General features: G+C 39.2%; 1 protein-coding gene across 1 annotated transcript; it reads left to right on the top strand.

The window, feature by feature from the left end:
- The first annotated feature begins 3,794 nt into the window (after window positions 1-3,794).
- LOC137284705 (neuropeptide SIFamide receptor-like) lies at window positions 3,795-88,158 on the top strand. The gene is made up of 3 exons (XM_067816622.1): window positions 3,795-4,092; window positions 81,495-81,594; window positions 87,465-88,158. The coding sequence occupies exons 1-3, from the start codon at window positions 3,795-3,797 to the stop codon at window positions 88,156-88,158; spliced, it is 1,092 nt and encodes a 363-aa protein (XP_067672723.1).
- The last annotated feature ends 56,021 nt before the right edge of the window (window positions 88,159-144,179 follow it).

The following is a 144,179-nucleotide window of genomic DNA, read 5'->3' on the forward strand; positions in this document are numbered from 1 at the left end:
ACTTTGAAACACGGGAAATTACATCGGCTCAAATATAAATAGCTAATACATTGCTACCTAAGACCTAATCTATTACTGTATGATATTGATACGAGAAATGGATATTCTGTAAGGAATAGCAATCAGACATGCGTTACTCAGAGTCCATTTGTTCCACTACCGCCACATTTCCGGGCGATCAATAAATCGCACTTGGCTGTTAGCTTGGCCAGATATAAATAATCTCAGTGAAACTATCCCTGAAGTCCATCTTTATCTGACCATGACAAGCTATACACTTAATAAATTACTTGCGGGTAGTCACATATAAGCTACAATATTTTACAGATTAAACGGTTTTCGGCTTCCATCAGGAGTGTTATTCATTATTGCAACATATATGAGTGAGTGAGTAAGTGAGTGAGTGAGTGAAGTCACATCAGCGATATTGCAGCCATATCGAAATACTAAAAACATGAATATATACAGACTATATATAATATCTTGTCAATGAAGGAGAGTAGAAGTACTTGATGACCACATACTGATTTAAAACTAGCCAGCATATATCTTTAAAAGTAAAAAAATATTTTTGGACAATACAAAACAAAAATGGGCTATTTACTGCCAACAACTGAAGGTAGATCACCATACTATGGCCCCTGGGGACCTCCATTACTTTTGCCACCTGCATGGACCCAAGCTGGATTTACACCATCACTTCAGCCACCGAGATACATGTATTGTTAGATGTCATTCTTTTAACATTATAGCCAGAGGGTTTCTTTCAGAATTATAGGCAGTGGGTTGTCTGTGAACTTTAACTCTTTTTGCCTGGCTCAGAATTGACTGTTCAGAGCATGCTGTTTTGTTCAAGAGTACTTCCATGTGGGGTTCGGCAGCAAACACTTAGATTGTAATAAACTACGTGAACATACATACTCTTTAGACCAGCGCCACCATTTACTTTCATTTGTCCTTGCATATAGTTTTCAACTATTTTACCTTTAACATCCAATCTGTTTAGGATGACAGAGACTGATAGTTCACTGAACTTTGTGTTGACTGACAAGTAAACATTTTCATTCGTCGAATAACATGTTTATTGGGAGACATAAGATTCCATAATATTCTGTCGATATTCACTTTTATGTTAATTAATTAAATGAACGTAAGTTGTTGGGAATATGCTATATGAAATCCACTACGTCTTGACATAAAATTTTCATACACAGGAATTCGTCCGAGGTAGCCTTTTTTCGGTTCATGGGATTGGATGTGCATAGTAATGTTCTGAAATCATTTAAATCCCAATAGAATACGCCCGGACATCGTGGTTACCGGAGATTTAACTATGCATTTATTTAGAAATCCCCATATATCTCAATTACAATAAAGTCCTGATGCCCACAGAGTGCACACATGCATTTATGCAAACACGCCCTGTTCTTTGTCAGAGGTTTCTCGTCAAAAGACTGTGGACGCCAATTTTGTACAGTGTGATACCATTTGAATGAGATTCATACTATCTCTATCATTCTCACAATTCCCTGTCAATTATACTACAACAAAGCCTATTTGAGACAGTTTTGTAATTCTGATGATTTCTTGACCTTTCAAATAGGGGAGTGTTTAATCGGTTTCATTCACCTGTTTCTCACGAACAATCACTGCTTGCCCCACAGATAGAACCACGCCAATGGTGAATCGCGCGGCACATTTATCGAACGCCACTGCTTGCTGATATTCATTATCTTCTTTTGTGTTGCGATGGACTTAAGTATGCCCAGAAGATGTCCACAAGTTTAGTTAAGTTATACGTTGCCCATCAACAGACCTATGTCACGTCCAGGAAAATTAGTAACACAACAGCTCTACCTTCCAGTACAAGCCTTGCGCAGTCTAACAGGCTGGATCGTGTTTAACAGAACCTTTCGGCATAGAGTGGAGCGTCAAAATGTCAGAAAGCAAGTGGGACGAGAATTCTTCGTGGGAATATCCCTTTTATAACCACAGTTTGGAATACGCTTACCTCAATCTTGAAAGATCCCAGGAGTTTAAAAAATCGCACTTGGCTGTTAGCTTGGCCAGATATAAATAATCTCAGTGAAACTATCCCTGAAGTCCATCTTTATCTGACCATGACAAGCTATACACTTAATAAATTACTTGCGGGTAGTCACATATAAGCTACAATATTTTACAGATTAAACGGTTTTCGGCTTCCATCAGGAGTGTTATTCATTATTGCAACATATATGAGTGAGTGAGTAAGTGAGTGAGTGAGTGAAGTCACATCAGCGATATTGCAGCCATATCGAAATACTAAAAACATGAATATATACAGACTATATATAATATCTTGTCAATGAAGGAGAGTAGAAGTACTTGATGACCACATACTGATTTAAAACTAGCCAGCATATATCTTTAAAAGTAAAAAAATATTTTTGGACAATACAAAACAAAAATGGGCTATTTACTGCCAACAACTGAAGGTAGATCACCATACTATGGCCCCTGGGGACCTCCATTACTTTTGCCACCTGCATGGACCCAAGCTGGATTTACACCATCACTTCAGCCACCGAGATACATGTATTGTTAGATGTCATTCTTTTAACATTATAGCCAGAGGGTTTCTTTCAGAATTATAGGCAGTGGGTTGTCTGTGAACTTTAACTCTTTTTGCCTGGCTCAGAATTGACTGTTCAGAGCATGCTGTTTTGTTCAAGAGTACTTCCATGTGGGGTTCGGCAGCAAACACTTAGATTGTAATAAACTACGTGAACATACATACTCTTTAGACCAGCGCCACCATTTACTTTCATTTGTCCTTGCATATAGTTTTCAACTATTTTACCTTTAACATCCAATCTGTTTAGGATGACAGAGACTGATAGTTCACTGAACTTTGTGTTGACTGACAAGTAAACATTTTCATTCGTCGAATAACATGTTTATTGGGAGACATAAGATTCCATAATATTCTGTCGATATTCACTTTTATGTTAATTAATTAAATGAACGTAAGTTGTTGGGAATATGCTATATGAAATCCACTACGTCTTGACATAAAATTTTCATACACAGGAATTCGTCCGAGGTAGCCTTTTTTCGGTTCATGGGATTGGATGTGCATAGTAATGTTCTGAAATCATTTAAATCCCAATAGAATACGCCCGGACATCGTGGTTACCGGAGATTTAACTATGCATTTATTTAGAAATCCCCATATATCTCAATTACAATAAAGTCCTGATGCCCACAGAGTGCACACATGCATTTATGCAAACACGCCCTGTTCTTTGTCAGAGGTTTCTCGTCAAAAGACTGTGGACGCCAATTTTGTACAGTGTGATACCATTTGAATGAGATTCATACTATCTCTATCATTCTCACAATTCCCTGTCAATTATACTACAACAAAGCCTATTTGAGACAGTTTTGTAATTCTGATGATTTCTTGACCTTTCAAATAGGGGAGTGTTTAATCGGTTTCATTCACCTGTTTCTCACGAACAATCACTGCTTGCCCCACAGATAGAACCACGCCAATGGTGAATCGCGCGGCACATTTATCGAACGCCACTGCTTGCTGATATTCATTATCTTCTTTTGTGTTGCGATGGACTTAAGTATGCCCAGAAGATGTCCACAAGTTTAGTTAAGTTATACGTTGCCCATCAACAGACCTATGTCACGTCCAGGAAAATTAGTAACACAACAGCTCTACCTTCCAGTACAAGCCTTGCGCAGTCTAACAGGCTGGATCGTGTTTAACAGAACCTTTCGGCATAGAGTGGAGCGTCAAAATGTCAGAAAGCAAGTGGGACGAGAATTCTTCGTGGGAATATCCCTTTTATAACCACAGTTTGGAATACGCTTACCTCAATCTTGAAAGATCCCAGGAGTTTAAAAATATTCTATTCTGTCTCTACAGTGCTGTGTTTTGTATTGCAATATTTGGCAATGCTTTAGTAGTAAGTATCGTCTGCCGGCGACGAAGCATGAGATCTGTAACGAACTATTTCCTCGTCAACAAGGCTCTTGCTGACGTACTCGTTGTCGTGTTTTGTGTGCCTGTCAACGTCCTACAGATAGCATTTACAGGTAGGTACACCACAAATACTGTCATGTCACTTTCTGTAATGGTTATGTGGTCAATCAGACTGCAGATCATTACAACACCTGTGACCTGTCGAAATATTGGTACTTCGAATTATTTGTGCCTGTATGCATCTTTTCATCTCTGAAACACTCTTACATACTTATCAGTCTGGTATTTTCATTGATATTGTATATGTTACTTGTATTATAATGGTTCCACCTTTTTATTTATTTATTTTATTGTTTCATGTCTTTATTATTCTTTTTTTTTATTTTTGAGTAAACATGGCTTTGAAGGGAAGGTAATCCTCTTTAGCAGAATTGCGTATACTATACAACAAACGTAAAGGAATTTTATTAAGCCATATCCAATCTTTTCACATGGTACGTTGTTATGAGCCTTAAAGTGTATAGTGTATTTCTGAAATACGAAGAGCAAGTGCAATCTCACCTTGTCCTTACATCAAGTTTTTCCAACCATTATTCAATGTACAAGGTGGTATAAAGTGTACACATTTGTTTTAAGTATAACATCCGGTACCATATATAACATACTATGAGGAAAGAGGGCATACATTGCATACATGCGCAAGTCATCGCCATTAAAACGGTTTCTTTCAAATGTCAGGAATCATGTTGATATTATAAATACAATATCAATCGCCATACAGACTTTGAACGAATAATTGCTACACCCCCATTGCTTCATGTCATTCATTACCGCCATTCGTGCCTAGCGTAACTATTGGTATTCAGATTATGTCTGCAAGTCTTCCTCAGGGTTATGGCAAAAATAACCTCATTTGTTCTCCCCGTGGAAATCATTTCATCATTTGCTAATAATATGTACACCTAGAAATGTCAGAATAGAATGCGTTGAGGTATTAAGATCGTTTCATGGGAACACCCAACACAAGCTAGATAGTCAAGAATGTTAATATTTTATAAGAGCTGTGTCGAAACTTAATTCATGGCAAAAGAAACAAATGAATAAAGAAAGCCAGGAGCGTATGATAGCATGATGAATATATCTCGACCAACATGACAGAATATAACTGTCATATCAAAATGGTGATGAAGAGATAATAAGAAATGCTTGGAAAAGAACTTCACACCAAATATAAAAGTGCAGCCAAAGACATCTACATCAAAGTCACAGATTGCACAGGCGTCTGAGTCTTTAGAAAACGTCATGCAGGTTAGGTCCCATAGTTATCATAATGCATTATTCGAGTCTAACGTCGCACCGACATTGTTTCAGACATCAGAAATAGTATGTTTGAATAACGTAAGGGAGTCCTGAACACCACATTTGTTGCTCATATCTTCCCATAACAATATTATATTTAACTGTATATAAAACAAGGGCCAACAGGAACAAAAGCAACATGATGAGGGGGACCCAATACTTGAGCACCATGTACGTCATCACCGTACTACTGGTTATTGTAAACAATGATGAAAAATAGTGATTAGTGAGGACAGTTACATCAGTTATAATAGGAATCAAATCCTACATTATCATTTTCCAGTAAATCAGTCTCCTAGGTTGTGACTTAAATAATCTCCGTTGCTAAATCCATCAAACCAAACCTTAAAGCAAACCATACGCTATCCACACACATATTCAATATCCACTATACAGACCATCTTACAGGTAGCAAAGCATCAGATGCCGGATCACAAAACGTCATTCTCTTTTAGCTGAAAAGTCCACCCGGTCAAGCTTACCAATAAACCTTCCATCACAAGCGATGCACTCTAAAAGGGATGTCACCATCTGGTTATAGTTGAAATTTGTGATAAAACATGGCTAAACATGACATCATCGCCAATTTACCTCATCATGTCAACTCAAGCAGGTATAACGAAGTGTAGGCTTACTTTCATGTTAACTGATTCTAATCACACTCTCTGAGTCCAAGACATCTCATAGGCTAGCGGAGAGATGATTGTAAAATTCTACAGTTTCGAGGATTATTGGATAATTCGAGGAGACTCTTTTAGTTGTCTGGAGGCATGACAATTAATAGATTTGCTGTTTAATATAGGTCAAAGCTGTAAAGAGCGCTTCGGGCTCAGCAGTGAAGATTTAGCGATTTTCTGGGATGTTTGAGAAAACCGTCTTGGATTGGCGGTGGCGCTGGCAAATGTGCAGTCATACTTAGATTTGCAGATCAATGAATTATAATAGTTATAACATAATTGTCGGAATTTTTTAAACAGTTTGTTGACTTAAAATCGACCTGCACATGCACATTGCAGATGATGTTCGAAATGAAGTTTCACATTCTTCAGATGGTAATCTTGACAAAGAAGAAGCACTTTCGGGCACATCAGATCCGATTAGATTATCTTGCTGTTCATATTCCAGATGAACTAGTTAAAGGGCAAGAGACTTCATGACAGGAAAACGAAGCTATGTCTTTAACATGCACAATAGTTAATCTAGGAAATTGTGTTCATCTCTGTTCAACTATGAAACTAAGCTATACTACCAGTAAGACCACGAACCAATGAGACTCCAGTGTAATTTAATGAACATCTGCCACAAGAGTTTTAGGGAACCTAGCTATATCACCTGTAAGGCTACGGGCCAATGAGACTCCAGTGAAAATGCGAACCGCTTCCGTCCTCCCTTTATGGCAAAGGTGAGACTCTGAGATGTTTCCCATCTTATAAAAATCTAAAGCGAAATTGCCCTGAGGGATGGTATCTGGCTCTTATTATACGGTTCGGAAGAAAAGGCAAAATCAAAGGAAGAGTTCTCCGCGTTCCTAGTGATCAACAATGACAGATTATCTCAAAACTATGTGAAAGAAAGACATGTTTTATGTTAGCGACACACTAGTTGTTTAGTTCTTCATCTCCATGTCCATGAATCCCAAACTGTCCATGAATCCCAAACTGTCCATGAATCCCAAAATATCAAACCGAACACACAACTTCATTTACCAGGTTGAAATTGACCTGTTTCAACATTGTATCTGTCAGGTAATTTATGCCCATACAAGATAGCATGGACGTCAGATCAGATGGTTTGTAATTATGCTTTACAGGGTGGTTTGTGTTGCCCAAGACTGGCTTTGTATATCTGTTTTTGGTGTTCATACAAGTTACTAAAAAACCCACCACCCTTTTGCACATTCAAAAGACAGTAAGCTTCAATTAGCGAAAAACGTTAAATGCATTGTGTGATTGATAGCATCTCGGTCTAATGGTGGGTTGGTGATTTCTGTGTGTGTGTGCTAGGGTAGGGGAGTGGATTCTACGCAAACCAAGCGGTACACCGTTAACACCAGGGTAACTAATGTACATTTTGTGCGGCAGATACTATACACATATTTTGAATATCACACACACAAGGCCACGCTCACGCACATACGCACACACGTACGCCTGTGTTGAATCATTTATCATACGTTGTTTGAAAGGACATTTCAAAGGGAAAAGCGTTGATCTAATTATTGATATCGCCCACGATATTGTGTGAAAAATTCAGACAGCGTTGAGTTTAATCCTTAAGATGCGTAAACAACGTTTGCCCACCAGCCAATGTTACGACGTATATATGTTTCCAGTTTCCTTAATACAGTTTCGACATCAAATGAATGTCTATTAGACAGTGATCATAAGACGGTATGTGATCTGAGTATGAGTTTGCCCACTGCAAGCAAATGAAGAGAGGTGTCATGTTCGTCGATTTTCACATTTGCATTTAATGTCATTTGATATAATGCCTCTTGCTGTTAGTAAGCAGCTACTTTGCAGTAGCTCCAGATACGGTAGCAGTGCGTTCATGACATGTGCTTAGAGGCCATCTCACCTATCGTGACAAGATACCTGCAGTGTAAATGTTTACCTGCTGTGGCGTATTACCTCAGTGCTATACTCAAACATTAAAACAAACGGTTTCTGTCAGTTTACCATTACGAAACACCTTGAGTTAGACCTCTACTGCTGAGCGCATGGCGCAAGCATGTATTACGGTCAAAATTCTAACATCAGTCTATTTGCAAAATGGCAAGTTCATTCAGTAATGTTAGAAAAGGGTGGAAAATATCAAAGATATATTGGGGAGACAGCTTTTATATTAGTATCTTTACTGACAGTGTGCATTTCCCTTTGGTGTGCTTTCATTCTTTCACAATAAATACACCAAACCGGTTTATTTAAACCCAGTTTCTGATCGTCTGCATCTTACCAACAGTAAAAAGCGATAGCGAGGAATATTTCAAGCAATCTGACACATGACAGCGAATCAATCATCTTTTTATATATTGACTGGAAACAGAGGTATTTAGCAAAACGTTAGACTGCGACTCAGACATACGTACACGGTATTACTGTTATACTTCGCAATATATTGTATTGAAGTGACGTGTAAGGACATCAATAAGATGTGGGTGAAAAGAGGTTAAATGCCACGTTCAATATCACCGCTCTTAATATAGCAACAAGCACGCACTTCTGCTTAAACATGACTTGCCTGGAATAGATGGTGGTATTATATGCACTAGTCCTCTGAGATACCGTGCCACAGAAATACTGAAACGAAGAGACAGTACAATAATGCCCTGATTTCCTACAGCCAGATTGGGTAACAAGCTGAAGGTGGGCCACTTTTAATCATTTGCTATAATCCTGATGCGTACGGATCAAACCAACGGGCGCGGTTGGGTAGCCTAGCGGTTAATGCGCTTACTCGTCACGTCGAGGCCCGGATTCGATTTCCCACGTGGGTACAATATGTGAAGCCAGTTTGGTATCTCCCGCCGTGATATTGCTGAATGCGGCGTAAACATTCACATCACTACATCAAACCAACGGCCTTCCAGCCTCCAGGCAGACGTCGTATCCACTGGCTCGCGGAGATGGATAAGATGGAAAAGCTAACCGTTAGACTTCAGCACAAATTCGTTTGCAAAAACATGGAACGCATCATAAATAACTGATTAGTTTGGTACTTGGAAACCAACAATCTACTTGCTAATATGCATAGTGGTTTTCATTAAAAAGTTCCACCGATCATTATTTTGCATAGATTAACGTGTAAACAAATACCATAATAGACTATCAACATGCAGTGTCTATGTTATTATATCATGGAAACGCTTATGACACAACTTGGCAGCAATTGACCTTTCGAAGCCACTTGAATATTTGACGAACAAATGCCTGAAGGTCCTTGATTTTCTAAAAATTATCTCTAATAGGAAAAGGGGAGGGGATCAGAAAACCCTCCTCCAACTGCACAGAGCACTTATACGCTCTAAACTGGATTATGGCTCCATTACCTATAGTGGAGCCTGCACAAGTCATTTGAAATTATTAGATAGCATTCACCATCAACGTCTCAGGTTTTACCTTGGAGCTTTCAGAACATCTCCCATCAATAGCGTGTACGTAGAAGCTGATGAACCATCACCACAACAACGTAGAATGCAAATCTGTTCAATATCTCTAAAACGTTTATTCCAATGTAGCTAACCCTGCATGTGACAATACCTGTATAATAAAAGGTCATGTCTTATTACACCAGTTAGGATACGAATAAAACCTGCTTTATCTCATGCCAATATCAATCTCCAAATTACAGTTTAAACTCGGTTTTTGTCCTCTCCACCGTGGAAGCTGGTTCTCCCAGGGGTTGCCATGACATAACCTAAACTAAGAAGTCCCTAGTATAGTGATCTGCCTTCAGTTGTTGGTGATCTATATCCACGTGTTATATTGTATTGTCCTCTTTAATATTGCACTGATTTAGTTTCACATGCTAGTTTTATGTTCATATCTGGGATAATCTGGTCCTTACGTTCTCGATTTACTGATTTTAATATCGATGTATATTAAATTGTTCTCGTCACGATATGGCTGCAATATTGCCGATGTGATGCTAAATATTAACTCAATCAATCACTCACTGACTCACTAAACTTAAAAAGACAAAAGCTAACCTCGTAATCTACCAACAAGAGTACTAACCAATTACGAGACACATATACCACTTACATATTTACAGATGGGTCCATGGTTAATGGCGCGTTTGTTTGTGCCATTGTCGATGAATCCAGAAGCATATTATCAAGATTACCTAACGACAAATTTTACAGCTGAATCAAAAGTTACGTGACAACTTCAAGGCATAGTAATATTCAGCATAAACAGTTCATGATATTTTCTGGTTCTCTTTCCTACCTTCAAGCTATTAAAAATTAATCTCCCTGGATCCACTTTTGCGCTGAAAAAACTCAATACTGACCCCAATACGACATCGTCTTCTGTTGGTTGCCGAGTCGTTGGTTGCCGAGTCATTGGTAACACTGGTAACTAAATGGCTGATGCCGATGCTAAAACTTCTTAAAATCGAGGACACCACTTCTTATACCTCACATGGATTGCACGTCATAGAACAACAGATGACGTCACTATTGAGAGTGACGACATTCGACCTTGACCTTTGCCCATACTGCCAGCCGCCATTGTTTTCAGTGATGAACAACGTTAGACTTCAAGTCGATACTTTCATTGTTGTATGTTGTCATTTATGGTGCAGTTGTTATGGTTGGCACAGGCAGGAAAGTGCATAATGGCACAGGTATATGTGACGAATGTGAGCCAGATATATGGTAAAAAATGAACCCTTGTTCAAACGAGCCGTAGGTGATTGAACTTCAACAACTGAGCCACTTATGACGTCACCTAACAGCGGGATTGATAATGGCCCGTCGTCAAGTATTTTGGCATTATCAAGTTACAGTGGCCTCACAACGTGCGGGCGTTTTAATGATAATTCTTTCCATTTTAGCTATACGCGATGATATCGTTTTGGCTACAGTACCTGGACGGATTGATATTTAGCACACAAAAATACACACTTTAGTGTTAAAAGCGTTAAGGATCTTTTTCTTAATAATGTTGGTTATCGTATTATTATCGGATTTTAATAAGGAATAGAACTGACAGACGTTTGATTCATATGTTTTGTAGATAACTGCCTTTTAGGATTGTGGTTTAAAAGAGAAACTGAGATTGTGACTGGCTGTATCTTACAACGGGGGTTAAAGTATTGTAAAGTTATTGTCTTCCTTAGAGAATACCAGGGGTCCCAACACATTCGATCTACCATATTTTTTTTAATCCAAGTATGTTTGTCATTTTAATGTCTGGCTAAATCTAAGCACAATCGCAAGTGGGTGAAGTGGGGATGTCAAGAGTCCATGCAGGTCGCAAGAGTATTATAAGTCGCCATTGTCGCTGGTATGGTGATTTACCTTCAGTTATTGGCGATTATCTGCAGTCTGTTTTCATGTTACATTTTGTCGAAACTGTGCTACTAGTATTAACTTTATCTGCTAATTTTACTGTACTTAGATGGCAGGTTTTACAATATACTTTCTTCATCAACGTCAAATGTGTTCCCGTAATATGACTGAAACATTTTACGCCATATTCAGCAATATTCCATCTATATGGCGGCGGTCTATAACTAATCCAGGCTGGACCAGACAATCCAATGATCAACAGCATGCGAGTCAGCGAGCCTGACCATACGATTCCTAATGTCATAGCCACTACTATAATGAATACATAACAAAATATGCCCTCGATTGATCATGAGTAAGTGAGTTACTATTTAACGTCACGTCGGCAATATTGCAGCCATATCGTGACGAGAACGATTAATTATAAAAATACAAATGAATTAATAGCACATACATTGTAAACACCTGTCAACGAAGGACAGTAAAACTAACTAGAATATCACAGAGTAGAATGTAAAACTAGTGATTAGACCTACAAGATGCATCTATAGAGGACAATGCAAAATAAAAATGAGGTATAGGTTTGCCAACAACTGAAGGTATATCAGTACATTTGCTCCCTGCATGGACCCTAGCTGGATTTACATCATCCCTTCAGCCGTTAGCAATTTGGACAAAACTAGCCATACAGTAAAAGAACACTTATTTTACGATTGAAAACCTGGAAAACTTAAATTTACTTCAAATGTTTTGGGACTTACGTACCCTCTCTGGAGGACAATTTTGATTGATCATGCTGACAAGATGGTTAGCAATAGTGTTGATACAAGGTGCTCACGTAACAATTAGCTCATACTGCCCCTCCTGTGGCTTGGTATGTCCTAACAAGACCCTTAAACAATTTTACACATAATTTTACATAACACATTGTATATTTAAAAGCTTCTTTATTTCTTGAATGCGACGTTTCGATGTGAAGTTGTTCGACAACAGTACAAGAATCTGTATCAAACCGTCGGATTCAGGAAATACAGAAGTGCTAATCCATAAAGGTTGTTCTACATTGTACGTCTAACTCGTGAAACGTCACTCAAACAAATTATGTTCCGTTTGTCATTTTCAGTTGACGCCATAGGCAATATCTATTTCAGCAATATTCTACAAATGGAAACCCTTTGTGATGAGCGAAGTCTTGAACCACTGTTTTGGCATTAATCGACATTCAAACGATCAGTTTTATCTAGAAGTCGATGTTATCAGATTAGTATGGCCTGATCATTAATCCACGATTTAGTATGAACTAGGCATACATTTTCTGAGAAGCTGATACAGGCAGGCACAAAATGTGAGACAGACACAAGAATTCTAAGATATTATAAGTTATAAGTTATATTCAAACGCATTAACCGTTGTGTTCAGTAACGTGATGTAAGTTATTCTCATCTTCACGATAGTCCGGGTTTATAAGCACCAAACTCGTAGCCTTGGATACCAGATCTGAAGTCTTCATCACATCTGGATTTCCTCCACAATGACCCAAAACGCCGTGATGATGCTTGAGACTTTTCAAAGCTTTGTTAAAGTCACTTACTGAGGGTTGCTTAATGCCTCGACGTGCTCTGATTTTGTCCATATTTTTTTATATATTCAGGCCTCACCAGTGCGACAATCCTACATTCTTCCACAGATCTTGATCCTTCAACATGTCATGCATAAGCCTCCTTTGGTAGTGTTACAGCAACATATCACGACAGACGAACATACTTTTCAGAAACGGACCTTGGCACACCGTATGACAAACTGGCGTTTTCAAGCACTCTTCGACCAGGAGACTCCTCTCTGGCCATGGGAGAGACAACAGCTGTCGACAGAGATGTAATCGAAGAGCTTTTCGATTGGTTAAATTGCAATGCTCCTTACAAGGGAATGACATATGACTGAAACAACTGTGCAAACACCAGTAAGAATGTTGACAGTGTATGGCATCTGCACCATGTAAGGACAGACAGTGCTTGTTTTTCTCATACTGAGATTATTTGTTTGAGAGCTTGTAAACATTTTATGACGCTTCAGACAGGATAGATACGAACTTTGTACATATTGCTAGATATTGGAAGTCCAGAATAGCAGCTTGCCAATAACTTCGTTTCATTTTTGAATACCATTAATCTTGACACCAATGGTTGTGTATCAACATATTTTCATTCGTATATAATTTTAAGCCCTCTTGTCTTCTACCCCCTATATTATCTTAAAGATGGTAAGACCGGCCTATCATCAATCAAGTTACATGTCCCTTATGGGGAGGTGGGGTAGTCCAGTGGTTAAAGAGTTCGCTCCTCACGCCGAAAACCCGGGTTCGACTCCCCATTGGGTACAAAGTATGAAGCCCATTTCTGGTGTCCCCTGCTTTGATATTGCTGGAATATGTCTAAAAGCGGCCTAAAACTACACTCACCCATTCACGTGTCTCTCGTTTCCCCAAATTATACATTCATTGACATTCATTCATTTACACAAGCAGGAAAACAGCCGTTCCCCTTCCGTCTCAGTATGCCACCTTAATGTTTGGTACATATGTTTACCATCCTCTGATAAAGACAAACTGGAATGTGGCACTGAAAAGATCTATGATTTAAGCCCACAAAAGCAGTATAACAAACGAAGACTACATACAACCCAGTGTTAGCAGTTGTCTACAATAAGGTGGAGCGAACGGAAGAGGACAAGTCACGAGTAGATGTCAAATATCAAACGAATATTAATTTCTGAACATCGTGATCAACCTTTCATCATGACAAACGCTGTTACATCACCCTGTTAACGCCCAGTGTTTTCAGTACTGTTGTCTGTAGAACCTCATGAATTATTTAAACAATAAGATAACTGCGTTTGTGCATGAAAATTCTGAATTTCTTGTGTCACGTTTCATGAACGGTAGACGAGACGCACTCGAGAGTTATGTCTTTTTGCGATGTGTTACAGATATTTCTCCTATCCTATCCACAGAATGGTTAAGGTTATAGGAATCGGGACACAGACAGTTGTAATGTTACACTACGTCATTGTAAGGCGTAAGTCAGCAGCGAAAACGACGACGTCGTGCCGTTGTATGTTTCCTCTGACAAGAGAACCGACTAAGCAATACCATCGCGGACCTCCTCAGCACAGATCCACAACACCTCTTACTGATCTCTTCTACATGGATGACATCGAGCTCCTTGCCAAAAGAGATACCAATTTGAAAGAACAGGTTCTCCTTGTCCAGTCCTTTTCTGATGATATTGCCATGACATTTGGACTCGACAAATGTAATACTCTTCATTTGAAACGTGGCAAGGTAACTTATGAGTATTGCGCATCTTGTGGGAGATCAGGCCTACGCCTATCTTTGAATGCAAGTTCGAGACAAGCTCCAGAATGTCCAGATTCAAGATAAACTTCATTGAATTTTCTGTCTCTTGTGACAACAATGTGACTGGCAAGATTCAGGAAAAGCACGATACATATGCGGATCTCGCATTTGAAATGTCTCGCTTGCATCCCAAGTACAATGTAGTCAGGCTCCCCATTGTTCTCGGTATCCTTGGTTTGGTACCTCCTGATCTCTTGGCGCAGATCAGGAGAGTGCCCGGGTTCTCCACAGGGAGCTCAGCTCGTCTGACAATCTGGGTAATGCAGAAGGCCGCAGTGATGGGGAGCCTTCATATTCTCCGGAACGTTCTTGGTGGGTTCGACTAGGCAGTGTTTCCAGGGAGAAGTCCCATTCGCTGTGTGGGCTGCGTGTAGAGCGGGCGAGGGCCCTGACCCCAAGGTCCATCCATGGTACGACCCTGAACATGTACATGGTGTCCTGGAAAATGATGCTTTTAAACTTCTCTGGAATAGGCCAAAATACAGCCGGAGACGAATTCCAGCCAACAAACCTGACCTTGTCCTTTTTGATAAAACCAATGAAATTATTTACATCATTGAATTTTCTGTCCCTTTCGACAGCAATGTGATTTGCCAGATTCAGGAAAAGCATGATAAATATGCGGACCTCGCCTTTGAAATGTTTCGCTTGCATCCCAAGTACACTGTCTTCAGGCTCCCCTTTGATCCCGATGCCCTTGGTTTGGTGCCGGGGCCTGATCTGCGCTAAGTGATCAGGAGGTATATACATTATGCAGGAAAAAGGATAGGCAATTCTCTGGCATGTGTCGGCTTACGCTGCAATTCTTTCATGTTTAACTGAACTCTACGTCCACCAACGGATTAGATTCCAGATTGGCTGAAAAGACATCTGGTCGGGCGACTTTTGCATTCACTCACTCAGCAATGACGGTAATTTCATATTGGAGAGTACATTTGATTCGCTGCCAATCAGAAAAGAAATTATTCATCTTTTTCGACGAAATTAAAACTGAAACAAAACTAAACCGGCCTTTCCGTTGTACATGCTTTTCTTAAGGACCAATATCTACTGCTACTCATTCCATCTCCTATTTCAGAGTTATATAAGTAGATAATACGAACGTGTAATAGTGCTAATGGCTTGTGACACTGTAAATGACTAATTCACAACTGCCAGTACGCAGTTGCCACAAGCTGCATTGGCAGTCTCTTCCATATGCAATAGGCTGTTCTGTTTGGGCGTTGGAATCAAACGTGGTGCTCGTGAGTTTCAGCACTCATGTTTTTCACTGTTTTGACAATGTTTCATTTCACTCAGACTCACCGAATACTGAAGCAGTTGCTTCACTGCATACATAAAAAAGGAATCCAAGTGAAAAGGATGAATCATCTCTGAACTTGACGAAATCTAGACTTGCTTCAATTAAGGCTTTGGTCCCTTGATAAGATACGCTATGGAAAATAATGCGGTTCAAGGGCATATCATGCCCTCGGCGTGTGTAATAGAGGTAAGGTCTGGGTTCATTGCTGCCCTTGTCATTCTCTTGTGTTGCTAGATGTGAACGTGGACGATTCGTCCGCGTTGGCGTCCTGAATGAAAGTCTGTGCCCTGCCCGAGACCATTCCGTTCTCAATATGGAATGTGGTTTGCTCAGGCATAGTGATTCCACCCCACAACCACCAATCTACAGACAAATCTGTCTTCAGGGATTAAGTTGTCTGTGACTTGACATTCATCTCGACATTGCCAAACACGGTCGGTATGTCCGTAAGAGGCAAATTAAATCGAGATACGTGAACAAGGACGATTGCCCTGCTTCTCTACACCACTGGCGCCTGTTGTTATTGTGATGTTCAAAATGAGCGGCACCACACGTTTGCGCTGCATGTTGATTCGTACGGCAGTAGCTCGATTTCCTAAAGTCTCAATCGATTCTACTCTTTTTGTTGACCGGGGTGGCTTACACGGTGTCGATCGTCAACATGTTGGATGTGCTGATACCTGTTCATCTGCAAGGCTACAAAACGTACAACGTATTGTCCACTACCGCCTAAGTAATAGTCAGTAGAGGCACCTTGCTTTACAGAAGCCGTGCGCATTGTTCGAATGCAAACTAATCTTGAAGAATATGGGTAACTGTATGATACAAAGAATAAATACGTTTGAGTGACGTTATATTCCTGAGATTAATCAAATCAGGAATGGCACATATGAGCGTTTCGCTAATTCGTGCAGTACCTATACTACAGGATGTGGGTGTTTAAGTTATAGAGATAAATGCTCTTTCATTTTAACAACACTTAGATTTTGATCTCATACTTGGAATAAGCATTAACATTTCATAATCAACAGTTTTTATAAAAGCATATCAACTGGTAAGTCAATCGCACGTAAAATCCATATCTTACCTCAAACCACTGTGGATTTCGGTGTACTTTGTCCCATTGATGCCGACGATGAATTATCGTCTGTCCACGTCAGTTTATTATCCTTTGAGATAAACAACACAAACGAGACCCTAGTGAAGGGTATGTCTACATGCCTGCTTCAAAACTGACAGGATGGTCTAATTAGAGATCTGTTGCGTATCATACAACATCGATCATAGGGCATGGTGACTTGTATAAACATGGTGTATAATATGGTAACGGGCCGTCTAAAGCAGCAGGCATGGCTGATATTCACGCGTGTACTTCTATCATTTTAAGTATATGCATATATGCGAGGCGGATACATTAAAGATTTCTCCTGACCCACTAGCAGTGGACTCAGTGGAACGAAACTTGGCACAATTATTAGTCCTTCTCTACATAGCAGCCACCAAGCGTTACACATTTCTCCCATCGTTTTATCCAACTATCATCATTGGCGAACTGGCAAACCGCTATACTGCGATCTCCCAAAATGGCAGTCTCCACTTGACGGACAGTGTCTTCATCAACGGCTGAAGGTCGACCCGGAATGGGAGAAGTTTATACAGATATACACACATTTAAACTGGCGATGCCAGAGTTTTGCTACGTCATACGATGGGGCATCCTCCCATAAGCTGCATTCAGGTTTGTTTTGTTGTTGGTTTTTTTTTTTGTTTCATGCACAACAAACTTGATCACTGTTCTGTACTCAGATGGCTTACTTAAATAGATCGCTTTTCAAAGAAATAGCTTTCATAGTTAAATGCTGAAAATTATCACGTGACCCACAGACATATGTCACATATGCCATTACTCACACAAAGTTTCAGCCACATGTGAAACCCAGAAGTGGGTCAGGGGAAATCTTTAATGAACGCCCCTCGTATACTAGTATCTCAATATGCGTCTGTGCGTTCCTCCGTGCGTTCGAGTATGTGTTTGTGTCTCTGTGTCCCTGGATAGATTGCAGACGGCACAGTTATGGATAGAACTCTCAAATAGAATCCGGCATTTGTGTTTACATGAAGTAGCATTGATCATTACATGAGGCGACGCCGTATGTAAGGATGTAGAAGATCACGTTAATCACGTTGCGGACGGTGTTTCCTTGTTGGTCTGTCTCCACTGGGGTAGAGAGCTTATTTTATTACAATTTTGGAATGTAGAGAGGAACCGTTCTGATATGCTTAGCAATAAAACGATCGTTTTGTCTAGGCGATCGAGACTATTTTACAGTGATTCCTATAATAAATCTCAGAGGAAGGCTATGACTGACGCTTCTTGTCAAACTGAACCAAAGACCAGGTATATTTTCCCATAAAAGCAGCTTCTATTTGGTATGGGAACTATTCAAAAAGAGCCAAGTGTTCAATGGTCTGTCTTCGCCGTATTTGTAAAGTAATCATGTTTAAAACCCAGTCTGTACATGTAGAAATAGAGGTTAAAGCGAATATCGGCAAACATGCATTGATCGGTCGTAACACCATCCCAGTATAATACATGTTGTAATCATGTAATCAATCATACCATTTCGGGCTCATTCATCAAATATCTCTGTGGACAATCCACATTTCATCTAATTTATTTTATGAGATTGTTTGGCACTTCGTGCAGAATTATTGTCAAGCGAATAATCAAAATATGTAAAACATTTATCAGAGATAAGATTTAATAAGAAATAGCACGGTTAATGTGATGCGTTTTTAATGTGATGTTCGTATGAAACAGAGAGGTTTAAAAGCAGAAAATAATCGCTTTAGAGAGCGGTTTATTTATTGAAATCAAATGTGGAATCCTTTAAAATCCTAAATCTAAGAACGAGACTGAGTCGAAAAAGGTCCTTTAATATGGGATCATATCTTATTAAAGGTTTAAGTGCTGTTCATATTGACATCTTGACATGTATCTTTCAATCAGCTGATTAACGTCATACTGCATACAAGTACAGTTTCTGTGATTGGCTCGATGGTTCTGTAATTATTCTTTGACCTCTGAGACACTATCCGAAAATAAATAAATGTTGTCTGCAGAGAAGGAAGACCCTAGATACAACAAGACGTCATGTCACGTCGCCTACGCTCAGCCTGGGGAATATATGCATACAGCGTCCACTATGGTTTAATCTGCTTCAGTTGAAACGTGGTTTTCCTTTGGGCATCATATGAAAAAGAGCGATTATATGGTTTTAGAAACATGTGCAAGTGAATCGCGAAGCAAAGTCCAAAGCTAAAACGGCAGCACTATCTGTCAAAAAATGTTAGAGCATTAAACATGAATGAAGAAGGACATTAAATGTGGTTATGCATTAAAACTGAGATGGGTTTAATACCACTTTTTACTTTTTTGTGTCACTTCGCTTTAGCTAAGTATAGAAGAGAAGGTTAACGCGATGGATGTCTCTTGGATGAAACCCATAAACACCTATGCGGTGTTGAGCAATCAAATATCATGATAAGGTCAAAACTTGTACTCCAATCCAAGGCCAAACTGGAAACAACTCTGAAAGGCGCTGGGTGGACCAAACATGCGATTACAAATATTCTTCAATTCTGCACACACACGATGACTTCTTTTAAGTGTGACACACGTGTTGCCATAAATTCGCTGATGTTTTGTGAAGACAAAGAGTAAATTATATGTGAGTGAGGGAGTTAGAATTTAACGTCACTTCGGAAATATTAATATTTCAACCACAAAGTGACGAACAATGTTGTACACACAAGCGCAATACAAGTAGTTAACTAACCACTAATCAAGGGACTGTACAATAACTAAAGCATCATCCGCAAAAGATAAAACTAGCTGGCATGTAGGAAGAAAACGATTTGGACAATACAGTGTAAAATGGGCTACGGATCGCCAAAGACTGAAGGTAGATTACCATACTAGGAACCATCGGCACTTACATTGCCTCTGCTACCCGCATGGGTCCTAGCTAGGCCACCTCCAGCTCCTCATGGAGGCCTTCATCTACCCAGGTCGTTGTCACATAGTTCATGAACTTCGTTCTTGTCTCATCCAGTGGACCTTACGCAATAGCGTCTAACCAAACACTGTCGATTTGAGTTGTTAGGGTGCAAGTGGGACGGTCTTTGCTCTATGGGCCAGTTGTCTGAAGTCGGTGTCCTCTTTGTATCGTGATGCAAGTCTGCGGTTCGGTATCTTCCATCATAGGGCATGGGTGTAGTGAAAGTAGCAGCCACGGATTTCTATCTGATCAACGACAGTAAGGACAGGTCTCTCAAAGTCTGTCTTCGGCGGCTGGAGAATCAGGTGACGTCACTATGTCTTTTGTGGCTTAGGCTGCCTGGGATACTTGTTGGGGAGTAGCATGTATACAAGAGGTACTTCGGCATGGATGGTATAAGTCGGCAGGAACAGATGGTCCACGTTCCTTCTTTCTAGCTCTAATTGCAGATCTAGACTTGGGAAGGCCTGGAATTTTCTTCTGACGCTGTTTGTACATGGGTGACCGCATAGCATCAAATGTTGGGATAAACTGGAGGTAATCCTCTTGGATAACGCCAACATTCTTTTTCACAGTTGAAAGTTCGTCATCGTCGACCTGGGGTATGGGTGTGGTCTCAGTTGCAGCACGGTCGAGCCACCTGGCCTTAAATGCATCCACATCATAGAGATGGAAAATCGAAGGGTTGTCATGGTCTGGTTCAGTCTTCCTTAGTCGACCCGGTACAGTCTGCATTGTACCCGTGTAGCGCGATTCAGTACAGCGCCAGTGCATTGTCACTTCTCTCTTTCTGCTGACGTTGTCCTTGTATCCGCTGTGGTAAGCATGCCACATAGGGAAGGAATGAAAGTACATTCGCCATTGCAATGATGCTGTGGGTAAAAATAACCCACGTGCTTATTTATTTCCACATATCCTGCTCACAATCCACCTCAAACTCACAGGCTTGTTAGATGTACGAGTTAATGGAGGACGATGAGAAGGACATCCCCACTTGGGAACTTAACCTGCTCCAGGGAGACGCTACGTTTCCGTGGTTACAGCTATAAGGCGTTCTGAGTTCTCAGCTAATTAGCTGATGTTTGAGAAGATTCGGCAGCAAAATTAGGTGATATGGGTATAGTCCGATGGAAAAATCGACAGAGCAAGCAGAACATGCTTGAACGTGATTCTCTCACGACAGGTGATATATAGATATCTAGGTGATTTTATGGTCTGAATATTTATACAAATGTGAGGAAAGAGTAACTACATAGCATCCATGAAAATGTATGTCAAGGTGGATGTTTTTGACTTTTCAATCGTTTCAACAAGTAGTTCATAGCTTTGGTGTATTTTTAACACTGTCTAGAAGCAATAGAGCTCTTTTTCGAAGAAGATTTCAAAGCGCTGCATGCGACTCTTGTTCGGGAGATGTTTGATCAGACATCCTACATAAAAGCCTTCAAAGTGTTTTATGGTCAACCCATGAAGGATACTTTCAAATTTGAAGTGTCAGATACAAAAATGTAATTCCATCGTACAGCTTGAACCATATGTTTCAGTATTTGTACAGGCAAACACTTGATTTTCCCTTGTCTTTGTGACGGAAAACACCGAGATTATGCTGGGTTTTTTTTCATTTATAGCGAATCATAAGTCATGTTAAAGATATTGTCGGAATCGGACAACAGACTTTGCTTCCGCTACATATTTTTAACAGATAAGGATGACTTTTGCTCTAAAATTCAGAAATGATATGTAAACAGAGTAGTCATATTGTGCTAATGACAAATACAATTATGATGTATGAATGATGAATAATGGCATATGGTGAAAGATGAAATATCTGTATCCAAGGTAGTTCGTAGTTACATCATTTCCAGCAATGATACATCAGTGTTTATTACACACACACACACACACACACACACACACACACACACACACACACACACACACACACACACATACAGGAGAGGTTGTATTTCTGTGAGAGTTGTTGGACTACATTCGTAACTGACCAATGTCTGTGGATGTCGTTACAGTACCGAAAGCCTACAATATGTGACGTATCATAATAACTCTTTTCCATAACACGCTAACCAGACGTGGTTTAAGGTCACACTGGTCACACTGACCCTTTTCATCGACGTGTTTGAGTATCGACATAATTGTTATGATTTACATTTATTCGCAGCTGCGAGTATGCTAATAGAGCACTCGAGATACATGGTCAGATGACTAACTCATCCGACCCTTCGCTTCAAGTAGATCCCTTGCCCATTTGTCTTTTTTACGTTGTAGGCACCTAATACTACATTCAATTATGTATTTTGAACTTTGGATTAACTGTGATCGAAGTACATAAAATTAGAGGGATTTTTCATTAATTTTTAATCAATGATATATTCATGTGTAAACATACTTGGAACAGCGTGTGTCCTCGGCATTGACCGTGCTTAAAATTATTTTGAATACTAATACACTCATTGTCACTAAAGGAAATGTTCAGAACCTTTGCTCTTCGCAAATGTCTGTGCACAGTCGAAACGTTCATGGAGCAAAATCAACGACTGATTGATTTACTCTGCGAAGTTCAGTATGGTTACAAACCTAATAAGGCCTTTGAATTTGACGGTAACATTCTCACCAATTCCGTTTACCTGTACTGTGAAGGAAATGAGTGAAACATATTTTATACATGCGCGTATCCCAATGTCCGCAAATGTCTAAAACATCACTCACCGTGATTTGGATAAAAACCCTTGTAACATTTACTAGATTTTTAGACGGTACAGAATCTGTCGTTTGTCTTGGCAATAACAGGAATATTTCGTTAACAACAACTATGATATTTGTTTTCCTTGGGAAATATTTCAAGTTTGCTCTCCGTTTACCTGGAGAAAAGTAACTGATAACTGACATAAACTGACAAAAAGGTGATGTGTCTTATTATTCCAATATTCGTGGCGTGATTTTGACGTAGATTTTGTTAACCTGGCAATGCGTAAATAAGTTTTAATGAGATTTTGTTTCCGAAAACTCGAAAATACTAAAGCTCGCATTTTGCAAGTTCTTTGATAAGAAAGGCCAATATTCGCAAAGACGGCTTTTCGATAAGCTATACCAACTACCACAGTCTCAACAATCTTCTGAAGAGCAGAATTCAACTAGAAATTTATCGTTTTGATGATGTGTCTTGATGCAACGTGTAAGTGAAAATAACATATGGCTGGTCGTAGAAATGTTTGAATTCAGTACGCATGACGCCGCACGTCAGATCAACGTCAACGAAAAAGGTGTCTGGGCGCCGTTATAGTAGCTACGTCTTTTGACAATCAGGTGCCAAGTAACTACACATCCTCTATGTGTAGACAAACAGACTCAGACAGCAACTTTCACAGTCAGGACCATTCCATGTAACACAGGCTCCTCTGCGTAGATAATCTGACGACGTCAACACATCTACAGTCAGCACGGATGGCAACCGGCAAGACGGCAAGTTTTTAGGTCAGAACATCAACGTCTATGTCTGCAGTGGTTCAGACAACAACTAGTGAATAACGTTTCCCTCTACATCGACAGGGCACGTGCCTGCTGGTATCCAGGTTACATCGGGTAGGATGTCCCCAAAGGCGATGACGTTGGAATCGGCGTGACGCCAAGATACTGATTGACAAACGTGTCATGCATTGACTGAATGGTAGTTGCATGAGGGTTAAATTGATTTCAGTTTACAGGAATCTTATTGTTACTTTGCCAACTGACGTTTTACCGTTCTACAACAGAACGGCCGTAGAATTACATCGCTGCACAGTAACGGAGACTCTTTTCTACTTAGCGTGTACATCAGCATGTTGTTTATCTGTAATATTTTCATGATCGTATCAAATAGAACAACTTTGCAGGCCTTACTTCTCATGCTATCCTTCTACATTTTGAACCCTGAGTGAAGTTGGCCGACGATGGTCCACTTTCATCAATGCACAAGGTGGACAAGCAAGTATTATAACTGTCCAAAGTTACCTCACCTTTTTCTACTCATACGCATACGGTTATTACACATACCAGCTGTTGACGGATACCATCAGATAGTGTAACATTTCCATGTTACATAATATCATCCACTAAAATCCTTGTCACATGTTCTCTTTTTTGCATGCCGCAACACAATCTCACAATAAGCATATTTTTACATGCCGTACACACGAAAAAGTTTAGTATAAAAATGCAGATGAAATATAACATCATCTACACAGTAATTATGTTGCTGTCGGTTTTGCGAATCTTCTTAACGACTCTCTAGATTTCTGATTATTAATCTAAGGTTTCGGTTCCCAACCAACGTAAAACCAGTTGGTGACATTATCGATCTACATCTGTTTTCATTCGGCATACCGATTACTATGTTCAGTCTTCGACTCACGACCTGCTGACACTTCTTTATAATCGTTGCTTTCTTCTTTAATAGCTTGTTCAATAACAAGTCTAAAATCACATCTTTTCCTTTACCAGCAGGTACAAGTACTCGATACCAGTACGTGAGCGAGCGTTTCCTCGTTCATCATTTCTACACGAGTTATACATGTACTTGAATACACACATGCTCTACTCTAGTATTTGTACATCAATCTCCTTTTGGAACAGGTCGTACGTTTATTACAGACATTTCTGATCATCCTTCATCCTGCACCTGTTATTTGTCTGTTAGTTCCACACTATCCCTCTGAACATGGTATACTTTACGACACCGAAATGAGTGAGCGGGTGAGCATGGTTTTACGCAGCTTTTCGAATATAACAGCAATATCTCGACGGGGAAACCATAATTAGTCTTCACACATTGTACTCATTTGGGGAATCGAACGCGAGTCTTTGACGTGACGAACGAACGCTTTAACCACTAGGCACCCTCATTACCCCTTCGATTTTTAAAGGCGAAGTTATTACGACCCTTGAAGGTCCCTGGGTAGAATAGGCCTTCAGCAACCCATGCTTGTCGTAAGAGGCGACTAACGGGATCGGGTGGTCAGGCTCGCTGACCTGGTTGACACATGTCATCGGTTCCCATTTGGCCGAATCGATGGTTATGCTGTTGGTCACTGGAGTGTCTGATCCAGACTCAATTATTTACAGACCGCCGCCATATAGCTGGAATATTGCTGAGTGCGGCGTAAAACTAAACTCACTCACTCACGAAGCTATTACGAAGAAGTTGTGTCAACAGCAGTAGATAAGAATGATATCGAGGACACGTGTGAAAGTGAGTGAATATTCAATAGCATCCACGATTACAAAGTAACGGTTGACTGTACGTTTATTATATGTGCAGATATTGTGCATCTACACACAACGGACTACCTCGTCACCCAAATAGTTTCAATCCTTTCTGACATTCTAACAAGCATTGTGTGGAATCCATACTTCTCATAACTGTCACACTCAACAAAACAATAAGAGACATCCAGTCGGGTCTATTTAGATGGAATGGATATTTAACAAGTACATTTTCTTATTTGGCACCATTTATGTGAAAAGTGACTTTGGGCATGACGACGTCAATATTTTATTAAATAGAGATTAAATGTGATTAGTGTCAGTTATGCACTGCGTAATCTGCGAACCAGGCAGTCCTCATGCACGTCCTCCTCCTTTTGATGACGTCATTACATTTCAGGCTGATGTCAAATATATCCAACAGCTGCTCCAGTGGAGATGGAAAGTGTGATTTAAATATTTGCTGATCCTTTTGGGTAATTAGTGAACTGAACTTTCAACATAAAGAATTCCGATTGTTTTGTCAATTACCGGCTTTAAATTTACATTATAAGCGTGTCCCTAATACGCAGACTGAGTTCCACGATTCGCCTTTAACAATGCTTAAAGATTTACTCACCAATGCATGTAGGTGTCTCGTTCAGAGAATGATATCTCTGCCAAGATAGCTCGTTATGATTAACTTCCACTCGCTCCTACTGTCATCACAGTCGCACTGAAGCTAACGGTTTCCCACATCGTGCTATCGTGTTTCTAATGACCGCAGTGCAGGCAAGATCAATCCCTATAATTTTTCCCAAAAAAATCATGAGTCTGGAACTGAAATAAAACGGTTGTTTTAACTGTTGCGTGAATACCATGACTTCAAAGAAAAGGGTCGTGATTAGCAATATAAAGAAGAGCTCAATTATCAGCGAAGAATAGGAGGTACATCAAGTATCAGGTACGGACTCACCTTGCATATATTTACATACGTGTACATACACACACATACATAGATGCACGCACATACATACATACATACATACATACATACATACATACATACATACATACATACATACATACATACATCTAGAGACATGTCATAACGGCCCTCCTTTAACTACAGTTTCTGTGCTGTGTGTTTTCAATCAAAAGCAGCATTTATTACATAAATCATGACATCCTTATTGAACAGTTTTGTTGCCTCAGGGTACTGGTAAAGATTAGCAATTTTACAAACTTTTGTAACCACACAGGTAACGTCATCAGGTACACGGACACATCATTAAGGATAACTGTATTATACGAGTGATAGTTCAAAGAGTATTTGAAGACGATCCGCACAAAATAGTGGAAGAAGTCACTAATGCGACAACCGCCCCAAGCTAAAGAAACCTAAAGACGATCAAACGTGATTCTCCTGGTCCGTGGCACGTAGGATCATAGAGACCTTTAACTTGACAGAGCTTGTTTGCAGGCGGTGGAGGGATGATGAGGCAAGCCAGATGGGCATATCAATATAGCTCGTAATTACCAAGACAATCCCCAAACGGTACTACACTTCTTCAAGCCTTCACAGTCGTCCAATTCGTGGGCCTGCTGTCATGCACCTACACTACAGCTGAGCCGAAGACATTTTTATTCATTGGTCTGTTACGTTTATTACCAAGACCATTCCGGACTTACAGAAGTTACTGAAAGGGAAATCTTTATTCGGAAAAGAATACAGCTGGTTAATCAGTCTCGTGTGGAAATTAACTTTCGGCTCTAACTCATCGATTCATTTCTGTAATTACCACATTTGATGTTCAGGGGTGTTTTGTATTCAAGTTCTCTGCGTGCCTGTAAGTTTATTGTGAGGCCTACAGTATCGACTCATGGACTTTGGTAACAAACCTCAGAATGTTGATTTGCCAATAAACACAAATCCCTCATATATCTGGCACTACCAAGTGGCATCTTCCGGGATTGCAGATGCTATCAGTCTATCCGGATAGAGCAGCGACAATCATGTTTTGACTACCATTTGATTTATTAAATAAATCGATGTCAGTTTGCGTTAATCTTGCTTCAGCAGTGGGAAACTCTGTCCAGTAGCCTGAGTAGATTCACGCGCTGAGCCTCTTCCACGGTTCGGAACGATTCCTTCAAACAAAGAAACCAAGCTCGAGTGGACAAGTGGTCTATCGATGAACTGACTACAGCGTCTTTGATAGTGTCTTAATCATTTGCGGAAATAATATAAAATCAACAATGACAAATTCAACGGAAGGATTGAATGACACGGATTATTATTTTCCTTTAATTAAACAGCCAGTGTATATGGTTGTTATCTACTCCTTGGCTTACATTATCGTGTTCCTGACTTCTATGGTAGGAAACATCATGGTGATGGCGGTGGTCTTTAAAAACAAAAGCATGCACTCTGTCACCAATTACTTCCTGGTGAATCTGGCCGTGGCGGATATACTTGTGACAATCGTCTGTGTGCCCGTCAATCTCTTAACAAGTTTGTATAATGGTGAGTAGCATTCAAATTTCATCCGTGTTATAAACAATTTGGTTGGCGCCAACTTTACTTGCTGTAACTTTACTTGAAGTTCAGCTGTTGTTAAAACGCATGAAAAGAATCGGGAATAGAAAACGCTCTGTAATTTAAGACGATTTTTAGAAAGGATTTTTATTTTCTCTTCACGTAATGTTGATACGCGGTTGCATTTTCAACATGACGTGGACACACGGTTGTTATATATTATGATATAAGTATCTGCCATGGGGATGTTTTTGTACACTAAAAGTGTGTAAATGTAGTGGTGGTGTTATGTATCAACCATGTACTCTCTCTCTCTCTCTCTGTGTGTGTGTGTGTGTGTGTGTGTATATATGTATATATATATTACAAAGGCGACTCAGGCTTAGTCTAAGACATCCTTCCTTCTTCTGTTTGGCAGTCGTAAATCCCTAGATCAATGAGGTGTACATTTCTCCAAATTGTACTTCGCCGTGTCGTCTCCTTTGTACACATGTTCTTATCATAGAATTCGTATCTTTGTCCTCTTGACCTTGACTGCTCTCGAGATGTGTCCTCAATCAGTCCCCAGGATGGCTGTGTTCGTGACTTGTATCCAGAGCCACCGTTTCCTTTCTCCGCGTACTTTGTTTTTCCACAATGCAGTTCCTGTCATATATTCATGCCTATATAAGTGAGAAACAAAGTGTGCGGGAAGTCACAGCGAAGGCAGTTACAAGTGTGTTCACTGTTTACACGGCTTTGCAAAATGACGCACAACTATATCATCCACAAGCGTCCATTACATATATTTAAAAAATACCGTCAATTTCATTTCACATAAATTTGTGTAATCTCTTATCAAACGTCCCCATCTGTCTCAAACGTACCACTATAAGATTTATATTAGGTATCGAGGACTCAAACTGCAGATTAACCATCTTCTGAGAATTCTGATGCAAGTCGATAAGAGACTCCAAGTGTTGTTTGTGCATCCACTGAAGTGAGATTTGAGGAAAGTAACAACTGCCACAGCGAGCCGTTCGAATGCAATAACTCGGAAGCCAGTCTTATTTTGAAAAGCCTGAAGTCTTTAACATCACGCTCACTTTCTCTATTGGATTAGGCAGTTAATTGAATCAGTTTGCCAGTGGCAGGCGGATCTACATTAACTATCAGATGCCCTACCATCGAACCTGATGTCTTTGAAAATCTATTTTGAAAATAGCTCTCGGTAGTATTAAATGAAAGTCTATTTTGAAGGCATCTTCCTTAATATCAAATACGTACGTCTGCAAAATTATGATGCACTTAGATGCACGGTATCGATCACCTCTTAAAATGAGTAATGTTGATTGAGGTGCTAAAGGACACATTTCTGAATTATATTCAACTTAGGACAAACGTTGTTTAACAAACGATCATAGATTCAGCTCACAATTATTGACTTGTATTACAAGGGGGTAAGCGCAGGAGCTAGAAACAAATTCATGTGATGAGCGTTAACGTAGACCAACCCGACTTGTTTCCAGCGTTTGACTTAATATACATACCGCTTGTAATAGAAACTGATATAGAAATTGTTTCTATGGTCGATTGTGAATTGAATGTTCACCTAGTGAAGATTCGCAATCTTAATTTCACAATTTCAACATCTTATATTATCGGCAGCAATAAGTTTCGGAAAGGACATATTGATACGGCGGTAGTTATTACATTTCTTTGGCAGTAATTAATTATTATAAATATAAATGGTATTCCTTAACAAAGTTACCAGTTTATATCTTACCACATCATTTATCTTTCAGCAGACACACTAAAGAATATCACAACATGCAATGCAATAAAGACCCAACAGAGAATAAATCACTCTTATCATGCTGTTCAAATACCTAGCATAATGCTCGTGATTGCTAACAGTCCGTATATAACGTTTCATGTTCTTTTTAATGAACGTTCGACGGTTGAGAGATAATAAGTCATTGTGAAACAAATCCGTTCATCCTCTGCATCAGCAACGTCTAGACTGCACAAGTAATGTGGATACGACGAACGATTCGCTAGACAGATAAAGTGCGTGTTTTCTATCAATATGATGGGAGCGTTTTTGACTTGATGAGGAGCGGTTAAGGTAAGCAGTACACGCTGGACAAGGACATACGAGGCATACTGGTCCACTCACACATAGCAAAATGGAGTGTTGACACATCCGGAAGTAACTGGAGGCCAGTGGATGTTCAAACTCTCCTCATCAAACAGCGGGAATACATTAATGCGTTCCAATGGCGGCTCCGACTCCAATCAATAACAAGGTTATGAAGATACTTTCTGGTTTGCCCCTAATACAAGACAAGAACTCGAGATTGCATAATGCTTTCATTTACCTTGGAAAAGCCTTAACATACATAAATCGTCACATTTTTATTGTTTTAAAGTGATATGCATAACTCGATACTTTCTGCGTTGCCTTTCGGCGATATACCGATGTTATCACATTTTAATGCCTGTAAGTTTTTGTTGCCGTCACTTCATTTGAAGAACTCGTTATATTCTAAATTGCCTTCACTTAATATGAAAGATTCATTACATTCTGTTTACCCTCAAGTGAACTTATGGGGAACCCGTTACTGCCAACATCGCCTGGATTTGACGCAACGGACACTTTTCTTTGTGTATGGCTTTCTCTTAAAATGTCACTCGTGGCTTTACGTTTACCTTTACGTTGTGTGAGAACGCGTTGCATGTACTTGCAACATTACAATCTCTTGACAGATAGACCCAGTAAAGTTATATGTTGCCTTTGTTTAAAATAAATAACACATTGGTTTTTTTGCTTTGCTTAACGTAATATGCTGAGAGCAATACTTTTCATAATGCCTAATTTGAACGCGTGTTATTTTGCATTTCTCCACGTGATATTCTCTAGTTCTTAAAGATTTAGCTACCACACCACACTAGTTTCAGGATTTTCCCAACAGTTCGTGCAACAATCCATGCAGGAAGCAAATGCAGTGAAACCCCAAGCACGATGATCTCCCTTCAGTTGTTACCAATCTACAGACTGTTTTATAATGTGTTGCCATTTACGAGTAACATATTTTAGTTTAATTACTAGCTTTAAATCCATATCTGGGATATTCTTGTCCTTTTACTATCCCTTTATGTTGAAGACACGTAGGATTATTAACGCAAAAGTTGGGACAAGACATGTCTGCAGACCCACCTTGCTTGAACACATAATATCTTTGAGTAATAATATTGACGTTACACTGATGCAAGATGTCTTCATCATCCACAGGGAGTAAAAGAGTGCTGTATGAACGTATATGCTTGGTGGATCATTAAAGCAAATAGGTTTCGACAGGCAAAATGCGGCATAGAAGTAGTAACCGCCATCCTGGAACATAATTAAGGAAGGTAATAAATCCCAACCGGAACCATCTGACATGGCCTTTCTAGCGTCGTTTGCATCATTCTACGACTCAATACGTTTATCTTGAGAAGATTTTAATATAAGAATGAGGATGTATACGAAGCAGCATCGGAATAAAAATCTGTAGGTGTCATGTTCATCAGTAATATTTGTTCCATGCTTCTTCATCCGACTTCCAGTATATGTTGTTTTATTATAGAACTACGTGTAAACTAGTGAACTAACTAGTGAAATGTCTATTTGTATAGCTAGTATTCAATAGCTCATTAAGAGTTTTACATTTATTCTATTCTATTGATAGTTATATTCTATGGTTAATGACGTATTGGGATGCATTCACATTGTGTTTGTTAGTGAAACGCATAAACCCTGAAAAGTACAACCACACAAGATCAATGTACCACCTACAAATTATGTATTTGAACATACATGGTTATAAGCTTACAATCAAAGGTTTAATAGATGGCAGAAGCCATGGGAAAAAAAGGTTCCATACAAATGATCAAAGTCGAATGTCTTGAAAGAAACGTATGTTCCATTCTTGAATCCAGGAAAGTGTCAGAATTAACTATGGTGTTTTCGGATATGTATTCCGGTATCACTGGGCAAGAAGATATGTCACAAGTCAGATCACAGATAGCCTGGAATTGACCATGTCAAGATGTATTTACATACTGTCAGTCTTCCATAAAGTGCTACCTCAAAGAACATATAAGACTATTCAGTTATTTCTCGGAATGAATCTACGACCATTACAGCCACAGGCAAGGGAATGATCTATCATAGACATGATAAGCACTCCAAAGGAAAATCTAACCTGAACAGCGTATGACATTTGCGACATTGCTTACGAACGTTAGATCTTTTGTTACTAACAATTAATTACAAATATAAAATGCCTCAAAATGGTGCTGTAAAAGTCAATTTACATGTTGCTCAAACGTGTAACCTCTTTCTGCATATTAATTGTTTGAACTTTGGATATTACAATCAATAATCATTAATTGACGTTGAATACTTAACAAAGCGCTAATACTTTGAAGCGATAATGCTTTCATGAGATAAATCTACTGACAACAACAAACAACAGGTGCATTCTAAAATTGTCCAAGATTAAATTATTCCAAAGGTTCCCATCACAAAAAAATGCTTTGGAATAAAAAATACTCATACACAGAGGTCGAATCCTGAGTAAACCAGTTACCGTCGAGCTACAAACCAGTCGTCTGGCTTACAACCTGATCTGAGTGAGTTATGAAGAAAATGATGGCATTTCGATATTTCATTAAATTAATTTGGCGTGCACAGATTGGCAGCTTTGGGAGATGAACATCGATAGTTAACGACTTACATCGGCACGTCTAGCTGAGAGTGCCCTGGTACAAAGCTCAATATCAATAGTTGGATAGGCGAGTGGTCCACACAACAACAGCCATGCATATCTATTCATAATGAATTACTTTCAGCAAGGTCTTGTTAATACCACTGTAACACTTATGATTGAAAAGAGTATTAGAAGTTCGTTAATCAGATTTGGTTAAGAGGTTATACGTTTGCCTTCGTACCGCGCCTTTGTCTGATATCGATTGTGGCGGTCTTTAAGTGGAAAAGCTAAAATAGTACCTCTGTCACTGTCGCAGGTCTTGAATAAAGGACTAAATCCAGTGACATATGTGAATCCGATACACATTGCCAATACCACACTGTTTCAATATGCTTTATTGAAATGTTCTACGATATGTCTTAACCTTTGGTGCTGTCTCACTTCAAGGTCAAGCAACGCTACACAATGATGCTCATTAGTTAAAACATACCGAAGGGCTTGCATGTACTTTGATGTTTGGGTATATGATTTGACATTTCCATCGTTCAGCACTGACTCCATTAATGTTGGATGGTACTGTTTGTTGTCAATTTACCAAAATCTTCATCTTCGTGATATCAACATGTTTTTAGTAATATGCAAGGTTCAATTCTCACATTAATCTTGACAATATGACATATGTTTGACGTCGCTGCTGTGCAATGCTATAGTTCTTGGTGTTTGCATTAATAATGCTCAACCTAATAAACCAGAGCATCCGTAAGGCCATATACAACCTGTCAGGCGGGGAATTATCGCCATCGTGAGAATTGTGAACCCGTACCAAGCACAATAATTGAGCTGGTTCTAAGCCCCTTTAATAGACTTCAGCCACATCACTGTTCGCTAGAGTCAAATACGTCAGAGAATCTAACAAGTATGTTGAAGTTTATACATACATCGCACTAACCCACGACGGTGAGATTTACATGGACAGTCGATTGAGTTGGTGTGTGTCCAAATTTACAATGAGCATCTGTTCAGAAACTGCTATGAAACAGCAATGGGACTAGTGCAGCGGGTCTTGTTCTATTAGAGACGCAAACACAAGCGGAAGCACGTAAATTCTTCAGTGAAAAATGCACACGGGACCATTTAGTATTGGTCAAGATTGGAACTGCTCCTGCTTTTAATTTGTCTCTGGTGCGTCAAATATGTAAATGTCCTCCATGTGCAAAACGTTTTGCGTTTACTGTAATAACTTATCATTGTTACCTCAATCAGTCATCCCGAGCAAGGGATCGTATATCAGATGCTTTATTCGAACCATTAATCAACAGAATTTGTCAATTTCAGTACATGTATCCCAGCATAGTGAATTTTGTGGCTCAACCGAAAAGACACAGTTTTGAATATATTATTATTTATGAATGATCAAACAGTATCAAAATAAGAATAGAGGTGCACCCATTATGTAAGCTTCGTACATACTATACTATGTTCGTGTACCGATGTATTTGTAACTTAACACAAAGGAATTACATAATTACACCGCATTCCGAGAGAAAATATGGAACAGCAAATATTGCGTGTTGAGAGCACGTGAAATATAAGTAAGGTATTCATTGGGAATTAAATAATTATATCATATTTCATCTTCACAGAAACTACTTTAGAAGTTTTTAATGTGGTTTTTGTCAATTAAGCTCTTAGTGGCTGTATGTAAGTGGGGCCCTGACAGTATTGATTCATGGGGTTGATCGATATAAAACCTCTTAACACACCGCCTCTGGCTATACTTCACGATTCGGGGAGTTATTAAATCCATACGAAGGAATAAGTTTTTTCGTTGCAGGAAAATGTTCATCAACTCTGCCATGTGCCGTGATACATTTACATAAACACGTGAACCTGCATTCATCTTGTCACAGCTGGAGTGGTTCTCGATATTCTCCATTATTTATCATTTTAATACTGCGTTTTCACAAAACTCAAAAACTTAAATTATTGTTTAAGGTCAATAAAAGTATTAATCATGTTCAATAACCACTTTCAAAAACTGCCTCCCTGGGGAAATGATGGCGTATATTTCAAATGACCTGTGGTTAGTGAGTGTCAACAGAAGCAACCAAACCCTTTCCACATTCATAAGAAAGCAGTGTCGATTGTGACTATATCATGAGCAAGTATTTGTGTCGCCAATATTTCAGCTGTATGCTGTTGTTTGTAAACAAATCGGGAATAAGCTAGACATTTCACCATACGATTCGATGACACGGTTGTGTTAATGAATTACCATGAACGGAGCATGTCTTAATGATGTTAAGAATTTGCCGTGACGAAAGGTGTAAAAGATCCCATGTGAACCAGCAAAACAGAACAAAGACAAGTCTAAAACATTCAAATATTGTAATATTAAGCAAAGAGAACAAGCTATACAAAGTGAATAGTCAGTTTCACAATACCGTTTGCAACAACAATAGAAATGAGACAAAATCTAAGGCGGTGGGTCACAAAATGTATAGCAAACTCACCAAAGTCTTGATATGATAGTGATAAACAGTTGCGCAGAATGTAACACAGGCAGCAGCTATGTAGATCAGGCGTTGACGGATATTGATGATGTATACTCCAGTAAATGTGTCCGCGTCCATCGACAACACGGCAAGTACGAGGGGATGTCAATAAGTTTTGAACCTTGCATAGAAAAACACCAAATATTGGTATGAACCACATTTATTTTTCAACATAGTCCCTTCTAAGTCAAGACACTTGTTCCATCTTTTCTGCCAGGCGCCGATGCCATCTCTGTAGAAGGCGCCATTTTGGTCCTCAAACCAAGCCTCAGTAGCAACAATAAGCTCATTATCATCCCGAAATCTGCGACCACACAAGTGTTTCTTAAGATTTGGGAACAGATGGTAATCACTTGGTGCCAGGTCTGGAGAGCAGGAGGGATGCGGCGAGATTTCGTACCCGCATTCCTGGAGAGCAGCGGCTGCAACGCCAGAGGTGTGTACTGGAGCATTGTCTTGATGTAGAAGAATACCACGTCTGATCTTGCCCTGGCGCTTCTCCTTGATTGACTGTCGCACTTGCCTTAGCAAGTTAGCGTAATATTCCCTATTCATCGTTCTTCCTTTTGGTAAGTAATCTATGTGGATGACGCCTTTGCTATCCCAGAAGACTGTCGCCATTACCTTCTGCACTGATCTGGAGGCTTTGAACTTTTTGGTCCTGGGAGAAGTGACATATTTCCATTCCATGGATCTTGTTGGATCATAGTGGTGGATCCAGGTTTCATCACAGGTTACTAGCCTAAAGTGAAAATCTTCTGGATTCTTGTTGTACCTGGTTAGCATGGAGCTGCTTATGGTGACCCTTGTTTGCTTCACTTCATCTGTACGCATTCTTGGCACCCATCTTGCGCACACCTTAGACATGACGAGATGTTCATGAAGAATTGTCTCGATGGATCCGTGTGAAATGACTGTGGTCTCCTCTAACTCGTGGAGTGTGATTCGACGATTTTCCAGCACAAGTCGATGCATTCTGTCAATGTTTTCCTGACTAGTGCTTGTTGTTGGGCGACCTGGACGGGGGTCATCTTCAAGACTCTCTCTACCATGCTTAAATTCATTGACCCATCGTTTGATGGTAGCAGATGAAGGGGAAGACTTCCAATAAACTGCTGAAAGCCTTTCTTCAATGTTCTTCGCCGAGTTTCCTTCAAGAACTAAAAACTTAATTACTGCTCTATACTCAATTTTATTCATTTTCACTGCTGTGAGCGGGGTCTCTTTCTGTCAATTTGAGCTGTTCAATACCTTCTGAGAGTAGGATACCAAAACTTGTATATCACATCAGCTACACCCCAAGGTTCAATGTCGTACCATAGGCTGTGACACCTGGGTATGAAAAATGCTCAAGGCTCAAAACTTACTGACATCCCCTCGCAGCATTGATATGTACATTCAGTCTTTTTCTGAAAGTTCGAGCTCATACAGCTATCGCCACTAACGTGGAATGCTCTAGAACAATCGTAGTGGTCTCGTGTTTATGTTTTCTCAAAGGGAGGTAACTCTAAAGTACTGCCTTAGAGGCGTGCCGCTTAAATAAATATCTGTATGAAATGTGACCCGTAATAACTCAGACTGAAACCTTAAATATTGTGACCCAATTACAACCATCGCAATAATAATAATAGCTCAAATCACGGAAAATACACTCTCGTAACAATGCACCACTACGAACTAGCGATGATACCAAGAGTTCCTTTGTGGTCATATTTGGCACATATTCCTGAAATTTCCTTCACGTCTCTACCATTAAACTTCTTGAAACTTTTTCAGAGGCAAGAGTGGCGTGACATGAGATGATATCACAAAACAAAGTTGAAAGTTCAGATATATTTTCTATTCTATTTTTCTCTGTGACCATATATTTACAATGTGTAAACCAGTGATAACAATGACCATGGCGAACCTGCATTTGTGAGTGTGCATGACTGGAATAAACAACAAAAACGGAACATTTCTATGGATTTAATCACATTAAGAGTCACAGTAACTTCAACAAATTGCACAAAACAATAGAAGGGTGCCTGCAAAGCTTGAAGTTTCATTACGTTGCGACCATTTGTCCCCCAGTTGGTTCGACACTGTTTAATTTGGAACGTTCAAAATTTCTGTTTCTTCGCGAAAAAGAATCTGACAGGATACAGTTGTTCGAAGGTGGCCTTGGCTTTCGTCAATTTAAATTTTAATTCAGACATTGAAATCTCAATTTCAATATTACGGGCGATGGTTTAAGTCAGCACCTTTAGGGTCAATTTATCTGCTAAACTCTAGCTTTACCAGATAGGATGAAATTGCTTTTGAAAACATTTCAGTTATTAATAGGGAATAGGGAATTTGAACGTACGTTGTTGAGGGAATAGGGTGGCAAAGTCAACGCCGTCAACAACAGGCTGTCGTCTTGTGTGCGCCCGGAGAGGTAGTGAGAAACACATTAATGCGATGAAGGCGTTCAGGAGATAATGTTTCCATAACTGATTCCAAATGACAGGAAATTGTCTTTTTACTAGTTCTGCTATAAGTGAGTAAACTTCATAAAATATGTAAAACCAAATGTTTACATTTCTTCGCATTCGTTTCATTAACAGAGTCGATTTATCCCTCTTTTATTGGTAGTTTAGCTTACCAACAGCGATGCCTTAAGTTTCAACATGACAAATTTGAAAATACTAGATCTTGTAGAAACCGTTATATAAAGTCGTGTACATGTATTTTTTTCAAATCACAGAGAAAAAAAGAAAATAATATTGATGGTGACACTACAATAAGCTTAACACTTTGAAATGTTCGTCACAGTTATCATGTATTTATTTTCAATTTATTGTCATTACTTGTGCATTTTCCTGTGCTGAACGGAGTTTAGGACCACACATGCAGATTGCACCTTGAAAACGTTTGCACGTTTATCTCTATGTCTGCAGTGAGCAAATTGTACGTATCTCTTTCGCGCTAGTTGATTTTCGATATGTGATACGTAAACACTAAGTTTAGTGATGTATATCCAGGCGTGTTTTAAATTCATAAACCGTTTCGTATACATATGTTCAGGCATTGAGTGAGTGTGTGAATTAGTTAATATTTAACTTCACAATTGCAATATTTCAGCGATATAGTGACCAGAGCATTTAACGCTGAAGTGGAAATGTATGTATATCACAAAAACCTGTTGACGAAGGACAGTAAAACAACTAGAATATCACAATTACATTTAAAACTAGGGTGGGAAGTTGAAACTGATATCACTATTTGGACAATACAATAAAACGTCAGGCTAAACATCGCCACCAGCAGATTCAGGCATTGAAATGTACTTGTTCTTAGTCAATATAAAGTTGACACCCCTCAAATGTCCTTGTGTATCAGTCAGCTATTATGAAGTAAATTTACTGTTCGTTGTGACGTTACGGAAATGACGTCACAGTCAATCTAGAAAGGTGCTAAATTCCAATCTCATTGTTGAAATTTGAAATCCGCACTGTCTTTGTACATTGTTAATCTCTTTTCACATACATTTAAAACTTATGATTGCGCAATGGCTATTGACAACGACTGAAAAGAAGGTTGTTTTTAACACAAAGTGCGCGTCTCTATAACTGTTACGTGCGTTGTTCTATGATATTACGTTTTGTCTCGTCACTTACGCAACGGTAAGTGCAACAGGATCAGAAACAAATACCACACCATCAACCATGTACTCTTTGATTCAGCTTCTTGCCATAAAAATGCTTTCCACGCTAATTTAATGGTTGAAAACACGAGTTTTATGGCATCAATTTTCTCCACTGTCTGCAGTGGATGCTGTGTAAGCCTACACTGCTGTAGCAGGTATTAAACGTTGAGGAAATGACAGAAATAGACAGTCTGTGGGAAGAAACAGATGATCTGTAGCATATTGTAGGTATGGCTATCCTTATGTAATCTATAAATTTTTAAATCAGAAAAAGTTCAAACTTCATGAGTTCTGATATGCGTTTAAGGCGACAACGTGCTTCCCCCATTTGTTATCCCCTATCTACGGCCACTTTATCCTTCAAATGGTATTTTTATCTGAAACTCTTCCTCTTTATATGTAATTCATTATACTTTGGCATTTCACTGTTCATACGACTAATATCGTCGGGTCATGTGACCATGCCTGCTATCGGACTCAATGTCATGATGAGACATGGCTGCAAGTTGAAGCTTTAAATATAAACATTTGATATTCCGTTTCGTTTCACATTAAACAGAGGTCGTGTTAGACAAGTTCATGTATCTTATATCGACTCTATCTCACTAATGAAAGACACTTTCAAAGTTCAAAATGTCTTCTTGTGTTTCTGCACACACAACTCTTCAGGGATCACATGTACCCTATTTTCATATTTATTGGTAGAATTGCATGCTTTGCCAACTTGAACTTAGTGTTTTGTATAAACACCCCTCTACTGTTGCAGGGACGATTTGGTAGTCGCGTTGTTAGAACATCCACTAGTCACGCTGGAGACAGTGGTTCAATTCCACGTATGTGTACGACGTGTTAAGTCCATTTCTGATGTCCCCTGCCGTGGAATTGCAAGAATATTGTTAAAATCGGCGCTAAACCATACTCATTCACTCACTCACTCAATCACTCACTCTGTAGCGGTACTTTTGTCAGACATATTCTTCCCACATCACAGCTGAACTGTTTTGTGACAGTCAAAGCACTCGCATTGTCTGGAGTCCTTTGTGAAGTAGGTTTTAAAAAGGTAACTAAGGAAGTAAGGAAGCGACTGTCGTGAAAGAATACTGCGCCCAGACGATACGACCCAGATCAGTCGTAGTGAACGTACAATCGATCCTCTTCTTTGATACATTCTGTGAGTAAATGGATATCAGTTTAAATGTCCAATTCAGGCTAAGACATGCCTTCGGTACCAACCTTTATTGGGAAACGATTATATCAGATTCCGGAACAAATGTGTTTTCGAATGAGAGTTTGTCTGAGAAGAATTTTTCCAGCTTTTAGAGAAATAGTCTTGCGTTGATGTATGCTCTGTTAAGGGGCTAATCTTGTCCCATGAACGAGTACCTGAGGCGTATTATAATTCTTTATGGATTTTGTAACGGGGGGCTGGGTCAGAACATTTCCCAGCAACCTAAATGAATGGTGGTTTGAAATAGGGGATCAAATGATTGAGTTCGTTTTCTTGGTTCATAATCTATACTGTCACCCAACGGGGTTGGTCTGTACTCACTATCAATTATTTGACTGTCGTAGGTTAGATATTGCTGAGTACAAAATCATTCAACGCAAAGCACATGCACGTAACTATATATCCTTCATCATATGTTGTGAAACTTCTGTCATGATTCAATTGTATATCGGGTATCTGATACACCCACACTTCCATCCAGCTACAGTTCACCCTTGATACCAATTTGTTTATATGGCCAGAAGACAATCAAGATTTCAAATACCATATCCTCTGAACTATATAATTCCTGTACTAAATCATATCCTAAGATATTGTTGTTTAGATTGTGATTAGTTTTTGTGATATATTCACTTGAAGCATCATCAAGGATGATATAAAACATCGATTTAGAAACTACCACAAGGTTCTCGTATTGGTTGTGAACATGTACGAATATTTAATTACTCTTGGACGCATTTCGATGAGACGTATGATTAACTTAGTCGAATCGGTGCTTATGATACCTATTAGTGTTAAACATTAAAACAGCTTTCTAACCTGATACTTCTCCTCAACTGGTCTGGTGCCCACACGTGCATTGTGTTGATGCCCAATATTAAGTTGACATGATGATGATTACAGTCGTGGATAATGAATCTTATCTACATTAAAAGAGGCATCTATTTTTATCATGCTGTTTTAGTTTGCATCCTTTAAAGTTATGAAGATTGAACCCCATATGACATGCAGTTATGCTGCCTTCATCAAAACATTATTATTCTTGGAAAAAGGATTTAATCTCAGCCATCGCCCTAGGCTACAGAAAAAAGGTAATTTAGTGCTGAAATTACGTCTGATAATATGTTTTTATTACTGGTAATGACAAACTGTCCGTGTAAAACATCTGCAAATAGTGATTTCTTTTCTCAAGCATCAAGCAGTTTCATTATATTTTCTCCCCCTTGGCAGTTGGTTAGGCCACAAGTTGACTTTACATTAACTACATTTAAGAAATCAGAAACTAATGACTTACAATATAAGCAAGAATATAATCAATTAAACAGTAGATTTTATACTTACAAAGACATTTACAGATGGGTCAAAGGACAGTGACTTGTGCCACTCTCATTGCATCCAGGACATTTTTTTCTAGAATACCAGGTAACAGTTCTATTTATACTGCAGACGCAAACTCTATATTAACGGCTCTTAAATATATTCAACCTAAATATAAACAATCATAATCTTTTCCATCTCTCTTTCTTACATTCAGGCTATTAAAAGTAATTCTTGCAAAAATCCACTTTTAATAGAAATTATTATTATTTATTTTTATAATGATCTTGCTACTGGCCAGTACGACATCGTCCTATGTTGGTTACCCAGCCACGTTGGCATTTCTGGGAACACAGTGGCTGATCTTGCTGCCACGGCAGCACTCAAAACGTCAGTGACGCTACTTCTTATTCCTCATACTCTGAATACAACGTCAAGCATTAGAACTTAGATCCGTGATCTGAGACAGAATTGGGACACGCAAGTAGGTATCCACAAATTACATCAAATATAACCTTATGTAGGTTACATTTTCTTTGGTTGTCAGTCCAGATTTCAAGAGGTCATTATACGACGATGTCGTATTGGCCATACAAGATATACTTATGAATGCCTATTGTAAGGTAAAGATCCTCCGTTTTGTATCCCTTGTGATGAAAGAATCACAGTCAAGCATGTCTTGCTTGACTGTGTTGACAATCTCATCACAAGGGATATCTATTTCAAATCACGCACTATGAAGGGTCCTTTTAATCAGTGCTCCTTTAACTATTGCATTTTCAAAAAAGAATTACATTTGTTAAATGATTTGTTAATATATAAATGGTATTTTAAACTGGTAATATAAATTAGCAATTGGTATTTTTCGTGGCTGTATCCTCAAAGAGGGTTATAGTGTCCCAAAATTATTGTCCTCAGAGGTCCCAAAACATTCGCAGTTAAAATGTTGGCTTGCCGGTTTTCACACGTAGTATATATTTGTTCTTTAAAAATTCAGCCAAACTTTCCTACAATCGCTAGCAGCTGAGGGGGATGGTATAAATCCAGCTAGGGTCCATGCAGGTAGCAAAAGTACTGTACGTCCCCAAGGTTCCTAGCATGGTGATCTTCTCTCAGTTGTTGGTGATCTATAGCCCGTGTTTTATATTGCATTGTCTTCTCTCAATACAGTCTTTTAGTTTTACATACTAGTTTTATGTTCATATCTGTGACAGTCCAGAATTCTTACTGTCCATTGTCAACAGCTTTTACTCATCAAGATGTTTTCATTTTATCAGGTGAATTGTTCTCGTCACGATATGGCTGCAATATTGCCGATGTGACGGTAAATATTAACTCACTCACTCGCCCCATGCAGGTAGCAAAGGTACTATAAGTCCCCATGGACGATGATGGCGACCTATAGCCCGTTTTTATTTTGTAGCGTCCTCTACAGTTTAATTGTTTTAGAGTTAATTACTAGTTTTGAATATATATATATATATATATATATATGTGTGTGTGTGTGTGTGTGTGTGTGTGTGTGATAATCTAGTTATTTTACTGTCCTTCGTTGACAGATGTTTACCATTTACTATTATGTATAATATTAATGATTTTCGTCACGATATGGCTGAAATATTTCCAGAATTAGTGATGATAAATTTTAACTCACTCACTCACTCACTCACTCACTCACTCACTCTTAGAATAGAGTTGGTGCCAAACTTTCGGTATGTCAAATGTGGATTTATCAGAACGTCAATACCTTCGAAATGTTCGCACTTGTACCGCTGGCACAGCAATCGTGAGGAACTGGATGCAAAGTATGTCATAAATTCAAGCTCGCTCGTCACGTAGTCATTATACCTGTCACTGGAGAAATCATAGGGGGCAAAGGTTCTGTGATTTCCGCTCTGGCAGATATAGATGTTGGCTCTCGACATGATATGTGCGTCTGCTCCAGCTCGTTGAATAGCAGGTTATTCTCTCCTCATCTATTCGTGTGGGCACCTTCTCGTCATCACATTTCTTGACGCCAATGATTTGGGGCTTTTTCGTTTACCGTTTCACGTCAGCAGCACGTATACTATTTTTCTCATTGTCGTTTCCTTAATGATAGTATTGAAGTCACGGTGGTCCTGTGTGAGTGTTTGGGTAAGGTAAAAGGTGAACCCTTATATATTGGTTCATACAGGATAGTTTGAAGTTCAAGTACTTCGGATTTCATCTTAGCTATAATGCACGAACACATTAATGTATATTGATAATATTTCCAAACGCTGACGATGTAGCAATGGGCACAATGTTATATTTAGAATTTCCCTTTCTCAGTGAAGTACAGATTCCAGAGTCTCGTCAGGGATTCGAACACATTATATCAGGGTCCGGTACGTAATCGACAGCATCAATGATCTACTCCACACAGCAAACCGGAAATGTCCCTCTAACGAGTGTAAATTGGCACAACTCTCACGGCCAAAAGCTAAGAATACACAATGCCATTTAGAAGTAGTCAAATATACCATATGTTATAGTCTTCATATGTTCAGTAAATCTAATCAGTTCAGAGAATCTAGAACATTTGGGGGAGTCGATACTGATCTCTGAGACTCAAGCCAATACGCTTAGAGTCAGGCACCTAATCGCCAGTCACCGCGGTTTCAAGATCATTTACTTTGACAAAGCACCAACGGGCGAAATTTGGGAACCCCGTCTGGTGGGTCCAAATTGGCACGGCTCTCAGATAGATATTCATCCTATCAGACAGATATCCCTCCAGAAACGTACAATGTTTTAACTATAAATACTTTCTTAATTCACAATACAACAATCAATTTTTCCAAGACATTGTGATTTGCCTTGATTTAAGTATTCCAGGATAATACCCAAGCAGTGATGGTCATGGCGACTTAAAGTCAGTGTGTACAGCTTTATGCCACTTTAACCAAATTTTGAAGCCGTATCACGACTATGAGACACCACCTTGATTTAAAATTAATACAATGTCATATGAACAAAACTTATCACCATCTGCTTAAACCTAATATTGTGACGTTAAATATTAACTCACTCACTCACCCTAACTAATACTGAACAAATACGTCATGATATATTTAATGATTGGACATTTTTAACATAGTTGATATAATTTCGAGTAATCGCAGACAGCTTTTTCGACCTCTGCACAAAACCCAAGTGTGTGCTAGTGGACTGCAAGCCCACGATTTGACACACAATTGTACGCCTGGGAAGACGTTTGTAATTTGGACCTCATCTCGTGTATGACTCCCACACTTGGATAATTATGGTGTAATCATAGTACTTATTCAGTCACAGGAATATCCAAGCACTTACCTGAAAATGAGACTGTTATAAAGTTAACGTCTAATACACGTAAACTACACACATCTTAAGGTTGTTTAGTGCCGATGTCTATTTTAAGAAATGAGTTACGAAAACTCCACCAGCATTAACTCATGTTTTCACTATCAATCTTAGCATTTACAGTTAAGTATGATCCAAACAACATACACGACAAACATATTACAACACTCTTCTGCCTAGTATCTACTCATGTAATGGACTAATGGTTACGTTGTCGTTTTGATAATACAAATATGATATCATTTTCGCCATATACCATAGTTCACAGTTTACTTCAGAATGTATGTACAGATATTATTGCTCGAAAGAGAATTAGGAAAAGTCGCATGAGATGGTAGTGGCATTTGGCGTTTAATGGAGCACTAGAGTCGGCGTTTACTTCAAAAGAAAATATTGACTGTTGATTGTGGAGTGAAATTGCAACATACCCGACAAAAGTCAGATTACAATGAGTTGTAATATCAAATTTGCTTCAAATCTGATTAATAGCAAAAGTCAAACTGATATTTCTTTAACATTATACGACCACAAGCAGAACCCGAACCAAGACAAAACTTTAAGGTCTCAAGATACGTTTTGTGTTTGGAACAAGATACGTTTTGTGTTTAGAACAGTATGTGAATTTCTGTTTTTACATCTACACGTTTATGTACGTAATGTAATTTGAAGGATGACACATATGTACTGATATGAGAAAACAAAACTAACGCATTCACTTGCGTTAATCAATTGCATGCAATTTGTCCCAGAAATAAACTCGCTATGTGCTTATTTTTTCAATCTACTTTAAATTGGAGGCAGAAGCAAAATGATTGGGTCGCGGTCAGGAATCAATATGGAAAATAAAAAACAGTTTTATTTCCAGTACTCAGCGCGTTATTTGATCCATTTGGTTCAGTGGTGGCATTTATTCACGGGTACAGTTGATCTCAGTGTTTCAGTTAAGATCAAAGATCTCATATTTGCAGTCAGGATAAATAATGTGCATGGGCAACATGTTAAATCTTTGATCAAACAACAGACAATCTTGCTTTGGTCCTAATCATTGGTTGTATCCACATCGATATTCTATTTTCGAACTTCTATTAGCAAGCCTCTTCATCACACTTGAAGTGTATAGCGATAGGCAAAGCATTCTTGTTGTCTGGTCTTCGCAATGAAAAGGGTTTCACCAAAGTAGCTGTAGGGGCTAATGTCAGACGAGGATGCCGACCCGTACGCAATTTACACCTTGCTTTGTCGAAAGTGAAGGCTTTGTCTGTCATTAAGAGTAAGTAGTTCACGATCACTCGTTAAATATTTACCACTGGCTAACAAACAATAGGGCTTATCGTGACCCTTGAGATAACATTAACGAACGCGATACTTTCTCGAGCAAACGTTATTTTGCATAAGAAACTAAACTAAATTACTGAACCATTCAAAGAAACCTAACCTGAAATGAATTTCACGATGGACTTGGCCTATGGTTTAATATCTGTGTCAAATAAATGAAATACATACATACGTATTGAGGCCCCAGTGACTTTGATGTATATATCTGTAAATTTATGTTTAATACAAAATGATTTCTAACGTTCAAATTCTGAGAACGGAAGTAATTAAGTGTTTGAATGACATTTAGAGGAATATCCATCTTTAGTTTTAATAGGTGTTGGTTACCCGTGACATTTCTGATGAACATTTGGAATGCTGTTGTTTACGATGTATTTTCTGATACTTACGAGAGGATGTGCGTTAGAGTTGCATTAGCTATGGATATACAGATCAGTCACAGGCTGTCTGGAAAAAAGAACAATCAATTGACATGAAGGGCATACAGCATCGGTATCCTAACATGCCGAACAATCTTCTACGTCGTTACAAGTTGAGTTTGGAAATATTTGTGGAATCACAAAGTAGGTGAAAGAATTGAGACAAGGATTGACGTAAACAGTCTGACTACATTTCAGACCAACTGCTTGGTTTTACCGAAGAGGGGCGAAAATGTTTGACTCACATATAGCCTTCTTGGTTGACCAGGATCAGAATCGTTTGTATTCATTGTTTCTGTTAGTTCGAAATCCAAACGAAATTGAAACGTAAGAAAACCTCAGACACTCAATAAGCCGACTGTACAGTTCCGACTATATTATAAGCATGTATACATATGAAACACATAAGGCTGTGTAACTTGTTTCTTTTTTTTCAGGTTATTTAAGGTTACTGTCGTTGCCAAACTTACGTGTTTGGGGATCTGCCCACCTGAGGATGGGATCATAATTGCTGCACATGGAAGATACTAGTTCTACTCTTAATGCTTTACGTCAAAATGTTTCACAGATGATATGGAATAGGAAGTTAGGTTACTTGAACATAATGAGAATTACATTTGTTGGATGCATGCACTGATTTCGAAAGTTAAATGTTGGTCATGAAAGATTCTTGAGTGATTATAACTATGGATTCACACATTTAACTAAGTGAGTGCGTTAGGGCTTACGTCGCGTTAATCATACGTCAGCAGTACCGCGTCCCACAAGGGACCCCCGAAATAATCTTCACTCATGGTGATCAAGAGTCACGGATCAAAAACTCAGTAAAGCGAAACTAATGTTGCCTGAAAACTTTTCTTTTCAAATTGCTGTCTTAAGTATCTGTGATACCTCCAGAGCAACAACCATTACCGCCATATTATCAATAGCTATGAGTCTGACGGTAAATATTGAACAAATCACTTAATTACTGCACATTGAATAAAACACTGTACACCAGCTACTGGCTATTTTGCCAGTCATAAGAGGCTTACATCCTGCAGTCTGCCTCACAGCACAGGAATTATCAACATGAAGAGCAATTCTCTGCTTCATCGACCCCTCTGATAGCCGCTTCAAGGTGACCAGCAGTACACATACTTCACATGTTGGGTTACAATCGATTCCAGACTTGACAAAGTGTTAGCGCGAAATCAGAACCTATTCAAGACTTCAGCACTCCTACAATGCAGCACGTTTACGCAAGGATATCTAAGGGGTGATGGTGGGATGGAGAAGGACCTATGAAGTGTCTTCTGTGCAGTAAATGTATTTGTTATCACACGTATCCGATGCATGTCATCTTAAGTGAATCTTGTCATTCATCACTCCATCTTTAAGTTGGCATTAGGCACTCAACCTATCAGGAAGTGGGCCTTTTTCGAAAAAGGAAGGTTTACTTCATCTTGAAGGTCTTTGGGGCCTCTTAATTAGAAACGTAATAGAAGATAATGGCAGAGCACCTGATTCCAGGCTCTCGGCAATTAACAGTTTGCTTCACCTCACCACACGATTAAGGAAACACTACATTCCGTCATCATTCCTCTCTTAACCTAGGGAACATACTATCAGAAAACAGCATCAAAATGAAAGCAGTGTCGTCTCATGTTTACTAAGAAAGTACGCAGTGAAACTTCCTGATAGAAAGAATATACCCTTACAGACACAGCTATGATTTACAGGTGGTGAACATGTTGTTGTTGAAAATAACAACATATTTCCTCTTTGGTCTGATCAATGTTTTGTTATGATAAATTCATTTAACCATACTTGGTAACAGGTGACGCGTCTTTCAATAGAGTAAGAACTCATTTCACAAATAGTGTCAGTATCGGATGTGACCGTCATTTGCGTTGATGAGGGCGAAGCATTGGACGTTGAAGATACCAGAATGAGCGGTTCTAAATGTCAAACCAAAGCTTAGCACTACTGACCTAGCGTTACCATTATTGTTCTGCCGTTAGTGCCTCACCTGAGACACGTCCCTTAGCGGAGAGGTCAGAAACAGCCGGCCATGGTAGTGAAGCGGCTTTGTGCTGCCTGAAAGGGACAGTTATGCATTATCTTACAGCAACGTGAGCGTACGTATGCGTTAAGTGAAGAGAGTGATATTTAAGAAAAAAGGTCCTTCCAGTTGAATTTGTTTTATTGCTATTTACAGTGACGAGTTGTATCATTCAAATCGTTGTACATTCAACACCCAAACCGAAGACAATGATTTACGCAAGTATCCCAAAGAAAACAGCCGATAGACTCCTGCATAAACTCCATCGCAAAAACGTGGCTTCCTTTGTGAATACTATATTGTACTGAAACCTTTAGATCCTCAGATGCTGGTCGTACAAGCTAGGCAAAACAAATATACTGTCAGTACTTCTGGACGTCCCTCAATAGATTGCGTATTTTTTCTTCTTATTATTCTCAATCGAGAAACTGTCCATACACCTTTTGTACTGTCATCCCTTTTGATGTTTTTCCTGTGTCCAGATGTATGCGATGATTTCCTTGAATTGACAAAATAAAAACGATGTAATTTAGTCCCAAACATTTAAATGTTAACAATAGTTCTGTCGATGATATGATATCTTCCGAAGGTGATCAAAAACCCAAACCAGAAATAAATGAAACCACTTCATCCATTTTGTATTTAGAGTGCTACTCGTAAGGATGGCAAATAGACTAGTCATAAGACCGTATAGCAAGAGAGATGACTTCATTTTTGCCTCCATCTCTAGAAATATTACATATGGTTAGATGTATCTATTTGTACAGCGTGTCACGTATAAGCAATCATGTTCGTCCTACGATGATCGTCGTGAGGAACAGATTAAATAGGATTCAAATTTACTGATATAATCGTGGTGTTCCTATAGATAGGTGCAGTTATGTAAGTTTCAGATTCATCGGTTCTGTGGTTTGTTAAGAAATGTTTACGATGCACGAAGTGAACACACCACGAAGTAAATGGTTGTGACTGTGTACAATCGTTGCCTTCTCGAAACAGGATTGAAGGAGCCACATGATACGCTGTGCGGGACGCTTCAGAACTTTGCGTGTCTCTGGTGGCTTCTTGTGATGTTTTCCAAACAGAGAATATCCTCTTTGATGCCGGAGATTATGCCCGAATATTATGACAGGTTTTTTTCCTATATGGATGCATCTTCACAGCTTTTGAAAATTTATTGAACACTTCGTCACAAACTATTTACGATTCTCACGTCTCCATATTTACATACTACAAACATCCAAGAACGGTATTACAGCATTGGCAATTTGCCCAGATTATGCTTTTCTTTGAAATGCATCCGACTGTGTACTGAAAAGCGCATTCCTGCTGATTACATTTTATGATCATGTTGATTTTTTTCATGCTACAGGATTTATCACTCGTGGTGTTAAAAGCAGTATCGTCTCTGATGTCCTACACTTCGAACAGTCCTTTAACATTAAGTGATGGTATCTTAATGGGACATACAGCTTCACAAATAATACCATGGCCTTCCTGACATTTAACACAGTTTGCGGTTGGTAGGATCGGTTTTCAACCTGTTGTGGACTAATGGTCGTTATGTATTTAAGGAGACACATACATGGCACGTATAGCATGCGACTGTATGCCGCTGAGTGTTGCAATTTCTGCGACAAGCATGACAACGTTAATGTCTACGTACTAATTTACTTGTTTCACTTCAACCATGTACTCAGGTTACGTGTCTCGAAACTGGTTAACAATCATCCTTGCATGCTACAGAACACATACTGTCTCAACACATTATTTTTCCTAATATTTTGCACTTGCGTTAGAAGACGGGTTATGATTTTAATAGTACAGTGGTTTGTTTTCCTACATACAATGATTTGTTTTGTGTATTTGTCGAAAATAATTCAAAGTATATCAGCATAACATTAACATTTCGCATGTTTCATTTGATTACTAAAGGAACATTGATATATAATTGTATGCACACACAGTTACGCACTATTTAGGCGGTAAAAGAACACATTTGTTTTTACACAAAAGATCAGATTGGGTATAGCGGCCTAAAACTGGATAAATCTGACTGTTTGTTTGTGTTCCCTGACGGGTTCTCTCTTTTCTGTGTGCTTCGCTGATGGACGGTCTTGAGTATATATATATAAGAACCCGAGAACATTATACTTGACCTGCATATGTCATGGAGAGGATTTCATTTCTCGGCGGACTGCAGCATGGTGTGGGTAGCAAATCAACACAAACTTGAAGAGTGCTCTCAACATTGTTCATGGAGGTCTGACAGCCCAGTTATAAGTCAACAAAATTTTTAGACCTATCCTCCAACCACTCATGCGCCGTCACCGACGTCTTCAACAACTGTTGTTTCAGCTTGAACTCACACGAAGGGATCACTCGAGACTTTCCGGTAAGAAGGGATCAATGTCAGCAGCAGCAATGAACTTGGCAGCAGTGTCACTGAACGTAAACCCTAATGTGCGATATCTTGGGATGTAAACCAGCGTCACCACTACCAACTTACGTTAACGACCGTTCGGATTTTGCTGTATTGAGAAAAATAGTAGTTCTGGTTGTGAGACATACGTCTTGTGCTTGTCTGTTCCGACAATGTTTCGTTCAACCTGCCAACTGTTGACCCGACTGGTCAACTGGATTTCGTTTCAACCGTCGTCCAGTCCTATTTATGCCTGTCATTCAAGAAGTGTTATCTGATGAGTTTCACTCTTTTCACATCAATAATACATTGTGGGAAATCAGATTTGCGTTTTGAATCGGTCTAAATCGGTTTCCTTGACTGTTTATCTTAACCAGAATGGCTTATTTTAAGCTGTTATGATCGAATCTGGATAATTCTTTGTCAGTGTGACCATATCATTAATGGAATTATTATGATATAACATTTCAGTTTCTGGTGTACTCGTGCAGGCCTATTTTTGGAAACACTCAGTCTGGTTTTCTGTGCTTAAAGGTCCTTTTCTGTGTCATTTGCAAGTGCATTCATCGACGTGTGCATTCTGTGAACACACATTCTTTAAAGCACATTTCTCCTACTTTATATGCTTACTGTCAAATGGGTGTAAGTCAACGAACAAATAGCTTGCGTTTTCTTAATCACGACATGTATTTCATCTTTCGTAAACGATTGCATGCGGTTTGTACTTATCTCCAATGTCTTTGTGACTGTTTGCTGGATAATCCAATACAAATGACGCCATTGTTCACGCACTAAAGCCCATAGAGACACATATTTGATCAACTTGAAAGCATCCTATTTTATTCTTGTACATTACAGGATATTATGTAAAATTGAATAAACCAAGTAAACTTGGTAACCGAGTGAATCAAGTGTTTCCACATCAGGAAGCCATAAGGTCATGAATTTTGTGATAAGATTATCATCTCGGGATGGTTTGCTGCTCATGACCACGTGAGCAAAAACAACCTCTTATTCTTCTGCATCTTGAGAAATCAATCTTCCTTTTTTTCCATTCTTGTATCGTATCTTGCCGTCTAGGATCATTATTGCATAATTTGCACATGTAATTCAAACCAGACGAAAATATATTCCAGTGTATGACGTACACCTTTTTCAGGTGCTCGTTACGTGACGCAAGACGATTAATGAAGGTCTGCATTCAGATACCACTGACATCTGCAGTCATGTACGCATTCACTTTGAACGCATTTAGAATTAATCTGTCTGAAATATCAACCATGGTTCTTTTAACTGACTCAAAATAATTACTTCATTTCAGTGAAGTCCTCCCCTGTCAGTTCGTTTTAATGAAAATTCCTGAACAATTCGTGATGTATACACGGGCGAACTTGTCATAGTCTGATTTGTCGGCTTTTCCAACAAATTATAAACTTCCTGGCAAACAAAAATTATCACGGATTTTACTTCACCCAAACCTGTAAACAATGACGGATGCGAGCTTTACAAGCAGACATCATTTTGCAACATCATGAAGAGCTAGAGTGACCATCCGTACATGACAACATACATCTGCTCGTTCAGCAAGCATCCTGTTCCATAAGTCCGAGAGTGTCTGTTCTAGTTCCTGTCGGTTAGTACAGACGTAGGTACACTCTGTCTCAGCTGCCGATCTAGATAATCCCAGATATGGTAAATTTTGTTCATATCTTGAGAACGCTTTGGTATTGCAAGGCAATACAATTCTGCCGAAGTGGGGTCGTGCGTCAGAATGATTCTTTGCTGGTACCACTTGATCCCTGTATCGCTGTGCATTTAGATTTCATCGAGAGATAACCATTCCTGTTTTCTGGTCTGGTCATAAACAGTCTAATTAAACTTAGTATGAGTGTATTTCGTTACAATCGTTCGTTTCGTTCCAATCAAACGCGAGACGGTTAAATAGATTTAACCAATCAGAAAACGGCTATAGCTACTATTTGGGGATCGGAGAAAATTTCAAAATATTCAAATCACTGACACAGATCTCCCCACAAACAAAAATCCGCATATAACACTGTTATTTGACCTTCAGTTGTTATGGTTACCATTAGCTAATAGTGTGCATCACCCGGAAGCGAGCGTACGTTATATAGCATTCGGAATCGTTCGGATACGAACCTTTACGTGATAAAAAGTTGCCCACTTTGCGAATGCCCACTTTTGCGATCTGGTAAGCTGTGATTGGTGAATCTCCCATAAGGTTTTGTTAGACTCAGTAGTGGAATGTAACGAAACGTACTGAGGATACGTTTACTTAGACTGTGGTCATAAATGTCGTCACATACCATAACGTCTCCTCTATCGAATGGATGAACTTACTTAACGCAGGTAGGCGCCAATCGCTCTCCCTTACATCGAAACTCTCGAAATTTGACATCTGTCAAATTGACTGGACCGACTTTTATCTGTAAGAGCATTCTCTCCCTAGTCACGACGCTGTGTGTCACTGAGGTACAGTTCGTGCCCAGGGCAGTCTGCGTTCACTCTGAACACAGTTCAAGGCCAGTCAACGGGCGTGTGGTAGGATAGCCATACCAAGTCGTTGAAGGGCTCCTCGTCTGCTGATAGCGTGTCTTGGTCTTATAGATCCTGGATGTTTTTAGGTCTGGCCTGTTTGCTGGTAGCGGGTTATCAGTATGTTGATGATGGCCAAGGTTAAGTAGAAGGAAGCGTTATAAAGCCCCCTTATTGGTCATGCTTGAGTATGTCTTGGCATAAGTCTTGTCGGGTCTTTTTTGTTTGTTTTTTGCTTGGTATGTATTTGTATTTGTTTTGGGGCTGTTCGGGTGTTTTATCTTTCTCTCTCTCTCTTTTTTTTTCACTGCATGCTTGCTCTGTCCACTGTCGGTATATATGCAACAATCATGCACGTTTTAAATTTAAATTCGTAAAGTGTTTTGGGACGGCGGCATTGTTATAAGGACCATGGGGACCATCTTCTTTTTGCCTGGTATTTTATGTACTCAACAAAATTAATAACTTGGCAATCTCGTCGTTAGTAATTGGAGTTATTCGATTTAATTTCCCTATGTGCCCTACGAACATGTCGGCTATTTGAACATGTCTAAAACCCACAAGTAACAAACAATTTACACCGATTAACAACTCTATCCTAAACTTTAGCGATTTTATGACCATGCAATGCATGAGAAAGTAACCAGGTCGTTTGTCTGTTACATCTCACCAGATTGCCTGAAAAGTGTCATTAAAATGTCCAAATCTAATACAGCTCCAGGGCCTGATGGCATTCGAAACCGGAGTTCAAACACCGTTACTTCACTCTTATCATTCTCTTGTGGAGACAGGTGATGTTCCTCCATGGTTCTGCTAAGGTCGCACGATACTCCTTCCCAAAAACAAGACTTGACCGATCCCAAAAACTTCCGCCCTATCACATCTCTAAATACTCAACACAAATTATTCACAGAGTGTTTGACAAACCTCGTGTCATTTTACTGCTCTCCCAATGAGATAATTTACAGAGAGCAGAAGGGGCGAGAAAGGGATGTTGGGGGTGCAAGGATCAACTTCTTGTACAGATGTGATGGATAGACTACAAAAAGCATACGACTTTGTCTCACACGAATGGATTCTGAAGTCTCTTCAGTGTAATGACCTCTTGACTACTTGATTTACTCAAGTCTTTAATGAGCTGCTGGTCGACTCAACTTGAGATGTACTCGCAAGGGCAGGTGCAGACTTCGGAATCTATTCCAACCAGAAGGGGAATATTTCAGGGGGAATCCTTCAGTCCTTTGCTTTTCTGCTCTTTAAATAGAGGCTACCATCCCAGACCTCCTCAGCACAGATCCCCATCACCTCTTACTCATCTCTTCTACATGGATGACATCGATCTCTTTGCCAAAGGAAATACCAAACTGAAAGAACAGGTTCTCCTTGTTGAGTCCTTTTCTAATGATACTGGCATGACATTTCGACTCGACAAATGTAATACTCTTCATTTGAAACGTGGCAAAGTAACTAATGATGGATCGATCAGGTTACAATGGGGAGGAGTTATTGAGCATCTTGTGGAAGATCAGGCCTACACCTATCTTTGAATACCCAGATTCAAGGAAAACTTCGGTCCGAGTATAAATCTCGTTTAAATCTGGAGCTCCAAACTAAATGCTCGAAACAAAGTCAAAGCCACCATACTTTTGCTCTGCCAGTCCTCTCCTATTCCTTTGGGGTAGTTGATTGGACAAAACAAGACATCCAGAGTCTTGACCGCCTGACCAGAAGGATCATAACAGAACACACCACCCTCGTTCCTCTCTTAATCGTTTATATATGCCAATCAATTCTGGAGGTCGGGGTTTGATTAATGTGGAGGCTCTTCATGATAGAATTTTCTTGTGTACTTTTGCACATATTTATGATATGTGATGAATCTCTGGTGATACACGTCAGGACTCATGATGAAAGCAAGGAATTCCAAGCTATTTTAAACGTGTCTAAGTTGTTGGACACAATCTGAAATTTGAAGTTGAGTGTGATGTACTGCTGGACGGTACAGCGATGGGAGTAAACCAAGTGAAGTCCTTTACCAAGTCTGCCAGGAGTTGTTCCTTTGTGGAGAAGCTGTCTGAGAAGCCATTGCATCGCGTGTACATGCAGTGTGCGGAACAGAACAGCAATCCAACGGACTCCTTCGCCTGGATGAAGTCGGCTGGTCTCAAATGTGAAACTGAGGGCTTCCTTTTTGCTGCCCAAGACCAGTCACTTCCCACTCGCAATCGCCAAAATGTAAACATGAAATGCCGTCTTTGCAACGAATTTACAGAGACTGTCCAACACCTTGTCAGTGGATGCCCTTCCTTGGCACAAACAGCATATCTTAAAAGACATGATGGCATGGCACGCTGTTTTTACTATCGTCTCTGCCATGCCTGTGGCATGCCCGAGGTCCATCCATGGTACGACCCTGAACATGTCCAGGGCGTCCTGGAAAATGATGCTTTCAAACTTCTCTGGAATAGACCAATATGCAGCCTGAGACGAATTCCTTCCAACAAACCTAATCTTGCCCTTTTTGATAAAGCCAATGAAATTATTTATATCACTGAATTTTTTGTCCCTTTTGACAGCAATGTTATTGGCAAGATTCAGGAAAAGCATGATAAATATGCGGACCTCGCCTTTGAAATGTTTCGCTTGCTTCCCAAGTACACTGTCACCAAGCTCCCCATTGTTCTCGGTGCCCTTGCTTTGGTACCTCCTGATCTCTTAGCGCAGGTCAGGAGAGTGCCCGGGTTCTCCACAGGGAGCTCAGCTCGTCTGACAATCTGGGTAATGCAGAAGGCTGCAGTGATGGGGAGCCTTCATATTCTCCGGAACGTTCTTGGTGGGTTCGACTAGGCAGTGTTTCCAGGGAGAAGTCCCATTCGCTGTGTGGGCTGCGTGTAGAGCGGGCGAGGGCCCTGACCCCAAGGTCCATCCATGGTACGACCCTGAACATGTACCTGGTGTCCTGGAAAATGATGCTTTTAAACTTCTCTGGAATAGGCCAAAATACAGCCGGAGACGAATTCCAGCCAACAAACCTGACCTTGTCCTTTTTGATAAAACCAATGAAATTATTTACATCATTGAATTTTCTGTCCCTTTCGACAGCAATGTGATTTGCCAGATTCAGGAAAAGCATGATAAATATGCGGACCTCGCCTTTGAAATGTTTCGCTTGCATCCCAAGTACACTGTCTTCAGGCTCCCCTTTGATCCCGATGCCCTTGGTTTGGTGCCGGGGCCTGATCTGCGCTAAGTGATCACGAGGTATATACATTATGCAGGAAAAAGGATAGGCAATTCTCTGGCATGTGTCGGCTTACGCTGCAATTCTTTCATGTTTAACTGAACTCTACGTCCACCAACGGATTAGATTCCAGATTGGCTGAAAAGACATCTGGTCGGGTTCTCCAACGGGAGTGCAGCCCTTCTGACAATCTGGGTAATGCAGAAGGCTGCAGTGATGGGGAGCCTTCATATTCTCCGGAAAGTTCTTGGTGGGTTCGACTAGGCAATGTTTCTTGGGATAATTCCCATTCGCTCTGTGGGCTGCGTGTAGAGGGGGCCCTTAGCTGATGATGAGCTTTACCCAGTCTGACTCTGCTAGGATCACCCGAACCCTCTCTGCTGCGTTTCTATCTCAGTCTGTGAAACTAAATAAATAAATAAATCAATCAATCAATAAATAAATTAATAAATGTAGAATATATATAATGTAATATTTCTACAGAGACCTCACTCAGGCAGTACTAAATGGTATGACAATACACTTCCAGATATAACATACTACGAGAACAGTGATTATTGCAGTATGTGGAAGTGTGAAAGTATTTCGTGTAACAGTAGTGATCGATCTCATTTGATCGTCGTTCCGGAAAATAAATCTTGCTGCCATATAATATTTCCTTGTCATCATAACCCCAGTTCTTCTGCTGGTACATGGTCCTGCGCTGACATTTCACTGTGTTTCATACCTATTCCTTAACACCCGTACTTAAGTCTTTAACTGGCCTACCGTCCCTGACGCTTGAACACATATGGGATGAGTCTGGAAGACGAGTTCGGCAGCAGATTAAGCAACCCCAAACATAGTCACAGCTTGGGCAAGAATACGTTGACAAAGTTCTGAAAGATTCTCCTGTTGTTCACTTATTCACTGTGAATTTAGCGTTCGGCATTGTGGAACAGCATGCATGATTTTCCCAATACAACGATGCTCAGTCCAGTTTTCACAAGCTGTTTTGTTCCTTGAAAGGTAGTAGTATGATACACATCTATCATATGATAATGTCCACACACCTTCGATGATCAGATTCAGTTTAACAAGTATTCGGTTTTCACATGGTTGAGTATATTTCTTTACTTTAAAAACATGAATGAGCCTGAATGTTTTTCAAAAGAATGCCTTACTCTAATCGTCTAGGATTAAAACATATATGTATTGTTTTTCTGCAGATTACATCTCAGTGTTTTGACATATTTGATACATGTAATGTCGCGAAATGGTCCATGAGAATGAAGTTGGGTCCGTTTTCACTTAGCATGCTGTGTCATGTACATATCCTGTCATCACTGGAGACATGGGTATTGGATCATCCAGCTCCTCTTACCGAATCACAAATCATGACTGAGCTCCCACCTTAGCTGTCGTGTTCAGGCACATTCAATTCCTGATATGAACTTGTTCACAACGGAAATACAAAGCGTCGTGTAAGGACGTTGGTGACAGGACTGGCCTCTGTTATCGAGATGAGTTCTTGCGTTCTGGTTCATAAAGATTAAGTCCTTTCCGAATGACACCGCGAACACATCCAGACTCATTCATGTAGCGCACACCTGTAATCAGGCCTCACAGACGGTTACTGACGGTCACTGACGATCGTCCAGTCCTTCAAAAGTCAAGACTTAGCACCCTACACGGCACTCATCTTAAACTACGTTAGAATTATGATAACTTTCTCCTTGTCGACACCTTAATCGTGCACGACGACTGGAGAAGTCTAGACATTATCTCGATTCATCAGTCAAAGAGCTGGAACCCCATCTTCATCTGTGCTGTTGATATCATCTTCAGCCCAATCCAAACGTATCTGACTGTGAAGACAGGACAGTGGATGCGAATACATGTTTTCCCTGCCGGAGACCAGCATCATAAAGACGATTACGCACTATCTGAGGCGAGACCCAGTCGTTTCGCAGGTCATTTGTTAGTTGCACTCAAGAGATACCTGTCTTTCTCTCTTCCCATGAAAGGCTGTGAAAAGAAACGGGTTCCATGGTGACACTGTGTTGCTTCATTTTAAAGCTTGTACATGCATCTGCATCATTCTTTTTACGTCAAACCACGTCTTTAAGGCTGGATGGTAAAGGACGGGTAGAAGTACATTCACTTGGTGCAGATTTCGTTATGAAATGCTGTTGTACTCTCCGATAATGATAAGTAACAATTCTGTCATTTTACACCTGAACATAGGTTTCCAAGCACCTTGCCTACGTCGCATGTAGATAACATCGTATGTCTCTTTGTCATCATAACAACGAGGTCCTATCGCTGTTAGCCAATCATTATTCTCCTACGTCAAAGAGTCTTCCTCTATATGTGATATTTGTTGTTGCCGTGCCGCATACATGAAGTACATGATGTCGTTGATGTTGTGACCCAGTACCCAGTCTCGTTGATACGCGATTAATGGCATTTATCCTTGACATTTTCTGACTACTACGTTGCATGCCATTCATTGCTTCACTCCCAAATATCATTTTCAAATATATTTCAATTTGGAGAAAAGACTTTCAGCCCTCGGAATTCTTGAACATGCTTCATTAATGAGCTTTGTACATCCGAGGGGCGTCCAAAATGCCACTCTCATTAGTGTAAGTAGACGCTGAGAAGTAGCTACCATTAGAGAGCGATAGGTGGAAATTCATCGACTATTGAAATCAATATTCTAGCCTGTCTATTTTCCGACTGATATATCTGGTGTGTGACATCAGTACGGAAAAGTCTGGTACTATCGATCCTCCAGAACCAGTGATAAATCATAAGAACATATTTACCTCGGAAAGTACATGAGTTAAATCGCTATAAATCGCTATATTTCCAATCTGCACATAGTCCTAATGAAGCACTGAAAATATGAAATACTGAACTTACCAGAATACCTACATGGAACAAACGCTTTTTGTGAAAAATAGGGTTTCCATTAATGTAAGTGTTTAAGATTGACTGGGTGAACGCCCATGATACATTTGTTAAGACAGTTTACACAGTCCCTGCTTAGCGTCTTTGCTAATACCCGGCGTCATCACTCTGACCTTTACATTTCTTTTTGATTCCGTCGTTTTCAATCTGTTTTCATCCCTTGCTCAAACACGTTCTGTTTGTCAATCCATCCGTGTAGGAAGTAGAACTCATGGTGCGTTCAATAGTTCCTCATGAAACAATGTACGCAGAGGAGGCTCTGAATGTGGGCCTTCCTTCAAATCCGATTAGTTGGATGACGATTATATACGGTCTATAACTCCTAAGTCGTTAGTACTTTTGCATGAGTAAGTGGGTTAAGATACATACTTCAATAATACTTCACACTTGGATTTAAAAAAAGGTCCATGATGTTGTGTTTGTTTTGAAGGGCAACTGATCGTGAATGAAGAGGCCGATTGCATAACGTTGTACAATGGTAGACAATGGTGTGAGACAATGTTCATATGTTAGTTTTGTTGACGTTACAAAGCATGATACATAACAAAACATCAAACAGCAATGCAGGAACCAGAAGCCGTATTCGCTGTCTTTTGTTTCATAATCGTTAATCGAAATATTATGTCCGACATTACTTCTAAGGTTCTATCTGCTGAAACCTCGTGCTAAGCTAACGTAGAAAAGAAAGTTCCCATCTTGTATCTATGTGTAACCATTAGGGAAACATCGTACATATACGAAACAGTGAAGTGATTGTGACTTACTAGTCTCAAGCAGTGTGTGGCTTTTCCCTAAAGCACCAGGTGTGTATTTTCTTTTATTGTTTAGGTGATTTTTTGGGAGGTATAGAAACCGTTCAAAGAACAGAGGGAAACATTTTAGTTTGCTTTTTCATTCCTTTCAGGCCAAGATTATACCTTTTGTATGCGTATCTATTCATTTGTTCTACTCATGCCAACTAGTGATTAGAAATCAATATTGTCTGCCCGCAAGTATCTGTAATGTTAATATTTGATGTTATACGTCGAGGTTTTTCAGCGAATCATGTCATCTACATTGTAGAGTTTTCCAAGGCAATGTTATATCATGAACTACAATTCGTTTTGCATGTTAGACATCTCACGTCTATGTTGAAGTGTGGTCAATAATTATATCTGAATTATGAAACTGTCCGGCAACTGAAATACAGTTGGTCTCAGTACTTTAAATGCTTGCCATAAAATGCGACAATGCTTGTCGTAAGAGGCGACTAACAGGATCGGGTGGTCAGGCTCGCTGATTTGGTTGACATATGTCATCGGTTCCCAACTGCGCAGATCGATCCTCACGCTGCTGACCACTGGATTGTCTAATCCAGACTCGAAGATTTACAGATCGCCGCCATATAGCTGGACTATTGTTGAGTGCGTAGTAAAACTAAGCTACCTCACTCACTCAGTACGTTAGTGTCTCTGTTTCTGATCTTTTTTTTCCAGAAACAGTATCATAATGGAATACTGTTATCATTTCGTAGCTTGAACAGTATTTAAGGCTAACGTGAACTCCTACGTTTGAGGGAGTATTCATTATTGTTTGTGAGTGAGTTTAGTTACATGTACATGGTTAGGTCCCGTAGTAATGTCCGTTTTGTTTTCACTTTATTCTGAATTTATTCCCGGTGGGAGAGCTAAGGCGCCAGGCTATTAATTTAGCGATGTTGGAGATACCGGGATCGAGCCCACCTGTAACCAGGTGTAAAATTCCATGGAGTCAACTTTGTGTGCAAACTCTTTCAGTGTTGTCACAACCACTGTGTGCAGTACACAACCATGAACACTTAAAAGAACCTACGAATCCTTTGGCAGTTGACTAGATGGAGGCCACACGAATACCTAGTTGTGGGTACTAGACAATGGATCAAGTACTGTGACTATGTGTCCCAGTCCACCCAGCTGTGAATGGGTACCTCGTAAGGATGAGAAAGCCACATCAACTCGGTGCGCCTAGTCGTCTGCAAGAGTTGTATGGCCCCCAGGGAGTTGACATTGAAAATGCGATGTACCGCTGTGATGGAAATCCAGTGAGCGGGGGAAAATAAAGCGCCCATGAGCAATTGGACTGACGAACTGGACATCGGCGCTATACAAATGTCCAGTATAAAAAAATATGTTTTTTAAGATACCACTACACGTGTGTCACCATCAACGATATAGCTGGGATGACATTAAGTGTCAACATTTGTCTCAGTTCAAACATCAGACTAGACGGTTTGTGTAACCTTTTTCCAGTACTCAACCGTTGATGTCCGACCATTACATCATGCAAGCTGGTTTGTTTTTTAAAGCCACACTCAATAATATTCCAGCTATATGTCTGAAAATAAACGAATCAGGAGCGGACAATATAGTGATCAACATCATGAGCAGCGGTCTACGCAACTGCGATAGGAAGTGTCAACCAAGTCAGCGTGCCTCACCATCCGATGCGTTAGCCACCTCTTACGACAAGCATGCGTTCCTGAAGACCAACCAAACATTATTCTAGAGCTTCGTCACGGAGGAGAAACATATATTGCAGGCATTACAGTAGAATCATCAGTGTTCAGTATCTACATAGTAACTATCTTCCGTTGTTAACAGCTGGTCGAATTTGATAAAACCCTTGTTCTCTGTTAAATCGGATGAGCCAACGCTGTGACTTAATCTTCTCTATTCTAGTTTTCCGTGTAGGTATGCCATGTTTGAAGCAATGTACACATCGACGAACAAGATCGTCATAAAGTCCAGAAGAACATTTACTGTATTGTCAGTTACAAAGCCGAACGAATTCTCGGTGAAAACAGCTTACTTAAAAGCTTTGAATAGATATACACTGTGCCTAAATTAAATGTCACCACTTGTTAAAGAAACCGCCTTTAGGGATTTTGTCACAAATTTGCCGCTCTCAACCAGTTAATGTAATTGAAGTCACCTATTTAATCATGTCAGTGAGGATTTTAAGAACTTACTTTAAGTTGAGTGAAATACGATTTACTGTGTCTTAACGAGGGTTTATACTCCAGAGGGCTTTGATAGTGGATTATAAAATTCATTAAAACAAGTTTGTGATTCTGAAAACGTTATGGGTTGGGCTGAAACGTGAATGGTAATCTCCAGCAACACCAAGTACAAAAGCAATTCGCGAAATAAATAAATAACACAACACAAGATGAGTAAATACTTAACAACTGAATCATACATACGTCGGTATAACATCACGACAATTATGTTTGGGTTGCAACCTATAACAATCCTTATCACGTAAGTCAGTGTTCTCACAGATATTCAGACTTTCTCACAGTCATTTGACTTGAGTGATACACAAGCTCCGTGCAACAGGAAAGTTGACAGCTGGCAAAAATGTCAGCGTTCTCAATTAGGTAAACCACTATTCTGCCCACGCCAGGAAGGTAGATAAATCTCAAGGCCTCGACTCGCCCAAGTTTTGTTTTTATAGGTCGCTGCAAACCTGCCAAAACATGTTACCTCCGGACAGTTCACTAACTGGGCTGTCCATCCCAGAATCAAGAACACGCATTTGAAGCAACTCCTATTTACAAAGGCAAACAACTCAGATGCTATGGTGGTGGCAGTTTAGTATTTAAGCCCTGGACGATACGATCGCTTCAGTCTGCTGCCACTAACAATCATCAGACACTGTGTGATGCAAAATGAATGCAACTGTAGATGGACAATATACACATATTTAAATAAATGATGGCACGTTCAGAACCAGTGTCATAATTATGACATAAATTTCTTATAAAATTACTGACTCTGTACTGTATGTTTTTATGTCGCTTTTGCAAAATACAAACAACATCATGACAAGGGATACAAGAGGACGTGACGATCGAACTATTTAACCACTTGGCCGCTCCACCGCTCCTCTTATTTGAAATTAAGCGTGGAAACATCCTTTTACCTCAACATTCCTATGTGTCTGTGTTTATTCAGTTCATTTCTTGCTTTTCCTATAAAGATCTTTGTTGATTGATGGAAAGGTCGTATTGTCATGAAATGAATTCATGTGTATTGTATAATACTACTTGTTCCCACAGCACAAACTTTCGTGTATTGCATATGTTTGAATACACGCGTCAATGTATGTGTTGCATGCTGTCTGTATCCAGTGACTGTCATTGTAACGGCTATGATGACACGCAACACGATGACACGTCAGGAATGGCATGTTGCTCAACGTTAAAACTTAAGGAGAAAGTATACTTGAATGTGCACGATTTAGTCAACTATTTTCATTAAAATTAATATTTATTATTGCTTCCTTGTAGATTTCCCTATTTATCCATATGTGGTAAAATTGTGTCTTAAGTTGACAATAAATCATACTTTCATGCCAAAGATCATTTTCATACATGGCGTTGTAGATCTTAAACGCGAAGAACGCAATATACCGCACAATAAATCCTTTTTCCTATTTGTAAAGTTAGATTAAACGTCATAAAACAAACCTGAACACTCTGAATACACAGGGCGCACATCCATGTGTCACTAGTAATTCGACTGACTACATCGTAAAAGCTTGCTCAAAGACTTCAATCATAACCTTAGTAAACAGTTCAGGGTTAGCACCGAGACGCTGATTTCAGTTGATGCCATATCCATAGTACTTAATCACATCCTTTGCTGAGATCGGTTTGAAGCAGTCACTGGGACAGTCATATAAAGAAGTTAGCTGTGATCGAAGAAACATAAAAGTATAATATCATGTCACTAGGTGTTCTCATTACATCCACACAAGCGCTAGGTGCGAGACTCTAATGGTTCCTTCAGCGGACTATAATGCAAAATCCAAATCAATCAAAACGCACCAGCTGATGATGAATGGTCATAGCGTGGAGGTGGAGTCTAGCTGGAGCGCCAAACCCTCAGTTTCCTTTCTTACCAACTAGAACGCTAAGGCTTGCAGACTCTCACACGCTTCCAGTAGTATTATTCTTTAAACACTGGTATTAGATGAAGGAGGAAGAGAGTCTTCTGGACATGCCCACGAGGGGATGTCATTACCTTTTGTCTTGCTTTCAAAGAAAGTATAGATCATGTCCTAATTTGGTGATCCGTCAAAGCATTACGAATGGACAGTTGATTATTTGAGTCGAAATGTGTGTCTCCATGACGGTTGACAAATGGGGCTTTGCTTCGATCATAACGGTACAGTGAACCAGTGGAGTCGGCTTAATCGTTTTCTGGCGAAGGTGTTCAAATGAGTGGTTCGTTATTTTAAACACTCGGCGATGATCCAAGAAAACCTCTCGGAAACTATGGAGAAAAGTTCCAGCAATTCATCAGATGTTCTTGTTCCTGTGCTAAAACAACCACTGTATATGATTATTATTTACTCTTCAGCCTATGCTGTGGTTTTCTTGACATCAGTGATTGGGAATACAATGGTGACTTCTGTTGTTATTAAGAAAAGGAGCATGCATTCTGTCACGAACTACTTCTTGGTGAATTTGGCAGTAGCCGATATTCTTGTCACCGTGTTCTGTGTGCCTGTCAATCTGATGATTAATCTTTATAACGGTAAGTGATCACTGTAATAGAAACCACTGACCGGGTAATGAAATGAAAATGGCATTACGACTTACAAAGTAATCTTGAAAGGCCATTTTTCACACTGTCATTGAATTTGTATTCCTTTTTTAATCGCCATGCCTTCCTTCTAACCATAAGTTTTAAGAAACGTAATTTAATTCACTTTTTAAAAATTTCACCTTTACAGGAAATAAATTTTCCTATTGAAGAGATATAATTTCGTTTAACAAAAGCTTTTCTGAACTCAATTCTATTAAACCAAATCCCTCCTCAAGCGAAATCGTCCTGACTCAAAAGAACGCCAACTTCATATCTGTATCATGCATCGCCACGGACTTTAGATGTAATTACTCACTAGGCCGTTGGTTTTCAAGTAATTAAATGTGCATCTGTAAGGCACATCGTTTCAGCTTTTTGCTGTAAAAGAAATATGCCTATCACTAATGGATGCGATTTCTTGTACTAAAATATGACTACCGTGTTTTGAAAAATATTTATATGTGGACTCGGCTTGTTTGGGCCTTATGGTGATTTCATAGTACTTTAGCCTTGCCAAGTAGTAATACGTATCAAAGTCGAACATGATATCGAACATGGCGCACGTTGTCGTAGATGTGTCTTAAATGTGATGTGACAGAAACTCTGAAACATGAAACATACCGTTGTATTTCACTCACATGAAGTCAGTGATTCGTAATAAAAAACAAACTAAATGGTTGGCCATCTCGCCATTACTTGGCAAATATTCATTCAGTGCCCGATATTTTGAAAGTTCGTAGCCATACTACTCAGTGTTCGACTCTTCTTTAAAATTTACACGTCTAATTCCTTTCGTCAGTTGGAATAGGCTGAAATAATTTTGCATGGAGACATGATTGATGAGGATAGGTAATTTTACAGTACCAACAAAATGCCACCTAACAACTTGTGACCAATAGTCAGTCCAATTTTCCGTCAAAATGAGATTTTGTGACGAATACGTCACGTTCACGTTCAAAGAAATAAATACGAACATTATTGCCAAGATAAATGAGTATACGATCCACGGCTTGCTATCAGAGGCTGGTACTTTCGTCTCTTGCTCCAAAGCCGAGCGGAATGGTTGAGATGGGAATACTGTTCCCTCTTAGGTAAGAGCATTGCCAAGTTCTTGTAGCGCTGCATAAAGGGCAAGACATCCTGATGTTTGATAGGGTTGGGGTGTGGGGACGGTTTTGCTTCACTGTTATTATCAATAATGACGAAGTCCATTCAGTTGCATCAGAATACGGTACCACTTATACACCCATACTTTCAACCTTTCACCTCACATCCACTAACGGGTCCCCTTGAGGACATAGTGATAGGTTCGTCCAGGCCAAAGATTTAGATTAAGCTCTCTCCACAGTATTCATGTTCAGCTGGGTTAGAATTCTGAAATCTCTCTCTTTGTTTACTCCTTACACGGACACGACGATCTGTGACGTCTAGACAATATCTCGATTCAACAGAGAATAGTGATGAAGCCCAATCCTGGCAATTGACGTGATTTTCAGCTCACTCTGAACGTGCGTGCCTGTGATGTCGGATTAACGGTAAGCGAATGTGTGCCCTCCGTGACCGGAGACAGGCTTAACCGAGACAAATACGCACTGAGTAGAAACTTTAACGCCACTGACGTTCAACAGGTCATTTCTGAGTTCAGTGGCAGTCACGAAGTGATGACGTTTCGCGGCAATCAGGAGGCACCTGTCTTCCCGGAATGTGATGGAACGCCAGAATGCCGCGTGGTAAATGATCAAAACGTCTGAGTCCATGCCCTGATCACATTTTGGGCTGACACCAAAAACATCGTCAGTATGACATTGTGCTGACCCAGTTTCAAGCATGCCTATTCGTGTGTTTAATTCTTCTGTCCACAAACCTTGTGTTTAATCCTGATGAGGGCATGTCAGCATTGAGTTTTGGAATCCCCAGTGGCAAATAGCATGAATGTATGCCTCTGTCCGACTACAACGTTGCATGGATCTTAAAATGGACGTTGATCACTCCAAAGTTCTGGGTTCAAATCCATAGATGGGCCAGAGCTGTACGCCGTTGTTTTATTCCTTTGGTGATGTTAAAACGTAAAGCGTATTTTTACTTGTCTCAAACAGTTTGCTATATCCCCATTAGCATGTATTTACCAAAATATTGATTATACCTGTACTGATAAACTGAAACATCTATCGCCCTTTACGCCGAGATGAATCAGACGCCATATCCCGATTGACGGCGCACATAGAAATTAAGGCAAGTTACTTCAGAAGGTATTGACAGATCAAGGTAGGGATCAATAGAGAGAAGCCAAATCAGAGTGGACCTTTCAGTTTACGATGTACAGTACAATACATATTCAATATCCGGTCAGATTAAGTGTCGCATTTGCGCTTTATTCCATTGTTTATTTCATGTAGATTTGTTAGTCCCAAGCTGATTAATCGCAAATAGTACAATGAACTACGCGACTTGGCAGATATTCGTTATGCATATCAAGACATCTCTGCAAAGAGCAGAGCCAATTACACGCAATAAAATGTATCATGTACATTTGGTTTATGAATCACTATTACATAATGATGATGATAAACAGTGTTGTCATTTTTTGAAATGCGCCATTTCTTAAATGCCCTTAAAATGTCTACCTTTAAACTCTACGAACTCTTTACTGAATTCTTCAAAAACACAACCTTACAACTTTCGACGCTCTTTTGAAATCTCAAATGTATACCGCAAAGGCTTGAGTTCTTGAAATAGTATTGATATGAAGGGCAAGTTGAATGTTGGGAAGGATCAAACGTACCTTAGGTACATTTGATGAAGCATGCAATAGATATTTGCAAGGACTGACATCATGTGGTTATTTTTTTTGGCTTTTGTTTTTTTTTGTTTTGTTTTGTGTGTGTGTGTGTGTGTGTGTGTGTGTGTGTGTGTGTGTGTGTATTTTAGGGGTCTCTATTAGTTTATATCTTACCATGATGTTAATTTGGGTTCGTTTAGTCTTTCAGTTAGTGTGTGTGTGTGTGTGTGTGTGTCTTCAATGTTCGAATGTTGTAACATGCCCTGTGAAAGAGAAGAATCTAGTTCTTTCAATTCAAAGTATAGAGAGAATGTCCATTAATAGCTATACAATCAACTATTGAGTCTTGCCGACATGTATGTATGTATGTATGTATGTATGTATGTATGTATGTATGTATGTATGTATGTATGTATGTATGTATGTATGTATGTATGTATGTATGTATGTATTGCAGCACATTACGTGTAGGAAACATTCTGTCTGTAACACCATGCATATCAAAGCTGACTACTCTGGATTAGGATGAAGCTAAGCATGGCTGTACGTGTGCATATGGAATTATTCATTAGCCACGATCTCTCAAAACTAGTAAGCCCGACTCAACAAACACACTATGCTTGCGAGCCACTTCGATTGGTCTCTGCGAGTTATCGTCCATAAAGTGAAGCCAATATCATGTCGGTGGTAAATCCAAGCTATACGGTGATGACGTTTATACTTCTCACATGGTGTCAGATGAGTCCGGAAATATGCATGCTTAATGCAAACAGTATATTGCGAGTCTTGTATGTTGACAAAATCTGTGAAATGGAACAATGTAGCTTCCCCATAGCCAGAACCGCCCGTGGTATATCTCATCAAGGTTGATGTCATTTAGCTGGAATAATCACTGCATTGTGAAATGACGCTTACTGACTAAACCGTAAAATACTTTGACCAGCTGGCAATTCAAATGTTCAGTGTGCATCAATATTGACATGATAGGTCTTAGGAGTGACTGAGTTCAGTTTTACGCCTCTGTCAGCAATATTAGGGCAAGGTCGTCTGTGTGCCGAGCGAACCACGAGGCTACCCAATGCCCAAGATCTTATGACATCATTAGGGCATCAGTTTTGACAACGCGCTTCTCATGACATCACCAATATATGAATATAGACAAGATAGGTCAGTCTCACGGCATCACTCGCATAGGCATATTGACAAGACACGTCTCATCACCTCCATAGGGTTAAAATGTTGACAAGATAAATCTCATCACATGAATAGGTGATCAATATGGGAAAAAAGGTCTCAAAGCAACACAACGACATCATTCTTGAGACACGTAGATGTATGTAACTTGGATTATTCTCATTATTATCAAGTCATATTACCTCGACGGACGATAGAAATAAGTTTCCCACGTTTCTACGCATTTGGAATTCAACGCTGCAAAAATGTAACTACAACAGTCAACTACAACATGGCCAACCTTCTAGAACCTGAAACTGACAACATTCATGAGGTCACGAGATTAGTGTTGTGATTCATAATATGTCCTGTCCTGTCATGTAACAAATCCATACAGATGTCATTCAACGTCAGGAAAGCTGTCATAGAACATATCTCAGTTGTTTTGGATATAGTACCACTGTTAATTCCAGAAAGGCTCACAAGCACCACTACTGATTTGAATGGCGTTTATAGATACCGTGAAATCCATGGATGAACATACTAACCAGTGACATATATGTTCATTGAAACAAATAACGAAACCCATGAAAAAAACAAGAAGTCCCAGATGTGTACAAGCCATGCAATACAACGATACTGACCTAGGCAGTTCAGTCTTTGCTATCCATATTCAGTTTATGAAACGAGGTACAGATGTGTACATGTCACACAAATAACTATTCCACGGATGGGACAGGATGCGTTCACTTATTCACAAAAAAAACTCGAATGATTTGACGATGATTCATCAGCACATCTTTATGATATCGACAGAATGGTCTAGAGAGATTATAGAAAGTTTCTTTGCTTTAAATCAGTAATTCGGGTATTAGATAATTGTTACTTGGACCAGTGTAATATGCTTTGCAAAAGATAAAATTCAAAACCGCATAACAGATTCCATGGGACGTACAAGAAAAGAAAAGATTCTTGCTACAAGGCAAGAATGCACACCAAATAGTCTCACCACTGTCATTGGGCATGTGGGTAATGGGATAGCAATGCAGATAATGCTGATAAGACAAGTAGTAAATACGACGTATTTGACAAATTCCTTGGGTGATAATAATACAGTCATGGGTGCTTGATACTGCAAGAACTGCTACTGCTTATCCTTTTCGAGAACAACTACTGTCATGGGTGTTTAGCAATGGTCTATCAATGTAAGGTTCACCGTCGCCCGTCGAAATTGTTTAGAGTTTAGTCAATTATCAAGTACAACTTATTTGTCCCTTTTAAGAACTTTAAGTCTAGAGGTGATCAATGCTTGTCTCGCTTTGCTTTTTTCACTTCCTGCCAACAGCTTCCAGTTTAAAGGTAATTGGGCGTGGGTTTAGTAGTTTTTACGTGCATATGATCAATCAAAATCCTACATACACCCGCAAGCTATGATGTAACATACAGATTGGTCAACGTTCAGTCGTGTCTTTTTGGTGTTTGGCTCCCATCAATTACCGCCACAATTAACACGAAAATACCACGAAGATGTCGAAACCAGTTACAGATATTTGTCACGATTGGCTATTACTTATCGATTTCCGTATGCACTGATATGTCTTCGTTGATGCACCGTGCCTTGCTGTTCAACAGTTTCTGTGACCATGTGGACAACAGCGTTGAGTTAGTCAGCCGCCTTAAGTGGACAGGTTTCATAAGTATAGATACATATAGATGGGCGTGGGAAGTAAGCTATATAAAATAGATGCGTCTTCTTTACATTCTGATCTAGTGACAGTATTATGGAAGAGAGTCATAGAAATGCTAAAATTATAATCGAGTGCATGCACAGCGAAGCATAATTAAATGTTATTGTATAATGTTTCATGTCTGAAGTGAGTGAGTGAGTGAGTGAGTTTAGTTTTACGCCACACTCAGCAATATTCCAGCTATATGGCGGCGGTCTGTAAATAATCTTGACCAGACAATCCAGTGATTAACAACATGAGCATCGGTCTGCGCAAACGGGAACGGATGACATGTGTCAACCAAGTCAGCGAGCCTGACCACCCGACCCCGTTAGTCGCCTCTTATGGCAAGCATGGGTTGCTGAAGGCGTATTCTACCCTAGGACCTTCACGTGTCTTCATGTCCGAAAACTATAATGTCACTATCAAACAGCAAAACGAATTTCTCGTATTTTTTACAGTACAACGTTACCTATTACTATTTCAAGCCTCACACAAGTGGAAGAATTGTGTTTGAGGACGCATGCAGTATCTGTTTATATCAAATATATCAACACTCGTCAATACAACTTCGACAAAGGTGCTCTTCCCATTCTGCCGAGAATATTTGGTAGTTTGGTCAGACGCTACCTACAAACAATCATGGAGCTCATATATGCAGATGCCGAATTAAAATTGGTCTTAACTGTTGCTTGTTGTGAAAGTCGATAAACGGGATCAAATGGATGCGTGTCCTCCCAATATCATAGACCAGTGGTCATCGCCTCACAAAGATGCCTGTCTCTAGGTGTCTGATCCAATACGCCGTCATATGGTTTAAACATTGTTGATTGCGGAGGTAAGCGAAAAAGGTAAAGAGAAAATCCTTTTTACTAAACAACTATCGGTGATATGCAATGCTCATTTGTACACAATGGTCTGTCTAGATTCCATTCACACAAATATTCAAGATATATACAGGTAGATAAAACATATTTCAGAAGACGGTGCACTTCATCTGACGACATCAGTCATAAATGGTCATAAATTGTTCATGAAAACAGAAGCGACAAAACCCTCTCCACATCGGGAAGAAATCTGTGCTATAAGAAAAGTCGAGTGTACAATTGTAACAATAACATGAGTATTCATGTGTTTAAGCAGTATTACAGCTGTACGATGACGTAAACTAAACGAGTCTTCCACATGCAACCATCAATCCACACAATGTATGGGAACAGCGAGTAAACGCATTCAGATGTGTTAATCTTACGAGCGCTTTGGCGATTCGACACTGACGTTTCAGTAAGATTCGGTAAGGATTTCATCTTGTTACGTCGGCAATGTTACCACAATGTTCCAAAGCCCTTATAAACAGATTCCTAACTGCCAGTACCCAGTTGCTACAAGCTCCATGGGGAGACTGTCTTCCACATGCACTAGGCGCTTGTGTTTTGGGAGTTGAATCAAACATGATGCTGGTGTATTTCATTACCCTTGTTTTTGGCATTCCTTTTGAGGCAAACTTAACGAATATTGATTCAATATAAGTTCTAGCATGTCGTTTTAAAAAGCACTTAAAATGTTGCATTTACTTTAGTGTATAACTGGCCTCACCACGTTTATGTGTATGTATAACTATCAATTTTTATGGTGTTCCCATAGTTTGTGTTTGTGTTATTCAAACATATGGTATTGAGGTTTTGTCAATTTGAAACAGTTCAGCAAAAACTAAGCCCCTGTTTCACTGAGCACGAACTGCAATACTGAGGCAGTGTCGAGAAAAAACATGTTAAACGTCATGTTGCTGCTATTGCCATTTTCAGTTTCAAGGACAGTGGGGATGGGTAAACCAGTGATTAAAGTGTTACTCCGAAGACCCGGTGTCGATCCCTAACGTGACTACAGTTCTGTGAAACACATCTATGCTGTGACATTGGTTCATTATTGCTAAAAGCGGCGTAAACTCTGACTCACCCACCACAGGGCGGTGAAACCGTGTGAAAATTCCCAGCATACTGTATGCTTGTCGTATGTGTCGTTTCTTGTATGCGGATGCAATTTCCAACTTATAACGCCATGTTTCAACTTCAGTGACTCGGTTGATGCACAACACAATTACATGACTGATACTCAAGATGCCAATCACTGGAGGGTCTCTATTACCTATAGAGAAGGGATTTTGTTGAGCGCGGAAACAACCAGCTACGGTGGACGTACACCGAACTCGTACACATTTCCCACTAGGTATTATTCAGCCTTTCCTGAGTATCTTTAATATTTACCCCTATTTCCCCCAGTCTACCTCCGCCAGCCGAAAGAACGGCCATAACTCGCGTCTGGCAGCTGCAGCATTTAGAGGTAACAGTTTCAAGCTAAAACACTTTAGTGGTATCTGAAGTAAGTTTACAAAATGACTGCTGCCCTTTACTTACTTGCCCTGTCTTACTTGAATAAACCTAGCTTACATTCCACAAAGAATCAACGTCCATGTGTCAGTTTTACGTCTACAATTCTCCCAGGAAGTGACAGAATCAATGAAAAGCACTTCATTACCATTCCATTGGGTATGTGCTGATATAGACGACTTTTGGTGCCATCTCACATTTCGTTCCATATGTTTCGGGAGTGTGTGAGCATATAGCTCGTCTGCTTTATTTGATTGCGTTTTTGCACGAGACGACCTTTAGGTCAAGTGTCCATCTAAACACATCAAACTATACACATGAGCATTAATTAAGCACCACCCATTTTCATGCTATAAGATTGTGTTTAACACAACACACTGGTCATTCGTGATATGGAAACCAAACACATGGTTATAATTTCGTTAACTGAACCATCTAAAGTGTCGGTCCATCATCTACCAACACTGCTGCTACTTTCGGCTGTAATTTATTGACGGTCATATGGGGGTCACTAAAAACGTTATCAATAATCATGTCCAAAACTATGGTCACACAATGTCTGTGGTCTAACGTACATAAAGTTCTCAAAAAAAACCGTTCACTGTTGAATCCTAAGCCAACAGTAATGGTGACATCAGTATTTGGTGTATCCTCCCCTCGCACGGGATAACTGCTCCAACCCTCCTCCTCATGCTGGAAATCAAACGCCGAATGCGCATCATTGGAATCCTCTGCCATTCCTCATGAAGAACCTGGGCTAATTCTTGTAGATTTGGAACAGGTGGATCCCTTACTTGAACTTAACGCCCCAGGTCCTATAAATGCTCAATTGGGTTGAGATCAGGGCTTCTCGCAGGCCAAGGTAATCTGTCAACTGCGTTGTTCTGCTAGTATGCGAAAACAGCTCTGGAACAATGGGTCTAGCATTAACGTCAAAGGGTCCATCCATGGATCATCCGCTGTTGATAAGTCTGATTACACCTTCTCCAAACTCGCCAACGGCCAACAGTAACACGAAGAAGAAAAGGACTTTCATCGGACCAATGGATCCTACGCCACGTCCTCAGATGGTGGTTTTGCCGTTGACAACGTCACGCCAAACGTTGAGCCCTGAGTCTGTCAGTGAGTAAGGGACGTCTGATTGGACGACGTGCACGGAGTCCAGCGGACCTGAGCCTCCTTCGGATGGTGTTGGTTGAGAGACGAACACCCACTCTCTACTGTTTTCTGAGATCTTTGGCATTGGTCATGGGCCTGCATCTCACTAAGCGAACTAGGACACGGGGAGTGGTCTTTCTCGGCCTTCCTGATCGTGGACGATCCTTGACGTAACCAGTGGCCGCATGTTTCCTTACAAGGCGACTAATGACAGCGTTATCATCTGGACCCAATGCTGAGACAGGACAAACCAGCTTCATGCGTACCAATAATCTGCCACCTGAAAGCCTACGCCTCGGCATGTCCAAAAAAGATCAAAATATCATGTTTAAATGTAGACAATTTTTAATCATGCCTTGACTTTTTAATATGACATGGTATCATTGATTTTCGAATCATCGGATCGAGGCATGCTGCAACATTACATCGTTTCCGGTTACCATCACAATATCAGTTTCAGTTAATAAATTATTCTTGTTACCCAGTTTCTGCTTTCATTAGTATTTATATGTGTTTTGCTGTCCACAAATCAAAGTATGAATTGACATTATCATACAAAGTCGTCATGTATTCAGTTAGAAAATGTTTGTTGCTGATTATTTGATTTCAGTCATGAATCTGACTGTAAATGAATTCAAGACAATTCCAATCCCGAATATCTACGTATAAAGATGCTTCAAAGCATGCAGTGCCAGATAGTAATAAATAATAAAATGTCTTGTCTAAAAACGGTGCTTTCATCTTATGAAGCTGAGCTGCTTGTGATAGTTGCAGGACAGATATATTTGTCGTACAGCGTGTATGAACAACATATCGCCCTTGTACGAACCCTTTACCTAATCATCAGGCAAGATGAGCCAGAATTCAATTATAAGAAACGCCTCGTTAATTCGGCATCGTGAAAATGGTAATTAAATCGTATCAACAGGGAATTAATAATAATAATACTTAATAACATGACATACCAACAAGTTCAGTGTGTCTCTATGGCACAAAATAAGTCACTTTGGGGATGAAAAAACATGCCGTAAGAAATCATCAATAGTGCTATACTTTCATAGATGTTATTAATGCTCTCATGAATGTTGAGCAAATTTTATGGATAACAACTTCCTTATACAGAAGTTTTAATGATTTCTTCTTGACAAGGGTACAAGAATCTTCGTCGAAACGTCTCACTCACAAAATAAAGGACTTGTTATCCATAATATTTTGATCAATTATGTCTTCTTCTAAACTTCTAAAATGACACTCGAACAAGTTACATGCATGAAACTCATCGAAGCCGAAACGCATTTTCAAGTATTTGAAGTGATATTTGCTTTTCTTCTTAGCAAAATGACTTTTGGTGAATAGAGAATTTTGTGTGAGTGAATAAGGTTAGGTTAAACGCCCTTTAAAACATTGTTTCAGCTGTATGATCAGGTTAATGTAAAGTTTTCGAAGAATCAATATACATACGATACAAATTTCAGGATAACATGAAAGAGATTGCTTTGAATGCATAGATAATTATTCAACGTGTGTGCTTAATCATAGTGCGTTTGTTGAAACAGTAAATCACTAGGCGTAACAGAGGGCAAATGGAACACTGATTGGCAAAATACTGAGACTCGAATATTTTCATATTAACTTTCTTATTTGAGTTAGGGTATCGTGCCCGAGTATCAAGATTCATATTATAAGGTTTTGACAAAGTCCCTTGAGAAACCGTTTGTTTGGCACTGAACTACATCGCGTGATAGTGACTAACTCTGCCAATTGTCGTAGTTACTGTCTCAAATGGACCTGAAGCTCGCGAGTTTGAAGTGACTTTTTGAGAGTTTCTTTAAGACTGGTACTGACATGCCTCGAAAGGTGCTGACAGATCCAACTGACAGATTCCGTACCATAAGACCCTTCAGTTTGGGCACCAAAACCAGACTGCTTAGGTAAGGATACATTCAAAAGGACAGCCGCAAACCGTTAAAAGCCATTAAAAGGCGGGTAAACAGATTTGGGCGATCAGGCTTGATACGTAGCTGCTGGCGTGGAATGAAGCTGCTGAAATAACAAACTGAGTTTGTCTGGTTCAGATTCGATTATATACAGACTGCCTTGAGACACGTGTAGTGGAACGTTGCCTTGAGACACGTGTAGGTGGAACGAACTCGACTATGGTGTACAAGACCAAACATAATTTAGAGTATCATAGCCTAGAGTCCACAAACCAGGATCAACGTGGTGACATGGTTTGTTAAATAATCATATTTCTTGATGTAAATTTGGAAAATCTCGAACCTTTTTTTATAGCACTACCTTTTCACCTCGTCTTCATGTATATGAAAACCAGTGGGTACCGTTCACTGACCACATATATGCGAATCTGGGTCAGAGGAACGGATCCGGGCAGAGCATGGCCGCAAATGCATATAAACTCCAGGTAATTTGTTCCCATTGATTTCTAATCATACCACCCATCTTGTAAATTATACTGCCTTCTTTGCGTGTGGCGTCTTCTTGCCTGGTCAGATCTCGAACCCATCCTCGTAGATCAATCTTCAAGCCAAATACATGAAAAGTATCACGCGGAGCCGATATCGTAAACAAGGAAACAATCATAATGTGTAGATAACCATGGATTTCAAGATGCTTTTTGAGCATATTATCTGGACTTTCTGATGGAACTCTGTCACAAAACATTGGTCCCACAACAAGAAAATTGAGTAGCTTCTCGTTTAATTAACTCCATCCAGAAACTAATGTGCTGTTGCCGACGATATGTCGTAATAGCTGTTGACCTTTTACCCTGCTAGTTTATGGGCAAGTCTCACACAGGTTATCCATCTGTAGTTTAATGACAATCTGCATGGAGCCAATAAAACAGTAATATGGGATTGATGCGTCAAGCGATGGTAAATCCAGCGATGTGTTGACATTTAGTCTAACGGGTGTTTGGACGGAATACACAATTCCACAGTAGCCTTCCAAACTAATATTTGCAGTATTAAAATTGCCAATACGGCGTAATACGTTTTGGATATTCCTAACATTTATCGTCTTTTGCTGTCACTCTGCGAAAGAATGTATTAAACTTGCAATTAGTATTATATACGAACTACGAAATTATCATATAAATTGGGCGTTATGCCAAACACATGTGATATAGCTTCTGCAATCCCCTTAATATTGAATTACAGCGTCCCACAAAGACTATGCCAGAAAGGAGTTGCAAATTGTACTGTCAGAAAATGATGTATTAGGGAACACTCACAATGATAGCTCTTGATCAGTTCGTTCGAGTATATCCGTAAATGAACTCAATTACTCATGGTTTCAGCTAAATTCGTGACAATCATATTAGTGTCAATCATAGGTAAACTGGTTCGTTCGTGTGCGTGCGTTTGTTTACCTGTGATCTACCCAATATATATTTTACCACTTAGAAAAATGATGCCACTGAAAAAGAGTTCTAAAACAATTTCCCAATCAAACGATATCTACAAAAGATAAACACATGGCGCGGACCCACATTGTCGGTTTTTTATTCATGATAGTGTTTTCTTTATCTTGGAATTTGTGTTGTTTTTTTTTTGTTTTGTTTTGTTGTTGTTTTTTTTTGTTGTTTTGGGGGTTTTTTTTGTCTTTTTTCTTGTTTTTGTTTGTTTTTGTATTTATTTTTTATGGTAATTTCTCCCTGTTGTTTTGCTTTTATGCTTTATTTCCTTTTTATAGCGACGGGGCAAACTTAAAACGAGCAAAGCCTTAAATGGTAGGTTGTAGTTTTGTAGGTTTCAAAATGCTTCCTTTACATAAGCACTTGTCATATACCCCAAACTGCCATGTGCATTGTAACTAGCACATGTTGGTTAGCATCTCCATTCGCTTGTACGACATTATACGAATACTTCTGGAAATTGAATTGATGCTGACATCATAACACGTACACAAATCAGAGACGTTGACAGCTTTTGAACTGCTGATGATAGTCCATGGTTTTGTTCATTTTTTTCGGATGCTACATGCGCGTTCATCATCATTCTGTAAGCTTTAGTTTTTCACATGGAGTTCTATCCTCAATCCAAAGGCCCGAATCGATTCCCGCAGGGGCATGATGTCTGAAACCCATTTCTTGTGTTTTCCGACATACAATGGATGGAATATTGATGGAATATTGCTTAAATCATACTCCATCACTCACTGGTGCACATCATCCGATACAAGTGTGCATTACCCCTATGTACGTAACTCTGTTTCCTTTATTATCATTTAGATTAATCCTTTTCTGCACGATTTTAGAGATCTCTTTTTGCAATTTTGCCAGCTGTTTCGCCCTTCACAGCAATGGAAGCTGTTTCGGAGAAAAGTCAAGACTAGGTACTCTCTAGCGATGACGTACGGTTGAACACATTGATTTGCATTAATATTGATATGACTCTTAATATTTTTCACTTAATATTTTCATTTAGTAGCTGTATCTATCCAACGCTATGTATAAGTATATGCAGAAATTGCACCTGTCCTTCGAGAGGAACACACACAAAAATATTCCTGATACATCATCAGGCTACGTTGGAATGTTTGCCTCTTCAGTGACTAGTCACTAATACAAATTCTGATATTTCGAGACAGTGAGCATTTCCAAAAACGTAATGCTTCCAAATTCACCTATGAGAAGCAAAGCCAGAAGGAGCGTTCCAAAAGGTATAATTACGCGACTTCACCACATTTCTAAAGTCAGTATGTCAGTACATCCGGTTTAGAAGCCAACCTTCCTTTTTTCAAGGTAATGACTGTACGTTTGAGTCAAATAGGCTTAATTACAATCTCTAAAATGATTTCTTTTGGCGAGCAGCTGGTTAGCACTCCATTTAGGTGTAAGGAGCATTTCCAAGACTGACAGACATGTGTGACATTATACCCAATACCGTATTTGCACTAGACAAATATATGTCTTCTAAGTGACGCCTCATATGATTGCAAAATCTCAAGATGTCGCCATTGCCGAGTTCCTTAATTCGTTTTCATCGTTTCAACAGCACGGTCAGATCGATTGGCGCCCGTATGTGTTCCAGATAGTACCATTCGTCTTGATTCAATAACGTTAGGGTGAATGTGAGTTTATGATTATGTTGTATGAAAACGTAATTGCTTTTCACTACAGTCAGTTTCCATTTTAAGTTCTTAAGATCAATAGCAGACAATTGATATAAGATGAAAATGCCATCATTGCAAAGATACATTCCACATGTTGCAAATTCACAATGTTAACGTCAAGAGTAATAAAACATGCTTACAGTTCACAGATATCAAATAATGTCTTCATCTTCCATAACCAGTTATGAAATCAGGACTATTCTGTGTTGTTGTTTTATTTCTTTGAAAGGAATGTCATTGAAGCCATGACGATACAACAAAAGCCATTAGAAAACAAACATCAAAAGCCACTCTCCCATTCTCTTTTAATTGAATGAATGTTTCATTTGACCTTGTTCTGTAAAGGTTGGACAAAAAGGTTACCAGAGATGAAAAAAGGATGACTTTTTCTAATTAGATCAGAATCTCTGACAATGCACTAACTTCATTCGAGACGAAGAGAAAATAATATTAATTACCCTTAGCTCCTACCACAGAGATGCCATGTGACGCCATAGGTACTGTTCGCTCGTTTGAAACGTGAAGTTTAGATGTAGCATCATTTCGGATCATTTATTGTTCTCGTTAATACAACTGACTGCGTTCGGTAATTTTCAGAAAGAATCCTTGGACAACAGAACTCATCTCCCTTGTTATACGTTTGGTGACTACTCTAAGTAGAATTGCAGGTATATAATCTGAAGCTCCTCGTTACTGCCTTCCTATTTGTTTTAATCCATGAACAGATGACAGTTTATCGAGTTTCCCTTTCACGAGGTCTAATTTTGGCCACAACCGCCTTGCGAGATCAGTATTGATGTCAATCATTCGATCAGACCTGTTAGCCCGCTGCGTCAGTAGCGCACGTTTAATTACCTGTCTTTGACTTGATACCCTTCAACAATAGGACGGTTAGAGGTCTTTTGATCTCACCCTGTCTGATTCCGTATAATGAACAGTTGGATATAGTTCAGATGTTTGTCCCAAACGGGTTGTTTGTGTCCACGTTATGAAAGTGCTGATTTTTCTTGACGGACTTTGAAGTGATAATTGGTTTGTGTCTTTGAAATAAAACAAACAAACACACAATTATCCAGACACAAACACTTGCACACTGTGACTGGAAACCGGTACTGAGATTAATTATTGCATCCGTTATACCTAACATTATGTTAAACACATATTTCGCAAAAATGACTGCTGTCTTCCGAGAAGTTAATTATTGTCAGTTGATGCATAATATTCGTTTCTACCACACGCTAAAGACATTAATAATCAGACAGAATAAATACATCTCTTTAACCACAGCTACAGCTTGCATGTACGGTCATATACTTTTAATGAAAATAACTCCGTCCGAGTGTTTTAATGAATGAGTTCAGACAGTGTGTCCTGCAGACTGCTGACAGTTTGTGACATCGATGTGAGGATAAGAGGTATCGTTTGTGTTTCAGACGGCATGCTGATTCAAATGAATACGTATGAGTAATTAAAACATGAGCACCTATGTGCCAAGACGTGATGATAACCTTGGGCAGGCATCCAAATATTGGAAAAGAGTTGATTTGAAACCTGCCGATGTATCTCAGTTGGCCCATCAACAAAGATGATTTTATGGAGATTCTCAATCGGAATCCCAGCAGTGACATGAATAAATGAATATGAAATAGACAAAATATCTCAGGGACTGATACAGACAAACAGATAGATAACCCAGTGTTTCACATCTCGTTTTATCTTGACATACATCGTTAGTGTATTATCGTCAAATAACGTTTGCGTTTATTTTCAGGATGGCAACTGGGTGCCTTCATGTGCAAACTGACCCCATATCTCCAAGGAGTTGCTGTGTGTGCGTCTGTTAATACCCTTGCAGCAATTGCATTAGACAGGTACGTTATCGTCATACTTCTCAAAACAAGAACAAGCTGAGACCATGTATGTATGATATATCACTGTTTTGGAAATACACTTCTGTGGTTAGCGAGATTACGTATGCTTGAACACAACTTCTACTCAAGGTACTTAAATGATCTAGTCGACGGACACAATGTACAGAGACGCATTTATGTACCTTAACATAGGTAGCGTACACATTTTGGTAAATATATGGTCAAAATTATTTCGAAGTAAAGGCACGTAATAGATCTTTCTTATTTATGGAATAGTTCGGTGAATCGTTTTAGTCTGTAAAAGGATTCTCTGATGTTATATATGTGGACACCGTCTGGAGACCCCGGACAGAAATTGGCAATTCTGAAGTGCATCCAACTCTTCTTCTTAATTATTTGACTTTTCACTGTATTTGGACAGTACATGAATACCAAATCTACAAATCTGTTCCGACCTGTAAAGGCTATTTCAAATTTGTCTGATGTTTTCCGGCCACACAAAATCCTAAATGTCTCTCATTCCAATCAATAGTAAACTGGTGGCAAGGTTAGTGCCATTCATTTAGAAAGACGCTGGGCCTCAAGCTTTCTTGCAATAGGCCTGTTGTAGGTAACATACCCATCTGGTAATCATAGTACCCATGTATCCTGAATTGACACCAGACGCTTTTCTCCATCAATAATGAGCAGTATTTGCACCTTTTTGGTTGCCTTTCTTTCTTCACAAAGGCCATATATAAAAAGATTTTATACCCGAGACCAAAGACACGCATCTCATTTGTCTCCGTAATAAACCTGATATGTTGTGTTTTAGCTTGCCTTGGCCACACCCATTTATAGCGTTGAGTTAGTAGCTGGTCAAGAGTGTGTTCCAGGACACTGTTTAATTGACCCAGTGAACTAAAAGTCAGGCCTGGACAGTGATTGAATCGTTTAGGTTAAAGTATCAGGACTGATTACAGTTAGATATCTCATCAGTTCGGCCTCGATGACGCTATGAGCGACCGATCAAAATTTCAAAGTGTTTGTTTGAGGCAAAAGGACCGTCAACCATTCCACTTTAGATGTCATTAGCCTATGGATAATTTATGAAATTATAGGGATTAGGGTTAAGTGTAAAGTTGCGATCGCATTAGTTTTCAAAGGGGTTTCGTTCGGCTCACGGTATTACAAAGTCAGAGATATTTGTCTTCAGAGAAAGTGACATATTGACAGAGAAAAACAGCCAATTGCCATCCTGCGAGGATGGCAAGTAATATGCGGGGGGTCCTCTAGTACAGTGTTGAAAGGACTCCATGATCAGTTTTGATAATAATAGAAAGTGATATGGATATGATCGTTGCAGATAATATTTTTATTGCGCTGTACTGCTTGAAGCATCCTCGATATATCCAGGGAATACGTTCCGATAAATCTCCACTATACCCTGGAGGCATCTACTACTCAGCCCGATAATTTTATTACCTAAATTTTTCTCCAATCAGGTGTCTACGGTGGAAAGTTCACAATTCAATTTCGCTATTTAAATGTTCTAACCGACTAAAGTTGGCAACGCAGTTCATGCAGAGGAACTCTGAGAGAGGTAGAAAGAGTTCTTGCATATATTTTTCGAACCAGACAATTGGTCTGTATGATTTCTTCAAAAGATGAGTCATACTGCGAACAAACCTTCACAGCCGCGACCGCTATCTTTGTTGATACTGATAAGCTCGGTCGTAACGGCGGCTTAGCTGATTGGCTACTGTGAGAATACGGAGCCAGCAAAGGGAGGTAATAAAATAATCAGGCCGCAAACGTACCTGGAGATATCGAGGATGTGCTTGAAGGTGCAGTGATGAATGCAAACCAAGTGTGCCCATAGTCGACTATTTACAGAGAAGACTTCAGGGAAACCATTGTACCGTGTATGTATGCAATTTGTAGGAAAGAATAGTAGACCGAATGTTTTGAATAAATAAAGTCGGATGGTCTTCTACGAAAAACAGAAAACGTTCTTTTAGCTTCTTTGAGAGGCATTTAGATGTTGGGGTAGTAAGGAGTGAGTGAGTGAGTTTATTTTTACGCCGCACTCAGCCGTATTCCAGATATATGGCGGCGGTCTGTAAATAATCGAGTCTAGACTAGACCATATAACAGCATGAGCATCGATCTGCCCAACTGGGACCGATGACATGTGTCAAGTTAGCGAGCCTGACCACCTGATCCAGTTAGTCGCTTCTTACGACAAGCATAGTCAGTCGCCTTTTATGGCAAGTATGGGTTGCTGAAGGTCTATTCTACCCCGGACCTTCACGGGTCGGGTAGTAAGGAAGGATGACAATATATGGATGAACAACTTCTAAACTTTCAGGAGACCGACGTTTTGGTGTACGTTCGATAACGTTCGATAACCTATACCGAAACGTCACTCTCATAGCAATAAAGGCGTTGTTCATTCATATATTGTCATCCTTCCTTAAGAGGACCACTCACACACCACTCGAAATCGCCAAAATGCCATCTGAAATAAAATACTAAATCAAAATATCGACCGTGTAATGAATCTCTCGTCCCTTAACGGGGACCGAATCCAGTTTCTGTAAAGTGTGTTGATGAGAAGAGTAACCTAACTGGGCTCTTCGCCTGGATGACGTCGGCTGGGTTGATAAGTTAAACAGTCCTAGTCACTTCGTACTCATAACTGTTAATAAGTGATCTTGCACCAAAATATAAACATGAAAAGTAGATTATGCAATTAATGTAAAGGGACTGTCCAACTTTTTCTGCTCAAAGGTAACACACAGTACCTGAAATTTAACCGACTTGACAGCGTGTCTCATTATTGTTATTACCGTTTTGCTATGCCTGTCATATTGACTCGCAAGTCCATCTGCCATACGATTCTGAACATGCTCAGTGCTTCCTGGAAAATGACATTAAGGAAACCCTTTAGGGCAGGCCCATATTCAGCGTAAAAAATTTAATAAATATATTTATATTTTTGAAGGTTTAATAATAATAATAAAGACAAAATATTACATCTTGAAATATGTTTTTTTATGTTTTATTAATCATACACGGATGATCCCATAGGTAAGTGTTTGCGGAAAAGGGCATATAACATCCGTAAAACCCATGACGTAAATTTGAGGCCATCTTTCAAAATGGCCGCCTTTTCTCATCCGCTGTCGGTATGCAAAGCCTGAAAACACCTGATTTGACAAAAATTACTCATCATCGCAAGCATTGCCTAATAGATTTCTGTTGTAACGTGCGACCTGTTGATAGACGTCTTTTATAACCAAAGTCATCTGAAGAGCGCTGAAAGGACTCAAAGCAGTTACTCCGCCAAGGGTAAAGTTCAGTCATTCATTTTTCTAGTGCAGCCACACTGAGGACCGGAAGAGCATTTACCCCTTTACTGCCTAGGTTTCATGTTAATTCAGAGTCTAATCTAACGTCAGTATTTATTTCACCTTTTAGTTTAGCCACTTCTTTATAATTACCTAGTAACAGTTTTAACAGGTAAATATCGCATTAGCTGTTTGGGAGAAGTTATGGATTCCCGTGAGTCATGTTGTCATATTTGCTTTTATCAATCAGAATCTATTGTAGAAACATTGATGCAACCAACTTATGGCATGCTAAAGAAACAATTAACAAATCCATCACTGGGTTATTGGCCTTAGAGATGAAGCACTTTCATTCAACGGAAATGACAAACACATTACACCTACTTCTACCACCAAGGAAATCTTTTAATCTTTTGGAAAGGATAGCTGCAGCAAAGTAGCTTAAAATCGGGAATAGCTTATTAAATGTCAACAAGGTGCACGGACATTAATATCCTGTTCCCAACAATATGTGCTGTTAAAGAAACTATCATGTTGTTAGATGTGGCAGTTGACATCTTTAACAAAACATACGGGAGGAGAAACAGCGTAAACATACACACGACGCGGTGGAGAGGTCGCTCCATGAACATCTGAGTCGCAGTCTCTCATGTCACTGATTCAGTTTCTTGCTTTCGAACATCCCACAATTTTAACTATTGTGATAAGATTGCAGTGGCAAGGGGAATGTCATCTCCCCATTTCGAGTCAAACGGAGTACGGTTGTGATATGAATGACAAGTCTTTGTGGATGATCACAATAGCGACTGTACACAATAGCGACGTTTCGGTATAAATACTTATACAGCATGAGGTGGTGTATAAGTACAGTAAGATAATTATATACTTGCCACATAAGGAAACTGTGCACACAGAAAATTGAATGCATATAGAATTGGAATACAACACAGCAAAGACGAAATGGTGTCGACAGTTTATACGCCGAAGTACCGAACCGCCACAAAAGGTTAAAAGAACGTGAACAATATCCGTTACGATGATGTCAGAAGTGCAAAATAGAGTAGGGGTCGCTCGACGAAGTCACCAATTAAGTAACGGGTATGACCACCATGCGCGGTTGTCTAGGTGGCGTTGTGTCAGGGTTGTGTAGCAGGGCGTTGTGGCCCATGCTGACGTAAACGATTCCTGACACTGTTTGGATGGACACGGTGCAGTCCTGGAATGGTCAAGGTCATGGTCACTTCCGTCTGGAACCTGTACCAGAGTCTGTCTTGTCACACGGTACGCCTAGAACTTGGATGTTCGGCGACGTCTTTAGTGTTTCGATTTTCGAGAACGACCGGTCAATCAGATATCGTGTTACTGTTGCATGGAAATGTGCGGTCACATGTTGTGGGCTCATTCCCGTTTGAACCACATCAATGGCTTCATGACGTTGAGCTAATGATAATGGTGGCATGATATGCATGTGACTTACAATGTGAATTTGTGAATGTTTGAATGACCAAGGATCACGAAATGACAGTGGCAGCAATTTCTGAGTTCCACATGTTGTGTGCAGCTACACGTCCTGTACGTGTAGTAAAAGAGTGAGTGTCCAATGGCCACCATCAGTTGGCATCACATCGCTTGGCATGTGCGTTTGATTATCTCTAGTACTTTCTGTGTTCATACCTGTAGTTGTAAATAAAAACACTGTCCCAAAATTCATAATTTTGGTGTGCATAGATTCCTTATGTGTCTAGTATATACAAGGTACATCGTGGCTAAGGCAGATGGTGGCTAACAAATACAGTGGATCTGAAAACAAGACGATTAACAATGAAACTACATTTAGCGGTACCGGTACCGGTACCATACATGGGCCAAATAGCATTGTGACCTTGACCGTTCCATGACATGCCTCATCTCTCCTGTTAATCATGTTGTACTGTTCAAACTTTATTGTGACCTACACAATAAGCATTCTTTTCATTGGAAAGTCTCAAAGACTATGCTATTCCTTTGGATGCAATTTTGACAGAATCTCCTTCTATTGTGGCGCTACCGCTATCTTTTCAAGTAGCTTTAATCAGTCGAATTGCTGAATATTGAGGATTTGAAAAAAGACGTCTTTACGATTTCGCATACGTTTCAAGGAATATTGGAATACTTCATTAGAACGATTGCTACAGTTCCTTTTTTCACATTAATGTAAAGCCTGGCAAAATTTTAATCCGTCAGTGTATTGGGAATTGTTCTTGTCGCAATAAAGTCAAGAACCAAGTTGGTGAACGAAGTTTATGACATCTTAAAACTGTTATCAATACATTTTAAATATCTCATCCATCAAACGTATGCTGCATCTTCCCATCTCTGTATAATCAAAGCATTTCAAAATAGTTTCTGTGTTTTTGTACACTTCACCATACATAGCATAAAACATGTTAACCGTAAATGGAAATAATCGCTATGAATATATTTTATGTACAGATGGATATTTCCTTACAGACCACAGTTACATCTTCTGCTGGCTTTATCAAAATTTTTTTATTACAGGTACTTCGCCATCTGCCACACCCTTGTGTTAAAAATCGATACTCGCAAGTCTCGTCTTATCTTACTTGGAATTTGGGTGACAGCTTTTGCCATAATGGTTCCTTGGCTCGTCTTCTATAAGGAAGTGGAGTATATCAACAGCAAACAAGTTCTGTACTTCTGCATTGAAGAGTGGCCACGCTTCACCATCCAACAAGCTTACTACATGGGCGTCATCTTCTTCTGTTGCTACACGATACCATTGGCTATGATCGTTGTATGTTATGTTCTTATTGGAATTAAGGTTTGGCGACGCGGTACACTGGGAGAAAGAAACAGTAGCACTGGCGTTATACAGAGATCAAAGGTTAAGGTCATAAAGATGCTTGCTGTCGTCTGCATCCTGTTTGCATTTTCATGGCTGCCATTGTATGGCTTAAAATTCTGGCGAATGATCCAACCTGAAGTTGATGTCAATTCACAGAAAATTGTCAGCGATATTATATTCCCTGTTGCTCAATGGCTGGGATCATCGAACTGCTGCGTCAACCCGTTGATATATTGCTTTTTCAGTCGTAAGTTCAGGAAAGGATTCAAGGATCTGTTAACATGTTGTGATGGGAAAGTTAAGTATGTTTCGGGTTCTCCGGAAACAAGGCAAACCGTGAATAGTCGATGGACCTCTCGTAGCAGCCACTGCCAGTGTCGAGTGTAGTTGTTGGCACTCTCAGAAAAATGACGGACACGTTATTGTTTGAAACGCTGCTGTGTGCATATTTTGTGATCTGTCATTGAGATCAAGCATGATTCTTGACGAAATACTCATACCATGTACACTTCATATACACATTTGCATGGGACATAGTAAGTTTTTTTCGACAATAATAACGACACATGTGTAACATTACGAACAGAATTACGAGGATAATATTGTAACGGCATTGTTCGATACTTACTCGTAGATAAGCTAAATCCTTGTATAACCTGTCAATCGTGCAGAGATATTGTCAAAACTCAACAAAAACTTTTCAGATTCTCTTCCTACTGAATCAGGTTCATCAGTTATGGTATCCAGGGTCCTGAATGGATTTTAGGTGTTAGTATATGTTTATCATAATATTATTACTATTTTAAAAACACAGTGGTAATAACTAGTTTACCAAATAATCTGATTCAGGCTGGTTCATCAAAGACATATCTTCTCATACCTTTGCGCAAATGAAACCATTACTATTCTGCATATGAAGATCGATATAACTTGAATTGGGAGAAAAGATAATTGTAAAGGTTCTTGTAACGGTGTCAAAGCAGGATTAAGCTAGCGTTTACCGCCTTCAAATCACTGTGTTCTCTTCAACATGTATTATGGGTTTACTTACCGACTGACTCCACTGAATGCCATTGTGTCCTGGAAACTGCTCCCTCTAAGGGCATACGATGATTGGAAATAACACGCATCTCATTGCATGCAACACTTTATTAGCAAACAGTGAGACGTCAATATCACGTTTCAACTATGCTAATGATTTCTGAGTATTATATGTCTCTTTTCACACAATCACTTAACGTTCATTTAACACATCAAGGGGTGTAATTATTGTCAGACTATAAGACAAATAAATGCTAAAGATTCACCAAGTGCTGTTTTTCTGTCTCATTTTAGAGCTCATGAACACAAAATTGTATGTAAACATAATTCTTCCGCATACACTTCAACCGTTGCATTTCGAAATCAGGCATTATTCTAAATTGAATGTAATTCTAGTTAGATGAGTGTCTGTAACTGCTGTTACACCATGAATATTATTGCACATGTGATTCAAACTACTCTAGCCATTAGAAGACGGCGGAGGATATTTTTCCATATTTTTATTAGAGCACCGGTAATGAATGTAACGCTGAAGTTGCAAATGCATACATTAGGTCAGTTTGTTGTTTCATAACAGCCATATTTGTTGTTTCATATGCAAGGTGTTGGAATGCGTAGGTGCCATTGGTGCAAACTTTCTCTTCGTGGTGTGTAGAGTGCCTCACAGGGGAAACCACGCAGCCTGTATAAATGTTTGCAACAAAGATGACTTACTCCACTCACTTAGGGGATCCAAGAAATGCACGAGGATCATGCATCAAACTGCTGAAAAACATGTGCAGATATCGTGCATGTAAACAGCTCCATTTTGATGGCAAGTTTCGTTAAGAACTCGCCAAGTTTCACTTAGTTTCATCATTAATCGAACTCATGGCAATAATCCTTCCAACGTTATGAATGCGTTTTACAATACATCAGTTCATGTGTAAACATTACCTTTAAACAGTAATGGATATTTTGCAAAATTTAGTTTAGAACAGGTCACTGAAAAAGGTGGCTACATTTACACTAGTGAGACTAAACCTTTTTATGGGTGGTATATACTTCAGACAATTACGTCAAGGCCTTTTATTACAGCCATGGTTACAGACTTGCCATTCGGTCAACTGAGAATAATATCATAATATGACACGAAGTGTTATGTCCTTTTGTACATGTCTGTGAATGAAAAAGTGATAGACATCTTGCAAATGCCAAGCGATGCAGCAGCCATTTGTCAGAGGGGAAATAAGTTCTGTGTTCAAAATGGCGTAAATGTACACGAGAGATGATGAATCCGAAGCATTTCTTATCGTGATTCCAAAGCCTTGAATGTCAGGCTCCGGAAACCTTTGCACTACACTAGCCGTTGGAATTCACACCTTTGACATGGTCAAACAAGACTGAATAAACGTTCCTAGATGTGTAAGTAAAGAATTGGCGATAACCTCTTAGCAACGACGCTCAATACATCAAGAAAAGCGATGAAACACCATTTGCTTGCACGTTCAAAGGCAAGTCAGGTTTTCCTTCTGTAAACGAACATGGATACGTGTGACAAAATATTAAATTAATGTACAAGATACTAAGATATACATGTAGTTACTGTGTATTTTCCAGCGACAGAGATATCAGAATTGTTTGAGACTGAGCAGTACATATTGTAACACGTGGTGCATAATCATCATATAAGATAGACAAATGCCTTTCGATAATCATAGGCATCTATGAGTTCACTGTAAAGGTGTCACCATACCATAACCATGTTCCTAATCAGTATCACAAAGCGATGTAAATGCGTGTTCTTTCCTCGCAAACCCATGCAGAGGCGACTCAAATGATCTGGAAATAGAAAACTGGATCTGACCTCGTTTTGGTCACTCATGTGTGACATTTTTAAGGCCTTGAATGTTGTAGCCCTGGTCAATAACGTTTGAGGAAAAGTGGTATGACGCTCTTTAAAGTTTTGTAGAAGACTGTTCTGCAAACGTTGTAAATGGTTGGTTCCCATGGCGGGATCTGCTGGGACACTGTTCGATATAAAGGAAAAAATGACTAATGGAAAGCCATTGTTTCGAAGATAGTCATTTTTCTTCTGTCAAAATATGAAATATTTCATGTTATGTTTGACATTTCTGGTTCATGATGGTAAATCAATGAAAGCAAATGCAATTTTGACAGTTTCAGGTCATCGTTTACATAAAGCTTAAGAGAAACATTAACCTTAACATGCCAGATAACATCAAACAGTTAACACTCTGTGTTACAATTCTTAATCACTGGAACACTGGCATCTTAAGTGTCTTGGTAGGTCTTTGTAAAGGTGATATGTTGTGCAGTGTGTGAAACACTCGACAGCCAATGTTTAGGATATACTAGTTACAGTAATGTACACGTTAGTCACAGTGTTTTACAAATGAATCGTATATTATACAGGCTATTCACAAACGCAAATAAATCATTCTAGAAGTACGGTCACACATACCATTGATTCGGTCACTAGAAGGTTATGGTTGTGGTTGTAAACAAGGCACCACAGGGTATCCTCTACACTGCAGCAATCACTGGTTTCTATTCAGCATATTACTTGTTATATTAAAGACGTTCTAAACACAAACAGAATACAAAAGTCCAGTGAAGAAGACCATATCTGTGATTGCAGCCGCAGTCCAAGACTGTGTTTTCCCAAGTAACTCACCGTGACACATAAGATCTGAAGTTGAATACATGAATACATCAAGTCATTTAGAAAGGGATTAAATAGTGTAATCCTGTTGTATTTGGGATTACTCTCTCGGTAAAGTACAGATTCTAGTTCACACAAAGTCGACGATCTACACCAGATACCGCGGTGGTCGAGTGTGGGTTAGAATCCCTGATGAGACGGAACCTGACGGAATCTGTACGTATATTCTCTGTACTTCTGTATCGAGGAATGGCCACGTTTCACCATCCAACAAGTTTACTGTATCATTGAGCGTTCCATTTTATGGTATTGGTGGTGAAAGTAGTGTATTTGCGCTTAAAATGAGACAATGAACATCAGTTCCCGAAAATAAAGATACGGATTGATGTTTATAAGCTGTTCCATCTCATTTCCTAAAAGCGATGTGTATATTCCAGAGTGAAAATGCCAAGTAATTGTGGTGTCAAGTAATTGATCACTGTAAAATCCTCGTGTTTACCCGGTAGAAACTGTGTATATTTACACTGAGACAGACAGTCATACTGATAATTTTCCAGGCTCTTATGAACAACAGCACATTATATGTTTGATTTGTCGTGCGCGTTACATTACTCAATCACACAAAGGTTACAGAACAGTAAATTTATGCCAAACAATAACGTTACCAAATGAAATGACATGGATCCATCTTTTGAGAAGTGGTATTCACCTTTCCCATTACACAGATGAGTCTCCCAACGTTTTTTTTATGATATTGACCCTCTCAGATCTGAGTGAAGGCATTTGACCTATACACATGGACACATGCACTACTGGCATTCAGCGAATCGATCATTAAAATATGAAACACAATACGGTGGCGTATTTCAAGACTTGTACTGTGAGGATACATTTCATATTTACATCCAATTCCTCAGAAACAACAAAGCGGTGTCACGTGAATGTGTATACTGATCCTATTTCTTGTCAGCGGTCAGCGGTCAGCGGTCAAGAAAATATTTTTCCAGATTTTGTATTTTGTATTTGAAACACCACCCCCGCACCCCCAAATGTCGTTAAAAAGCAGTAATGATGGGATGAGGTTTTTGAGATTTCATGGAAATGACAATGCACGTGCATCCCAAGGTGCCACCCCTATAAGAAGAGCCACCGAACATGTCTCGAACCATTCACTGTTCAACAGTAGCAACATGCCACGATTGTCAAGGGAATAGAGGGTCAAGCTTTAGGAAGACTGAATGCTGACCAGACTGCAAGGCGTGTTACAAGTCATTCTTTCTGTTCATGTTCAAACAATATATCACCTGCAGCAACGTGTCCAAGCCACTGGAAGCAAAGCCGACCGCATGTGACAACGCTGAGGCAAAATCGGCAGATTGTTTGTCATCACTTGAAAATAGTTTCGCTAGGACCAGCGGAAACTGCAAAGACACCCATTGGAAATCACCAATCAGTGCCGACACAGTGTGGAAGCGTTTGAGGCAGAGAAAAGTCTGATATCACAGGGGTCAATTCCTCACTGTTTGACATCATCGTGCTCGTCTCCAGTGGACCACACATCATCGGAAATGGCGTCACTGGGATTGGCTAACTGTAGTCTTTGCCAACGAAAGCCGGTATTGTGTCTCGACGGCTGATGGTAGAGCGAGAGTGTGGCGACGACGCGGGGAGCGTTTTCCAGATGATTGTGACCTGGGAAGAGATTCATGGGGAGGTCCGAACATCGGGATGTGGGGTGTTATTGCTCTCAGTCACAAACTAGGGCCTATGGTGATCCAGAATATTGGTCCCGTTAGAGGAAATGATGTAACATTTGCCAGCTACATTGATCAAGCGCTGAGACCCTTCGTTGTGCCACATGTTGGACGTCATGGAAGCCAGCAGGACAGTACGCGTACCCATACTGCCCGAACAACTACATACTTCCTCTATCAACACGGCATTTTTACTCTTTAACTTAAAAAAGAACACCTGTGGGACGAGATTCAGAGGAGGCTCAATGACGTGCGACCAAGGCCGACTACAGCTGAACTCTCCCAGGCGTATCATAGAGTCTGGGCGCAAGTCCTATGGCCTTCATCAACCGTCTCATCCACTCCATTTACAGACGATGCAACGTTGTAAGGGGCCATACCTGTTACTGCGCCACTTGTTGGTATTTGGACTTGTAATTGTCTGAAATTCGTACTTTTGTACACATACCCGTTTATGCACATATTATTTCTTGCCTTCTTTCAAATACCAGTAAATGCCATAAATATATTTACGAGCTCATTCTTGCAAATGTTATTATTTTCGGCTAAGTTCTTTTTAAGTGTTATCTGCCCAAGGGTGTATTCCGCCTTCACTCATTTGGTTGTGGTGGTTGGGCAGGCTTTAAGTTATCTGGGTCGATTAACCACTTGGGTGCTGTTTATAGCCCACTTTTTTGTGTAAAAGCCGCTTACTCACATGTACTCATATAGTGTACGGAAGCGCTGTATACATGGAATCGTAATGTTGGTTCACTGACTCTCTTAAAAACCAAAAATACAAGCATATATAGTTTGTAAAAATATTACAGTATTTAAATGTGGTGTATCAAGGCTTTCTCTTAAATGATAACAGCTGACGCCCCGAACATATATTCCATACCTTCATATATCAGGAATCTCTTGGTTTACCACGTGAATCTATACAGTGGTCTATAGATCTCGTCTATCACAGCACGTGTTACATATTAGATGCCAAAGTCAGGAATACTTTTCGTTGATTTCTGTCTGCAATCAGAGGCGTTTACACTGATGTTTAAACACATCTAATTCCAGGCAGGGACAGCGAAAACAAATATGTTAGAGACTACTTACAAACCGTTCCTGGTGCAGAAAAATATCTCAGAGGACTTGGTCTGATTCCTCTGATACCATTACCCAAGAGAATTAATTCCTGGCATTTGTCTGTCCCAGATGCCAGCTCTGCAAGAAAGTATCTGCATCAGAGCTAATGTACATTTAATTGAACAAATAAATACCGATTTTTTCTTTCAGATGATTGATTTTAATGATATCCACCTGTAGCGGAGTGTGTCTTTATTCAGCAACACAGGAAGAAAACCTGTTGTTATCTTTCAGTGTCTGTCGGGCTGCCTTGATTTGGGTGAGTTGCGGTTCTCCGCGGCTTTTGTGCCCTGCTGTATCATCTCAGACGGGGGAGTCGCTTCCTGGTGCATCGGGGTCTTCTTCTGATTACAAATCACCATCTTCTCAGTCACACTCGGGGTCTCGGTCGACAGCTGATGGTCGGTGGACTGCTGAAGGTGGAACTGTGCCTGTGCCTGGTACTTCGGAGCAGCAGGGTGGCGGAGCTCCTAAAGGGTCACAAAGTGGAGTTCAATTGTTCAATAAGTGTAGGTCTCTTGAGGACATGGACGTTTCTGGGGGCGTCCATTCTTGTCGCCCTCCGGGATGGTGCGGGGTGGATCCCCGGTGGGTCGCCCCAAAAGATGCTTTGTTCCAGTGCTGTTGTGCAATGGAGCTGCAGAGGGTTGAGGACTGATTTGCCTGAATTGCAGTTGTTGGTCCAAGATATTGCATCTTCAGCGATCTGTCTCCGGGAGACGTGTTTGAAGCAGACAGATACATTTGACCGTCGTCATTTAATGCGTGTCGTTCTTTTTCCCCTCCGGGTGGTGGGGCCGTTGGCGGATTGCCCATTCTGGTCGAACGGAACATTCGTGGCCCTGTTTCACTTGGTGCCGATGTGCAGGCTGTTGCAGTGGGAGTTGCTTTACATGTAGCGTTTGCACTGTGCTCTCTCTGTGTTTCTCCGTTCTTCGACGTTTCACAGAGCCGATCTTCAGGCGCTTAATGATCAACTCCCGAGGCCCTGTGTTGAGGGAGATCTGAATGGGCGCGGCCCGCTCTGGGAAGGTGTAGCTGCAGGCGCTAAGGGTGAATTGCTGGAGGAGCTTTGTTATGATAATGATTTATGTATTTGTAGTGATGGTTCCAGCACGTATTTGCACCCTGGTGCGGGTACTTGTTCTTCTCTCGACCTGTCGCCTACAGGATGGGGATTGCTGGATGAATTCGAGTGGTCGGTCCACGATGCCCTCTTTGGAGGTGGCCATTTCCCTGCTATTCTGGAACCTGTAAGTCCATCGGATGTGCCTCCATCATCAAGACGGAGTTTTGGAGGGGCAAATTGGGCTTTGTTTGCGATGCTGTGTGCTGAGAAACTTAGGCCTGACCGTTTTATTGACGCTCCCGATGCTGTTGAATGTTTTTCGGATGAAGTAGATTCGAAGGCTGATGAGTGTGTACCGGGTTCCTTTGCAGTTCCACACGTTCGGGGACCATGGTTCGATGATGACTGGGTGGGCGGGGAGGGGAGCGGAATAGTGGTGAATAGTGTAAATAAATTTAAAAATTTTAAGTGCTAAAGCGCATCGTGCTTTTGGACGGAGCAGGCGCCGATCTCGGCGGGATTATGTGTCCAAAAATAGGTTCTCGGACGCCCATATCCGAGGTGTGGAGCGTGGTCCGGAAAATCAAGGGTGGAGGTGCTGATCTGGTGTCCTTCATCTGGAACATGGAGACCGGTTGCTTGCTGATGGGTCGGATATTGCAGGTGAACTGTCTGAAACTCTCGCTGTGCACTCTTCATCTTCGGATTATGTACCTGAATTCCAGCACTATCAAGGACAGCAGGAGGAAGGAACTATCAGTTTGAATTCAGATGGTGGGGGGATTGTGGTGAAGCATTTTCTGTTCGTGAACTCCATGGTGCTCTTGATCAGGCTTGTGACGCTGCTACGGGAGCTGGTGGCATACATTATCAACTCCTGAGGCACTTGCCGGAGTCCTGTTTAGAGACGCTCTTGTGTATATTTGATGATGTTTGGACTTCCGGGGAATTTCCTTCTTCATGGCGTGGCGCTGTTGTGGTGCCAGTGCCTAGACCTGGACGTGGTCGTGCGGATCCGTCCGGTTGTCGTCCGATTTCATTGGCTGGCTGTGTTTGCAGGACCGTGGGACGTATGAAGGGTGGGTGACCTCATTACAGATGTGCAGTGTGCAAGGACGGAAGTGCTGTCGATCACCTGGTGAGACTGGAATTATTTGTGAGAGACGCACTAATTAGTAAATAACATGCTGTGTCTTTTTTTATCTCGAAGAGGTGTGCGACACAGCCTGGAGGTGCGGCATTTTGAGAGATGTATATGATTTCGCTTTGTGAGGTCGTTTGCCTGAATTCGTGGCAAACTTTTTAAATAGCAGACAGTTTCAGGTCCGCGTGGGTTCTGTCCTGTCTGACTATTACAATCAGGATCAGGGTGTTCCACAAGGCAGCATTTTGTCTGTCACACTTTTTAGTATAAAGATAAGTTTATCAAAAGTTTTATACGATTCAGTTGATGGATCGTTATTTGTGGATGATATTTCCTGTCGTGGGAAAAATATGCATACCGTTGAACGGCAACTGCAGCTGTGTTTAAACAAAATAAATAAATGGTGTCTTGAAAACGGCTTTAAATTTTCTAAATTGTATACATGTTTGTAGAAATATAGGCCACATAAGGACCCAGAGCTATCTCTAGATGGTACTCCCATCAACGTTGTAAAGGAAGCCAAGTTTTTGGGCCTAATGTTTGACTCCCACTTAATATTTCTGCCTCATATTAAGCCAAGCAACCCTCTTACACCTCTATCGATCATTGTTCCGTATATGGAGGAGCCTGTAAAAGCAACCTTACACTTCTTGATTCTGTCCATCACCAAGGTTTAAGACTTTGTCTTGGGTCCTTCAGAACTTCATCTGTTGACAGCCTGTATGTCGAGACTGATGAACCTTCTCTTGAGCAGCGACATATAAAATTAGCTTTACAGTATGTAACAAAACTATATTCCAATCAGTCGAACCCTGCATACAACTGTGTTTTCAATCCTCTGTATGAAGATTTATACAATAAGAAATCTTATCTTGTTCCGCCTCTTGGTTTAAGAATAAAACCATTTATTTCTGTTGCCAGCATTGAACTGGACAATATAGCCCCTTTCCGTCTTCTTTCTCCTCCTTGGCAGTTGGTTAGGCCCCAAGTAGACCTAACATTGACCACATTTTAAAAAAATCAGAAACTAATGAATTACAGTATAAACACGAATATAATCAATTAAAACATAAATATAACAATTATAAATCCTTATTTACAGATGGGTCCAAGGACGGTGGCCAGTGGCTTGTGCCACTGTCATTGGATCCAGAACACTATCTTCTAGATTACCAGACAACAGTTCTCTTTTTACAGCCGGAGCTAATGCCATATTAACGGCTCTTAAATACATTCAAAGACACCCTCAACATAAACAATAAATAATCTATTCAGACTCTCTTTCTTGCCTTCAGGCTATTAAAAATATATCTTGTAAACATCCACTTTTAATTGACATTATTGAACTGTATACTAATCTTGCTAGTGGCCAATACGACATCGTCTTCTGTTGGTTAGCCAGCCATGTACGCATTTCCGGTAACGCAATGGCCGATCTTGCTGCTAAGGCAGCACTCAACAAATCTGTGACACCACTTCTTATTCCATACACCGATTATAAAGCTTCCATTAGATCCTATATCCGTGGTGATCTGATGCAGAAGAAGTGGGACACCCAAGTAGGTATAAATAAATTACATGAAATAAAACCCCTTATTGGTTATTCTTACTTGGGTTGTCAGTCCAGATTTGAAGAGGCCATTATGAGACGATGTCGTATTGGTCACACCAGATATACGCATAAATACCTCTTGAAAGGTGAGGATCCTCCATTTTGTATCACTTGTGATGAAAGAATCACGGTGAAGCATGTCTTGCTTGATTGCGTTGAATATTCCATCACGAGGGATACCTATTTTAAATCACTTAGTATGCAGGTCCTTTTTACTAATATCAGTTCTCATTTTATTAGTGCATTTTTAAACGAATTGGATTTGTTGAATGAATTGTAAATGTATATTTTTATTTTTGGCAGTTTTGATTAGTACCTGAGATTGTTAGTGGCTGTACCCTCAAAGGGGATTGAAGTGTTATAAAATTATTGTCCTCCTGAGAGGGTACGTAAGTCACAAAAAATTCGATGTAAATTTAAGTCTACCAGGTTTTTAATCGTAGTATTCTTGTCACTTTAAATTTGGCTAGCACTTCGTACACTCGCCAGCAGCTAAGGTCCATGCAGGTAGCAAAGGTACTGTAAGTCCCCATGGTCCCTAGTATGGTGATCTACCTTCGGTTGTTGGCGGTCCATAGCCCGTATTTTATTATGTATTGTCTTCCTTAATTCCAATGTTTTAGTGTTTCATGCTGGTTTTATATTCATATCTATGATATTCTAGTGTTTTTTACTGTCCATCGTCGACAGGTTTTCATATATTCCATTTTAGTGTTAAATGTTCTCGTCACGATATGGCTGAAATATTGCCGTTGTGACGTTAAATATGAACTCACTCACTCACTCTTTCAGTGTCAGGGTCAAGATGCTTTGAGTGCTTTTGACAAACCAACATCATAAAAAACCAAAAAGGTTGTTATTTCTGTTTCTTTGCAGTTTTATCAGCCATCCATTACATAGTCATTTTTGTACTGCTAGAATATTTGCAAAATGTTTGAACGATATGGCGTATCAGCAATTCATCAACTGACAGTGAATCAGTGTCCTTTCCACTTCACGTTGTGAGCTCCGTTAATCATCAGATGCATGCTGGGGAAGTCCGCCATAACAGAATCAAAGAAGGAAAACGTGACGAGAAGTTCAATGGTTTTCCGGTGCCACTGTGTCATTAGCTAGGAAAATAGCCTTGGTTGACAAGGAATGACTATTTAGCGCAACAGACCTTAATCAAGCGCCGTCTTTAATTTCAATCATTATATGTTTACAACACAGCTACATCTTTATTACTCTCTCTTCCTCTCTCCCGGCAAAACTCTTTAGTTGCTATTTTTGGACAAGCTGAGATGACGATGTTGCGCCTAATATGACCTATAATGTCATTACTTAGATGAAAGTGCATTGCCCGTTTAGCAAGTTCTAGTTCACAGATTTGTGAAACAGTAAACGAAGTACACTTGTATGTCGTCCTTTCTTGTACGGGTTGATTAGAAACGCTTGTCTTGTCTAACATATTCACCACCTTAACAGCACGTTAACTGAGTGCTGCATTTCAACATGCACCTAAAAGTATAATCTGGAATAAGGAATTATGCTTTCCTTCACAACCCATGCACGGTCAAGCATATCCTTGACTGTGTTTATTTCTCCATCACACGGGATAAATATTGTACTCTTAAAAACAGTTGAGGATCTTTCAACACAGTTAGTTCTCATTTAATTGTTGTTTTCTCAAAGAAAATTTGATTTCATTGATGAATTCTGACTGATGTGTTCTGTAGATACATGTATTTTAATCACTGGTAGTTTATATTAGCAGCTTGAATTGTCAGTAGCGGTACTTTCAAAGGGGTTGAAGTATTGTAAAACTATTGACCTCCTGAGAGGGTATGTAAGTCCCAAAACGTATGAAGTAAATTTAAACATACCAGGATTTTTAAACGTAGTACTCTTGTGACTTTAAGTTTGGCTAACATTTCTTACAGCGGATGAGGAGATGGTGTAAATCCAACATAGGTCCATGCAGGTAGCAAAGGCACTGTGAGTCCCCATGGTCCCTGGCATGGTGATCTACCTTCAGTTGTTGGCGATCTATAGCCTATTTTTATATTGTGTTGTCTCCTATAGCTAAAATGTTTTAGATTTAATTATTAGTTTTACATGTGTATCTGCGATGTTTTAGTTACTTTACCGTCTTTCGTTGACAGGATTGTATAATCTATCTTTCATTATTGTGAAATCTGTAGATTGTTTTTGTCACGATATGGCTGAATTATTGCCAAAGTAACATTAAATTCAAACTCACTCTCTCACAACGCATGCGTTGCTTACATGCAAGCAAAGCGTTCATCGGTTTCAATTCGTGTCAGAACTGATAATGATATATCATGTTTTCGAAAACGTGCAGGAAAGCTCTAAAACCAATATATTTCTGGGAGCATATACTACAAGAGTGTTCACTCAGTATAAAATCCAGTCTGAGTTTGGCCATGAGATCACGTATGACGTTTGAATATCAGAGTACATTACCGACGAATTTCCAAATGTGACTGTTCTTACGCTATTCCATGACTTGGATATCATGAAATTAATTTTTAGCCACAATGAGGAATGTAACAACGTAAAATGCAATATTTGATGAAGTGATACTGAACGTAAGTCTATTTACAGCCTTTCCTGTGGTAGTTCTGTCAAATAGTGGACGTCACATGCAAGTCGTCTGTGACGACATAACATTGTTTGACGTTGCAGAACACGGGCAGTCTGCGAGATCGATTCGGATTTCTGACGAGGCGGGCGTCTTAATCCAAAAATCTAAACATTTCAATGTATTTTATGGCATATCAATCCAATGGACCTCTGAAACTATGTGGGAATCTCATTTCCGGTGTTTCCCGCCTTGATGATGCTGGGATATTGCTAAAAGCGGCATAAAACCATCTATGTGATGGTTACCCAATGTCATTTAGAAAGTGGCCAAACATAACAAATGTCACATTTGGGATTACATTTTCGTATTTGCGAACGAATTGGATCCAAAGTCAAAATGCACAGAACTCAATAAATACGATTTCTCATTATATCATTATTGAATGCACGTATAACTCTTCAAACAAAGTTTGAAATGCTCAGGAGATTTATTGGAATCAATCAATGTTGATATGATATTGAATGTTTTGAGAGTGCATCACCATTTGCACTTCCTTACATCCATAGTTATTTGGAATGTAGACGCTTTTGAAGGACGTTTGGTGTGTGCCATGTAATTTGCATGTATACGTTTTTCATTTTAAAACAAACGACTAGAAATAAACAGTAACAAATGTGTGATGCAAGATGAGTGTCAAAATGATTGTTTAAAGTGATTTCTCGACCTTCTTGAAAAAAGAAGTCAAAATCAAGAATGTACGTGTATGTTGCAACAGCGTTGTACACGAGCAAATCATGAGTTGTGTTTAGGGATGGTAATAGAATGAAATGATGCTGCGTACATAATCATGTCTGTCCTTGAAACGTTTGTTCTCGTTTACACTTCCTGTCCAGATTAAAAGTTCATTATCCCTTACGTATTTCAAGAGTATATATAGCAAATACCACTTCAGAGTAACTGCTCTCAACAGCAAACATTTTATCGACATTCTATAATCACGCACGATTCTCTCTAAATGATCTAAACATCCACGTTTCACAAAGCATCAGATGGCCAACATCCGCATTTCACATCCGGATGACACTATACTCTGTTTTGTAAACCTAAAAATCAACATCCGAACATCTTCGGGGTAAATTCTGAAGACGTTTATGGTCACCCAACTGCTTCATACTCTTCACATCAAACTTATGCATTTTTTAAAAAGTATTACCATTATATCTAATTAAGGTTTCTCGAAAATGTTGTTTTGAGTTGATGTGTGCTTATAAAGTTTCTCTGTGTTCCTTATTTAGTGTATCATGGGAATAATACTCGGATGACTTATAGATACATTGTTTTCTTAGATCAGATTTTCATATGATAAGATAGATTCCATTGAAAAAAAATAAAACCGGAGTTATAAATGGTGTTTCAAAAAGGGCATTTGGGAACAATGAAATCAATTTTATAAGAACCATTTTCTTAATGGATGTTCCGAACTCTTTATTCGCTGTTTAGTTTGACAGTAAGTCATCGAAGTTTATTTTATATTTTGTATCCATATGGACAGTGTCTGAATTAGAAAACGGGCAAGTTTAATTGATGTCCATCCTGGTGGCGCGGTGGGCGAGCTGGCTAAAGCGCCAGGCTAGTGATAAAGCGAGATTGAGGTGTCGGGATCGAGCCCACCTGTGACCGGGTGTAAAAATGTTGGAGTCACCTTTGTATACACAACTTTATATTCTCATAACCCGTAGTCTACAGTACACCACACTGAGCACTTATAAGAACTCGTTGGTATATGGCCAGATAGTGGCCACATTAATACGTGCAGACACCTAGTTGCGGGTACGTGCGGGTACTTGGACAAAGACTTGGACAAAGTACGGTGACTATGTGTCCCAGTCCACCAAGCTGTGATTTGGGTACCTCGTTAGGATGAGACAGCCACATTAAACTCGGTGCGCCTAGTGTCAGGAAGAGTTACATACTCCCCAGGGAGTTGAGATTAATAATATAATGTGACGTTGAGGCTGACATTCAAAAGACTACCAGCGCCTCGAGCAGGCAGCAGGTGCATGGATATGTATATATAAATATCCCGTAATAATACATAAGCATCAATTTTTCAATGTTATATTGGCCTTGAAAACGAAACCTTGAAATGAAAACGAGTGTGAGCTCCTACACTGGATTTGACAGCGACACAACGTATCCAGATGGACAGCTGAAACACATTCTAACCTAAGTCTTCGCCATAGACCCGATTTGTTGTATTCATCTGTAAAGTTCATCCCAAATGTGGGCAAGTAGGTCAAAATCTGGAAATGGGGAAGATGATTTTATATTAGGAATTACTGACGTAAATTGCTCTGTCAGACCCCTGCTTGGAGTCCAAAATATGTATCCACATGAAATATCTGCGAAATGCGGAGCTGATTTTATTCATTATCTACTTCATGCGTTTTTAATCAAAACGAAGGTTATGTATAACGTATGGGTAATAAATATGAGCCAGACATATAAACCAACGTCGGTTTCCGGTAGAAACTGAGTGTATTTACACTACGAATGAGATGCAGACTGATAATTGTCCATGGTTTCACGAATAGTACATTTCGCTTTTGATTCTGATTTCTCTTACTCTGATCTCTTTAGAATCTAGCCAGCCAACTAACTCTCCCTATGCTAATACACCTACTCATACCTCGAAGTATGGGTTTTGGTGTCAAATAATTGAATCCTCAAGTTTTCTCATTATAAAAAAAGATCCTCAAATGACCCATAGAATTCACGTCATTAACAAAATAGTTCACAGTTATGAACTTCCTTGTAAGACTAGAGTATATCAATCAATCGAATTTCCATAGTCCTTAGTGTTATGATCTACCTTCAATTGTTGGCAATATACAGCTTGATTTTACCTTGTACTGTCCCCTATGGTTAAACTGTTGTAGATCTAGTTGCTGGTTTTACATTAGAATATGTGATAATCTTGTTGTTTTACTGACAGCATTTTACAAATTACCATTAATTATTATGTATGAAATCAATTGATCTCGTCAAGGTATGGCTGAAATATTGCCGATGTGACGATAAATTATAACTCACTCACTCACGAATTTCCATAGAAATACATAATACCATGCAGTGAATGTGTTTACTATTCATAAAAAAACGATGGATTTTTCTTTCAACTCTTCTAAGTTGTTAACATTAGGTCAACATTAGGTCAACATACATGATGTATTGATAACATCAAGTTGGATCATTGATCTGCAAGTGCATTAGTCTGATACATGGTTTGCCTCCCAGGACTAAATGTATATATTTATGTCATTCTGATGCCAGCTTTGTAATACATTTTGTCACTGATTATTACTGACCTTTCAGACTAGGATACTTTGATGTCTACTTAATGTGTTTTTGTCACATGCAGGTTGTGTGTCACCCTTGGTAATAAATATGAGCCAGACATACCTTCTGATTTAAACAAATTTGCCGTAAATTCATGTTGATTTCCGATAGAAACTGGGTGTATTTACACTGAGACAGACAGGTAGACTGATAATTTTCCATGCTCTCATGAACAGCAGTAAATTAAGCGTTTGATTTTGCGAGCGTGTTATATTACGCAGTCACACAACGGTTACATAACAGTAAAACTATGCCAAATGATGACATGTTAGCAATTCACGTTACCAATTAACTAAATAAACGATATGAATTCACCTTTCCCATTACACAGATGAGTCTCCTAACAGTTTTGTGTGTTACTGCCCCTATCAGATTTGATCGAAGTCATTGGACCTTTACACATGGACAGATCCACTATTGGCATTCATCGAATCGATATTGGTAAAAGATCTGCCTTCTTTGAAGGAGATAATTGACATACCAAACACGACTGAGTGGTTGTATTTCAAGACATACTTATTTTGTGTTCTAACAGTAACTAAGTTAATCAAAGGCAAAAGTAAGTAAACAAATACTTGTCCAAATTCAAGTTTAAATATAAATCCTTATAATTTTCTTCACTCGGCTCAAGGTTAGCTGAAGATTTCTCTGATGCCGAAAACTCACAAGACCCAACCGTTGATGTCTAGTCTTTATACAACTGATCAATCCTATTGATTCTGTTTCGATGAAACCTTGTAACTCTCCAAGAATCCTTTGTAACCCAGCTAATAATCTCCAGATATATCTTAGATAAGAAACATAACTCAACATATTTGCTTTGATGTGTTCAGGATGACGTGGTTGATTGAGATAAGCGGGTATAACATCTCCGGAATTGATGCGAAGTCAAGTATAAAAGTGAATTCAATACGAACTGCGTCTACAGCAGACAAAGATTCCAGATAATAACGCATTATATAATTCTGTCCAAGACCTGCATGCAACTGTATCGCACATCTTGACGTGTCTACAACAGCTGCCAGTTCCTGAAATGTTACATTCTTCGTATCACAATTACACACTAGTCTGTTACGACGCAAAAAGATAAGTGTTCATGGATGTGATCCTTGTAGTTCACATAAAATATACATAAAACAAGAAAATGTACAAAAACGAAGTAAATACCTGGTGTTTAGTGATTGTGTGTACCGGCTAACGTCATCCGTTCACTCTCATTTAATTCCTTCCCTTTTTCCACATACCTGGAAATGCAATTATTAACTCATTCTCGAAAATGTTATTATGCCCAACAAAGATCTTTTTGTGTGTTATCTGCCCAAAGATAGAGTCTTCACTCATTTGGTTGCGGTGGCTGGGCAGGCTGAAAGTTATCTGGCTCGATTAACCACATGGGTGCTATTTATAGCCCACTTGTGGTAACACGGATCTTCATATGGCGTAAAGGCCACTTACTCACATATACTCATATAGTGTACGGAAGCATTGTATGCACATGATGGTTTCATCTAACGCTCTTAACCACCAATATCTGTAATGGAATTGTGAGGTTGGTTTACTGAGCTCTCTTGAAAAGCAAATATACCAGTATATATATTTTATGAAAATATTACAATATTTGAATGAGGCGTATCAACGGTTTCTTTTAAGTCGAAAACACAGCTGACGCTCCGAACATGGCTTCCACACTTTTTTATTATTAATCCCTAGCTTTACAACATGAATCTGTACACTGGTCTCTCAGATCAAGAGTCACAAATTAGATGCCGAAAGCTAGAAAAAAATTCTTTGAATTCTGTTTGAAATCAGAGGGTTTTATCGTGGTGCTTAAACTTATCTGATTCCACACAGGAACAGACGAAAGCAAATAAGTTAGAGACTACTTAAGACCATTCTTGGTGCAGAGACATCTCACAGGGCTTGACCTTTGTTAAGATCCTCTGATATTACCGAACAGAATTAATTCCTGACATTTTGTCTAGCCCAGATGTCAGCTTTGCAAGAAAGTATCTGCATCAGAACTGATGTATATTCAATTAAACAAAAAAGAAATACAAATTGTAAATTATGCTGTCATTTATTTGAGTGCATTTTCATTTTGTAAAAACACATTGTGAATATAAATCGACTTTTTTCTTTCAGATGAATGATCTTAATGATATCCACTAGTAGTGCAGCATGTCTGTATTCAGCAACATAGGAAGAAATCTATTAGGCTTTCTTTCAGTGTGACGGACAAGATGCTTGAGTGCTTTTTTACAAACCAACAGTTATTCCATCAACGTCACAAAAAAACATACAATGATGTATTTTCTGTTTCTATGCAGTTTCATCAGTCATCCATTTTTTCACAGCCATTTTTGTACTGCTAGAATACTAGTATTTGCGAAATGTTTGAATGATATGGTGCATCAGTGATGTATCAGGTGACAGTGAATCAGTGCCCTGTCCACTTCACGTTGTGAGCTCCGTTAATCAACTGATGCATAACACAAATCTCATTTGTTCTCATTGTGCTTCGTATACAGTGTCCTATATGAATGATATAACTGTACCAACGACAAAAAAGAAGAAATGAAGTGGAAAAACCCCAAGCTCTACAACTTTGTCAGTGTTAAAATGACTCCTCCATGGTACGTCCCAGAATCTTTCTGAAATGACGGTGCTGCCCGTGTCTTGGCACATAATGATTCCCTTAGATGACAGTTTCCCTACCCGTTCCGTAAGTTCTACTTCTCAGATTTGCAAGAAAGGAAATGAATTACACGAAGTTTCTCCTCACGCACTTATTTGTACAGGTTCATTAATATATTGCTGACCTTGTGGCACTTGCAGATGCAACTAATCATGCATTGGACCTGTAGAGAAACTATTATTCAATTCTGATTCGTAGTTTCATGGCCTAGTACTGTGCATCACTGATACACTTTATATAAGTATCCTATTGTGTGTCATTTATACCCTACAGGTACATCTTTAATCTCCTGAAGAAGGGGCAGGAATATTCACCAACTGCTAACGGCCTCTCAAGAATCTAAGGATGTGAGTAAGCGGACTATATATTGTGGACTAAGTGCTCCATTTCAAGATGTATCTGAAAGTATAAACTGGAATAAAGAATTAAACTTTCCTTTGCAAGCCACGAGTACTTCTCGTGATGTTTCACCCCTAAATGTGACTAAATGGCCACGAGATCGGGTATGACGTTTGAGAACATTAAATCAAAGTACATTTCCTGTGAATTGCAAAATGTAACCGTTCTTAGATTTTTCCATGGCGTTGTCAATATCATGAAATGAGTTTTAGCCACAATGGAGAATGTAACACACATAAAATGGAATATCTGATGAACAGTCTTTCCAGTGATAGTTCTGTAACATATTGGACATCGCATGTTAGCTGTCTCTGATGTCGTATTGTTACGGTTGAAATTTTGCCGTGACAAAATCCCCAGCAAAATATAACACTCAATTTTCAGTAATTTGTATTCAACAAAAACAAAAGCAAGATACAAAACATTCACAGTAAAGGTTTCATGTACAATGCAACTGAGCCAAATCTAAAGTAATGGGTCTTAAATATAATGTCAACTCATCGAAGTCTTGGTGTGAGAGTGAGAAACAGTTTCACTGACAACACAGCGAGCGGTCAGACAGCGGTTATGTATGTCATGCATTGACGAATGCAGTTTGGCGTTACTCCAGTTAATCTGTGTGTGTCCGTGTCGTCAACACGACTACCAGCGTTTATATACACAGTCACCGATTCCAGATTGTTCGAGCACATACGACCATCGCCATCAACGTAGAATTCTCTAGTAGTCTCCCGTAAGTACGTACAACTAATCAAAACATTTAGTCAAGAGGAGGCAGCTCTAAAGTCTGCTGCCAAAACACGAAACGTACTGAACATTTATGATACGAAATGTTAGTCGATAATTATCACTCAAAACACTAAACGTTGTGACCCAATAATAATAATTACTTAATTAATAATACAATTTATAGAAAATACACTCTCGTAACAGTATTAAAAAAACATTGTTATAGAACATTGACACATACCACATAAGGACCCCAAGTTTTGTGAGAGGTGTTGAATCGGAAGCTGTTCCAACATCTGATAAACGTACTTAATCTTTGTTCTGAAATAACTTTGTGTAAATCTGCTGGTGTTCAGTCATGCGTCAGAAGGCGCAGACTATCTCCTCCTAAAGCCAGTTTTACATCTCAATAGACGGGGTAGTCTCCGCAATTGCTTCGTATTTCTGACGACCCGGGCGTCTATATCCAACAATCTATACCTATCAATGTATTATATGGCCAATCAATCCATCTAACCCACTGAACCTTTGAAACTACGTGTGCTGAGACACTTGTCTTCGTCAAGTCAGGGCGTTGGATCAAAGAAAGGCAACCACTGTTGATCCAATTAATTGTACGAACAAGTAAATGTCTTAATCTATCTCGGACTTACGGTGTCAAAGAACCCACTGCGCTATAATTTGCTCCAATTTGGCATTTACTTCTGTGTCTCTGTACTCTGTGTCTCTAGATCTGTCTCTGTCTCTGTACTCTGTGTCTGATATTGCCAACGTTGACACGCACACGTTGAGGTTACGCCCAATCTTCTGTGAGATTTTTCATGTTCCTCATTTCCACATACGGGTCCATTTTGCATCGACCCGTGAAAATCCGGGATAAGAATTTGTCATCAATTACGCATGCATGTCGAAAGAAGCGACTAACGGGATATGGTGGTCATGCTCGCTGACTCGGTTGATATAGCTGGAATATTGCTGAATGTGGTGTATAACAACAAACTGAACCGAATGAGAAATGGAAAACATAAGAGCACAAGATATGCTATAATGCGTCAATGACCGTAAGCCCTGTATTAATATATCAAAGAGCTAACCTATGACACTACTGATTTCCACACAATAAAATCTGTTGTACATAGGTCATAGTTCGTTCAAAGTTAAGAGCTCATTGTAAACACGGATTTTGGCAGAACCGTATTGTCGTACTGTCGTGACATATCGAGGGAATGGGACTTGAAGTATTTACTGTTTCTCAGTTAAGTATTTGCGAACAATCTGGATCAAGTTAGAATATTTGTGAATGAACTGGATCACGTACAAGTGCATAGAACTGAACAAATACGATTTCTCATATTATTGAATGAACATATATAGTAAATACCACTTCAGAGTAACTGCTCTCAGCAGAATAAATATGTCAACATTTTATAATTACGGACAGATTCGGACATTAAGAGTTAATTTATAATCTAAAACTCCACGTTTTATAAATCAGACGGCCAACATCCGCATTTCACACTTTCACGGATGACACTATAGTCTGTTTTGTAATGCAAAAAATCAACATCCGTACATACTACACTATTTGTGGATCTTTGAGGGAGACGCTGAGCGTTGTGAAGATCTTTATGGTTATCTAAATACTTAATGTCCTTCACATCAAACGTATTAAAATATTTGAAAGGTATTACCATTTCATCTAGTTAAGGTTTCTTCAGAATGTTGTATTGAGTTCATGTGTGCTGCTATAGCTTCTTTGTCTAGTGTATCAAGGGAATAATCATCAGGTGCGTTAAGCATTCGTTGTTTTCTTAGGTTAGATTTTCATATGTTAAAATAGATTCTACTGAAAAACGCAAACAATCTGAGAATTAAAAATATGATTTTTCGAAAAGGGCATTTGGGAGCAATAAAATAAGAAGAAGAACCATTTCCGTAATTGATGTTCCTGTGTGTAATTTCGCAATACATCATCCATCTTTATTTTATGTTTTGTATCCAAATGCGCACTGTCTGAATCAGAAAACCAGTAAGTTTAATTGATGTACATTCTGGAGACGGTTTGGGCGACCTGGCTGAAAGTAGCGTGTGCGTATCGTACTGTCACACAAACGATGAGATACGAACTAGTAATACAAACGTTGAAACGACTGCAGTGTCAGTCATTAGAAAAATAATATATGGCGTTTAAGACAATGTATACCCATGGACAGGAACACACTCGAAACGAAGTCATTTGTTGTATTCATCTGTAACGTTCATGACAAATGTGGGCAAATAGGTTAAAATCTATAAATCGGGAAGCTAATATTATAGAGGAATGACTGACGTAAAACTGCATTGTCAAACCCGTGCTTGGAGTCCAAAAGAAGTCTTTCCACAAGAAATATCTGCTAAATGTGGAGCTGGTTTCATTTCTCCCTTCTAAGGTTTAGACCGTATCAATAGATCGTCGTACTTGCGTGAACTGTGTTCAGAAACTGTGTCACACTACTGTTAAAAGAAAACAATGGATATTTCTTTCAGTGGTTCTCAGTGATAAGACATTCGGTTTAGGTCAACAAACGTAAAATACATGTATTGATAAAATCAAGATGTGTCATTCATCTGATAATGCGGTGTTGTGAGTAATCGGTTTGCCTCTCATACTACGTGTGGGTTGTTTTTACATGCACTTTACGCCGGAGAAAACGTGGAAACTATTGTGAATATTACTGGTCATTCAGACAATGGGACTTCATGCGTTTTTAGGCTAAGGATAATTAAGTGTTCTCTGTGGGATTGGCTGATGGTGCAGTCCGCATTTACTTGCGTGGTCAACAAGTGACGGAATATATGACGCCTGGGAACAAAGCTATATGCGTGGCGGAATGTCGTCTTCAGAGCTGGTTCTGTCAGGTGGGTTCACCACTGTAATGGCTGAGGCATCTACAAGATAAGGATGTGCCTCCTCGTCCATACTACAACTGATATATTAGAATACACCATTTTCCGCGAACCACTAGATGGTCAAGCGGTCAACTGCTAATTAAACCTTAAGAGTTAACTTAAAGCCGTTTGGAAATGTTAGCATCATCCTTTTTTCTGCTGAGGGAAATGCTTCCTGAGGCCGTATCAGTTGTCAGTTGGAAACCCTAAATGCTTTGATGCTGCATTCAGAGGAATAATCCATTCCTTACAAATCTATGCAAAATAAGACAAACGTAAAAGATGACTAAATTCAAGTTCTTCTAAATGGAATTCTGCACAAGAAATGTGTTTCCATTTCATTTATTTGAGAGGTGATTGTAATATAACGCCTTTTAACACTTGTGAGATATTTAATCAACGGTCGGATGTCCATGTCATTTACAGATAAGATTTCGACATTGCGCTGCTCTCAAACTGAGCAGCATGTTTACTTTCCATTTCTATTTGATGAGTTTGATTACAACCAAGCTTTTGTCAGTATAGTTGGATTTGTTTACTATTGCTTTAATCTGACAATTTCAAACGCGTGATAATGGCTTTGACGAGATTTTTGTGAAAATGTTTAAGATTAAATTAACGTCAACCAATAATGGGTATTAATCATGTGTTCAAAACATACCTCTGTCAGATGAGTGTCAGACTAAAACACTTGTAAAAGTTCTATTTCAAACATTGCCCGTACATTTTGTCTCTCTGGGCACAGGATTAGCTATTTTTTCTTCCATGACAAAAACACACTAGAAAAAAACACACCAAACTTTGATATCACGTCTTTAGAACAAATCAAATGCAACGTTTTTGTTTCTGTAAATCGATATCAATCTCGATTAATCCTTCGAGACTCACTATAAGTACGCTATAAAATATATAATATCTATACAATATCTCAGACAAGAAAGATTACCCAACATATTTGTTTTGATGTGTTCAGAATGGAGCAGTCGCTTGAGATAAGCTGGTACAAGACCCCTAATGTGAAGTCAAGTATGAAAAGCCACGGATTACGAGCCGATCTACAACAGTCACAGATTCTAGATAGCGATGCATTATGAAGCTCCATGCATTTGCCTCGCACATCTAGAGAGCTGGTAGAGCTCTTGTCTACAAGAGCTGTCAGTTCCTGAAGTGGAATGATTTTAGCTTGGACATAATGTAATGAACATGTATGTGATTTCAGAATTTAGTATGACAGATTAAGGACATTTTTCGAAACAGAACTGAATAAAAATTACACACTAGCCAGATGTGACTATTCAGTAACGACGAAGGACATATGTTCTTCCCTGTTATCCTTGTAACAATGTATATATAAAATATAACAAGGCAACATTTTCTTTAAACAACGCATAAACTCATGTTTTAATACTCTTTTAACCGTTACATATGAAAGACTTTTGGTTTGTCGTAAGCGGAACAGCAAATTCATTCTTAAAACACTTGTGGTTAATTAATATCGAGCAATTAAAAGCTGACCAGAAGTCACCCCCGCCAACGAAACCACAGACAGGTTACGTATCTCTGTTGTCAGAACACCGCAGCAAACCGAAGTGACGTCATACGAGGAACGATTTTCATTTAGTTGGATAGAAAATGTGTAAAAAGCTCATCATTTTCCTTATCACTCGACGTCAGTAAAGGAATACCGAATCACTGCGTTGCCGTCAATAGGGTTTGAGACACCATGCACAGAATTCCACTGTCCGTCTGTCAAATACATATCTTACTGCCAGTAATTTAGTTTTTTGTAACTAAAACAAACCTGAACAACATTTATTCTCAGACTTTTGAAATCGTGGTGTCACGGCCTCAAGTCAGTTTGAGAATCAATATGTTATGATTTGCTTTCGTCACGTTAGGAAACAAAAATTACTGACTACCCTTAGATAAATATGTTTTTGAATATAAAGCAAAGGGAGTTTTGATGACAAAGCTTGTAACATAACGGTTTATAACCATTGTGACAATGAGCAATTTTGACAGAATGAAAACAAGCTGGATATCGTAAGTTAGGCAAAGCAGGTGACAAGATTACATGGCAGTAGATTGTGAAAAAAAAAACTTTCAATTTTGAGCTGTCATTTTTGCACAAGAATTGTCATGACTACAGGTTTAGACAAACCTGTAAAAAAGGCGATGTACACTAAGAAATGTACATTAATTCTACATTACGTGGTTCAATTAACCACTCGGGTTACAGCAAAAACTTGGCCTTAAGGAATATATCCATATACCGTTAAAGAGTGTTACTTACATATTCTATGCATTGTCGCATGGAGAGTTAATATATCGATCTAGTGTACCATTGTCTTCAAGCATCTGTGAGGTTGGGTCACTTAGCTCTCTCAGACAGATCATATACCAGTATACAAATGTACATATATTGTGAAAATATTGCAGTGTTTGAATGTGGTATATATTTTTTTAAATCGATAACACGCACGTTTCCTACTTTTACACTGACAATCCCAAGTTTTACAAAATGAATCTGAACACTGGTCTGACATCTGATCTGTCACAGCACACTTTTTTGAACCAGACCTAAGTATACATCACAGTTTAAATCAATTTCACAACTCACATGTCTCAAATTAGTCTTGGAATATTTTTCTTTATTTCTGCCTTAAGTCAGATTTTACCGTGGTGGTTAAACATATCTGATTCAAGATATAATCAGAAAACAATCAAATAAGTTAGTGACCACTTCTGATGTAGAGATATACCTTGACTTTGTTAAGATCGTCTGATATAAGTACCCAAAATAACTGATTCCAAAGATTTGTTTCTGGTGTCCCCCGCCGTGATATTGCTGGAATATTGCTAAAAGCGGCGTAAAACTAAACGCACTCACAATCTCACCTAAGATTTGTCTAGCATCGCAGTTGAGTGAGTGAGTCAGTTAATATGTAACGTCACCTCGGCAATATTGCAGCCATATCTTGACGTGAACAGTCCAGAATGAAAAATACTATATGTATATTATAAACACCTGTCGACGAAGGACCGCAAAAACAACTAGATTATCACAATTTGAAATAAAACTAGCGTGGGACGTAAAAAACTAATATCACTATTTAGACAGTACAACATAAAAAACAGGCCATAGATCGCCAACAACAGAAGGTAGATCAGCAGACTAAGGATAGCATCGCAGTAGATGTATATTAAAGGTGACTTCTTTATCAGAACATATGTAAAATATGTTGTCATTTATTTGACTGCATTGTCCCAAAAATTGTAAAATCGTCGTTGGATAATATCAATGTTTCCTTTCACATCAACGACCCTAATGATATCTACAAGTAGCGCAGTATGTCCTTTATTCAACAACATAGGAAATGCCCCTTCATGTTATTTTTCAGTGTCAAGGGCAAGATGCTGGAGTGATTACTACATTCAAACCAGCATCTACCCCATCGAGACACCATAAAAAAAAACTTTCTTCAAAAACGAATGCTCTTTCTATGTCTATGCAGTTTCATGTGTCATCCATGTTAGTTAGGTTTCAAAGGATATTTTGTGGATCGGCTTGTGCGGTATACGAAGCGCCACGAAACCTTTTGACTTAATGTCTATATAATGAACAAATTACCCTTTAATCCGTTTCACATGCTTGTTTTTTAATATTATTACAGGAATATATGCAAAATGTTTGTATGATTCTGTTCATTACACGTTGATCATTTTGATTCACTAAGTGAATCTGGAGGGATAAACTGTGGCCTGTTCACTTCACGTTTTGAGCTTCGTTCATTATCACCTGCTTGGTGGGAAGGTCCGCCATAACAGAATTACAGAAGAAAAACGTGACAAGACGTTCAGTTGTTTTCCGGTGCCACTGTGTCATTAGCTATTAACTGACCTCGGTTGATAAGAAATGACTATTTGCGCATTAAGCATTAAGCCAGCACCCTCGTTAACTCTAATCAGTTTACAAATGGCAACAACACAAATACCTTTCTTAAAGCAGGACATAATGAACTTTCATATGAGGATAATTGCAAATATTCTGAATAACATTATTTGTTTTCAAACTCAAAGATCCCATTAAAGAAAGCGCTAGAACGCCATCAGAAATACTTGCCTATCTTATGTTTTCGAATATCATTTGCATGTGCAACCACTGTCAGATAGTAATGATGTATCTGAAAGCAGAAACTGGAATAAATAAGTAGACTTTCCTTTGCAACCTATGAGTTGTCCTTCTCGTGATTTTTCACCTCTAAGTGTGACTAATCGCTCCATAAAGAATACGGATGTCCTTTCAAAGGTCTCTTCCAGGACCTCGGCAATAACGGATTTCAAAACCGTTCAAACCACTTCCGTAAGGTCCTTATGTTGCGACACCAAGTGGGCTATACGCAGCGATGACAATGTGTTTCAATCAGGCATTTTAAAGAAAATTTGACCGTTTTTAGCAGATCCTTGTCTCATGCAAGGAAACCTAAACGTGGTATCTAATATCTTTCCTTCCCCTTGCTGTGTGCAAGGTACTAGCTGGCTTTCCATAATATCACAAGCTTCGGTTGAATCGTTGCAGGGTCAGAACCTTAGAAAAAAATCAAAGCTAGTCAGTAACATGTAATCAATGCGTATATCGGTATTCGTTCGTGTTCGAAAACGTGCCGGAAAGCTACAACCAGTATATATCTTGACGGGCATATGTCAGAAGCGTTGTCTCAACATGAAATACAATCTCGAGTGTGACCACGCAATTCCGTATGACGCTTGAAAAACGTAAAATCAAAGTACATTTCAAAGAAATTGCAAAATGTGACTGTTCTTAAATTTTACCACGACCTGGATATTGTCATGAATCGGTTTTTAAGCCACAGTGAAGAAAGTGACATTCGTAACATAAATACCTGATGAACCATTACTGAAACTAAAATAATACCTGATGAACCGTTACTGAAAGCCTTTACAGTGATATATTTATCAAATTGCTGGTACGAACATCCCATGTTAACCGCCTGTAATATCAGAGATTTGAGTTCAGTGTGCCATCAAATTGGTACCAACTGACTTGACTAGTAAGTCAAGACTTGACCTATAGTCTTTAAGGATTTGTTTACTCTTTGTTTAACGCCCCGTGCACTCCAGGTCTGTCAACGTCACTGATGAACCAGGAAATCTGATGAAAAATAACATTCCTAATCTGTCTCGGACGCAAGTGTCTAAGAACACAATCCGCTATTATTTGCTCTAATTACACATTTTTACATTGGTACTCTGTGTTTGTTACTGCCAACGTTGACACTCTGGCATTTCAGTACATATGGTGAGTTTACTGATACAAAGATCTGACTGTGGGAATATTCACATTCCATGCATTTCGATTTTGTACCATGGAATGGGTTACTTATATACATCAATCTTCGGAGTACACTGGAAGATCACAAGAGCACATGTACATCTTCATGTTACAAAGTATCAATGACCTTCACTTTTATATAAGAACATCAAGCAGCAAACCTACTGACTTCCAAACAGCGAAATCCATTGTGCATGCTCACCCGAAGTTCGAGGCAAACCCATATTAAAATATTTTTATCAACACGCTTGTCTTGTACTAGCACGTATAAGTAAAAAGTCGCATTCTCTTACATGATGTATGGAGGGAATGCAGACTGCAAAACAGATACGAGTCATTGTGGTTCTTTACCTCATGTCAAGTTTGGACCTATACCACACATAATCAAATTATAAAAAGCCCTGTCTATATAAATACTTGTCCCTGAAGTCAATGATCACTTTGTTATGTTTTAGTTAGCGAGAACTAATGGTAACGAAATGTCTGTACGTTATGTGCCTGAAGCATAAATGCAAATGTCTGTCAGGGTATTTGTGAACAAGACACTAACTGACAAATCGTTGACGAGTAAGGCAACGATGGATTTATGTTAAGCTTAATTCAAGAGTTACGGAATGATCGATATCAATAAACATTATTTTTATTGGCCTATTGCCACAACATGAGAACACACAATGTGATATCCAGTCCATATACACCGGTGGTCTGTAAATAATCAAGTCTTAACACGACAATCCTGTGATCACCAGCATAAGCTTCGATCGACGCAGCCGGGGTAAGATGGCATGTCAACAACGTCAGCGAGCCTGACCACCCATTCCGTTAGCTGTCTCTAACGTCAAACATGAGTAGCTGAAGCTCAGTTCTAACTCGGATATTCACAGGTTATATTCGGAGATGAATTATGATATATATGGCATAGTTACCAATAAACCGAAAGACATCCAATACATATCTATTCTACTATTCAAATACCTTCCCGTAGGCTTGCATAATCAAGTCAATGTACACAAAGTGAATTTTAAGTCATACGATCTACATTGCTGAGTGAGTGAGTGAGTTAATATTTAACGTCACACGGGCAATATTTCAGCCATATCGTGACGGGAACAAAACACTTAAATGGAATATATATGTATTATAAAATCCTGTCAACAAAGGACAGTAAAACAACTAGAATATCACAGAAAAGAATGTAAAACTATTAACTATACCTAAAACAATTTATCTATAGAGGACAATACAATATACAAATGGGCTCTAGATTGCTAGCAACTGAAGGTAGATCACCATACAAGGGACCATGGGGACTTACAGTACTTTCGCTACCTGCATGGACCCTGGTTGGATTTACATCATCCCCTCAGCCGTCAGCAATTTGGGAAATCTAGCCATACAACAAAAAAGACACTTATACTACGATCAATTTAACGGAGAAGTGAAAATATGTTCTTTTAAAACAAGCCCTTGAGGACACCAACATCATTTCTGTAACAACTGTTTCTTTGAGTGATGCATTGAACTCTATATATTGTGTTTAGTTTGGCAATAGGGCATCAAAAGTTCATCCTGTGTTTTGTATCGAAACGGACACCAAAACAAAACAAGCCAGGAGACTGCATATGAAAATGTTTGTCTGTAATTTATTCTGTGTAAAGGCTTTCACCAAAACTGTGAATAAAACGGAATACTTAGGGAAAAGGAATGCTACATCCAAATGGTTTGATAAGGAGTGTGAAGTGCATAAACTGCAATACTGGAATGCAGTAAAATATTTAATAGAAATATGACAGATGATATTAGGATCGATTTATGTGAGAAGACGAAAACATACAAGCGTATGTGCAGACGCAAAAGGCGACAGCTTACAAGGAGCAAGTGCAAGAGATTAGAATCACTAAGGCATGGGCCGCCCAGGGAATTGTGGAAATACTTTAAATCACATAGAAGTATGAATGAAACGGACATTTCTTGTAATGACTTCATGAATTATTTTGAAAATGTTGCTGGTTCTTTTAGTAGCCCATCACGTGACGATGTTGACAACACCGTGAAAACAAGTATGACCAATTAAAATGCAGGTCTGTATGATGAACTGCAATGTGACATCACCACTATAGAGGTGCGTCAAGCAATTAGAAATCTGAAAAATAATAAATCGTCTGGACTAGACCAAGTTTTGAATGAATATTTCAAATGTGAACTGATGATCAATGGCATTACTAAACGTTTTAATGTAATCTTATCATCTGGTACATATCCAAAGTCCTGGACCGATGGAGTGATCACTCCCTTGCATAAAAGAGGAGACGCTCATTTAACATCGAATTATCGTGGCATCACAATTAATAGCCGCCTTGCAAAAGTGTTTCATCTGTATTGAATAACAGTCTTATGTTATGGGTTGACAAATATAACGCCATTTCAGATGCCCAGTTTGGATTCAGACATGGTTACTCGACTGTCGATGCATTATCTGTACTCCAGAGACTTGTCAGCAACTGTCTACAAGAAACTACACGCCTTTATTGTTGTTTTGTTGACCTTACAAAGGCGTTTGATAGTGTCTACAGAGACGGCTTGTTGTTTAAATTACATAACATGGTAAAATCTGGACTATTATAAAGGCTATGTATGCTGAGGTTAAAGCATGCATTGGATATAAAGGTAATCTCTCTGACTACTTACATGTTACTGTTGGTATAAAACAGGGTGAGGTAATGTCTCCCATATTATTTTCCTTGTACATGGAACATCTCGAAATGAAGCTCCAAGAAAACGTCGATAGTGGACTTTGGATTGAATATGTTCCTTATATTGTTTGCTGATATCACTGTGGGGACTTCAACACTCCCTGAATAGTTTGCATGAATACTGTGGTGACTGGGGCCTACAAGTTAATAGTATGAAGACAAAAGTGATGGTTTTCCGCAAAAGGCGAAAATTAAAACAGGATGAATATTGGCATTTTAATACAATGCTGCTTGAGGTTGTAGTTGAATTCAACTGCTTAGATAATATGATTACAGACACAGGCAATTGTGGATTTACTCAAAACATCTTAACGGGTAAGGGTTTAAAAGCTATCAATGTCCTGCTCCATAACATCAGAACTGGTCACTTTACAGCTAAAACATGTTGTGGTCTGTTTGATTTCTTTGTTACATCTACTATGGACTATGGTTGTGAAGTCTGGGGTTTGCAAAACGCACTTGAAATTGAAAGTGTATACGTACATTTAAAGTTTTGTAGTACTCGAAATATTAATAATCAGTATCTTTTTTAATTTTTGTAAGTACTCAAATGACTTGTCCAGCCTCCATTTATACATGTAAATCATTATGCACATTCCAACGGATAATCATATTCCATCATGTATATTTTGTAAAATGATGACGAGGGGCATATGGTGCTCGTCTTTACTGAATAAAGCATCGAATCGAATCGTTTAATTAATCGTCTAACGCTCCACTTTGCAGAAGGGACTAGTTACCTCAAATTGAGTCAGTGAGTTACTGTTTAACTTCACATCGGCAATATTTCAGCCATATCGTGACGAGAACATATATGATTACAAACAATATGTATATGATACAAAAACCCGTCAAAGGACGGTACAACCACTACATTATCACAAGTCGAGGTTAAAATTAGCAAATGAAGTTAAAACTAACAGCACACTTTGGAGTATACATAAGATAAAAATAGGCTATAGATCGCCTGACTGAAGATAGATCACCATACCAGGGACCATAGGGACTTACAGTGCCTTGAGTACCTGCTTGAACCCTAGTTGGATTTGCACCACCTCCTCAGCCGCTGGCAATTGTAGGAGCAACTTAGCCGAATTTTAAAGTAACACAAATTCTTCATTTAAACAGTGTTAAGCTGAATTTGACTTGCGTACCCTCTCAGGTGGACAATAATTATACGATACTTTAACCCCCTTTGAGGGTACAGCCACTAGCAATTGCAGTTGCTACTTCATATCACCATGTTTAAAATACCTACTTTCTATCTACAAAAGAAATGTATCTAATTATTATATTTCCTTTTAAAACGCAAGGATTAAATGATGATTAACATTAACAACATTGTTTTGACATCAAAATAATTTTCCCTGGTGATGGCAAAATCAATACAAACTTGACCGTGATTCCTTCAACACAAGGGATACAAACCGGAGGATCCTCATCTTTAAGTAAATATTACTGAGTGTATCTAGTATGGCCAGTACGACATCGTCGCGTAATGACCTCCTCAAATCTGAACTGAAAACCAGTGTAGGTGTAACCAATACAGGGAATTATTGCGTGTAATGTATTGATACCAACTTGGGCGTCCTACTTCTTTGTCCTCATGAGAAGATACGTAAGTCCCAAAACATTCTAGGTAAATTCAAAACTTTCCTTTTTTAATCGTAGAATATGTGTATTTTAATGTATGGCTAGATACATCTAAAATGCTATTAGCTGAAGGGATGATGTAAATCCAGCTATGATGATATATCTGTAGTTGTTGGTAGTCTATAGCCCATTTTCATATGGTATTGTCCTCTATATTAAACTGTTTAGATCTAATTACTAGGCTTACATTCTTCTCTGTGGCATTCTAGTTAGTTTTGCTGTCCTTGACAGGTTTTTAGAGCGTGCCATTAATTACTATGTATTTTCATTATTAATTGTTCACGTCACGATATGGCTGAAATACTGCCGATGTGACGATACATTTTAACTCACTCACTCCTACGTCTTCTGCATCAGATCTAATGCGATCTAATTGTAGCTTTATAATCTGAGTATGGAATAATAATTGATGTCTCAGATTTGTTGATTGCTGCCTTAACAGCAAGATCGACCATTATGTTCCCAGAGATTCCTACATGGCTAGGTAACCAACAAAACGATGTTGCATTAACTCAATAATTTCTGTCAAAATTGGATGTCCACAAGAGACGCCTTTAACAGCCTGAAGAAAAGAAAGAGTGTCGGGAAAGATTATATTTTGTTTAGGTTTAGGATGTCTTTTAATATATCAAAGAGCTGTCAGTATTGCGTTTGCTTCTGTTGTAAAAATAGAGCTATCATCCAGTAATCTAGGAGATATTGTTTTGGATCCATCGAAAGTGGCACTAGCCACAGCTGAACAATTCGTGGACCCATCAGTAAAGAAGGATGTGTATGCTTAACTGATTACAGTTTTGTTTGTATTGTAATTCGTACGTTTCTGATTTTTTAAAACTTTGTCAGTGTTAGGTCAACTTGTCGCTTCACTACTTCCCCGGAGGAGAGAAAAAACAGAGGACGAGAAGTAGATATATTCCCCAACTAAGTGACAGCGGCAGAAATATATTGTTGGATTCGTATACCAAGAGGTGGAACAAGTGAAATATTTTTTTATTATACCAATCCTCATCAAAAAACGCAGTTGTGACCAGGATTGGATTCATTAGAATATAATTTTGTAATATATTGTAAAGACAATTTGATACGGCGAAGTTTGGCCTGAACATGGCTCATCGGCCTCAACGTAGAGACTGCCAAGGGAAGGTGTTCTGAGAGATCAAATCCTCAGACCTTGGTGATAAACAGAAAGTTTTAGGTCGCTTTTGCAGGCCCAACCATATACGATGAAGCAGTAATCAGGTTTCGACCGGACCAGACATCTATATAAGTGAAGGAGGGTAAATTGGTCCCCTACATTTTGAATTAGAAACTTTTAACAAATCGAGTGCCTTTAGTTATTTGGCTTTGAGGTACTCCATATGTGGCAGAAACGTTAGATGCGATGGGACCAAGAAATTTAGCTTCCTTCACACCTTTTATGAGATGAGTGTGGAATATAATGATAAGTTGGGGTCTTTATGGGCTTTGTATTTCCTACAGAAATGTATACAATTATTTTTAGTGTTAGAAAATTGAAATTCGTTTTCCAGACACCATCTATGAATCTTGTGTAGACACATTTGTAACTGTCTCTCGGTAGTTCTCATATTTTTACCACGGCAAGAAATATGAAAGTCATCCACGAAAAGGGATCCATCCATTGCATCACTTGAAACCTTTAAGAGACTATTTAGCGTAATACTAATAGCGTGACAGACAAAATACCGCCTTGTGGAACAACCTGATCCTTATTGTAATGATCAGACAGGGTTGAACCCACCTGGACTTGAAATTGCCTGTTGGTTAAAACCTATGATACAAAGAGAGGCAAACGACAAACCACGATCTTATAACTCCTGTAAAATTCCATACTTCCAAGTAGTATCAGAAATTCTCAAAATGAAAAAAAATTATAGATAATGCATGTTGTTTGGTGGCAATAGCACGAAGGCGTTTTCACCGTTACATGAATCGAACTTAACTTTTGTCTTTTCCTGTTGTTTGTGGTATCGCTGAAATTCAGGGACATGATTTGCCAGGGAAGAATTTTTCACAAACGTTTTGCCAATTGTATTTGGAATGTCAGCTTCGTTACTAATTTCTCACCATCTTTCAGAATGTGAACAGCAGACATTGAACCTTTGCCTTTTATACGCTGCACCTTGTTCCACCCTGTCGACGAAGGACAGTAAAACGAACTATACTAGTACTATCACAGTATTTGAGAAGTAAAACTAGCATCATAAAATTGGATTGGAAATTCAGACAAGACAGTATAAAAATGAGCTATAGATTACCAACAACTGAGGGTAAATCACCATACTCGGGACCATACTGACAGTACATTCGCTTCCGGCATGTGCTTTTGGGAGCTGATCATACAAATATGAACGTAAGTATTTAGCGGAACGGCACTATGAATCAAGTTCTGACTGACCAGGATGCTTACATCCTTCAGTTGCTTTGTCCCCCTGGTGAGGAAATTAATGGTAACAACTGTAATTTTGTAAGTTAAACACATCAGTATTTTTAAGATAAGTCTCCTGGAAATACGATGTTGACGGTTTAAGGTTCTGTATCAACAGAAGAATATCATTATAATTCTTTCAAAGTCCTCTCCAGTTCCTTTGTATTAATGTATCAGTCATTTAGGATGTGTTATTGGTGAAATTTCCCTACCCACTTGCTCTGAGGAAAAGCTCCGTGAGTGGGATGTCAGATGAGGTGATGCTTCCATGTCATCTAAAAGATGGAATCTGTTTAAAAGGGACATAGGTCCCCTTTGTCCTTAAGGACGATGTTCACTTGTGTTCTGCTTTTTTGAGTAATCAACATTTGCACTCTTCTTTTTGACAACTGGTGTAGGTGCTGTTTGAGTTTCAGAGGGTCGTTATATATATTTGGTTAGGAAGAAGAAACAGAAGTAAGATCCAGAATGCTCATGGGTGTCTGCGCATTCAGCCAGGTCAAGTCTGTTTGGCAGCCACTAAATTTAGTGGGAGGTATCGTCACCTCAGCATTAGTTGACTTACCCCTCAAAAAAAGTATTGCCTTAGGGTGTAAGTGAAGTTGTCAACTTCCTGGCTTCTGAAAAGCTTACGTTCTTTTCAGTTTTGATGCGTTGGACAGGAACATGTGCTGCCATTGTGATATTTGCCGGCGCTGCATGATTTTTGCAAGTGTTCTGCCTGTGGCCACATGTTCGACAGTGAAAACATCGCAGAGGATCTGGAACAAACATGTCCATTTTCATGAAAAAAACATCCTACTTTAACTGAGGTAAAACAGGGTGCATCAAACGTAAGCAAGTAAGTATTCTATGGTGAATATATTCTATCCTTCTTAAAGCTGAAAAGCTTAACCTCTTAGCGTTACCTAGCATCCATCACGTGGAAGTGGGTCGCCACGGGTGCCAGCTACCTCAAATGTTGTGAATCACTGACCCAAAAGAATGGGCCTTCGTGAACGATGGGCAAGTGTTCCCAACTGAAAAGTTAATTTCGCCAACTGTGAATCTTAATGAATACGTCCATTTCTGATGTTATGTGTTGTTAACATCATAGCTACAGTGTTGCTGTGTGCCATCTGCAAATAATCAAGTAATTCAGAAATTTGGGATTACTTTGACCATGGCCATAACCATGTCACTGATTCTGACTACCCGATCAGGTTAAACGCCCCTGGCCGCTGACGACTGATTACATCCCGCTGGTATCTACATGTGAATGGGATGAGGCATCTTGACTGGTCGAAGTAATATCGGAATCAGGTGGGAACAATGAAAGAGTTGTTGAAGAGCAAATTTTGATGAATGCCACTTGATCGATATGCCAGAAGCTGAAGTTAAACTTCTGGGACACACCTTGTCAACCAGAGCAGACATTTTGTCTTGTACTTCTCCAAAAATCAGATTAGCAAGGAGCAAGCACCACAGAGATAATTTCATCTTACCTCAATTGTCTATAGGTGAATTTTACGTGAATGGCATATTTTCTTTAAAAAATACATCATTTCACATGTTCATTTCTACATATGTACTTCAACTGACATTTGTCTTCACGTTTAATTGTCGAGAACTTCTGAGGATAGAGAGGTAAACTTTTAATGGCCTCCATGATGGTGATAAAGGACGTTTGTTCAGGTTTGTGGAGTGGGATATTGATATTTAAACTTGTACACAAAATATTGTACAGGGTTTCTTTAATAGTACTAATGCTTTGTTTAGGCAGATTTCGTAGTTACGATATCATCTTTACCTCAGACATTATTTGATATATCACGTATACCAAGTGCTTTGGCAACAATTTATACAGTGATGCGGAAAATTAATCATTTTATCAGTCGGAGTCTTCTGCAGCGACGAATGCGTTTATTCAAATTCTGTAACCCCCATTACGTACCCTCGAAAGAAGTGTTTCCATATGAATTATCTGCTAAATGCAGAGCCTATTGTACGATTTGACCTTTATCATGAGTCATAATGAGTCAATGTATAATTTACTTTATCGTCATTCCGATGCTGGTGATATCATGTGCACGCAAAGTGGTTAGCATATCCTGCTCTCGACGTAAAGCTATAAGTGGTACATTCCGGTCAATCGTCTATTTGAAAGTAAACTTGGACACACCGTACGGAATTTGCAATTGCAAAAGACATTATTTTGTAACAGAGTTTGAACATTTGAACGGCTTGAAAAAACATCATTGAATGTTATAACATTCACATGACCTTCTGTTATGGTGAACATTGTGTATGTGATTGTACACTCGAGATTTGTTCTATTAGCATGATGTTTCAAAAAGGGAAAGTTGACGAAAATGAAAGTATTATTGTTCTACATTCTAGTGGTCCTAATCTATACGCAATGATCAACAAAGCTGAAACACTGGTCTCTTATTCAAAACGGTGGGTGAGTTAAGGTATAACGTCACGTCGGCAATGTCCAGACTCGATTATTTACAGACAGCCACCAAATAGCTGGAGTATTGCTGAGTGCGGCGTACACCTAAACTCACTCACATTTGATTTCTTTATGCGACCTAGCTGGATTTACACCATCCCTTCAGCTGTTAGCAATTTAGACACACTTAGCCATACATTAAAAAGACATATAAGGTACGATTTAAAAAGTGAAATGTTTAAATTAACTTTAAATGTTTTGGGACTTCTGTACCCTGGCAGGAGGAAAATACAAGTACTTTACGCCCAACCCCCAAAACCCACCATCCCCCCCCCCCCCCCCCCCCAGGATACTGACAAGAGTTAACAATTCAAACTTTCAATCATAAAATATTTATCTATTTACTATTCAGTTAATAAATCTAATTCTTTAAAAGATGCAAACATTAAATGAGAACTAACGTTATTAAAAAGATCCTTCATTGTTCGCGATTTAAAACAGTTATCTCTTATGATGGAATATTCTACACAGTCAAGCAAGACATGCGTGATCAAAATAAGGTGAGAGAATTGACACCTCGGATGTGATCTGAAAATAACAGGCCATCTATTTAACTAAAGTTTACCTGGCCTTATTGCCAAATTATCTTGAGTTTCTTTTTGCAAACAGACATAGATCTGTAGGGACAGAAGGACACTTTTTGCACATGTTGTTTCCTCAGAAAACTCCAGATGACAAATTGTTTCTAATCCCCGAAAACAGATATGGATTCATTATCCGCTACTGCGGGTTAAAAAGAAACGGCCCAACGGGAGGGTATAACGTGCCCACACAGAAATATATGTTGATTTGATGTCTGTATATTGAATTCAATTCTTTTATTACAGAAGCGTAGGTCATCGGCTCATAACTACATACTCTGTGCATGGCAAAGCACGGTGTGTACTGGGTAAAGTTTATCATCTTAGATGCATCGCGTGATAAATAGAGATAGCGACATTATTAATAAGTTTAGAATCTGATGTTCATATGAGGAGTTTTAATTTAGCTTTACTTGATACAATAGGTTTTAGGTAAATGGTTCAAGTGGATATAACATATCATTTCCCTCTATATCGTACCTTCAATACGTAACTGATGAGTAAAACATCTAAACTGAGCGAGTGCTACTCGAAACTTTTTCATGTTAATCATACTTGAGAATACGGCAAAGACTTGATGCCGTTTTATAGTGAACTGTACCACTTCTGTTCATGGATATATTTATGCCGACTCACAAATTCAGATGAAAACGAGGTAAGAGAATTAACAATTGCTGTTCCTAAACAAAAACAAAACCCAAAGTGTACAGCAGATCCCGACACTTGGAAGCCCAATTTACTACATTATGATCTAAAGCCAGGCGTACTTAATAATTTTAACCAATACTTTATTATTCTTTTAAATGTTATCATTATATAGGAAGGACCGCCCGCATTCACTGCTATGGTATTGGGCATAGAGATCTTAAGACCCATAAAGCCGTTTGCAAGCCAACGCGTGCACAGATTCAATACAATCATTCTGAGAGCAGAATAGGAGCTATTTCCATATCAAACATCTTAAACTTTATTTCATGAGATATTATTACCTAGCTTACTTAATGTTTAGAACATCAAATAGGATCTTTTTGCTTTGAGACGGCCCCTGTATATGTTATACCTAAATACTTTTATGACGTTACAGCTTCCAATTTCCTACCATTATGAAACCAAGTATTGATACTGTAAGATATCTGTTTACAGAGAACCTATAAATTCTATGATCTATGTTCAATATATAAATGTCAGTTACATGTATACGTAATTTACTGTAAGATTCGGAATGAGAACGTGTTCGTAATACGACTGTTAACTGTCTTGTAATTTCACCCATCCCCCACTAAGTGAAACGGTTTTGGATGTGTAACATTTCAAAATTGTTCTTCCGAATATTATTCGCTTAATAACTTTTTGTCAAGAAGACAAGATATACGGAACAATAACTTGATGACCTTAAAATATTTTAAGCAATGCAATGTATCTGTTAATGTATATTCACTTTTGGAAAATCAGATACGTTAACACGGTACACTAACAAAGAAACAAGTCTGCTTTAAACATGTAAACAATATGTTCTTTTATAGCATTGGTGCTGAGTTTGTGATTGTGTTGCTTATCATATTTCATCATACATCATCTCCAGGATTAAAAACGTCATCATACATTATCTCTAGGATTACAAACGTCTTCATACATCATCTCCAGGATTAAAAACATCATCATACGTCATCTCTAGGATTAAAAACGTCATCATACATCATCTCTAGGATTAAAAACGTCATCATACATCATCTCTGGGATAAAACAACGTCATCATACATCATCTCCAGGATTAAAAACGTCATCATACATCATCTCTAGGATTAAAAACGTCATCATACATCATCTCCAGGATTAAAAACATCATCATACATCATCTCCAGGATTAAAAACGTCATCATACATCATCTCTAGGATTAAAAACGTCATCATACATCATCTCTAGGATTAAAAACGTCATCATACATCATCTCCAGGATTAAAAACATCATCATACATCATCTCCAGGATTAAAAACGTCATCATACATCATCTCTAGGATTAAAAACGTCATCATACATCATCTCCAGGATTAAAAACGTCATCATACGTCATCTCCAGGATTAAAAACGTCATCATACATCATCTCCAGGATTAAAAACATCATCATACATCATCTCTGGGATAAAACAACGTCATCATACGTCATCTCCAGGATTACAAACGTCATCATACATCATCTCCAGGATTAAAAACGTCATCATACATCATCTCTGGGATAAAACAACGTCATCATACGTCATCTCCAGGATTAAAAACGTCATCATACATCATCTCCAGGATTAAAAACATCATCATACGTCATCTCTAGGATTAAAAACGTCATCATACATCATCTCCAGGATTAAAAACGTCATCATACATCATCTCTAGGATTAAAAACGTCATCATACATCATCTCCAGGATTAAAAACGTCATCATACATCATCTCTAGGATTAAAAACGTCATCACACATCATCTCTGGGATAAAACAACGTCATCATACGTCATCTCCAGGATTAAAAACGTCATCATACATCATCTCCAGGATTAAAAACGTCATCATACATCATCTCCAGGATTAAAAACGTCATCATACATCATCTCTAGGATTAAAAACGTCATCATACATCACCTCTTGGATTAAAAACGTGCATGATGTACTGTATATATGAAGAAGGCATAAACCTTCTGACCATTTAAGGATTTTATAGGTATCTGGCGTGTTAAATCACAACTTGGCTGTCCCAGGAAGTGAGCTGGGATACTGTATTACACTAACCGCCTTCAAAGATGCTTCTATGAGATAACATAACTATTTGGAACAAAACACATATTATGAGAATATATATATTTCCTTTATACCTGCGACACCGAGACAGAAGATTTTAACGTATCTCTCACTATGTGTTTATGTTTTGAATATCACTTTAACACAAGAGCAATATCACAATTATTCAACGTGAGATATCACTTCAACGCAACATCAAATTAAACAAACATTAACATTGTAATATGAAATATTTAGTGTTCTTAACTAAACGGCTGCTACACCGAGGACAGAGGATGCCTGTTTAACGAATCTGATGGACATTTCTTATTGTTAGATATAACTTTAAAACCACAAATTGAACTCAAACTTCATTGCCGGATAGTAACTTACCACAATATTAACCCAAACAACCGTTTACATTGTAATGCGACTGGACAAAATAACCATTTACTGGCAATGACCTCCCTCCCTAGTATACAATGGAAAGTCACCCATGTTTTTGGTTTACGTACCTGATGAAAACGTATCTGAGGACCCTTAACGTAAACACCGGCTCATGTTTTATACACTTGGAATGATTGAACTTTCTTGATAAGTATTTAATATCGTCCCCCGTGAGATCCCAAACCCTACGATTACTGCAAAACTTGGATTGTCATTAACTAGGTTTAGTTAACGTCTCTGATGAAAGTTGAGTCTCATGTACCTGCAGACTTCATATTAAAAAAGGCGTATCTGATTTTAATTTCTTATAAATTTAGTTTATCAAAAGTTTTAAACGATTCAGTTGATGGATCGTTATTTAAATATTTCCTCTCTCTCGGTAAATATATGCAAACTATTGAACGGCAACTAGATAAATATATGGTGCCTTGAAAACGGTTTTAAATTTTCGAAATAGAAAAATAATTGCATATGTTTCTGCCCTAAATACAAACCCCATAAAGACCCCGAACTATCTCTAGATGGAACATCAACGTTGTAAAGGAGGTCAGGTGCTTGGGCCTCGTCTCTGACTCATAGTTTCTGCCATTTAAACCAAAGGCACGTGCACTTGACTTGTTAAAAGTGGTTTCAAATTCTAAATGGGGAGGTGATCAAGCCACCCGCTTCCATCTATATCAATCACTGGTCCGTTCCAAACTTGATTATGGTTCCATCGTCTAAGGTGGAGCCTGCAACAGCGAACTAAAACTATTAGATTCAGTTCACCACCAAGATCTAAGATTTTGTCTTGGATCCTTTTTTAGAATCTCTCCAGTCTCTACGTCGAGGAAGATGAACCATCTCGTCCTATAGAATTATCTTTACAATATATCACAAAACGATACTCTAACAAAACTAACCCTGCATATAACTGTGTATTCAATCCTCTATATGAGGACAAAAAGTCTTCCCGTGTTCCGCCTATTGGGCACAGAATAAAACCACTTATCTAGCCTCATGTAAGAATGTCTAGTTTTGATTGGTCCACGTGATTCTGATAAAATACCATGTACATCCATCACGATCCGCCAGCGGGGGGTATACGACTTTTATACTCCCGCTGCGAAAGTCATATCACCCCGCTACGCCTCGGTGACGACGCGAGAAGTGTGAAAAGCGTGCATCGACAAGCCTTTAGTAACGTGCGGTGCATTGAGGTCAAACGATCAGCTGGTGTCAACATGGCAGCAAGTCGATTCGATGCGTGTTGTTTTGTTTTGATTTAGTGAAAACATTCACCTAGATAAATGCGTTATCACATCGTGTCGAGGGAAATACGGGGTTTTATCAGTCCCTCGTAAGGTTGTATTCCGGCTCGGGAATACATGATATAAAACCCTATATTGGTTACATCTGCTTGGGTTGTCAGTCCAGATTTGAAGAGGTCATTTTCATGTCGCATTGGCCATACAAGATATGCTCGTGCATACCTGTTAAAAGGTGAGGGTCCTCCGTTTTCTATCCCCTGTATGAGATAGCCTCTGTCAAACATATCTTGCTTGGCTGTGTTGAATTCTCCATCATAAGGGATAAATATTTTACTGTATGAACAGTTAAGGATCTTCTTAACACAGTTAGTTCTCATTTAATTATTTTTTTAAAAGGTAATTGATTTCAGTATTGAATCTTGAGTAATTTATTCTGTAGATAGATTTATTTTAATGATTGGCAGTTTAGATCAGTAACTGAGATTGTTCGTGGCTGTGCCCACAAAAGGGGTTACGTATTGCAAAATTATTGTCCTCCTGAGGGGGGACGTAAATCCCAATACTTTGGAAGTAAATTTAAACTTACCAGGATTTTAGACGTAGTATTCTTGTATTTTAATTGTGACCAACATTTGTTACAATCGTCAGCAGCTGAAGGGATGATGTAAATCCTACTACGGTCCATGTAGGTAGCAAAGTTACTGTAAGTCCCCATGGTCCCTAGTCTGGTGATCTGCCTTCTGTTGTTCTAGTATTAACATTTCTGTTCTTATGTGAACATTTAACAACAAATTTTCTTGTTTATGAAAATACGTTTGCTTTCCCGAAAATACTTACAAAGTGCCAGTGCTCGCTGAAACCCACTCCTAGAGGAGCACAATAAGCGATGCAATCAATTTTATTCTACGTCACCGATAGGAAATCCTTGTTGTGTGTAGAGAGGCTCTGAGGCCTAACAGAGACGTCAGTGGTACCCTGATAGTCATATGGTCAAAGGACGAGATACTTCGACATCGTGTACATCCTAACTTCTGTACAAGTGCAATAATTTCAAGCTGCAGCGGAATGATGTCTGTCCATAATTTTATCTACAAGGCATTTTGAGGAAGTACTAGACTGTACTAATGTCATGACCGGTTGTTTCTACAGGTCACTACAGCAGCTGAACATGTCTGGAATTATATGAAGCGAGGCCTGGGATGGTCAGGACATGACAAAATATTTTATTGTGATTTCTGATACACTCCATTACACCTGTTTCTTGAAAGGGATGGTTACCCATTTCCACTTCTGAATATCTCTAGACAAGAGCCTGTAAACATACATGTTAAAAATAATGGCATTAATACTCAAGGTGGACATTTCACATTAACAGTAATATCGTTTGGAGTATTTTATACGTCATTAATGTTATAGAAGTTAACAGTTATAAGAGTTGTTTGCGACTTCAAAAGGAATCTACAGACAGATCTCGACGGACAAGATGATTATATATTCCTCATTTATGTCCAAGTATCAATACTGTTCGTTGTAGAAGATTGCCTCAATTAATATGGTTATAAACACACAATTGTAAGTGATCGTCCGTATGAGTCCATTCTTATGCTCTTCTTTTGAGATAATGTGAAAAGACTTCGTTTATTGCCATTGATTGGTACAACCAATGTTTAATTGTCTATGTATCGTTATCCATAATCCTTAATGCATTCACCTTTTATTGTTTACAGAACAGTGATATAATATGGATGCACGATTTGCTTAAAAGAGCCAAGTATATTTAGGTTAGAAACATTTGATTTTTCACCTTTGTTCGCCTTCACCCCGCTTGCTAAACTTCAAAAAGAACTGCCCATGCAAGTAGCAAACATACTGTAAGTCCCCATGGTCCCTAGGGTGGTGATCTACCTTCAGTTGTTGGCGATGTATAGCCTATTTTTATTGTGTTGTCCCTTATAGCTAAAATGTTTTAGATTTCATTACTAGCTTTAGCTGTATATCTGTGAAATTATAGTTTACTGTCCTTCGATGACAATCTGTCTTTCATTGTTGTTAATCTATATATTGTTTTAGTTACGGTATGGCTGAAATATTGTCAAAGTGGCTTTAAATTTTAACTCACTCAAAAAGAACTTCATAGCTTCAGTGTGTTTTTCAAAAGAAATATTCTCCAACGAACCTAAAACCTCAGGAACCATAACAGTTTGTGATATATTAACACTCCCAGGAACACAAACGGTGCACCAGATAGAATGAACTGAGAGAAATCGGATGCCGAGTTCTGTCTGGATCCGTTGATTAATAACAGTACCAACAAATGTACACGTTCCTTGCATATAGGAGCATGTTAGCTATCGTGACATGATGAAACGTAACCCAAAGTTATTTTGAGATTTAAATATCACATGGTTAGTGCGCATGAAAACCAAAGAATATATGTATTAACATAAGTACATCAGCTTGGTCTGCAAACCCGAAGTAACCATAAAGCTTTGCCGATTAACTAGTATTTATAAAAGATGATGTATTACGTGTCCGGAATCAGGACAGCTCACTTTGATACTCTAATTTCTACACTGTGTGATTAGAAATCACTACCGTTTAACAAGAGATTGTTATCATCATATATCAAATGTACTAAAGAAGGAAAAGGGCTGAAGGTGCTTTATCTGAACATCTTAATGGGCAAAGCCCTTAGCGTTCCCGCCTCCTTCATTAATAAGGTCCAAGAAAAGCAGTAAAAGGAGTGAACAGTTATAGCGAATTTAAATAAGCTGGTTCACATCTAATGTTACACAAGATTTGAGTGTAGAAGTGAATACAGGTATGAATACTCAATGGCATTCAGAAAATCATGTTTTCTCAGTAATGTACACAGTCTAGTACACACAAAGTCAACGATCCAACCCGAAAGTGTGAGAGTGTGCTGGAGGTTAGGTGTCTGATTCTGGGAGTGTGGGTCCGAATCTCGGAAGGGTCTCAACCTAACAGAAGTATTAGAATTTGCACTTTACTGAGAAAGTGACTACCCATAAATAACATGTTGTTAGAAGGGAAAAGTAACTATTGCTTCATAGGTTATTAATATTGATGAGCGGGATATTCCTGTGTGGTGACCAATGTTTTCCATCTGCAGAAACCCAGTATTATCAGTGATGTTGGCGAAATTTCCTCATCCTAGAAAGTGTAAGAGCTCAACTGAACTAAAGTTCAGTAAGATAAGAGAGATTTATCTATACTACACACCAAAAATGTGGACTCACTTGTGTAAATGCAAGTCATCTTTTTTATTGTTGATAACACAACGTTTCAGAGCGTTATGCTTCCTTCACCCGATGACGGAGCAAGCATACACTCTGAGACGTTGTGATATCAACAGTAAAGAAGATGACATCCATAAATCTGGCATTTCTTATGCTTTCCACTTCTGAATGCCCTTCAAAGATTTAACATGTACATGTAGCCACTTACTTCAGTCAACTGTTTTAAACTGGATTTTGCAAAATATTCCATTCTATTTAAAGCAGTCTAAGTAAACTTAGCCCCAGTGTTATTCGTTACACTCTTACACTAGGTCTAACAAAACCCAGTAGGAGGTCGTGGCAGATAACCTTGGAGCGACCTGTGACCGTCCAATCAAATGCGAGACGGCTAAACGGACTGAACTAATCAGACAACGGTTACTGTTTTGGGTTTGGTTCTGTAAACGACGAAAATCAGTGAAAATTCTCAAATACTGAATAAATCTTTACACCAAGACGCAGCTCTTCACATGCATTTGCACATGTTCCTCGCACAGTTCATGTGCATAAGGTTTGCAGTTGGTTTCCCCAAGTTAGTGGAGAAGTTCGATGTAACCATATATCATATAACCATATTTATCATAACACATATTGACAGTTTTAAGTGAGGCTTTTGATGGGTAGTATTTTTTCCAGAACCTTAGTCTGTGCTATTACAGTTTAGTATTCCAAGTTGCAGCAAATTCACGCATAAGTCAAGCACTTCTACAAGTGTTGGAGCACATAATCACCATAAATACAGCATGCGTTTGTTGGTGTATATGTTGTTACGAGTACTTGATCTGTTTTACGTTCGACTTGATAACAATGACTCTTTTGAATGTTGAATATGCGTTGCATTGTATGTTACATCCTTGAAATAATTACCAGTCCTTACAAAGTCGGTTTTTCCTCAATCGAATAGGGAATCCTGTCTTATCCTTTAAGAGTACGACAAACATGCTCTGTATTTCTGTATTAAGGAGTGGCCACACTTCAGTGTGAAAGTATCAAAGGCTTTTCCCTCCCTTACTCCCACTTGAGCACTTTGGGTTTTGGTATCAATCCTTTCTTTTGCATTAAGTGATCACTGTAAAATCCAGTCCCATTTGTTCAGTTTCCCTTGGGAACTATTTGCTCGAGTGCCTTATACAATTTATGTAAATAGCAAAATATTTCACTAATTCCTTCTACGGGTTAGAACTTATCAATCTAGCCGAACTGCACAATGTCGTCAGCAACTGTGTTATTCTGCTGCCTGTATGAAACAATGGTTGTTTCTTTCAGTAGTTCTCACTCGTGAAACATTCACTTCAGGTCCATTAATGTAATAATGATTTGGTGAGAACAAATGTTTTGACGAATCGTTTGCCTCCCTGATTAAATGTACAAATTAATGTTATTTAGCCTAAACTTCACTCACAAGAAAACGTGGTAACTATGGTAATAGACTTAAGTTCGTCACCTAGAGAACTTTGATGTCTTCTTAATGTCCTTTGAGTAATACAGAAGGGTATCTGTCGCTTTAGGGTAATAAATCTGAGCCAGAAATACCTTTTGATTTCCACAAACTTCCCGTGAACCCATGCTGATTTCCGCTAGAAACCGAGTGTTTTTACACTTATACAGAAAGTCAGACTGATGATTTTCCATGGTCTCATGAACACCATTACAATGTGTCTGATTCTGATTTTGCGAGCGTGTTGCATTACACAGTCACACAAAGGTTACACCACTGTAGAATGAGAACGTGTAGGTAACCCATGTTCTGACTAACAGAAACATCATGAATTCATGCTTTGGACAAGTGGTATTCATCTTTCCCATTACACAGGTGAGTCTCTCCACAGTGTTTTTATGTGACAGATTCCAGATTTCTCAGATTCAAGCGGTCACTGAACACTGAACTATACACATGAACAACAGCTCCATTGGTGTTCAGAGAATCAACATTGGCAAGAGATCTGTCTTGGTCGGTAATTCACATTGTGATTGTATTTCAAAACAGGCTCTTGGGACATATTTCATTTTTACATCCGACTTCTCAATTGGATTTAAGCAGCACAACTTTCCCACAATTTAACCATAGGTTATAAAAGTGTGGTGAACAATATTCCTTGAATTAATTATGCTGTGACTGGAATATGGATTTTATACAGTGTGCACAATTCCATTTGGGGTAATATCATTGCACAGGGCACAAGACCTGATAAATGAACAGATTGTCATTGTTCTGTTTTGTTCACGGCTGCTTGACAACGGTACAAGAATATGTATCGAAACATCGCGCTACCTGAATACAGAAGTTATCCATCCATAAAACTGACTCTTACCCTCCAAATTCTACAAATGCCACTCAAAACAATCGAATGCTTTTTGAATCCCGAAACCTACCTTCGTAACACAGCTAAATTATTAATCTCCACAGACATGTTAACCACGAAACATAGCTCAACATATTTGCTTTGATGTGTTCAGAAGGAAATGGTCGCTTCTCTGGAAATAATGCAAACTCAAGTCTGAAAATCTATGGAATACGAACTACGTCAACAACAGAAAACTATGGAGTATACAATTCTGTCCAACAACTGCATGCATTTGCACCGCACATCCGCAGTAGCTGCCGGTTTCTGAATTGAGATTTGGAGTTTTATGTTAGGATATAGTCACAACTGTACAATTGACTCTGCTCTTTGCAGAGATTGGTTATGGATGTGGTAAGGTTTATGCAGCTTCTATTTGCATATATCGTGATGTGGGTATATGTGTTGTGGGCATTGGTTATGGATGTGGTAAGGTTTATGCAGCTTCTATTTGCATATATCGTGATGTGGGTATATGTGTTGTGGGCATTGGTTATGGATGTGGTAAGGTTTATGCAGCTTCTATTTGCATATATCGTGATGTGGGTATATGTGTTGTGGGCATTGGTTATGGATGTGGTAAGGTTTATGCAGCTTCTATTTGCATATATCGTGATGTGGGTATATGTGTTGTGGGCATTGGTTATGGATGTGGTAAGGTTTATGCAGCTTCTATTTGCATATATCGTGATGTGGGTATATGTGAAATCGAGAAGGGATACAGTACATGTTGTGACAAAACTGCACATTTGCCAGATGTGACCTGTTCAGTTACGATGGCGAAGGGTGCATGTTGTTCGTGGTTGTGATCTTTGTAATAACAAATTAATCTAACAACATGCATTATTCTACACTGATGCACAAAAGGCGTACATACGTGGTATTGTGGGATTGCATTTCACAAAACAATGTATTTTGTTTAAAAGAGAAGTGCAGAATATCAGGTGTGTGCATTCTTCGTACTTCACTGTAGCCAACAGGTTGGCCTTTCTGACATGCCGGCACATGAAATAAATAAACTGACCGACAAAAGAAAGTCTACAAGGTTTACAAGAGGTCATTATCACTGACCCAGAATACCATGAAATACAAATAAAATCTTTACTCAACTTGACCTGAAAAGCACACGCATACTACAGAAAAAAATGGCGTCAGACATGTCCAAGTTCACGAACATGTTTTCATACTTCTACAGTTTAACGTGCTAAAAATTACAAGGATCCGTGATGTTGGTTCACCGAGTTCTCTTAAAAAGTTAACATACATCTCTTGTGGATCTGTTGCAATATTTGGATGTAGTATCTCAAGGGCTCGTTGTTGTTGTTGTTGTTGTTGTTGTTTAATCGAAAACACGTATGTTCCATACTTTTATACTGGGAATCACTAGGCTTTCAACGTGAATCTGTACACCGGTCTCGCATCTCATCTGTCACACCACACTTTCTTTTAAACCAGACCTGAGAATACATCACAATTTGAATCAATTTAACACCTTGCTTGTCTCAGATTAGATGCCGAAGTCTTGCATATCTTTCTTTGATTTCTGTCTGAAATCAAAAGACGTTCCCGTGGTGGTTACACTTATCTGATTCCAAGACAAGGACATAAAAAAGCAAATAACTTAGAGACTACCAAGAAATCATTCCTGGTGCAGAGAAATGTCTCTCGGGACTTGATCTTCTTTGAGATCCTCTGATCTCAGACCCAACAGAATTAATTCCAGACATTTATCTGGCCCATATGTCAGCTTTGCAAGAAAGTTTCTTGCATCACTGCTGATGTACATCAAATCGAACAAACAATGAACTAAAAAATCTGTAAATCGTGTTGTCATTTATTCAATGGCATTCTCATTTTTTAGAAAGACTTTTGGATAAAAACATCCGGGTTTTTATATTTACTTTCAGATCAACGACCCTAATGACATCAACCAGTAGGACAACATGTCAATTATTCTATTATGTCTATTACGTTACCTTTCAGTTCACGGGCAGAATGCTTGTGCGCGTTTTACATCTACTCTCTCAAGACGTCATAAGAACAACGTAAGTATGCAAAAATGGTCTTCCTACTCCTGTGTTTTATTAGCCGTCCATTTTGTTCTTCAGTTCGGTTCTGTATGCGCGGACATCAAATGTCATCTAATAGAACAACCATCTGGCAAGACAGAAACGTAACATCGGTTAGCTGTAGTTAGAATGCAATAGCGATTACGTCACAGACCTGCTTTTACCCCGAAAGTGAATGAAAGGTGTGGGCATTGCTAGTGTCACGTGAAAATGTTCCTTGTAGACACTGGTGGACGTGTTCAGTGAGACTAATCGGTACCGGGTGGACCTGCCACGTAACCAGACTGCACCGTGCGGCTCATGCCCCCAGTCAGATGTCGGATCTGTTCTCGGGTCAATAACAATCACTCAGCATACCGAGTTGTCTCCAACCAGTGTAAATTATGTACTTGAGGATTCCGCGCCTGGATTCGCCGCCCTATGCTGCAGCCAATATGCTTCAGAGGGTTCAGATTTGAGTTTAACGCTGCTCAGGGTAGAGTTGTTATTTAATCTATTGTGGAACGTGATCGATGAGGCTTGTCGTTGTCGTCTATTACACAGGTCGTGTGTGGTTATCCAAATGATGGACAACGACTGGCTGTAGGACGTCTCGGATTTTTTTAGCTCCCGTTAAGTTGATGGTCCTGATGGTCACCAAACCCAGCTTGTAATCGTGAGGGAGTCATTTGATTTGTCAACAAGGGGCATTTTATGACTGCTCTGGCGCTTTGAGACGATTTCTGACTGTTCTCTTGCTGAAGGGTCAACTGGTTAACCAGTCTTTTCATCTGAGGTCTGGTAGTGAAGAGTTCCCGGCTGTTGTCTGTCTCTACGCGGTGTATTGACAGGAGGTCTTCCAGACCTTGAACGGTCTATTGCACTTCCACTGTGAGTGAGTGAGTTAGTATTTAACGTCTTATCGGCAATATTGCAGACGTGAACGTGACGAGAACGATTAATTACATAAATACAGATGAATTAATAACACACACGTTGTAAAAACCTGTCAACGATGGACAGTAAAACTAACTAGAAAGCACAGAATATAATGTAAATCTAGTGATGAGATCTAAAACAATGTATATACAGAGGACAATGCAATATACAAATAGGCTATAGGTTGCCAACAACTGAAGGTAGATCACCATACTAAGGACCATGGGGACTTACAGTACATTTGCTTCCTACATGGACCGTAGCTGGATTTACACCATCCCTTCAGCTGTTAGCAATTTAGACAAATCTAGCCATGCAGTACAAGAACACTTATTCTACGATTAAAAAACCTGGAAAAATTAAATATACATCAAATGTTTTGGGACTTAAGTACCCTCTCAGGAGGACAATTATTTTACCGTACTTCAACCCCCTTTGAGGGTACAGCCACTAACGATTTCAGTTACTAATTTAATCTTCCAATCATAAAATATTTATCTATTTACAATTCATTCAAAAAATCTAATTCCTTTAAAAATGCAATAATTAAACGAGGATTAACATTGCTAAAAAGATCCTTTATAGTTTGTGAATTAAAATAGTGATCCCTTGTGATGGAATACTCAACACAGTCAAGCAGAACAGGCTTGACTGTGATTCTTTCATCACAAGGGATGCAGAACGGAGGATCCTCACCTTTCAATAGGTATTCATGATTCTAAGATGCGTCGGTGAAAGATCAAAGGCGCCGACAATACTTTATCAGACGATAATGTGCACCTTTTGCATTACGTCACAATGTGACCGACGTCACGATGGATGTCAGTTGCCGTCGTCTCGTACAGCCTTCCACAGTAAACTGCTTCGTCGCATCCCGTTTCTTGGTTTGCAGTTGCATCACACAGCTAACATCACCGGTGGCAACAATATGTTTATGTTTTCCGAAGGATAAAATGTCTCATAGTTTGACTCGAAACTTTACAGAGACACGGTCATGTTGGCAATGTTTACATTCCCACAATGCAATCGTGGAATGTCGCATGACGAGTCAGCTTCAGCTGAATGTACTGATCTAAACTTTCGTTGGTAGTAGAAATGAGACGGTCATTTTGCCTTGTATGGTTTAAGAGAATCACAGATGTAATTAAAATGATCTAGAGAAGATATTTAACCCGAACATAAACCTTCACCCAACTGTTCATCATTTGTTTTTCTAGTAACGTTTGTCTTAACGTAGGGGGCTGACACGTCAAAAGAACAGCGCGTCAGTTAGCGAGGATTCCTAATTTAGGTCACAGGCACCGTCGTTTGGTTTCTGCCATAGATTAATCGAAATTAGGCCTAGAAGTTATTAAATGCGGCTTCTAAGAAAAGAAATACAGTTCGCTCTACCACCATGTATTGTGTAATAAAGCACACTTTCGACCTGAACTATTATATCGTTAAAGCAAGCGTCCGAGTGCTTTAACGATATAATAGTTCAGGTCGAAAGTGTGCTTTATTACACTATACATGGTGGTAGAGCGAACTGTATTTCTTAAGTATATCTCGTATGGCCAATACGACATCGCCGCAAAATGACCTCTTCAAATCTGGACTGACAACCCAAGTGGGTATACCCAATATAAGGTTTTATGGCATGTAATTTATTTACACCCACTTGGGTGTCCCACTTCTTTTGCATCAGATCACAGATATAAGATCTAATTGTAGCTTTATAATCAGAGTATGGAATAAGAAGTGGTGTCACAGATTTGATGAGTGTTGCTTTGGCAGCAAGATTAGCCAACAAAAGACGATGTCGTGTTGGCCAGTAGCAAGATCATTATACAATTCGATTATCTCTATTAAAAGTGGATGTTTTCAAGACATATTTCTAATAGCCTGAAGGCAAGAAAGGGAATCTGAAAATATGATATATTGTTTATATTTAGGGTGTCTTTGAATATATTTAAGAGCTGTTAATATAGCGTTTGCTTCTGCAGTAAATATAGAGATGTTATCTGGTATTCTAGTAGACATTGTTCTGGATCTAATGACAGTGGCACAAGCTACTGCGCCACCGTCCTTGGACCCATCTGTAAGGATTTATAATTGCTATATTTATGTTTTAATTGACTATATTCTTGTTTATATTGTAAGTGATTAGTTTCTGATTTTTTAAACTTTGTTAGTGTTACGAGGGTTGGCTGAAAAGTTCTAAGCCTCACTGTGAAAAAAAGTTACAAAGTCCACGTTTATTGTCCTACATAGTCCCCTTCCATGTTCACACACTTTTGCCAGCGATGCTGCAAGGCCCGAATCCCGGTCAGGAAGAAATCTTCTTCAGCTACCCTAAACAAATCAGTCACAGCGGAAATGACGTCATCATTACTTGCAAAATGGCGACCGGCGAGTTCCTTTTTCATTTTGGGGAACAGGTGGAAGTCAGAAGGAGCCAAATCAGGTGAATAAGGAGGATGGTCAATGAGTTCAAAGCCACAATCGCGGATTGTTGACATGGCCACCACCGATTTGTGAACAGGCGCATTGTCTTGGTGGAAGAGGACACCTTTAGCGATCATCCCTCGTCGTTTGGCTTTGATTGCTTCTCGCAACTGGTTCAGTAGATCAGCATAGTATCTGTCGTTGATAGTTTGACCTTTTTCAAGATAATAAATGAGCAGAATACCCCTGGAATCCCAAAAGACTGATGCCATCACCTTTCCAGCTGAAGGAACAGACTTGGCTTTCTTCGGAGCTGGTGAATCAGGATGCTTCCACTGTTTTGACTGTAGTTTTGTTTCTGGTTGAAATTGATGTATCCAGGTCTCATCCATGGTTACAAATCGTGCCACAAAATCATCGGGATCTGCTTCAAAACGACGCAAATTGTCAAGGGACGTCTGGAACCTGACACGTTTCTGTTCTGCTGTCAAGAGCTTTGGCACCCATCTTGCAGAAACTTTAGTCATTCCTAATTCGTTGGTGATAATATGCTCAACCCTCTCATGAGAGATGCCCACTACACTAGCAATATGCCGAGTAGTCAATCGTCGACCATCCATCAACATATCGAGCACTCGCGTGATGTTTTCTGGAGAGGTTGCTGTTGAAGGCCTTCCTGAGCGTGGGTCATCATCAAGGCTTTGTCTGCCACGCTTAAATTCTGCAGCCCACTACTTCTTTACTGTGGAGCATCATCCCCTAGAGTGGAGACCATGTCAGCATGTATCTGTGTTGGGGACATCCCTTTCTTTTGCAGGTACTTGATGACTGCCCTGTATTCAGTTTTGTCCATTTCTGATGATTTCAGAGGGTAGGTTTACCAAAAGAGCTGTAGTTGAGATAAAACTATTAGTACGTTTGTAGTTCTTGTGTCTATGATTCACTAAATGATTGTCCTCATTGGTGGCAAACACCTGTCTCTACCTGGTGGGGAAAAACCATTCAGGCTGAGACCTTTTCAGCCAACCCTCGTAGGTCAACTTGTGGCCTTACCAGTTGCCAAGGAGGAGAAGAAAAAAGCCGGGAAGGAGAATTGTTGGATTCTTATCCCAAGAGGTGGAACAAGTGAAGATTTTTTATTATACAAATCCTCATAAAGAGGATTAAAAACGCAGTTATGAGCAGGATTGGATTCATTAGAATATAACTTTGTGATATATTGTAAAGACAATTTGATACGGCGAAGTTTTTAAGATGGCTCATCGGCCTCAGCGTGGAGACTGTCAATTTGGAGATGTTCTGAAAGACCGAAGACAAAGTCTCAGGCCTTGGTGGTGGACAGAATCTAATAGCTTTAGGTTGCTTTTGCAGGCTCCACCATATACGATGGAGCCATAATCAAGTTTCGACCGGATGAGTGATCTGTATAAATGAAGGAGGGTAGTCTGATCCCCTCCCCAATTTCAACTGGACACGACTTTTAATAGATCTAATGCCGTCAGACATTTAGTCTTCAGATACTTAATATGTGGTAGAAAGGTCAAATGTTTGTCGAAAATCAGTCCCAGAAACTTTGCTTCCTTTACACCGTTAATTGGAAAGCCATCCAAGAACAGTTCGGGATCTTTATGAGGCGTACATTTCCGACAGAAATGTATACATTTGGTCTTTATCTGTGAAAATGTAATGCCATTCTCAAGTGACCATTTATGAATTTTATTTAAACACATCTGTAATTGTCTCTCAATTGTATGCATATTTTTACCACGACATGAAAAGTTAAAATCATCCACAAACAATGAGCCATCTATTGAGTCATTTAATACTTTTGATAGACTATTTATTTTTATACTGAATAAAGTAACAGATAAAATACTGCCTTGAGGAACCCCCTGATCCTGATTATAACAGTCAGACAAGGTTGACACTTCCACTGTGCGAATGTTTCCTGACAATACGGCCAACACTGGTAATGGTAGCCCAGATTTCCTTCAATCGCCCTGAAGGACATGTCAATATCTGATTCCTAGTGTCGAGTGACAATCGTCCCCATGCAGTGTTCAATCAATAGGCTTGAATCGCCTTTTCAGGCAACGTTAAACGCTCACAAATACAGTTGCGCCATACGGCTCTGTGTGATCCCCGAGAGCAGCATGTTGTATATGCATGCCACTAGCAACAAAAGGGCTGTTGTAACGCATCATCATTTCATCACTGACACTTAGTAGTTGTAACTAAAATTCACGGAAACACGCTTTGTGGAACTTGAGAGTGACAAAACCGTGTACAGATACTATTCCTCAAAAAAGCACAATGCTTTCACTGTCATAGTCATCAACCGTGCCACGCCGTATGTGAGACTCAGACATGGTTACTTCTGCAAACAGTCAAGAGTTGGGAATGGAATTACAACAGGCAAGTTATAAAGTTTATAGAGACCTGTTTGGTCACCATTGACAATTT

The sequence above is a fragment of the Haliotis asinina genome, chromosome 5 (assembly GCF_037392515.1).
Source record: "Haliotis asinina isolate JCU_RB_2024 chromosome 5, JCU_Hal_asi_v2, whole genome shotgun sequence".
In the NCBI taxonomy this organism is placed as follows: domain Eukaryota; kingdom Metazoa; phylum Mollusca; class Gastropoda; order Lepetellida; family Haliotidae; genus Haliotis; species Haliotis asinina.

Bases quoted from the DNA above. Each gene is read 5' to 3' on its own strand.
- LOC137284705 (XM_067816622.1), top strand. From the start codon at position 3,795: ATGTCAGAAAGCAAGTGGGACGAGAATTCTTCGTGGGAATATCCCTTT. The intron at 4,093-81,494 runs GTAGGTACACCA...GTTTATTTTCAG, and splicing joins CCTACAGATAGCATTTACAG to GATGGCAACTGGGTGCCTTC. The intron at 81,595-87,464 runs GTACGTTATCGT...TTTTTATTACAG, and splicing joins GCAGCAATTGCATTAGACAG to GTACTTCGCCATCTGCCACA.